We start from the raw sequence: 144,179 nt of genomic DNA on the forward strand, positions 1-144,179 counted from the left end.
TGCCTTCCTTTTAGTCTTGCCTCTCATAAGTGCCCCGTGACCTCTTTTTCTTTGCCCCCCCCCACCCCACTCACTGTACTACATTCATTATGAGTTCATACTGTGCTGCCCATACAACTAGGGTTTATGCCATCCTGTCTTCGTTGTCTCTATTAGCTTCATTTTGAATGCCCTTTCACTATGATTCCCACCCCAAACCTTGATCATCTTTCAAAATTGAGCATAAACAGCCCTGCTAATTAAAGTAGTCTCTTTATACGTTCCAAAGACAAGTCAATTGCTTCCTCTTCTGTGCTCTATATTATCTCAATACACGTCCATTAGAGTACATATCACGTTTTATTGCACATCTCAAATTCATATATCCATATTATTTAATAGATTCTCATTCTTTGTGGACTGCAACAGTATCTAATTTATCAGTGCATCTTACCTGGCACATAGTAAGCATTCAATAAATGCTTGTTAAATTTATGTGCAGGCTGTTCTGATAGTTGGCAAAGAGCAATAGATGAGAAAATATGAATTTAGCAAATTAAAGTACGTGCCAAACAAATTCAACAGCAGACATCACAGGTAATGTTTAGTTTATCGGATATTAAGTCGTGTAAGTAATAGTAATTCAAAATTTTAGATAAAATTTTTAAAAATTATTTTGGGGGGAATAATTCCATAATGTACATGTATGATGATATTGATTGACTGGATGTTAGCAGGTTAGAAGCTTTATTACAGTAGTATTCTACTTATGTAAATATTAGACCCAAATATTAACAATGGTTATTTTCCAATGAGCAGATTTCAAATGATTTTTATTTCACTTTTACTTTAATATTATACAGTGCAAATATAATGTTTGAATATAAAAATAATAATTTATTTAAAAACATTAAATCTCATGGTGTTTTAAGCCAATGATATGAAGTACATATTTTTAATTTATGAAGATAGTGCAACCATCAACCAAATTTTAAAAATGATCAATTTGCTTCATCTAGTCTCTTTTGTTTTTCTTCTTTACCAAAAAAATTAAAAACAAATTGTAGATATCATGTTCTTTCACCCCAACATCCTCCATTATACAACTAAATATTTATCACTTAAAAATTTTAACTACAATGCAATTGTCATTTGTAAGAAAGTAAAAGTAATTCCTTGAGATCATCTAATGTCCATAAATAAATTTTCTGTTATATTAAAAGTGTGTTTTTACAGTTGGTTTGTTTGAAACACGATCCAAAAAAGATTCATACATTACATTGAATTGAGGTGTCCTTTAAATCCACTTTAATGTACCACTTCCTACTCATCTTTTTTTTTTCCCTTCGTATGATTTACTTTACCAGAAACAAGGTTATTGCTTTGTAGAATGTTCCACATTCTGGATTAGCCTGTTTGACTCCTCAAGAGGTCACTTAATTTGTTCCTCCATCCCCCATATTTTCTCTAAGTGGAAGTTACTTGTAGAGTCTTGATTAGTATTAGGTTTAACATTTTTGGCAAGAATGTTTTTTGTTTTTATTTTTGACATTGCAGTATGCTTCAACTTACATCATATTAGAGACCTGAAATATTTCAATGACTTCAAGTGGTGACAATCTGTCCCCTCTATTGTGATGCTTCACATCAATTTTTGATCTAATATCTATACCCATGAATGATAGTTGCCTGTATTAATTTCTTCATTAGGGGGTCGCAAAGATGGGAATTTTCGAGTTCTTTTATGTTTAAAAAAATCATTAGCTGAAATTCTTCAATAAAGGCTTTCTTCCATCAACTAGGACTATTTAGTTCCCTTGAAATATAGTTTATACTCAAGACAAGATAAACATTCAATTTTATTTACTTATTTATTTATTTACGAGGTAAAATTGGTATATAACATCATATAAGTTTTAGATGTACAACATTGTAATTCAGCATTCGTATACACTGCAAAATGATTGCCACCATGTCTAGTTACCACTCATCACCATACAAGTGATCTCCTTCAGCCATTTTGCCTGTCCCTCAACCCCCTTCCCCTCTGGTAACCACCAATCTGTTCTTGTATCTATGAGTTTTGTTTCGTTTTGTTTATTTGTTTGTTTGTGTTTTTTTTTTAATTTCACATGTAAGTGAAATCATACAGTATTTGTCTTTCTCCATCTAAATTATTTCACTTAGCATAATGACCTCAAGATCCATCCATGTTGTTGCAGATGATAAAATTTCCTCCCTTTTTGTGGTTGGATATATATATATCCACACATATATATATATATATACCACATCTTCTTTATCCATGCATCCATTGATGTACACTTAGGTTGTTTCTTGTCTTGACTATTATAAATAATGTTGTGATGAACATAGGATGCATATATCTTTTTGAAATAGTGCTTTCCTTTTTTGGGATAAACACCCAGAAGTGGAATAGCTAAATAATATGGTAGTTTTGTTTTAATTGTTTTGAGGAATCCCCATACTGTTTTCTATGGTGGCTGCACCAATTTATAGTCCGTGATAATTAGTGATGTAGAACATTTTTTCACATGCCTGTTGGCCATCTGTATGTCTTCTTTGAAAAAAATGTCCATTCAGATCCTCTGCCCATTTTTAAATCAGATTGTTTTTTATTGTTGTCAAATTATATGAGTTCTTTATCTATTTTGGTTATTAATCCCTTATTGGATACACGATTTATAGATATCTTCCCCCATTCAAGAGACTGCCTTTTCATTTTGTTGATGGTTTCCTTCACTGTTTAAAAGCTTTTTAGTTTAGTGTGGTCACATTTGTTTATTTTTGCTTTTGTTTCCCTTGCCTTTGAAGTTGGGTCCAGAGAGACACTGATAAGACCAACATTAAGGAGTTTACCACCTATGTTATCTTCTAGGAATTTTATGGTTTCATGTCTTACAATTCAAGTCTTTAATCCATTTTTTTTAAAGATTTTATTTATTTATTTGACAGAGAGAGACACAGTGAGAGAGGGAACACAAGCAGGGGGAGTGGGAGAGGGAGAAGCAGGCTTCCCACCGAGCAGGGAGCCCGATGTGGGGCTTGATCCCAGGACCCTGGGATCATGACCTGAGCCAAAGGCAGAGGCTTAACGGCTGAGCCACCCAGGCGCCCCAGTCTTTAATCCATTTGAGTTAATTTTGGGGAATGGTGTGAGATAGTGGTCTAGTTTCATTCTTTTGCATGTTGCTGTCCACTGTTCTCAGCACCATTTATCAAAGGGACTGTCCCATTCTCATTGTATATTCTTGGCTCCTTTGTCATAAATCAATTGACCATAATGTACTTTCTATTCCATTCCATTGATCTATATGTCTGTTTTTATGCTAATACAAGACTGTTTGGTCATAGTGGGGAGAAAATGGGTGGACACAGTGAGAACGTCAACGAAGAGATAAAAAACAAAAGGAAGTAACAAGCCGACTTCACAGAGCTGAAGAATACAACAACTGAACTGAAAAATATACTAGAGCACTTCAACAGCAGACTAGATGAAGTAGAAGAATGCACCAGTGACCTGGAAGACAGGGCAGTGGAACTCACACAAATAGAGCCACAAAAAGAAAAAAAAGAATTTTAAGAAGTGCCATTAGCTTAAGGGACCTGTGGGACAACATCAAGCAGAGTAACACCTGCATTATAGGGGTCTCAGAAGGAGAAGAGAGGAAGGGGTAAAAAACTTATATGAAGAAATAAAGGCCATGGAATTCAGACATCAGTGTCTGTGTGCTGGGTGTGTTCATTTTCACTAGGTTTTTATTGTTTCTAGGCCTTTTCAGCAGACAGAGCTAGAAAATACATACTTTGAAAAAAAATAAGTTAGTTCATGTGGGTATTATAGATACAGATAGCTCATATGGATATATAATTTATATCATACAATTTCTAAATAACAGTACAATTCTGCTTGCAGATATCAACTATTTAAAAATATACTTGAAGCACTGCAAGGAAACATACTAAAATTTTGGCAGTGGTTCTCTCTAAAGGATGTGATTCAAAATGCAATTTTGTATCATCTGCATGTATTACTTACAAAATCAAGGGAAAGTTATTTTAAAAGATAATTTTACCTTGAATTTTTCTATTCAAGAATATATTCTTATACTTATTGAAATAATTACCACTAAAAGTAGTATTTAAAGTAATTTTCTAAGGATGGCCTTTCAAAAAAGGACCTCCATGATATGGTTTATTTCTCTGTACAGTTTCAATCTACAGTCAACCCAATGATGATTTGCCATGAAGCAAATAAAGCTTAAGCATTGGGGCATTCCTGAAAGGAATGTTTTGGTAAATTTGCCAACACTGAGCACATTGAGTTAGGATGGTGGTCTGTCTTCACCCTGACTTTTGTTGTCACCTTTGTCAGGTGGTACTAGAGTGGCCCCAGGCATTTCTGGAATCAGGCTTAAGGTAGCTGTGTTGGAGGTACCTTTAGTTTGAATTTTGTAGAATGTATTTATGCACTTTGCTGTCATTTTCAACCTTTTACCGGTTGTCCCAGAGAAAGAACAGCTTCCAAGAACACTGTTAGTCCCTGCCGTGCTGACTTACCGGGCCTTGTGGACCAGGCTGCAGGCCAGGGGCCACATCGTGGTATGAACAAGAATAGTGGCACTCAGGCCTGGAAGTATGGGAGGGTAATGGTAGAAAACTCAGGTCTGAAATGTAAGGGGCACCATGCCAGTCTGGGAGAAAATGTTGCAATCTTTAGACATATAACACTCTTAAACTGAACACTTATTTTTCATCAAATGCCAGTTAAAAAGACGTTCTCTTCTGTCAAAAATCTACCACGCAGTGCCCAATATCATGTTATAAAAAGTACCATTTTTTATAGGAAGGATGTATATGATCAGCTCAAAAAGTGCTGCTAACAAAATTTGAAAAGACGTTTTGGTGTGTTGTAATAATAAGTGAGAAGTTGCATATTACTGTAACATACATGAGACGTCCTTCTTGTATTATCTTTAAATTTAAAGACACCAAGAGGAAAGAATCACAGAATTAATGGAATATGAAACAAAAGTGATAAAGATGAATAATGAAGTCAATGGAAATTATTCTTACATTAGGAAGCAATTTATAACAAAAATTTTTCCACAGTAACAAATGCAATCATCCATTAAGAAGAAGATATAAATTTCAAATTAAAGGGGGAACTCTTTGCCTGTTTATTAATTGAATTAATGAAAATGTATGAATTAATGAACACATTAGATTATTTAATTTCAGGTTGATTGAACATGAAATACTGACACTGATAAAAAAAATTCTAATATGCGACTACAAAGAGTGTTTAAAGAACAAACTGTTTAAGAAGTGTCAAAGATCCCAAAAGTATTTAAGACTAGTCCCTACACTAGAAAAAAATCCCCTGAAATCATGTGTTATATGCTGATATTGGTTATTGATATTTCCTCAATTTAACAATCATCCTAAAAGTTGAAATGGCATTCCTAATAATGAATATGCAACCAAAAAATGTAGGAAAATAAAATGAGCATTATACAGGTATGTCTGGCACTTTAATAATAATATTAGCTTTTTTCCCCAGATTTTGTTGTGTCTGTGGTATTTATCAGTTTCTTCTTCTTTTTTTTTAACTTATGTATCGTTATGATTTCTCATTCTAAGTAAACATTCACTTTAATTCCTAGGTGTGCACTTAGTAAAGAAGGGTCCCCAATGTTGTATAAGCTTTAGGTCCCATAAAACCTGGATCCTAATGTATCCTACACATAAGGCTCAATGGCCATAATTAAACATCTAAGGGCTTAGTTGGGAGAGTGAGGGAAAGGAGAATGGAGAAAATATACAGAAACTTTGAAAGGAGGGACGCCTGGGTGGCTCAGTTGGTTAAGAGTCTGCCTTCGGCTCGTGATCCCAGGATCCTGGGATTGGGTCCCACATTGGGCTCCTTGCTCATTGGGGAGTCTGCTTCTCCCTCTGCCTGCTGCTTCCCCTGCTTGTGCTCGCTCGCTCTCTCTCTCTTACCCACACACGCACAAATAAATAAATAAAATCTAAAAAAGAAAGAAAGAAAGAAAGAAAGAAAGAAAGAAAGAAAGAAAGAAAGAAAGAAAGAAAAAGAAAGAAAAGAAAGAAAGAAAGAAGAAAGAAAGAAAGAAAGAAAGAAAGAAAGAAAGAAAGAAAGAAAGAAAGAAAGAAAGAAAGAAAGAAAGAAAGAAAGAAAGAAAGAAAGAAAGAAAGAAAGAAAGAAAGAAAGAAAGGAACTTTGAAAGAGAATAGGAACTTGGCCAGGTTAGATAAAAGGTAGGTAAGAGTTCCCTGAAAAAATAGAAGTTGAATATGTATCTTTCAGAATCATGAACATTCTGTTTATTGAATTACTTTCTCATTTATTTACGGTCTACCAATTTATATAGTAGTTGAGTCTGGTGACAATGAAGGCATATAGAATAAACAACAAAATATAAAAGAGAAGTTTAAAAGTCAAAATCTGGGAAATAAAAAGTAAATTAAGAAAGTGAGATAAAAAAACAAAAAAAGACAATATTTTCTAGGTTGCGAAGAGCAATATACACATTATCTGACCTGTAAATTTGACTCTAAGTTCCCTAGTACCAAATGAAGGGGAGAACATTTTCATGCACATAGTTTTTCTGTCAAAATCAAAATCAGATCGCTACCCCAGGGGAACAAAATCTTTTCTGAGCATTCAGCTCTAAATAAAGTATTTTAAGGGACACTTTAATATAGGGAGTGAGGTACTGGACAAAATCCTCAGAATATTCTTAGACCAAACACAGTGATAAGTTAAATTTGCCTATTTCTATAAAAGCTGTAAAATATATTTGGTACCCCATGAAAGCTGTACTGAACATTTGTTGCTTTGGCTGCCCAGAATTGATTCCACTTTGGGGTTTGGTTCTAGCATCCCAATTCTTTTTAAGGACAGTCAGCTAACCTGGTGTCTTATCCTCCCCAGGATAGCCATAGTCATGTTAAAGGATAAGCAGATGTAACAAAGAAGCTTCTAAATGAATGAGGCAGGAGTTTATTTCTCTCTCTCCTAGTAGTGGTCATTTTATGTTGGCAGATCAGCTTTGCTCCAGAACATCATTCCAGAGTTTCAGTCCTTCTATCTGCCATCCCCTACCCTCCTGGTCTGTCAGGGTTAACATCCCACATGTCCATGTTTCTGCACGTGGAGATAGGAAAAGCGAGCTCTAGGGAAAGTGGCTTTATCTTTAAGAGAACCTGAACGTTGTGAAAATCATTTCTGTTCATATTGCATTGACCAGGACTAACTCAAGGTCACACCTGGCTGCAAAGGAAATGTGGTCTCTAGCTGGTTAGCCTTTGCCCAGATGAAACCCAGAAGGAGTTCTGTTGTGGAAAGCAAGAAGGAGAAATGGATGCTTGGAAACAGTTATCACTCTTTGCCACATCAAGGGATTAGCAAATTAACCTAAGATAAACCAATTAGATGCTTCCTCTATGAAATATGCAAATTCATAAAGCAACCTAAAATGGTTGAAGTTAATTCAATGTCTGGGAGACTTTATCAGTGCTCCTACCAAGACTCTCTGGAGCTGTTCCAAGCCTGATTCCTCCATCCGCTCTTTGATCTGGGTGAGTCTCCCATACAGTCCAATAAATCCCTTTATCCTGCAATAAGACTCTCTCAAAGGATCAGAATACCCTGTCAGTGAAGGCAATTTGGTTAGGGACGAACATTAAATAGGTGCAAGTGTGTCTTTTTTTTTTTTTTTTTTTTAACCCCATCCTTTAACAAAGGGCTAATTTATTTCATTCTGAAAGTACACTTGTTGTATTTTATTTGATTAGAGGGATAACATGTCAGGTTTTGATTCTGCAATATTCAGAGATCCTAAGACCTTTGCTTCATTACACACACACACACACACACACAAATAAATGTTAGGAAAACTGTTTTTAAATTATCATTTTAAATAAATGGATGAGCCTTCAGGAACACAAGTTGAAATAGTAAAGAGTGGTGATAAAGCTGCTTGTTTCCCCAGAGGGCATATGAGAATCCAGTTAGTTTAGAGCTTCTACGTTCATAAGAGGAAAGGGGAAAAGCCTTGTACCTAACTAGGGTTGAGAGCTGATCATAGCCCCCTTGGGAAAGTCAGGATTCATGAAAAATCACATCTTCAGGAAAATAGGGAAAATATTTTTTAAATGTGTTTTTCTATGCCCCCCAACTTTATTAAGGTATAATTGACAAAAAAGTGTACATATTTACAGTGTACAATGTGATGTTTTGATATGCATACACATTGTGAAATGACAGTCAAGCTCATTGATGTATCCATCACCTCACGCAGTTACCTTGAAGGAGAACATTTAAGATCTACTCTTTTAGCAAATTTTGAATTTACAATACAGTATTATTAAGAATAGTCATCAAAGGGACACCTGGGTGGCTCAATTGGGTAAGTGTTTGCCTTTGGCTCAGGTCATGATCCCAGGGTCCTGGGATCAAGTCCCACATCAGGCTCCTTGCTCAGCGGGAAGCCTGCTTCTCCCTCTGCTTGCTGCTCCCCCTGCTTGTGCTCTCTTTCTACTCTCTCTCTGACAAATAAATAAATAAAATATTCTTAAAAAAATAAAAAAGAATAAGCACCATACAAAAGTCAGTTGTTTCTATACACTAACCATAAACTATCCAAAAGAGAAATTAAGAAAATAATCCCATTTACAATTGCATTTTTAAAATACTTAGGAATAAATTTAACCAAGGAAGTGAAAGATCTGTACACTGGAAACTACAAAACATTGATGAAAGAAATTAAAGAAGACACAAATAAATAGAAATATATTTCACATTCATGAATCAGAAGAATTAATATGTTTAAAATATCCATCCTACCCAAAATAAACTACAGATCTGATGCAATCTCTATCAAAGTTCCAATGGCATTTTTATAGAAATGGAAAAAACAATTCTAAAAATTCATATGGAACAACCTAAGACTCCAAACAGCTAAAATGTATCTTTCTGAATAGTATCTTTTCCTTTTGTGCCCTTCTTATTTTCTTATATTTTGATAACTATATGGATTAAATGCATTACCTATATATTTCTCTCTTTTTTTTCTTATCACATAGAGAGACTTCTGTTTCTTCCAATTGGGTTCCTTTTAACAAATATTACATCAAACGCCCATCAACTTCTCATCATTCATTTCTGTAAAGAGAGCCTAGACAGTGTCTAGGAGCTGTGATAGATCATTTCATTCATTTGTTCATGCAACAAATATCCACAGAGCAACAACTACACACATAGCACTATTCTGGATGCTGAGGATACAAGTTTAAACAAAATAAACAAACAAACAAAGTAGAAGTCCCTGCTCCTATGGAATTTACATTCTTGTAAAGGAATAAATAAACAAATACAAAACTTTATATTCAGATAAGTTCCATGGAGAAATATAAAGTAGAATAAAGGGTGGATAATAAATAGATAAGGAATATAAGGTAAGCTTCTCTGAAAAAATAACATTTGAATAAGAACCTAAAGTGAGGGGAGTTAGCCATGTAAAGGTGTAGGGAAAAGTATCCCAAGGAAAGAAAGTGGTAAATACATAGACCTTAGGATGGGAATAAGGATGTGTGTTCAGGGACTGCAAGAACAGTGGGGTTGGAACAGTTAAAAGGAGAGTGGGAGGGCATGAGATAGGAGCAGTAGGCAGGGACCAGGCCATGGGGGGGGGCCTTTTGGCCAGAGAAACGGCTTGAAGTGTTATTCTAAGTGCAATGGGAAACCATTTCGAGGTTTTAACATGATCTGATTTACTTTTGCCTGAATTACACTGGCTACTTTGTAACAGCAAACCACTGCTGGGATGAGTAAGAATTGAATAAGGATGATAGTTGGGAGGAACCTAATAGGGAGATGACAGGGCCTTGGACCATGATCATGGGGCTGACTGTGTAGAAGGGTTGAGGAGAAATTGATCAGTAGTTCACTTTTTGACATGCTGAGTTTGATAAGCTGCTTAGACATCCAAGCAGAGGTGTTGAGCAGGCAGGTGAGAAAGTCATCTGGAGCTCACGGGAGAGGCAGGGCTGGGCATGTACTTGCGGGAGTTATCAATGGGTAGGTGGTGTTGGAGGCTCTGAGATTATAGAAATCCCCTAGGACTGGAGCTGTGACAGAGAGGATGGAGTCCCCAGGGAAACAATAGTTGAGCTCAGGAAGAGAGGGGAGAGCCAGCAAAAGAGTCTGAGATGAAGTAACCAACGGACAAGGGGGGAAAGCAGGGGATTGTGGGTCCCTGAAGGCAAGTAACAGAGTGTTCTAAGAATGAGGAAAATGTCAGCAAACACCAGATGCTGCTAAGAGGTATCAAAATAAGAGAAAAACTGAGGACTGTCCATTTGGCAACATTGAGGACCATGTCAAAGATTGTTCAAGTAAAAGGAATGAAAGTTTAAATTTACTATCATTCTACCTTACCTGGAGTAAGGAAGAAGGGAGGTGGAGTGGAATCAGAGCTTCTATAGAAAAGTATATTTTTATTTTACTTTTTAAAAAAAATCTTTTTTGCGTCAGACATGCACTGAGGCAGAGTACCCGTTTCACCTGACAAGATTGCCCTCATCATCAGTATGTGGTGGCAGGGCTCTGCCCTTTGTGTACTTGGGGCACACGCAGACAAGTTTAAACTGGAGCTACCTGCTGCCTTGGGTTTGGACTCTTACCATGGGCATGCTTCCCAGAAGGGCTGATGGAGTCGAGATGTGCCTCCTGATCACCTGACGTCCCGTCCTCAACCCCAGGACTTGCCCCTCTGAGGAGTTACTGGTTTGGGGGAGGGAGATTGTTTTATAGTTTTTCCCACTTAGTTCCCAGGGGAAATGTAGAGTCATGGGTCAATCTGGAACTATCTGCACTAAAAATAAATAACAAAAATTTCTTGAAATTCTTTTTTCTCGTGAATTTGCAGCTGATAAACAGCATTCAGGGATGATATTGTTTCCACCTATTTTAATTATCTGTCATAAATTCAATGAGAACCTGGATGAGGAAGAATGATTCACCCATGCAATCTACCTTATCATCCAGATGTATGAGTTTGGAGCTTTCTGACAGTTTTGTTTTTGCCAAAGACAAAAGTCAGAGCACATAGAAGAGGGATCCTTAACAAGGGGTCCAGAAATGGACTCCTCAGTGTCTGTGAGCTCCCTTCAATCATGTCCTAACGTGTGTGTGCACGTGTGTGTTTGTGCATTCACAAATGTGTGATTTCTTCTGACAGGGGTCAATGCTTTCTTCATATTCTGGGAAGAGTGTGTGATGCAAAAAGGTGTCATGAACAGCAGATAGTTTAAGACCGTATTCTTTGGTGAGACCCTGCAGTAAAGGTATTTTGTGTTGTACTGGAAAATACGCACTTTGGAAATTAAATAAGTAGATTTCAAGGAGTACATACTTTCAAATGTAACCAAGATTCTCACATGAACAAATAGCCAGTTCACCTTTCCATAGAGGTAGTGCTAGTAGCTAAAGCAAAACACTCCCCCCCCATTATTTCCTGAGATATATATATTAATTGAAGTTTTTATTGAGAAAATTATAGATTCACATGTGTTGTATGAAATAATACAGAGTGATCCTATGTACACTTTCCTCCAACAGTGACATCTTGTAAAATTATGGTATAATATCACAACCAAGATACTGACATTGATAAAATCCACTCAGCTTATTCATATTTCCCCCACTTATACTTGTGTTCATCTCTCTCTGTCTTCCTCCTTCTGCTTCTTCTTACTTCTTCTCTGTCTTTGTATATTTAGTTCTATGTAATTTTATCACATGTGTAACTTTGCATATTCACCATAAGACTTTAAACAGTTTAATAACCTCAAGGATACCTTGCTGCCCATTTACAAGCACACTACCCTCCCTTCTTCCCTCACTGTCCCTAACCTCTGGGAACCACTAATTTATCCATTTCTAAAATATTTTCATTTCCAAAAGAGCTATATAAATGGAACTATGTACTATGTAATCTTTTGAGATTTGCTTATTTCACCCAGCATAATGCCTTTGAGATGCATCCAAGTTATTGTGTGAATCAGTGTTTTATTCCTTTTTGTTGCTATATTCCATAGCATGGAATTACCACAGTTGATTTAACTATTCAGCCACTGAAGTACATCCAGATTGCTTCCAGTTTGGGCTATTATAAATAAAGCTGCTGTGAACATTCATGCACAAGTCTTTGTGTAAACATTAATTTCTAAGTTCTCTGGCATGAATGAGCAGGAGTGAAATTGCTGGGTCATATGAGAATTGCACGTTTAATTTACAAAAAAAACCCTTCCAAACTGTTTCACAGTGACTGTACCATTTTACATATCCACCAGTCGTGTATGAGTGATCCAGATTCTCTGCATCCTTGCCAGCATTTGGTGTTACCACCATTTTTCAATTTTAGCCATTCTGATAAGTGTGTAGTGATATCTCATTGTGGTTTTACTTTGCTTTTCCCTGACAATTAATGATGCTGAACATTGTTTCATGTGCTATTTGACACCTGTATATCCTCTTCAGTGAAATGTCTCCATGTATTTTGCTCATTCTCCAATTGCATAGTTTGGCTTTGTTGAGTTATGCATTTTGAGAATTGAGAATTTTGACTTTTGAGTTTTAAGAGTTCTTTATATGTTCTAGATACTACTCCTTTATCAAATATGTGGCTTGTAAATAGTTTGTTCAAAACTGTAGTTTGTCTTTTCATCCTCTTCACACAGAATCTGGTTTTAATTTTGATGAGATCCAATTTTTCATTTTTTTCTCCTATGGATCATGTTTTGGTATCAAATCCAAGGACTCTGTCTAACCCTAAAACCTAAAGATTTTCTCTATGCTTTTTTCCTAAAAGTTTTATAGTTATAGATCTCACATATAGGCCCTCCATCTACTTTGTTTTTGTATAAAATGTGATAGTCTGTTATTTTTTGTCCCCTATAGATGCTCAATTGTTCTAGCACCATTTGTTGAAAAGAACATCCTGGGATGACTTGGTGACTCAGTCAGTTAAGCATCTGACTCTTGATCTCAGCTCAGGTCTCAATCTCAGGGTTGAAAGTTCAAGCCCTGTGTTGGACTCCATGCCCAGCATGGAGCCTACTAAAAAACAAAAAATCCTTCCTCCCCTGAATTGCTTTTGCAACTCTGTCAAACATCAATTGGACATACTAATATGGGTCTATTTCTGGGTTCTCTGTTCTCTTCCATTGATCTATACATCTTTCCACTACCACAGTGTTTTCATTACGGTAGCTATATAGTAAGCCTTAATATAGGATAGAGTGATTCCTTCCAATCCTATTCTTCTTTGTCAAGGTGGTTTTCGCTATTCAAAGGTCTGTACCTTTCCATATAGATTTTAGGATAAGCTTGACAAAGTACCAAAAAAACTTTGTAGGATTTGATGGGAATTGCATTAAGCCTATAGATCAATTTGGGGAGAGTTAATATCTTTGTTGGATTGAGTATTCCAATGCAGGAATAGGGTATGTTTAAAACGTATTTTTAATTATACAAGTAATACATAACTATTTTTCATCCTGAAAAACCACATGATCAGGGCAAATTTGACCTCTTATCCTACACCCAATTCCAGTGTTCTCCAAAATAACCATTCTTACCAAACTTTTTCTATGCATTTATTTCATATGACTTTGGATTCCATAAATGACCTCATGCTATATGAATTTTTGGCAGCTTCCTTTTGTCATTTAGGAATGCATCTTTGAGACCTTTCTATATCAACACATATAGATCTACATCATTCGTTTTAACTGCTGTGTAGTAGGTATTCAACAGTATGGACATGTCATGGTTTATTTAGGGATTTCCTTTTTGATTGGCATTTATTATATTGGTAGAATCTCTGTAGACTGTGTGCTTAAGCAACAGTTAACAACTTCTTTATAACAAAGCACTTTTCTACCATCAGGTTGAAATGACCATTTGCAATATATAAAAAAAAAACATTGTAGTCTCCTTATGGGCTTCTTCCCCTTGAAGGCAGAGGATGTATCTATCTTATTTTTACTGTATCTGTAACGCATCACAGCCACTAAAGAAATATTTGCTGACATCAGAGAATCTTGGTTTCTGTTTATATAAAGCCCTGAAACTGAAATAGGTATTGATAAGAGCCTCCATTCACTTTATCAGAACTATAAAATGTTGCATGTTATGTTGTTGGTTTAGAGGGATCAGAGAAAATCTAAAATCTTTGGAGTTGATGGAGATAACAGATATAAATTATAAATCATTTACAAACTGATTTATAAAAGTGAAATATTAATTATTATTATCAACCTGGATCATCTTTCTTGCCATGTGACCTTGATATCTACAAAAGGGTTAATATGAATTTTATCAAAAGCATATTGGAACATATCTGATAGATAACTGAATTGAAATTATATCTCTATTAATGTGTGTGTGTGTGTGTGTGTGTGAGAGAGAGAGAGAGAGAGAGAATTGGCTACTGAATCCAGTCAAGAGGCTGAGCTATTGCATTAAGTGGATTGGTAAGTGGTAAATTAAGAGAAGAGATGAGGTTAACACCATGAAATAACCAACAGTTGCTGGTATCTTCTGTGACAAAGGTGAAATAAGACAAATGATTTTGGAAGCTTGCACCCTAGTAGAGATTTTTACTGGTGCAGCTAAAGGAAAGATCCTGGCCAAAATGACACCAAGAAAAAGGGCAGAAATCTCCACATATGAATACATTATTTATCTTAATGGTAAAGATTTGCTCACAAAGTTGGATTTTGTAGCACTTTTCCCCCAGGGTGTAACAGTCTCAATCAACAACTGCAAGGCAACATTGTAAATGTTTTCTCAGCCCATGGCAGGATCATGGAGAGATAAATGAGGCTCAGATGAAAAGACTTGATTGTGGAAGTTCAAGTTACTTGAAAATCTCAGTTCACCTACCTGTGATGAAAATTGCAGTATTAGAGATAAAGGACAATAATATCAGACATATTTTTCCACTAAAATAGTTATTGGAGGAATCATTTTGTGAGACACAGGAAGAGACTTACCAGTGGATCAGACACCATTTCGATTCTTGATATGGATTAGAGATGTGACTTCATAGCAAAAAGATGCAATTATCAAAATTTTCACCCGGAGTGTCCTTAAATATTGCACCTTGCCACCTATTTGTGACACTTTGGGACTCTCTTCTCATTGATAGCTGGCATGGCTGACAAGAATGAATTTTTTAAAGATTTTATTTATTTAATAGGAGGAAAGAGAGAGGGAGAAAGAGAGCACAAGCAGGGGAAGCAGCAGGCAGAGGGAGAGGGAGAAGCAGGCTCCCTTCTAAGTAGAGATTTGGGCTCCATCCCAAGACCCTGGGATCATGACCTGAGCCGAAGGCAGATGCTTAACTGACTGAGCCACCCAAGCATCCCAAGAATGAAATTTTTAAAAAGCCATGTTCCTAAGATCCATATATATCTAAAAATACTATTACACTGTGGTAGAGTATTTCCATGACATTAACTCATACACAGCATGAGTTGCTTTCAATTCTTCAGTTTTGTTTTTCCAAAATCAATTACAATTCAGTGGAACAGTAAATTTCCCATTAGACATTGCCTTGAGCATAACTTTCATTCAGGGTCTATTTGTTTGGTTTGGTTTGGTAGTAATTTAAAGTTGTTTAAAAATCAAAACACACAGAAAAATGAATTTATATGAAATTTTAAGGTAGCATGGAGATCTTAAAGATTTTTTTCCTATCCATGGCTGTTTTGAGCTATTATTTAGACTTAGACGAGATCTGTTTGGTAGGCTGCAGTGATGCAAATCCCACAATCACAAGTGGCACACGGATGTGTGGTCATTTGAGCATGATGTGTTTCTTCAGATTGTTGCATTTTCTTTTTTTTTTTTAATTTTATTATGTTATGTTAATCACCATACAATACATCATTGGTTTTTGATGTGGTGATCCATGATCCATTGTTTTCGTATAACATCCAGTGCTCCATATAGTATGTGCCTTCCTTAATACCCATCACCGGGCTAACCAATCCCCCCTCCCCCCTCCCCTCTAAAACCCTGTTTGTTTCTCAGAGTCCATAGTCTCTCATGGTTCATCTCTCCCTCCAATCCCCCCCCCATTTTTTCCTTCCTTCTCCTAATGTCCTCCATGCTATTCCTTATGTTCCACAAATAAGTGAAACCATATGATAATTGACTTTCTCTGCTTGACTTATTTCACTTAGCATAATCTCCTCCAGTCCCATCCATGTTGATGTAAAAGTTGGGTATTCATCCTTTCTGATGGCTGAGTAATATTCCATTGTATATATGGGCCACATCTTTATCCATTCATGTGCTGAAGGGCATCTCGGCTCTTTCCACGGTTTGGCTATTGCGGACATTGCTGCTATGAACATCAGGGTGCATATGGCCCTTCTTTTCACCACATCTGTGTCTTTGGGGTAAAGACCCAGGAGTGCAATTGCTGGGTCTTAGGTAGCTCTATTTTCAAATTTTTGAGGAACCTCCACACTGTTTTCCAAAGTGGCTGTACCAACTTGCATTCCCACCAACAGTGTAAGAGGGTCCTCCTTTCTCCACAACCTCTCCAACATTTGTTGTTTCTTTCCCTGTCCATTTTTGCCATTCTAACTGGTGTAAGGTGGTAGCTCAGTGTGGTTTTGATTTGGATTTCCCTGATGGCTAATGATGATGAACATTTTTTCATGTGTCTGTTAGCCATTTGTATGTCTTCTTCAGAGAAGTGTCTTTTCATATCTTCTGCCCACTTTTTGACTTGATTATTTGTTTTTTGGGTGTTGAGTTTGAGAAGTTCTTTATAGATATTGGATACCAGCCCTTTATCTGTAGTGTCATTTGCAAATATCTTCTCCCATTCTGTGGGTTGCCTCTTTGTTTTGTTGACTGTTTCCTTTGCTGTGCAGAAGCTTTTTATCTTGATGAAGTCCCAAAAGTTCATTTTTGCTTTTGTTTCACTAGCTTTTGGAGATGTATCTTTTTTTTTTTTTTTAAGATTTTATTTATTTATTTGAGACAGAGAGCATGAGAGGGAGGAGGGTCAGAGGGAGAAGCAGACTCCCTGCCGAGCAGGGAGCCCGATGCGGGACTCGATCCCGGGACTCCAGGATCATGACCTGAGCCGAAGGCAGTCGCTTAACCAACTGAGCCACCCAGGCGCCCTGGAGATGTATCTTGAAAGAAGTTGCTGTGGCCGATGTCAAAGAGGTTACTGCCCTATGTTCTCCTCTAGGATTTGGATGGATCCCTGTCTCACATTGAGGTCTTTCATCCACTTTGAGTTCATCTTTGTGAATGGTGTTAGAGAATGGTCGAGTCTCATTCTTCTGCATGTGGCTGTCCAATTTTCCCAGCACCATTTATTGAAGAGACTTTTTTCCATTGCATGTTTTTTCCTGCTTTGTCAAAGATTATTTGACCATAGAGTTGAGGGTCCATATCTGGGTTCTCTATTCTGTTCCATTGGTCTGTATGTCTGTTTTTATGCCAGTACAATGCTGTCTTGGTGATCACAGCTTTGTAATATAGCTTGAAATCGGGCAACGTGATGCTCCCAGCTTTGTTTTTCTTTTTCAACATCTCCTTGGTGATTTGGGGTCTTTCTGATTCCATACAAATTTTAGGATTGTTTGTTCCAGCACTTTGAAAAATGTCATTGGAATTTTGATCAGGATGGCATTGAAGGTATAGATTGCTCTGGGTAGCATAGACATTTTAACAATGTTTATTCTTCCAATCCATGAGCATGGAATATTTTTCCATCTTTTTGTGTCTTCTTCAATTTCTTTCATGAGTGTTTTGTAGTTCCTAGAGTATAGATCCTTTACCTCTTTGGTTAGGTTTATTCCCAGGTATCTTATGGGTTTTGATCCTATTGTAAATGGCATCGTTTCTCTAATTTCTCTTTCTACAGTTGTGTTGTTAGTGTATAAGAAAGCAACTGATTTTTGTGCATTGATTTTGTATCCTGCCACATTACTGAATTGCTGGATGAGTTCTAGTAATTTGGGGGTGGAGTCTTTCGGGTTTTCCACATAAAGTATCATGTCGTCTGCGAAAAGAGAGAGTTTGACTTCTTTGCCAATTTGAATACCTTTTATTTCTTTTTGTTGTCTGATTGCTGTTGCTAGGACTTCTAGTACTATGTTGAACAATAGTGGCGAGAGTGGGCATCTTTGACGTGTTCCTGATCTTAAGGGAAAGGCTCTCAGCTTTTCCCCATTGAGGATGATATTCACAGTGGGTTTTTCATAGTTGGATTTTATGAACTTGAGGAATGTTCCCTCTATTCGTATACTCTGAAGAGTTTTAATCAGGAAAGGATGTTGTATTTTGTCAAATGCTTTTTCTGCATCAATTGAGAGGACCATATGGTTCTTCTCCCTCCTCTTATTAATGTGTTCTATCACATTGATTGATTTGCAAATGTTGAACCACCCTTGCATCCCAGGGATAAATCCCACTTGTTCATGGTGGATGATCCTTTTAATGTATTGTTGGATCCTATTAGCTAGGATTTTGTTGAGGATTTTGGAATCCATATTCATCAGGATATCGGTCTGAAATTCTCCTTTTTGAATGGGTCTTTGCCTGGTTTGGGGATTAAGGTAATGCTGGCCTCATAGAATGACTTTGGAAGTTTTCCTTCTGTTTCTATTTTTTGAAACAGCTTCAGTAGAATAGGTATTATTTCTTCTTTGAATGTTTGGTAGAATTCCCCAGGGAATCCATCAGGCCCTGGACTCTTGTTTTTTGGGAGCTTCTTGATCACTGCTTCAATCTCATTACTGGTTGTTGGCCTATTCAGGTTGTCAATTTCTTCCTTTTTCAGTCTTGGCAGCTTATAGGTTTCTAGGAAGGCCTCCATTTCATCCAGATTGCTCAGTTTATTGGCATATAGTTGTTGATAATAATTTCTAATAATTGTTTCTATTTCCTTGGTGTTAGTTGTGATCTCTCCCCTTTCATTCATAATTTTATTAATTTGGGTCCTTTCTCTTTTCTTTTGGATAAGTCTGGCCAGTGGTTTATCAATCTTATTAATTCTTTCAAAGAACCAACTTCTAGTTTCGTTGATTTGATCTACTGTGTTTCTGTTTCTAATTCATTGATTTCTGCTCTAATTTTAATTATTTCTCTTCTAATGCATGGCTTAGGCATCATTTGTTGCTTTTTCTCTAGTTCTTTAAGGTGTAGAGTTAGTTGGTGAATTCGGGATTTTTCTATTTTTTTGAGTGAGGCTTGGATGGCTATGTATTTCCCCCTTAGGACCGCCTTTGCAGTATCCCTTAGGTTTTGGACCGATGGGTTTTTGTTCTCATTGATTTCCATGAATTGTTTAAGTTCTTCTTTGATTTCCTGGTTGACCCAAACATTCTTGAGCAGAGTGGTCTTTAGCTTCCAAGTGTTTGAATTTCTGCCAAATTTTTTCTTGTGATTGAGTTCCAGTTTTAGAGCACTGTGGTCTGAGAATATGCAGGGAATAATCTCAATCTTTTGGTATCGGTTGAGACATGATTTGTGACCCAGTATGTGGTCTATTTTGGAGAAAGTTCCATGTGCGCTCGAGAAGAATGAGTATTCTGTTGTTTTAGGGTGGAATGTTCTGTAAATATCTGTGAGGTCCATCTGGTCCAGTGTAATTCAAAGCTCTTGTTTCCTTGTTGATTTTCTGCTTAGACGATCTGTCCATTGTTGAGAGTGGAGTATTGAGGTCTCCTACAATTAACATATTGTTGTCAATATGACTCTTTATTTTGGTTAACAGTTGGCTTATGTAGATGGCTGCTCTGATGTTGGGGGCATAGATATTTACAATTGTTAGATCTTCTTGTTGGATAGACCCTTTAAGAATGATATAGTGTCCTTCTGTGTCTCTACAGACTTTAGTTTAAAATCTAATTTGTCTGAAAGAAGAATTGCTACCCCAGCTTTCTTTTGAGGTCCGCTGGCATGGAAGATGGATCTCCATCCCTTCACTTTCAGTCTGGATGTATCTTTAGGTTCAGAATGAGTCTCTTGTAGGCAGCATATGGATGGGTCCTGTCTTTTTATCCAATCTGCAACCCTGGGCTGTTTTATGGGAGCATTTAGGCCATTCACGTTGAGAGTGATTATTGAAAGATATGAATTAATTGTCATCATGTTGCCTGTGAAGACGTTGTTTCTATAGATTGTCCCTGTAAATTTCTGTTGTAGATCACTCTTGGGGTCTTTCTCCTTTTATAGAACCCCCCTTAATATTTCTTGCAGGGCTGGCTTAGTGGTCACATATTCTTTTTTGCCAGTCGTGGAAGCTCTGCATCTCTCCATCCATTCTAAATGAAAGCCTTGCCAGATAAAGTATTCTTGGCTGCATGTTCTTCTCATTTAGTACCCTGAATATGTCTTGCCAGGCCTTTCTGGCTTGCCAGGTCTCTGTGGATAGGTCTGACGTTATTCTGATGTTCCTCCCTCTGTATGTAAGGAATCTCTTCCCCCTGACTGCCCTTAAGATGGTTTCCTTGGTTCTAAGATTTGCAAGTTTTACTATTACATGCTGGGGTGTTGGCCTGTTTTCCTTGATCTTGGGAGGGGTCCTCTCTGCCTCTAGGACGTGAATGTTTGTTTCATTCCCCAGATTAGGGAAGTTCTCAGCTATGATTTGCTCAAATACATCTTCTAGTCCTCTCTCTTTCTCCACTCCCTCTGGGATTCCAATTATTCTGACACTGGAATGCTTCATGGTGTCACTTATTTCTCTGATTCTATTTTCATGGATTCTGAGTTGTTTTTCCCTGGCCTCCTCTTTCCCTTTTTATCTATTATATTGTCTTCCAGGTCACTTATTCGCTCTTCTGCCTCAGTTACCCTAGCTGTTAGATTATCTAGATTGGATTGGATCTCATTGATAGCATTTTTAAGTTCTGCCAATTCCACCTTTCATTTCTGCCCTTAGAGACTCTATGTTGCCATTAATCGATTTCTCCATTCTAGCCATTGTCTTCACAATTGCTAGCCTGAATTCCATCTCTGACATCTTGGTTATATCTGCATCCATTTGTAAATCTGCAGCATAAGTCATAATCTCTGAGTCTTTTCTATTTTGGGGGCTCCTTCTCCTAGTCATTCTGTTGATGGGTGTTTGAGGGAATGTATAGAGTCCAAATTATTGACCAGAACCCAAGCAAGATGCACCTGTTTTCTTGGGACCTTAGGGTTGCTGGCCTCTTGTTTTCCCAGCCTGTCTTCTGGGGGAGGGGCCTGCCGTGCTGTTACTCAGGCAACCCTGTTTGGTTGGAGTTGCCCTGCCCCCCTGTGGTGGGGGATGGCCTCAGCTGGAATCAGTTTTTGGGGCTTTTGTTCTCTGGTAGCTTTCCCTGGTGGCTTTCCGCATCTCTTCCGCGAGTCAGAGCAGAAGAGACCGTTTCCAACCCTCTGCCTCAGAGCACAGTGACCGCAGTCTATTCTTCAGTGAGCTCTCCAGGCCACACTCTCTCCGTTTCTGTCCGTGCTGCTATAAACTGCAGCGTCCTGGGATGTGCGCCCCTCTGCAGTGCTCCCAGTCCTGCCTCCAGGTCGGGGCACATCTCTGCCCTTTGTGCTTCTAAAACCGCCAGCCGCTCCCAGTTCATGCAAGCTCGACCCGGCCTCTCCGGGTTTCCGCCCCGGGGGCTGCCCTAAACTCCTTTCCCAGCTGCTACCGGTCTGCGAGTCTGTGCCCCGTCCGCAGCGATGGAAGCTGTCGCTCACGGGTGGTGTAGGATCCCCACGGCCAGGCACCCTCCCGCTGCCATTTGTCCTCCGATATCTGCCCGCTTCATACCTCGAAACCAACCGCCTGCGATATTCTGTTTGTAGAGATCCAGATCTTCTTACATCACAGGCTGATTTCATGGGTGCTCAGAGTGGTCTGGTAGATATCCAGCTCAATTCCGGGGACCAGTTGAAATAGGGTCCCCTACTCCTCCGCCATTTTTCCCCCCTCCCAGATTGTTGCATTTTCTTCTCTGGAAAGCTGGTTGATGCTCAAAAACAGCAACTGTGAAAGAATGCCGATGAATTTAATTACATCTGTGATTTCTATATGCATGTGTCATGATTCCAACATCACATCTCCTCTAGGAAACCTTAGCTCCATAGAACACAGATGCCTGCAGGCTCCATGTTGCCTTTATTTATAATGTAAGCTCCTTGAGGGACATGACTGATATTTTGATGTCCCTCATAATGATTAAAATGCATGTAGTGAGGCCAAATTGTATTCAGGGAGCAAATGAATGACTCGATGCCAAAGTTAGTACAAAGAAGAGATTGCAAGACGTCCTGTATTAGCTATTATTATTGCTCACAGCTGTTTTCTCACTGGGGCTACTAAACATGTCATTGAAAAAAACAAATGCTGTATCCTAGGGGGTGAAGTTTCATCTTGTCCTCTGGGCCCTCACAAACAAATCCCATACTTTGGAATTTAGATCTACATCAGTCAATCCATTATACTTTCAGGAATGTATGGGAAGCATATGACAGAGTGGCTCTGAACCAAGACTTTGCAGTGCAATAGATCAAACTCTGCTGTTCCCAGCTGTGTGATCCAAGCAGACCCTCCATCCCTCTAGGACTGTTTCCTCAGATGCAAAACAAGGATCATAATAACATACACCTCACTAGGCACTTGTAAAAATTAAATTGATTAATATATGGAGAGTGCTAAACACTGTATCTGGCAAAGACTAAGTGCTTAATTAATGACATCACCTGGTAATATAGTGAGACACTGTCGTGAGTACAAAGAAGAACTGACCTTGGGGCCTGCCCCCAATGCTTTGTCATCTAGTTTGAGTAAGCAGGATGTGCACGTACGTAATTAAGTGCCAAAAATGTAATGAGGAGGGCTACTGCATAGCATAGGGAACGGGTACTATGTGATATCAAAGAGGAGAAAAATCAAAAGAAGTAGAAATCAGACAAGGAATCACAGAGAAGACAGAATGTGAAGTGGACCACAAAGAATGAGCAAAACTTCAACAAACTGAGGGAGAAATCTGGCTGAAGTGACAGGCACTGGAGAAAAGAGAACCATGTGTGAGCAAGAGCACAGAACGATATTGGGCGTGGCATGTGCAGGAGGCAGGGGAGTGATGGACTAATGGGAATAAGGGCCCATTCCAGAAGCCATGGAAGATTTACTCAGCTATAAGGTGATTCTGAATAGAAGAAAACCATGGAAAACAAGAAGAAATTTTGATTACTTTTACTGTGAAATTAACAGTTATTACAGCATCTTGGGATAGAACAATGGAAGAAAAATGATGTGTAAGGTAAATTTATGTGTTTTGCATGTATTGATACCACCAATACTACACTAAGGCACTATGAACAGTGGAAGAAGTTGAGTATGATGCCATCTCAGCTGAGGGCCCAGTCAGTCCTTCAGAGAGTTTTATAGCTGGGATGACCCCTTGGAACTGTCCCCGGTTGGGTGATGGGACCAGGCCTTTAGACCCTACGCTGATCAATCACTGGATATGGGCCCCTATGGGAATGGGGAAGGTGGCTCTCTGAACTGAGGCCCTCCCTGAAAGAAGCTGATGGTGAGGTCCATCCCAACACCTGGGCGAATAGTCTTTATTCTAAGGAATAACTAGGCAGGGCTGCAAAGAAAAAGAGAGAAAGCAATAGTTGGGCAACTAAACTTGAGAAAAACAAACGATATCTCTACCAAAGTTTCTTGAAAACACCAAATGTGGTTTCAGTTCATAGACAGCAAAATTTCCTAAAATTCCTTTTCCCCACTCCTTTCCTCCTTCGTGTCTCATATGAGTGTCAGCTGCCCCCAAGCCCCTGCCCTGACTCCCATCACCAATTTAAACCCAGCCCTGCCGCTGTGCTTTTACTTTCCCTCTTTGCAAATCTATTTGAGGCTCGTCCCCTGCAACTGTCTCTGCTGTCAGCAAACATCATCTCTGCTGGTTTGGGCTCCTCCCTGATCTCCACCCCACCATTATTCTGAGTTTTCACAGCAAAGGTCCAAGAACACGTGTAACAGACACAACCTTATGCTGAAGTTTAGTTGTTTCCTCTCTTACCCTGTTACGCCCCCTTAACACTCTACCTATTATTGTAATGGCCTGTTTGTGATTATTTTCTCCACAGTCTCTTTGTAGTGTCACTCTCAATAGTTGCTAAATGAATGTGTCAGGCACCTGTTAGCCCACCGCTTATTCCGGACATTTTGGTGGTGACCAGCTGTGCACAGGTGTGACCTGAAAGCAACCCACTTCTGCGGAAACATGTGGCACTTGTCATCAGCTTCTGGGCTTCTCTAGCACTATGGCCTGGGATTCCCGGGGACAGCTGTCTCAATATGTGGACAATATGTGGAATAAGAGAATTTACTCTCTAAAAGGCAGCCCTGAACCAATGAAGGATGGAAAAAAATAAATGTTCCCTTTCTCTGGTAGACAATCCAAATGCACACACTCGCACTCTAAATGGCTCACGAGAAGGACCTTGTGGGATTGAATTCCAGTTGTCTACAGCAGTGAACCACTTGAGAACACATCCTTGAATTGGCTTTGTCTCTTTCCCTAGTCTTCCTGTTCTGTTTCTGGGATTGCTTTCCCGAAGCAATTATCTGCACATAAATTTTTGTCTTAGGCCCTGCTTTTTGTGAGGAAACTCAGAGGCAGAAACAAAGACAATGAATGAATGAGTATGGAAGAGAACTCCATGGTGGGACAGTTTTCCTAGGTAATCAAGGAAACTGAGAATTAATTCTCTGATTATTTCAGAGATGCTGAAAGAGCTTATTGCTCTGTTGTCCCATCAAACACTTAAAACACTTTACAGATGATGCAAATGCGGATAGCTAATCTAGACTTCCTGGGGGGTGTGTGTGTGTGTGTGTGTGTGTGTGTGTGTGTGTGTGTTTGCCTGTCTGTTTTAGTCAGCTGGAATCCATTGGGCCTCAGAATAATTTCTTGGTATCATGACTGTTCTGTGGAATTCTGCTGAGGGAATGTGTGTGTGTGTTTGTGTAGGCAAGGAGGAAAAGGGTCAATGTGCCTTACAGAGCTTTTGCAGACACTGAGTTAGAAGCAGAAATTAAATCACTGTCCATCTCTTTATAGGTCTTTAGATTCAAAAGTAATGGTAAAGCAGAACACCTGGGACTATAAATGAACTCTTGGAAAATCTCAATAAACTATCACCTGCTTTGAACGTTTACATGGGAAACAAACTTTTTTTCAATTAAAAAAATGTTTATTAAAAATTTTGCAGCCTCCTTTCAAAGTGCTCCTTTCGAATTAACCATTTAGAGAGGCTTAATTTTCTTATGCTTTTGAAATTGGTGATGGGTGAGCATAAACATGCCGTTTTCAGCTAGAATTGGGCACTGGATGCAATGAGATCTGATGTGATTTCCTGGTGTACCACCTTCCTCTCCTCTCACTCCATATGAACTATTTCATCTCCCACATTTACCAACACTGCTACCTGGGTAAACATTTCATTTCATTGAATCAAAAAGATTGAAACTACTTCTGAACTGCACTATAAACTCAGTTATTAGGACAATACCCTATTGAAAGGGCTATTCAGTTTGAGAGAAAAAAATGGAACTATGGGTTCCTATGAATGCTGATATGGAAGGGAGATGCTAGACCTGCCTTCTGGTTAATCCACAAGTATTAGACAATTGCTATGTGCGGATCACTGTGTTAGATCTGTAGCAGTTACAAAGGCCTACAGTAATCCTTCCCCCATGGTGAATTCCTCTTACACAAAATTTAAGAACACTGAGACTTAATGAGTCACCCCTGTTGTTTTTCGCTGGGACTGCATGGGGCCGGCTTATGGTGTTGCCCCGCATTCCCTGGAAAATGGAGAAAGTTATCTCCCTCTCTCCCTCCCTCTTTTTCTCTCTTTTCATTTCCTTTTCCTTCTCTTTCTTTGATTTTGCTTTTAAGGAGTAAAGTCCTGGGGGGTGGGGTGCTGGCAAACATAAGGGTTTCAGCAAAGATTGGTGTCTCGTGGGAACTCTCCTACTGAGAAGCTGTTGGCTTCATGTATTCCGAAAGATTAGGGCTAAAAGAAGCCTCAGATCACCAGAGGGCTGGAGCAGCCGCATCTGTCAGGGCAGGGAAGGGGGTGGTGGAGAGCAGGCTCTGGATGGAGGCGGCTGTGGGGACGAGTAGCAGAGGAGACTTGCCCACAGCAGGGCTCATCACAGGCAGCATAGACCAGCAAGGAAGCAGAAACCAGAGCCATTTCCATCTCCCTGTTCTTAATCCTGTTTCCAGAATGTAGCCCAGCATCCCAAAGCCACTGCTGCTGATGCAAACGCAATCCCAATTTACATCAGAGGAAACATGGAGTAGCTGTATAATTTCTTGCATTTTAACAATAATATAAGCCAATGGAAAACATTACATAATTCACCCTTGACATGTCTTATGGGAATTTTGGAATGAGATCATAACTGATTTTTCAGATTTTATTCTGACAGATGAAAAATAAACATTTTTCAACTTCATAAAATGTTTGGTTGAAGAAGTCAATGACATTGAATAACTGACATTATCAGGCCCTAGGCTTTAGCTCCTGGACAGAAAATGAGTCCATTTCAAAGGGTCAGTTGGATCTTCCAACAATGCTGAAAAATCAAGATGTTTGCAAACTTGTAACAAAACAGATTCTAAAGGCAAGAATGTTTTTTGTGTAAACTTTGAAATGTAAAGATGTTACAGTAAAAATTGATCTCTCTTCCTAAATCAAATTTAGTCTTGAATTTATGCAACAGTTCTCCTCTTCCCCTAGCCATTGGTTGGGATTACTATAGAGGACCTTAGAGCTATACTTTATCACTAGCCACATGTGTCTGTTTAAACTTAAATTAATTAAAACTAAGTAAATTACATTTCAAGTGTTTAATAGCTAAACACAGTCAGTGGCAACCATATTGGACAGCACAGATACAGAATATTTCCATCATCTGAGAAAGTTCTCTTGGGCCATTATGTCTAAGAATGACCTTCAAGGAGTTTGTTCTGAACTACTTGGCAAAACTCAAGTTAGAGCCAACAATAGAAGTGCCAGGGGGCTGGTGATTGTAGTTGGTACTTTAAGAATCAGAAGAGAGAGAGTTCACTGTGAGTGAAGGGGTCAGGGGAAGCTTTGTTGGAAAAGGTGGGATTTGAGTTGAGTCCCAAAGGACTATTAAGATGTGGGCAAGCAGCTAGTGGCAAAGGGATTCTGGATGATGGACAAAACATAAATGCCAAATAATTTAAGGTATATTTAGGGTAGTGAAGTGAAAGTTCATGTTTAAAAAAGTAATTTGAAATAATATTGCATATGATCTTGGAGGCCAAGATGAGTGACATGGTAAAGCATAGTTTTAGAAAGATGTTGAAAATTCTATTTTTTTCACTTAGCTGAAAAATTTGTATTTGTTTTGTATATATAACATTTATATATAAAGTAATAGAGATATTCTATTTTCATTATTTATTGGAGTATAATTTGCATAAAACATACTAGTTTCATGTGCACAACATAATGATTTTGGTATTTGTATACATTGAAAAATGATCAGCACAGTAAGTCTAGCATGGTGACATGCTTCACCATACACAGCTAAAAAAATTCTTTTCTTGTGATGAAGACTTTAAGATTTACTCTTAGCAACTTTCAAATATGAAATACAGTATTATTAACCAGAGTAACCATGATGGACATTACTTCCTTGCAACTTATTTATCTCATAACTGGAAGTTTGTACCTTTTGACCCTCTTCACCTATTTTGCCCACTCTTAGCACCCTCCCCACCCCACCCCACCCCACCCCACCCCCACTCCCCTGGCAACCAATAATCTGTTTTCTGTATCTATGAGTTTGTTTTGTTTTGTTTTGTTTTGTTTGCTTGATTTGTTTCTTAGATTCAACATACAAGTGACATCATATAGTATTTGTCTTTCTCTGTCTCACTTATTTCACTTAGCATAAGGCCTTCAAGGTCCATCCAGGTTGTAACAAATGGCACAATCCCATCTTTTTTATGGCTGAGTAATATTCCATTGTGTATATATACCACACCTTCTTTATCCATTCATCTATCAATGGACACCTAGGTTGTTTCCATACTTTCTTAGGTTTATTTTCTATGGAAGCCACTGATTGTCCAAACAGTACTTTAAATGTGAATTAGAAAAGGCTTCTTGAACTTAAGAATTTTAAAGTTAGTATATTTAAATATGTCTATACTAGTAATACAAATATAAAACGACTTTCGTATAAATTATACAAATCAAAGCAGTAAGCATAAAATGATAGAAAATCAAAATTTTAATCATGATAATTAGGAACTCAGAGTTACAAGATATAATATAATTTACTATAAAATAATTATATGTCTTACTTTCATAGGAAACAAAACTATGACTGCTTCATGCTCACTTGTGTTATTTCTGTACAGAAATGGCTACTAGATTTAACAGTCTTTCTTGTGGCATTATTCTTAAAAAATATACAAAGGGATTTGAGATTCAACAACTGGCCTACACCAAGCTCCACTACAACCCACCAATTCTGAACTCACGTGCCAAGGTTTTATTTAAACCAACCAAAACACTTTTCCTAGTGAAATTTTGTGGCTTTTGCTCTCATGAGTTCTGCCCTAGTTTCTGTGTTTCCTTCTATATGAATAAATCCTCAGTGTTTTAAACACATTGTCTCAGAGTTATTCTTTGATGATTAATCCAAAGACCTTTCCTACAGACCTAATCCCTCTGTGTTTGATCAGATTTTTACTGTCCTGTCAGGCAGAAACCACAGCATAGCACTTGTTCTGTCTGGGTGTTATTTTTCCTTGATTAGTTTCATCATAATTCTTTAAATTAAATGTCATAAGAATATTAAAAGGCCATGAAAATTCCTATAGTCATAAATCTATTTTTCCAAAATGATATTGTTATGTAAAAAATTCTAAAAAAGAAATTGATTTTGAAATTTAGTTTTAAATCATGAACCAATCAATAATGGGGTTTGAGGTCAAAATAGTCTTCATTTTTCTAGTATTTTCTATTTTGAAGAAATTGGCCTCAATGTAATGATATTCACCATTGTTTCTGGCATCAATGATAAAGAATTTGTAAATACCATCACTTCTAATTTTTCAAAAATTCTAAATCACTTTGATGCTTTCAAGGACATTATGTATATTGAATTTTGGTTTATGGATCGTTTTACTTAAGACAAGGAGCCAAGATATTACTTGGAAAATAAACATCAAAAAAGAAATGGCTTGTGTTCTAGAATTTACATCTTTATTAATATCACCACCAGTTCCTATAAGGGCACACACTTCATCTAATTGAGTTTTAATGGCCTATTGGAAATAACTTGAATTTCTCATTGTGGATTCTTCAGTGGTTTCAAATTTGTGTTTGTTAAATGTGTTTTCAAAATATTTTGATAGTTTATCGAAGCCAAAGAGTAGTAATTACATAGTCCTTGGATAAAGTTAAAAAAGAAAAAAAATAACCCTAAGTGATAGTAAAACAATTTCTGCTTCATTTTTTGTTACAGAACAAAAAATTTCAAATGCTTAGACGTTTTTTCAAGGATCTTTTGTAACAAATCATTATGTTTTCCATGTTTTTAAATTAAGAATTTAGAATCCCAGACTTCTAAAATATTTTTGGCTAAGACTTATTCTTTTTACCTGGTCTTTTAAATGTATTTGTTTATCTACTTTTTTACATATATATGTATATGTATATATATTATGTATACATAAATATAAACCTTTCTACAGAATCTGGTTTTATATTTCATCCCCTAAATAATGTGCACTATTTTTTTTTAAGATTTTATTTATTTATTTTAGAGACAGAGCATGAGTGGGAGGAGGGGCAGAGGGAGAGGGAGAGAGAACCTCAAGCAGACTCTGTGCTAAGTGTGGAGCCTGATGTGGGACTTGATCTCACAACCCTGAGATCATGATCCCAGTGGTAAACAAGGGTCAGCCGCTTCACTGACTGAGCCACCCAGACACTCCATATGCACTATTATTTATTGTAAATATTTGTATCCTGCATAAAAGCTCTGCCATAATGCTTTGAAATTTTGGCTTTGGTTTCTGCTAAATGAAAATTCCCATTATCATGCACATGACGTTTCTTGGATGATTTTCTGGATGGTGGGCACCACCTTGCCAAAATCTGAATCATGTTTTATGAGTTCAAAACAGCACATCGATATTTTTATCATTAGTATATGTCTCCTACATGTCATTGATAATTATATCCATAAAGGTTGATTTCAACTTAAAACCACTACTATTGTTGATGAATATTTCACTTTGTTCATGTTTACAAAAATGCTATAAATGCTGCCAATAACTGCACAATCAGCCTCAATATTCAGTTGGTTTTTCCATCCCCCAAGAGTCTCAAATATAAAAAAGAAATTACATAATCATCAGAGATAATAAACTAAACAGAATGCAATGGGTTTTTTTTTTTTTTTACCATTTTGAAAAATTCATGTGTAATAAATTTCTGAAAACACCCTATTAGTACTATCTTTTGGAAAACTAAAATTTCTTACTTATCCAGGATAGGCTATCTACCTAGATCAGCAGACAGTATGCTTGGTGTAATACACTCTTCATGACTTTCTATTCTTGTTTTTTCTTGACATTCTACAGTAATGGCTTTCATGGAGACATACAGTAAATTTACCCATGTTTCATCTGAACCATAAGTGTGGCCACATTCTGCTCACATTAGGAACTCTGAAGCACTTTTCATTCTTTTCTACCTTTTCCTCTATTTTCACTGAAATTTTATTCAAGCATTATAATAGTTTTTTATTCTTTTATAATAGCTGGTTTTTTATTGCCACCACTAAAAAAAACTTTCTTGACTATCTAATAATAGTTCAGCATTTTATCATTTAAAACAATTTCAAATATATTTATGTAATAAGTTGCAAAATTTTGTTAAGAGTTAACTCTTATACTGGTGAATTTTTCATAACAACAAATAATCAATAGCTATTATTTATTTTGCAGCTCATTACATGCTAATCCCTAATTTGTATGTATGAAATATTTACTTTGGAGATTATTAATGACACATGGATACTGCAGATTGTATAGTGATTCATCTGATGAAAATATTTCATATTTAAATCAAGAACTCAGTAATACTATCTGGTACAATAAGTAAATGGCAAGTGAAATGAACTAAAATATAGAATGACAAATTTAGCTATGTACTAATATTAATAGGGAATTTTTAAAATTAGATATTTATTAATCACTAAATATATCAACTGTAAAAACAGCATCTTATTTAGCATCAAAGCATATTTTAGACTTGGTCAGATCAATAAGATCTTTTAATTATTAAACTTGTTCCTCTTTCATAAGTTAATGGGGCATGATATTATATGATATATAGTATGTCTTAAGATAACGTATTTTATTCCCATTGGTCAAAAAATTGTTATAATATATTTTTGTAGAGCAAATCTCTACCAGCACCAAAAAGCTGTCAATATAAATATGGAAATAGTCCATCATTGAAGTCAACAGTTATAATAACAAACTGACATTGTTACAGTATAAAAAGGATTTCTATGATGTGCGTGGCGTTCTGATGTAATGTTCTGGAGTATTGCACAACCTGAACAGTTGATGGGACGCCTGGGTGGCTCAGTTGATTAAGCGTCTGCCTTCCAATCAGGTCATGATCTCAGGGTCCTGGGATCAAGTCCCACATTGGACTCTCTGCTCAGTGGGGAGCCTGCTTCTCCCTCTCCCTCTGCCTGCCACTCCCCCTACTTGTGCCTTGTGCTCGCTCTGTCTCTGTCAAATAAATAAATAAATAAAATCTTTAAAAAAAAAACAAAAAACAAACAAACCTGAACAGTTGAACCTAAAAGCCCTAGGAACTGAATCTTTCCCTTAATTAAAATGTGAATGACTGGCAACCATTTAATACTATGTGTCCTTGACTCTTTGACCACATGATGAGCAACTGACTGAAGTTGGACTAATCACAGTCTCTTACTGGGACGACTAAGAGGGGATTCAACCTTTTGGGGTAGTTAAACCAGATCCATTAAAAATCAGAAGTCAGTAGCCACGTCTCGTAAAATGAACAGAAAAAAGCAAAGAGAGAAACCTGGTCTGCAGAGAGCGTGAGGAAAATGCAAAGAGAATTTTGATGTCATTTAAGTGCCTGGTTCCTGGCATACAAGAGGCCTGGCTGCATCTCCGCCTCTGGGTCCCAGAAACCAACTCTCTCTCCCTTGGTAGAGGAGTACCTGAAAAACAGAAACACACACACACACACACATTTGTTTGTTTGTTCGTTTGTTTCTAAATAAGAGAATAATGGCTGCGAGCCATTACTCCTGTGTCTACTCAGACATAAAGTAGCAGACTTTTTTCTCATTTTTTCCAAAACACTGACTACTGCCTCTTAACTATGAAACTGTAAGGTGACAAGACACCCAAGGCCCTGACAAAAAAAGATGAAAAAGCCTATGGTCCAACCAAGGCAGCTCCTCCTAGATGCTATCCCTTACTATGCAGAGCTAAACATTGGCTGGAAACAGGCTGAGAGGGCCAGGTGCCCCATGGGAGAAAGATTGAGATCGCGGGTCCTTGCCTTTTGAAGCTGAACATAACTAGAATCTTTTTGATAACTTGTGATGGTCTGCCATGAGGTCCATTGGCCAGAAAAGATGCCAAAGACCACCAAATAGAAGTCACCAAGATGGAAGAGAGGGTCTGTACCACTGCCCAGGAACAGTTCCAATGCCTTGAGTTCATAAGACGCAACATTCTGGCATAGCAGAGATTGAGGCTGGATGCTTCCCTAGACCTATATATTCCAGCGTGCAGTTTTGCCTTGGAGCCATGGCTGAACATATGAGCATAACTTAAAAGTAAGTGTCTTTCATGTTAATAAAAACCTAATTAATTTTTGCAACAGTCTGGTAAGTTTAAAACAATGTATTCAGTAATGATAATAATACCATATGAAAATGTAGTACAGCTAAGTCTTCTTGTAACCAGCTTTCCCCACTGGAAAAACAAAATGATTTGGAATTTCTCCTGTCAAAAGCCAGAGGTGGGGCGCCTGGGTGGCTCAGTTGGTTAAGCGACTGCCTTCGGCTCGGGTCATGATCCTGGAGTCCTAGGATTGAGTCCCACGTGGGGCTCCCTGCTCAGCGGGGAGTCTGCTTCTCCCTCTCACCCTCTTCCCTCTCACCCTCCTCCCTCTCATGCTCTCTATCTCTCATTCTCTCTCTCAAATAAATAAGTAAAAAAAAAAAAAAAAAAAAAAAAAGCCAGAGGTGATTTCCCACCTCAAAAGCATCTCCAAACATCTAGTTAGTATGGAGATTGGTAGATTAACTCAGAGCAACATGTTGGTGTATAGTAGGAGGTTTAAAATCTATTCCTCAATTTATTCAGTGATTTTACAATAAATCAACTGCCTCCTCCTTGCTGTAAAATATTTCTGTTAGACAACAGGTCGATTGGCTAAGCGTCGTTATTTTGTTGTTCTCTGTAAAATGTTATAGTGAGTAAAATTATATTTTTATGGTTGCATTGCTTAAAGAACACTCGTCCAATAGCTTTGATTTACTAACCTAATTTATTTCCCTATGAACTGCCACTCAGCTACATTTGTCTTCCTCTTCAGTCATCCCAATCATTTCTAAATACCATGGTCATAGCTCTCTGTAATACCATTATTTTTCTTTAATCTAGAAATAACACAGACTTCACAAATGAGTTTTTGTTACATACACATTTCAGTAGAAATCCAGTATATGAGAAAAGTTGGTTGTACATAACTTTAGGCTTCTCAGAACGTTATGTTCTTTTCTAGAGTTGATTAGCAGATTTCTTCAATCTCAATTGCTTCACATACAATCATATTCAAACAGCTTGCATATTTTTAATTTCAAATGTTAGGTCACTCTTCCCATTTGCTTGTTGAAGATGCAGTTGTTTGGAAGAACACTGTGAATAAGTTGATTATTAATGTCAGGGGTTGATACAAGAATATTTACCCCATCATTTTATTTATGTTGCAAGATATGCTAATGCTTACCAGACTGATATAAAAAACAGTGACAGCACTAGCCACATATTAGATAATGCCTTGGCAAGTTCTGTTAAAAGGAGGAAATTGAATGACTCCAACTATACTGTTTCCTGGGTCAAGATATAGTTGATATTTTTCTAGAGTCCAAACGCCACCTATTGGTGGGAGGTTTCTCTGCAAAGCGTGTTTTGTTTTGTTTTGTTTTGTTTTTTTAAATTTTATTTTATTATGTTATGTTAATCATCATATATTACATCATTAGTTTTTGATGTAGTGTTCCATGATTCACTGTTTGCATATAACACCCAGTGCTCCATGCAGAACGTGCCCTCTTTAATACCCATCATGAAGCTAACCTATCCCCCCCACCCCCCTCCCCTCTAGAACCCTCAGTTTGTTTCTCAGAGCATGTTTTTAAAAGAAAAAAAATCACAGGGTAAGTGAGCTATAAAATATAGGGATCATGCAACATCTGAACTACATATCTGGCAGGTGTCTTATGGTTGATTCTGAGAAAGTGAATCTGACAAAAGAAAACTGTGCAGGTTGATCTTTTCTCCACTGGTATTTTTTCCACTTCCAAACTTGGAATTTGGTCCCTTAACATGTTCATAGAAATAACCATATTTTTTGAGATGATCTACATGTTTTAGACTTAGAACTGTCTTTTGTTTGAATGATAGTAATGGATAAGACTTGAAGGGAGTTTCTGAAGAGGAAGCATTTTCAGAAACTAAGTGGAGAAAGAGAACATGAAAATAGTTTTCAGGTCTAAAAATTGGTCAGAATAAAGAACATGTTGTACTTATAAAATAATCCAAAAGGCAGTTGTTCAAACATTAAAATTTGGAGAACTATCATCAAATAAAACAAAGAAAATAATTCCAGAGAGAGAGAAAGAGAGGGAGAGGGAAGAAACTGTTCATAGGAATTCCGGTTTCCACTTTCCTCATTTAGCTGGAATCTTCTCTTGAGTCAAGGTCTCAAGTCCACCCATGTGATTTAGCTGCCCTCCTCTGACTTCCAAAAGCAGTCTATGCATATTTCCGTTACAGGACATTTTTCCAATGCACTGAAACTGTGTATTCATATCTTTCCTCGTTGACAGGGGGCTGGGGATCAAGTCTTAATTGGTCTCTGTAGCTGTAGTCGCTAGCACAGTGCCCGGACAAAATAGCGGCTCATGTTGGAAGAATGAATAAACTCCAAGTTTACAACTCCTACAAACCCCAAATGGGTGAACTTGGATTTCAGGGCAACATAATCTCAGGGGTTTTTCCTCTACCTCGTTGGCTGTTCTTTCTCTGTCTCCTGTGCTCGTTTTTCCTCATCACTCAGGTCTCTTAAGGTTGGAATGTTCCAAGACTTAGTCCTTAGATCTCCTCCTTCCCATCAATGCACAAATCTTTGAAGATATCATTCAATTTCAGGACTTTAAATATCCCTGATGACTCACAAATGTATGACTTCAGCCCAGATCTCTCCCTGGAACCCCAGACACACGTACCCAACTGCTTATTGCACATCTGTACTTAAATGTCTAATGGCATCTTAAACTTAAATTTCCAAAACACAACTCCTGATTTCCCGCCCACCAAACTCTGCTCAGGCAGTGGCAATTCCCAGCTGCATTTAGGCCCAAATCCTAGAGTTATTCTTACTCCTGCATCCCATATCCAATATGTCAGCAAATACTATCATCTCTACTTTGAAAATATATCCAAGGTCTGACCACCTCTTCCTGTCTCCACTGCTATCACCTTAACAAGCCTCTTATATGTGATTTTCCTGCTTCTGCCTTTTCCAGCCCCTTATGTTTATTCCCAATGCAGCAGCCAGAGTGATCCTATTAAACACGTCGGTTTCTGCTGGTGTCCCATTTCACTGAGTAAAAGCACAAGTGACTTCTCCATGATCTGGTCCCACTCTGACGTCTCCTGCAGCATCTCCTGCCACACTTCTTAAAAGTCTTCTGGCAAACCTTTCCTGACCTCTCTACTTAAAATTACAAACTCATCCCACAAACTTTTGTGTTTTATTTTACTGTCTTAACTTAAAACCATCTAACATGTTTTATATTTAACTTACATTTTTAATTTTATTGTCTATTTCCCTTTACCAGGATATAAAACCCATGAAGTCAAGAATTTCTATGTTTTGTCTAGAGCAATACTTGGCATACAATAGATGTTAAATGAGCATTTTCCCAATAAATAAATAAATAAATAAATAAATAAATAAATAAATAATTCATTTATTTGCTTATTCAACCAATCTGCATTGAGAACCCACTATGTTGCAAGTACTATTCTAGGCTGTTTAATTCAGTCTCACTATAATTCCCCACCCCTCAATTTTTGTCTAATGGAGATGACTTTTGGCTGGAGCTGCACATAATTTAATGAATCATCTCTTTCTCATTCCCTGTTCCCCTTTGCTCTTCCTCTGTATCATAATGCATGTATTTCTTCTTCTATTCTCCCGATTGTTCCTTTATCTATTATATTTTATTCCTTCCCACTCTTATTTGTCTTCCTGTCTTTTCAGAAGTGAGATAAAAATGACTAAAGCATTTTAAGTTCCGAAGAAGAGAGAGCCATATATTTTAAACTGATACACGCAAACAATGAATCATGGAACACCACATCAAAAACTAATGATGAAAAAAAAGAATTTATAATTAAAATGAACAATTCAGTGGCAAAATAAATAAATAAATAAACTGAACTTGGATGTAATTAAAAAAACAAAACAAACAAACAAAAATAAAAACAGGTTTTCCTTGGCTTCTAAAGCATGTATGTATCCAAGTCCTTATCCTGTCTTTAAAATATTTCCATCTCTTTTCCCTTTAACCTATTTTGTGAACCTTCACCCAATATACATATATATTAAAACACCTCTCCTTACTCAATTTTATTACCTTTTTGATTTTGATAGATTATATTGTAATAGGATCATTTATTGTTTTACATTGTATATGTATGTGTGTATGTATATGTGTATATATGTGATATATTAACATCATTTGTGGTAGTTAATTCTATTATCACCTAAAGATAAACTTTTGTCAGATACTTCATAACTTCATCCTCATTTGAAGACTATCTACATTTTAAAGAATGATCTTAATTAAAATTTACTTTTCTAAACATTCTTAAGCTAAGTGGCAGATGAGATGTGTAAACTACATGAAGGCAGTAATTTTTAAAAGTTTTTTTAATTGATGAAACTCCTGCTTCCAGAACAATGCTAAGCACATAGGAGGCACTCAAAAAATTTGTGGAATGAGTGCATGAATAAATGAGATGAGATGAGAACAAATAGTGAATATACTTTGGTAAAGGTAAAGATGACATTGGTGAATATGGGTGATCCAATTAAAAAATGTATAGATCAATTAGTATTAGAGGATATTAATTTTTTTGTCTTTGATTTTTTTACACAGAAATTTGTAGGACTCATAATTTTCTTTTGATTTCTTGGATATGGGAAAACATGAGCAAGACTTTGAAATCCTAGCCAGGTAAATTTTGGAAGGGTTAGTACAAAGCTAAAGTTTTTCCTTCATTCTTTAGTGTTATTAAAGAAACAAAACTATGAGAGGTAGACTCCTGACTATGGAGTCACAGCATATTGAGTCTTTTGAGCCACAGCGACATATTTAGAGTGACTCTTAAATGGAACCATAGATCAGGGGCTCAAATGTGCCAGTTTCGAGTCTGAGGGCAGGATGAAAGAAAATATCAAATTAGATAATAAATCCACAGCAAGAGTTCAATAAATGATAGCCATAAGCCACTTTTAGTGAAAGTCTGGCTATTCCTTGATTCTGTATTATGCTTATGGCTTTTCAAGCATGTGGCACACACACAATGCCCTGATAAGGACTGGACACTCGCCATGGCATATAGGTGTTAGATTATGACTAGAATTACCTATGTCATATACAAGAGAGACACCTTTTAAAATTGAGTTTAGAAAATCCTTTTTTCCACACCACACAGGGTAATTCCTTTTTCACAATCTCCCTCAAATCTCACAATGTAAATATGGCAGTCCAGGATGATTTGAGATGGAAAAGGAAGTTTACTTATTCTAAAGCAATAGGAAAATATCTCTCTTCTTTTACAGTCAACAGCTTGAGCATTGTGGTAACAGAAATAGTTTAGGTAGCAGAGTATAATCATCTACATGCCTTTTGATCTTCCAAATGGTTACATTCCCAGGAGAATGCTCAGTGGAAGCCCAGAGCAAAGGCCCCGGAGACTGGACTCGATTTTTTTTTCTCTGTTGGAATGCATCCAGGGGAGAAAGGAACATGACCATGCAAATAAGACTCCTCTGTCAGTGGGCCAGTAAGAGGAAACAGAAACAAGCTCCAGGGTGGACAGTGGCTATTCATTTTCCCTAATCCCTGTCTCAGAAGGTGCCTGCAAGGGTAATACTTCAAGCTGGTCTCCCCATTACTCATCACTGTTCATGACAAGTTTCTTCAGTTGAAACTGGACCACTTTCCCATACACTTTCAACCAGGAATTGTGTGATAATTAGAGGATATGTTGCATTTTAGATACCATAATTTCTGCCCACCCATCCAACTAGTAATTTACTAGCCACAGATGTGTTTGGCCTTCACTTCTATCTCTAAACTCTTTGCTCTGATATTCTGTTTAAAATTATGATTCTAATGCCAACTGAGATATAATGGTAAATCTTTCAATGAAGGTCATCTACCCTAAAACCATTTAAAAATTAGGAAAATGTGACATTAGTGCAAAAACGATGCCATTGATAGGAGTGGACTTCATTTTTTTTATAAGAGTGGACTTCAAATGGAATTAGTTAATTTCTGTAATTCTTCCTCTAAACACTAAATACTGTGCTCTAATGAAGAGTGGAAATCTAGTGACTACAGGAATTTTAAGCATCTTTAAAAATTAGCACTTTATATTTCTCCGAGGAAATAAAATATGGATAAAATAAAATAAATGTGAGAATCCAAACATTATTTCAAGTTTTTGAATGCTACAGCTATTTAATATTTCACTTACTTAGAATATTTAAGTCAGTGATTGCTATCTGAATATGCATTGGTTTTGTCCTTTAAAGAAGAATATCAGCCTTAAAATAAATTTAATAGCAACTCCACATTAACCTTTGGGATTACTAATTACTAATTAAATTGGCAATGAGCTTCTGCCAGAAGATTTCATTCTAATTTCATAAAAAGCAAAAGCCTTTAAAAGCAGCTTGATCAAGTCAAGAGATTGGAAAAAAAATATTAGCTAGATTTTATTATTTTGAAATTAACTTGTTCTCTCTCTATTCTTCCAGCTTGCCTCTTATGAATACATTATAAAATGTCACATACTTTTTAGGTATCCCTGATATGTCCTTCTTTGGAGTTGGTTAGTTCATTCACTCATTCATTTGTCCAATCTCTCTGTTAGCTTTCCTTGGTTGTAGTCTACAGAAAAGAACTGTGACCAGCAAAGCAAAAATGAAGGAGCGAATGAATTATTGCATAGACATGGAAACTCACAAAATCAGAGAAAAGATGATGAGCCAATCTTTTTTCTTCTTCTTCTTATTTTTAAGCCCAAAACAGATGCTCTCCAGTGATCTAAGAAGGAAAACAGATGGATGTTCTATTCTCTTTAAGGTACCATTGTAATAGACGAATGTGCTCTGAATAGTGTGCACGTGTGCATGTTTGTGTGTGTCTGTGTCTGTGTGTGTGAGAAAGAGAGACAGAGAGAGGGAGAGAGACTGGTCTAACTTGGGAAGCACACCCACTTCTTGGTCAGTGGTGGGCAGCACCTGCATAGAAATGTTCACCAAGACCATATCCATTAGTGGATAGGTAGTATTTCAAAGCCAATCTGAAAGTGCTATTAACCAAAGAATGGATAATTGATGCTGGATAAATTAAAACAACTGATGACCACTACATTCACTCCCATTAAAGTAAGTATTGAATACTCCAACTCATGCTGTATTCTAAAAATGCACATGTATTTTAATTGCAATCCCTACTTCTGTTAGCTCATATGCAGACAGAGGAACTCATTATATTTCCTTTGTAAGGACATTCCGATTATTCCTATATTTTTTCCCTTTGCTATTATAAACAATGCTGTGATAAGCATCCTGGCAATATATGTTTGTATACTTACAGTTTTTACTTGTGATAAATTTCTATAAGTAGAACTCTTGAGTCAAAAGGATATACAATTTTACTTATTAGAAATGTATGTAGTGGCATAGAAAAATATCTAGAAGAATATACATGAAAATATGTTTTTTGGGGTTTTTGATAAGTTCTTTATAGACTTTGGATACTAACCCTTTATCCGATATGTCATTTGCAAATATCTTCTCCCATTCCAAAGGTTGCCTTTTAGTTTAGTTGATTGTTTCCTTCACTGTGCAGAAGGTTTTATCTTGATGAGGTCTCAATAGTTCATTTTTGCTTTTGTTTCCCTTGCCTCTGGAGATGTGTCTAGTAAGAGGTTGCTGCAAATGAGGTCAAAGAGGTGGCTGCCTATTTTCTCCTCTAGGATTTTGATGGTTTCCTATCTTACATTTAGGTCTTTCATTCATTTTGAATTTATTTTTGTGTATTTTGTAAGAAAATGGCCCAGTTTCATTCTTCTGCATGTTGTTGTCGTCCAGTTTTCCCAACACCATTTGTTGAAGAGACTGTCTTTTTTTCCGTTGGATATTTATTTCCTGCTTTGTTGAAGATTAGTTGACTATACAGTTGTGGGACCATTTCTGGGTTAAGAAATGGGCAGAAGACATGAATAGACACTTTTCCAAAGAAGACATCCAGATGGCTAACAGACACATGAAAAGATGCTCAACGTCACTCATCATCAGGGAAATACAAATCAAAACCACAATGAGATATCACCTCATATCTGTCAGAATGGCTAAGATTAACAGCTCAGGAAAGAACAGCTGCTGGTGAGGATGCAGAGAAAGGGGAACCCTCCTACACTGTTGGTGTGAATGCAAGCTGATGCAGCCACTCTGGAAAACAGTATGGAGGTTCCTCAAAAAGTTAAAAATAAATCCAGCAATTGCACTACTAGGTATTTATCCAAAGGATACAAAACTGCTGATTTGAAGGGGCACCTGCATCCCAATGTTTATAGCAGCAATGTCCACAATAGCCAAACTATGGAAAGAGCCCAAATGTCCATTGACAGATGAATGGATAAAGAAGATGTGGTGTGTGTGTGTGTGTGTGTGTGTATACACGCATATACACACAATGGAATATTACTCAGCCATCAAAAAGAATGAAATCTTGCCATTTGCAATGACATGGATGGAATTAGAGTGTATTATGCTAAGCGAGATAAGTCAGTCAGAGAAAGACAATTATCATATGATTTCACTCATATGTGGAATTTAAGAAACAGAACAGATGAACATAAGGGAAGGGAAGGAAAAATAAGATAAAAAGAGAGAGGGAGGCAAACCTTAAGTGGCTCTTAACTACAGAGAATGAACTGAGGGTTGCTGGAGGGGAGGTGGGTGGAGGGATGGGTTAAATGGGTAATGGGTATTAAGGAGGGCACTTGTGATGAGCACTGGGTGTTATATGTAAGTGATGAATCACTAAATTCTACTCCTAAAACTAATACTACACTATATGTTGACTAACTTGAATTTAAATTTTAAAACGAGAATATATGTGAAAATGTAGTCAAAGTCCACTACTATGGTATATTTATAATCATGAGAAGGTCTATTGTTAAAATAGGATCAGAAATTTATTCAGAAAAGAGAAAACTTCTAGAATGCTTCCTTGGCCTCCTTGCTGCTTCTTCTCTACTAGGAATCTGAAATTTTCTTCCTAAGAAGAAAGTTTTAAGAGGCCTAACGTTCCCCTAGTTCAAAAAAAACTTTTTATTTTGACATACTTTCAGACACAGAGGTTGCAAAAATAGTACAAAGAACTATATATAGCCTTTATCCAAATTCCCCAAATGTTTGCATTTATTTGCTTTATCTTGTCTCTCTCCATATATATATATACACATATGTATATGTATATATATGTATAATATTTTTTCTGATCTATTTGACAGTAAGTTGCAGAAATAATATTGCTTTAACCCTGTGATAAAAAGTCTGCCTCCATTTTCTGATGTTTACTGACAGCTTTTAACTGCCCCTGCCCAACTTCCCCTCTGAGCAATCTGATGAGAAAGGCTGACGCTCTTTCCTTAGTTGCTGTGGAGAGAGTCAGCTCATTCAAGCCCCTACCTGTGCAGGGAAACCTTCAGTCTGCCCCACTCCCTAACCACAGTGAAAACCCTGAACCAGTCTTCTACCTTTGTTCCCTCCGAGCTGCTTGGGAGGCTTGCCCTGTTCTCCCAAGACCCATCAATTGTGTAAGCAATAATCCTTTTCACACACTTGTTAGATGTGTATGGTATCATAAATCTCGATGTCAAAATCAAATTATGGGTAAAGGTCCATCCTGCACCTGCAGAGTGATCACAACAAACCCTAAATATAATCTCTTACATAATCACAGTATAATGATCAAAATCAGGAAATTAACGCTGATATACCTTTATTATCTAATCTAATCTAGTCCTATTCATATCTCTACATTTGCCCCAATAATGTTTCTTAAAGCTAAAGAAAATCTTGGATTATAACTATAGGGCATGTGTATTTGCCTCCTTTATCTGGAACAGTTTCAGAGTCTTTCCTTGTCGACGGTGGCATTTTTGAAGAGTACCTCTTGGTTATTTTGTAGAATGTTTCTCCATCAGGGTTTAATGTTTCCTCATAATCAAATTCAGGCTCTGTGGTACTGGAAGTTCTGTAAGCCAACTGTTTGTTGGCTTTCTGTGCTTTTTGCCTATCAAAGGGCTTTTGGTATTCCTATTATTCTTATTATCGCTCTGGTAGGAACTAATTCCAATGCAAATCCAGACTTAAGTCTTGAATATTCAAAGCTGAGAAAAGACTGCTAGACAATGCTTCTGGCTGACCCTCTTGTTATGGATTGCAGGGTGATAGAAAGTGGCCTTTACTGAAAGGTGTTGGATAAAGCATTGTACTAGTTGTGCTTTCGAAAACTTTGTAAAGTTCTCCTTTCTTGAGTCAGGCTTGACTGAGATCTGACAGAAGAGATACCATGTTAAAGACTTTTTCAACAAACCTTTCTGCCTCTTCAAAGAGCTACCAAAAACTAAAGGGGGAGTGGTTTCTAGTAATTTTAACACTGTTACTAGGTGTTGGACTAATCAATGGTCTTCACATTTTAATTTAGACCTTTTTGAATTATTTATAAGAAACATTTTTTTCACACTCAGAAAATAAAAAGGATGAAGTTTTTTTCCATTAAAAAAAATCAAATTTATCCCTGACCAAAACTCTGTTTCTTACTCTAATTATTAATCTCTCCTTCCCTTTTTTTAAAAGATTTTATTTATTTATTTATTTATTTATTTATTTATTTGAGAGAGAGAGAGAGAGAAACAGCATGAGAGGGGATAGGGTCAGAGGGAGAGCAGGCTCCCCGCCGAGCCGGAAGCCCGATGTGGGACTCGATCCCAGGACTCCGGGATCATGACCTGAGCCAAAGGCAGTCGCTTAACCAACTGAACCACCCAGGCACCCTCTCCTTCCCTTTGAAGCTAAGTTCTTGAAAGAGTAGTTGGCCACTTGATGCCCTACATCTTCATATCTCATTCAGTGTCACTTTTTTGTCCTCTCTGTAGCACTTGATCAGTTTTGGCCACTCCTTCCTTTGGCATCTGATTGAACATCATCTTTCTTTGCATGGCTTGCTCCTCCCACCCCATGAATGTTGCCTTTATTCAGGGTCCCATGCACGTCCCTATTCTCGCTATTCAATGAACTCATACACTTCTATGGGTTCATCTCCCTGTTTTCCACGATAATCCAACATCTAAACCTGTAGCCTAGTCCTCTCTCCTAAACTCCAGGACCTTAGGCCCATCTCCTAGTGCAGTGGTCTACTCTAAAGTCTCATAGGTACTTCCAGCTTCAGTGGTTACCTCCTTCACGCCCTTGACTTACTTATATATTCAGTACTCTCAGACAATGATTCTAACCTTCAGCCAATCATCTAAGTCAGAAAGGAAGAGTTGTATTAGATCCCTCCCTTGCTCCCCACATCCAAGTTCTGTTGAGTCCAGTTCCTATATATTTCTCAGATTCACTCTCTCCCTTCCTTTATATCCCATCTACTACCTGGCTATAATAAGAAAGTTAGTATTGATTCATAAAAATCCCTTTCACTACATATTTTAGAAATTTCAATCCTATCCACATCTTTGTTTCTTCTATCAGCTTTCAAATATCTCCACACTTGAAAAATTCCCACTATCTTCGTGACAACCTGCATATAATAAATGATATGATATATGATAAATGCATATAATATTTGGTAAAATCTTCTGGAACTTCCTTTCTGCAAAAATCAGAGAAAATGGCTGGAAGATATGAACATTCACCTTATTTGATCTCCTGATTTATTTAGAATGAGTGTCCAGTTCTTAGTGAAAACAACTGAGGGATTCAAACATTGCTCTTCATATTTCTCCTGGCAATGAACAACCATCATTTTTTTTGTCATTTCTCCGGGCATTATTCTTCACATTTGATTCATTTTTCCATATAAATATTCACTTTCCTACACTTAGTTGTCACATAGGTGACTTCTCAATGTCTGGGTGCTATTCTTGAAGGAGACACTCTAAAGCTTAGTGTTTCACTGTTCATTGTTCAAGTCTGGTTCCAGATGTTTGCAAATATGCTTTGTGTTTGATTAATTTCATTTAAAACTTCAAACACGTAAAAAGATAACTCAGAAAAAACAAATCCCATTCATCAGAGAGCAAAATATAAGCTGATTTTCTTGGATCCATATTTCCTATTAGATCACACAGTACTTCAAGGGTTGAGATTAACTTTTAAAAATGTGTGTGTACTACATGCACAGCTTCATAATGAGCATTCCAGCTTGGCTGGGAAAGTCTTTCCACTATTATACCTTCATTCTGCAGCATTTTCCAGTAATGAAGTGAGACTAAAAAGAATAAATAATTTTTCCTCAAAGCTCCAAAAATGACACACCTGGAGAAAAATACTCTGACCAGAATGATGTCTGCAAAGACTCAGATAATGATTATTCATAAGGTAAAAAAAAAAAAAACCCTCAGATTTAATTGTTTTTGTTTTGTTTTGTTTTTTGTTTTGTTTTGTTTTGTTTTGTTTTGTTTTGAAGTAGTTTCCACACCCAGCATGGAGCCCAATGCAGGGCTTGATCTCACAACTGTGAGATCAAGACCTGAGCTGAAATCAAGAGTCAGACACTTAACCGACTGAGCCACCCAGGTGCCCTTCAGATTTAATTTTTTTTTTTTTAAGATTTTATTTATTTCTTTGACAGAGAGAGAGCAGGAGAGCACAAGCAGAGGAGAGAGGCAGAGGGAGACCGAGAAGCAGGCTCTCCGCTGAGCAGGAAGCCCGGTGCGGGACTCAATCCAAGTAACCTGGGATCGTGACCTGAGCCGAAGGCAGCCGCTCAACCAACTCAGCCACCCAGGCACCCCCAGATTTAATTTTTTAATATTTCACTAAACACCAATGAAAGTACTATTCATTGTTGCAACATCACTGTATCTTTCAACATTGTGTATAACAAAAATTCTGTAGAGATGCAAATTTATTTATCTAAAGGACCTATACAAAAATGACACGAGAGTCAGAGCAGGACTACAAGAGAACAATGAATCATGTTCTATAAGCACTGACAATGAGGAAGAGAAAGAAATTGTTGGAAAGAATCACTATCAACTATATCTATCTATATATAATATACACACACACATACACATAATACACACACACATGCACACACAGAAAAAGACAAAAAGAGACAGACAGACTAGTAAAGACCACAGTTTGATGCAGAAGAGACAGTTAGTGATATTTTAACTTATTCTGATTTTCAGTGGCACCTGGGTGGCTCAGCCGGTTAAGCGTCTGCCTTCAGCTCAGGCCATGATCCCAGGGTCCTGGGATGGAGTCCCACATCGGGCTCCCTGCTCAGCGGGAAGCCTGCTTCTCCCTCTCCCACTCCCCCTGCTTGTGTTCCCTCTCTTGCTGTCTCTCTCTCGCTCTGTCAAATAAATAAAATATTAAAAAATAATAATAATAAAAAAAATTTATTCTGATATTGCTGCTTGGCCAGTACTGGTTCCAGACGATTTGAGAATTAATTTAGTTAAGAGAGGAAGTGAACCTCTTTTGATTAAAGATGAACCTTTCCAGTTCAATGAGTAGGAAAAAAATAGCAGAAGAGATGGTCAACGCATAACATGATTTTATATTTATAAAATGGCAAAAAAATTGAGGACTTTGTTTATTCAAAATCAAAAATTTATTTGTTTTGTTTTTATGTTTCTGCAGATTGTTTGCAGATATTGAGACAAAGCTGGAACATCTAGCTTTATAACCAGCTTTAAAACACAGCTTTTTTTTTTTTTAAGCTTTTATTTATTTATTTGACAGAGACACAGCGAGAGAGGGAACACAAGCAGGGGGAGTGGGAGAGGGAGAAGCAGGCTTCCCGCCGAGCAGGGAGCCCGATGCGGGGCTCCATCCCAGGATCCTGGAATCCTGACCCGAGCTGAAGGCAGATGCTTAACGACTAAGCCACCTGGGTGCCCCTAAAACACAGCTTTTAAACACACTGGAAATTAAATTCTCAAATCTCTGAACTTGAGACACCTGAACGCTTCTGTCACTTAGAAAAATGGAAGACAACAGCAATGGTACTGATACTCTAAAAAAGTTGTTAAAGCCCATTATGTGGAAATGAATAAAGAGACAAAACATGGGGAGACATTTTGCATCATCTTTTTAACAACATCTTTTAACATCTTTTTAATTCTGTTTTCAGCTACAAAACACCCTTCTGTGGCCGCAGAGAGGCTGTCATCTACGAACAGGAAATTTTTGGAATTGATAGAATTACTCAAATTGCAACCCAATTTTGAAGGAATTTTTTGTTAAAATTAAACATATTATTCCTTCTGAAGGGTAAATAATTTCACGTTTGTCTCCAAAAATCATCTTCTGGAAAATCACATCAATAAAAAAACCAGCAGTGGCCATTAAAAATATATATATGTTGGAATTATTTGTGAATGCTAAGCTGATGCAAAGGATAGATTGTCAATCCCACTCTCAAGAGTCAGAGATTTTTACCCAGTATCAACCTTCACTAACAGCTTTTAAGGAGAGACAATCAAGAGATTCAGATGGACTAGAGAGGTCTGGAGACTGTCGCATGTCTCCATGGGTCTATCTTTTTTACCACATTGAATATAAGAACAACAGACATGGTCCCCATGAGGCTTTGTGGGATTCTTCACACTGCAAAGAACATTAAATTTATGAAATATTTCCATGTTATATTTCAGAATGTGGTATATAGTTTAGGTGAAATTCTAGGGAGTCATGCCTCATGGGTTATGGGTTCATTTATTATAAGTAATCCTCTAGCCAGAGACATCCTGCTCATCAGACTTCCTCCTCCTGGCAAATATCATTAGTTTGTTTACCTGGAGGTCCAGTTGACAAGGAGCACAGACTAGTCTTTTCTTCTTCTAGATGAGTGTTTCTTTCCTATTAAGGGAGGGAATGGAGCTGAGCCCAACTTCTATAATTCCCTCCTTCCAACAGCACTCAGGATGTTTCACACACTGAACAAATGTTCAGAGTGGAAGGATGTGTCTATACTGAAGATGATAAAGTTAAAATAAAGGAATCTTTCTTGGGCTTCTTTCTCATTCCTGGGAAGACTACTGCTGAACTAACAAGAGAGATTTTGAAACAATGGATAGTGATGGATGGGAAATAATTATAAGTTTGGCAGAGATTCACTATAAATCTAGAAATTTCAATACTGTCTTTGTCTCTTCCAGCAGCTTTCTCAAATATCTCCAGAGTTGAAAAACTACCACTAAATATCTTTACCAGAAAATCATAAATTTCTATTATATTTGATAAAATATTCTGGAGTTTTTCTTTGGAAAAATCAAAGATAATGGCTGAGACATAGCAAATTTTGGTATTATTTGATCCATTGCTTTAGAATAAGTGTCTGGTTCTTAGTGAACCTTGAATTGAGGCATTTGAATATTACCCTTTTCGTTTGCTTTTTTGGTTTTGTTTTGTTTTGTGATCCTCAGTGGGTTGATGTTTCTTATTGGTAAAAGTACCCCATTCCAAATCTCTTTTAAAAATTCAGAATGGGTCGCCTGGCCAGCTCAGTCAGTAAAGCATGTTGACTCTCGATCTCAGAGTTGTGAGTTCCAGCACCACATTGAGCATAGATCTTAGTTAAAAAAAAAAAAATCAGAATAACTAAGAGCCAGTTGCTGGTTTTACAACTATCTTGAGAACAACAGGTTTTCTCCAAGTTTCTGCAGGAAAAAAAAAAAAAAGCACAAATGTTTTTCTTCTATACTATGTATTTTGTATCCTTCTAAAAATGTATACTTTGATCTTTTAATTACACTGATAGAATAATAGTTGTGAAAATAATCATCCAGTAACAAATAAGTGAGTTTTAATAATACTGGCAAAAGGTATGATCTAAGTAAGTACTAAGTCATGCCATTTATGTAACATTGTATTTTCTTGATTTGTTATTCCGGTGTTTTTTTCCCAAAGATTTTTATTTATTTATTTGAGAGAGAGTGAGAGTGAGCGAGATCACAGAGGGAGAGGGAGAAGGAGGCTCGCCGCTGAGCAGGGAGCCTGATGTGGAGCTCTATCCCAGGATCCTGAGATCATGACCTGAGCCAGAGGCAGATGCTTAACCAACTGAGCCACGCAGGTGCCCCTTGTTCTTTAGTTTTACAACAAAATTTTTTAAATATGTTATATTTTAAAGATATATTTCATATGGGTAAAATATTTCATATACGAACTAAGGCTGCACAAAAACGATTGAGGTATCTCCATAATAGTAGATATTATTTTGTTGCATGTATGTTCTTATGACAAATTAAATATAGTCATGCTATTGTCCAAAACCTCTAAAAATCTGACATAGCCTATTAGGAATTGCCAGTAACACTCTTGCCATCAAAATAGCTAGAATTTATTTGACAGGAAAATAAACACAACATGTGTCTTACAATGCATTTCTAATGGGCTATGAATATACTCAGCCTAACCACAGACTATTCGTTTATTCCCTGATGACTGCTATTTCAACTCAGCATGTAAGACAGCCTTCTCAAAGTACCCTATGCCCCTAGCAAGTATTTTCCAAAAAGCTTGCCAAAATAAAAATACTCCTGCTTCATCGATTACCACTTGCATGTACCAATACGGCTTAATCACATCAACAATATCTGGCTTTAGCTGACTTTTCATAATACACAATGTGTTATATTTTCTTTATTTATTCCATTTTTCATTCAACAAACATTTTTAAGTACCTTCTACATGCTAGTAAGGCACTGAGAATACAAAGATAAAAGATATCTGAATGGAAAAGTTGACAATAACTATTATATTTTAGTAGGTATCTATTTGACAGTTTGCCCTGAAGGTTTAGGGGTTTGAAAGAGCTTGGAAAGTTCTTAACTAAAAAGGAATACAACCATATTTTTACTAAAAAAAAAAATCACTCTAGCCTCAAAATTAAGGATAGAAAAGTCCAGTTAATAATCCAATTTGGGGGATGCCTGGGTGGTTCAGTGGGTTGAGCATCCGACTCTTGGTTTCAGCTCAAGTCCTGATCTCAGGGCCCTGCGACCAGCTTTGCGCTCAGAGTGGAGTCTGCTTGGGACTCTCTCTCCCCTTCTCTCTGCCCTTCTCCATCGCTCTCTCTCTCTCAAATAAATAAATAAATCTTTTTTAAAAATCTCAATTTAGATCTAATTAAAAGATGTAAATAAAAAACCTAGAAAGGAAATTTATAAATATGGCAGATAGGCAGAAATGGCCATCAAACACACTTGTGTCCACCAAATATCAGATTATTCAGCACACCAGAAGATGGGGGCCATGGCTTATTCATCTTTGTGTACCAGATTGTAATATTAAGCACTGGCTCAAAAATGCTTTTTAAATCAAACTTAAGGTACTATTCTGAAAATCAAAACTTGAAGCAAAAATTTATCTGATTATCTATGTGTCACTCCCCTCCCAAAAATACTCAAAGTGACAAATAATGCAAGAAGACTGTATTTTTTATTAGCTTACCAAACTGGATTTATATTCATCTTTTGTTTCTTTTAGACTCAATAAAGACACTAAACTGTAGAATAATGTCTATAAATTGGCAAATAAGAGAAGCAACTATCCAGAAAACCCAGTCTTTAAAATTGATTACCGGGTAATTCAGAACTGGCCTAAGTCATTCAACAAACATGTGCTGAGGGCCCTACTGTTCATTGGGCACTACAAATAAAAAGTAGTAAGGGTTTCTCATTTAGACACTATTTTAAAAGAATATATTGACTATGGAAATTACCAGTTTTTCTTTCCTAGACTTCCTACTCTTCTCCTCTTTTTGAGTCTTCTGTCAGTCTCTTCAGGGCTCACGTTGCAAATAAGGGTTGAAAAGAAAACCTGATGTAGGACCAGAGATATCTGACATTAGGGTCAGCGCCTGTCTTGTACAAAGCGACCCCCATTGCTGCTGTGTCCCTAGTGAGGAGATGTAACATATGCATTCACTGACAAACCTGTGGTGCTCAGTTCGGTTCCTTTTGAGAACTTCCCCTGCCTGTAGGGAGGGAGCTGGGGAAAATCAGTGGGATTGAAGGGTAGGTGAGTTCAGGTTAATTATCTGACAGGACTTTCTGACTATTTTGGGTAACCGTAGAGTCTAAGTATTACCGGCATGCTTCCAGGGTCACCACAGCATGAAGCGTTCCCCAAGGAAGGCTACCATGCCAGTTTGCTTCAGCTTTGGAGGATGTAGGTCCCTTGGTACACCAGGCTTCCATGGGTTGGCTGACTGCAGTGGGAAAGGGGAGAAGAGGGCCTGGAGTTGCTACGATGATAATGATGGTGATCTGGTCATAAAGCTAGCATCACAGAGTTTGGGGGGACTCATTCAAATACCCAACTCTTGCAACTTTTGGTTATGAGTTATATAATGCATATATTATGTTAGTGAACACCTGGCTTATAAAAAGTAGTCAAGGAATGGGAGCTAGTATAATTATTTTTATTTCTATCATCATCATCATCATCATCATCATCACCATCACCACCCTCCCTCATGAAAAACAGTGTTCTAACTGCCAGTCCCAGTTATTCCCAGGTGAATCTACAAATTAAAATTATAGATTTTCTAATTTCCCAGCTAAGATTATGCAAACAAAAAAAGCTGTAGCATTTACCAATGGCTTGAAGATTGTAAATAATATGCAGCTCCCTCCTCCTCCAAACTATACTAGCCCAAAACAAAGATAATAAAACAGTGTCTCGTGGCCATGGCAGCCATCATGCTCTTAAGTGGATTCATCCCAAGATGCACTGTGGTTGTTCTTTTTCTTTTTAAGCCTGGAGCATTGGGGATATTTCAAGCAATCGGCTAACTTACCCTCAAAAGGAAAAAAATCAAGTAGTGCACAGACAGTGGGTGGATCAGGATGTTGAGAAATAGTCACCATACGGAGAAATGCTTAGACTTAGACATTTATAAATAATTAACTTATTGTTCTTTGTCTGCCTCTTTCTTCTCCCTTTCTCTACCTCCCACCCAAGTTGAAACAAGGATTCTATTACCAAGTGAAGTTTGAGTGTTGTGAAAGAAAGAGCCCAGGATCTGACAGTGCCTTACTTCATTTTCTTTGAAACATGTTATGGCTCTTTAGACAGATCCTGTAAGATTCACCTGTTGGATGCATTGAGATCCAAAGTAAAGATACCTTTTTGAAAATTTATTAAAATACATTTCAATAAAATGATGTACTCAGGGAATGCGACAATCTAGAATTCAGTCAGTTACAATGTTAGAATTCTCACCACAAATTCAATTTTATATCTTAAAACTTCTGTATTATTTCAGCCCATGTTTATATTAGTAATGAATTTATTTTTTTCTCCATGTCCTGTGACGTAAGGTATTATTTTCATACTATAGAAGAGACACAAAAAGTTGATGAACCTGGGGAAAGTCACATATTTAGTAGACCTAGAAAGTTTTATTTTATTCACTCCTCAATTATTTACTAGATACCCAGTAATTACCAAGGGCTATGCAAGGCCCCAGGCTATTGAGGTGGGAGAGGGATCTGTTTTCAGGATTTGAATGGCCACTTCAGTGTGTTTATTAGAACTGAAAACTCTAAATGTGGTTTGTTCATCTGTCATTTTAAGTAAGTTACTGCAAAAAAGGCCCAAGAGTTTCAATATATGTTCAGACAGCTGTGCACACTAAAGGGGACAGATGTGGTTTCTACAGTTCTCTGATTGTCCGAATTCTTTTTCACACCTGTGTTAGAGAGTGCTGGCCCACCTTTACGAGTATGAGATCACCTTAACATTTTCTGCCCATAATTTTGAATAAAGGGCCAGCCAAATCCAAGTGGGTGGGAATTGACCTTTTTTTATGGCCACCTGCACTTGAACTCATTCATCTCCATCAAGTTTAATAAGTGAGGGAAAGGAAGAATCCATTAGTGGAACTGAAAGCTTTCTCTTCAAAAGGAACTTGTTAAGAAAACAAAGTGATCTTAAAACATACACACACACCAGTGAGATTTGGCACAGCATAAAAAATAATAAAACTGAACATTTTTTTTCAGACTTCTCGTGCTTATTAAACATTTAAAATAAATCCGATGAAAATAGTTCAGGTGCGATTTTGTGGCAAAACCAAGCGATGCTTTGTTAAATTTAAAACACAAAATATTTCAAAATATTTTTAATCCCACTTTTATTATCTGAAAAGTGAGTATGATAATTATCCAGATAGATTTTGCTTTTTAAAAAAATTGTATTTATTTTTAAGTTACCTATAGTAAAATTCACTTTTTGGTGTACATTTCAGTGAGATTTGACATCAACCCAAAAGTTTCCTCATACCACCAATATGTAGTCTACTCCTAGCGCCACTCTCAAACCCTGGCAACCGCCATTTTTTTAAGAATGAAACGGACGGGGCGCCTGGGTGGCTCAGTTGGTTAAGCGACTGCCTTCGGCTCAGGTCATGATCCTGGAGTCCCGGGATCGAGTCCCGCATTGGGCTCCCTGCTCGGCAGGGAGCCTGCTTCTGCCTCTGACCCTCCCCCCTCTCATGCTCTCTCTCTCTCTCTCTCTCTCATTCTCTCTGGCTCAAATAAATAAATAAAATCTTAAAAAAAAAAAAAAAGAATGAAACGGATGTGTAATTATGCAGTATGGAGCCTTTGGGGTCCAGCTTTTTCCACACAGCATAATTCATTTGAGATTCATGGTATTATATCATTAGTATATTTCTTTGTATTGCTGAGTAGCATTCCATTGTGTTCATCTATCACAGGCTGTTTATCCATCCCCTGGTTGAAGAACATCTGGGTTTTTTCCAGTTTGGTATAATTATGAACAAAGCTGTTAAAAATATTTGCATATATGCATTTGTGTGAAATAAGTTTTCAATTCTCTTGGGCAAATTACTGAAAGGGGAATTGCTGGGTCAAATATTAAGTGTATTTTTAACTCGATAAGAAACTGCCAACCCAACTTCCAAAGTGGCTTTACCATTTATGTTCCCTCAAGGAACGTGTGAAAATTTCAAGTCCCTGCATCTTCAATCAGCATTGACAGTGTCATGTTTTAATTTTTTTTAATTTTAGGCATTCTAATATTTGTGTAGTGGTAGATTTTGCCTTAATCAAAATATTTTTCTTAAAAAACTCCTTAGTAAGTAGGAGTTACCAGCACTGATTGAGGTTCTCACCCTGGGACTTATACTTGGCCCTGCCCGTTGGCTCTTTTCAAATACATCCAACCTACCTGACTAGCTGACAGCCTCAAGTACGTGCACTCACAGGCCGAAATAACACAACACTTAAGGGACAAAATTATCTAAAAGAAATCCAACAGCTCAACAGTATATGCCATCTGAAGCACAAGTATTAGAACAGACCAACCAAAACTTTAAAATAACCAAAATAAATGTACTGAAGGAGATAAAAGCAGGTATTAGCAATGTGAAGAAAAGAGACTAAAAAGAAGAACAAGCAGGAAATATTAGTTATCCCGAATAAAATAGTTGAAATAAAGTCTACAATACATGAAATAAGAGTAAGGTGGATATGGCTGAAGAAGGCATCAGTGAGTTGAAAAGGGTTGAAAAGTTGAAAATAAAGATAATGATACAACTCTTTTATCAGGATTAGAGATAGTGTACAAAAAGTGCCAGGCTGGGAGTAGGAAATTAATACATGGTAAATTTTCATTTTTCCACCTTAAATTCCAGATTCTTTTTTGACAACTTCATCAAGAATAGTATTTCCAAATGATCTAATAACTTTGACCTCATAACTTGAGTTATAGGTGTGCACAGACAAGTAATGCATTTCACTGTTTCCTTTTTCTTCTTTATTCTTGCTTTCTTTCCCAGTTCCCATCAGAATGTGCCACCCACATCTTTATGTTCCTGTGGCTGTGTGGAATATGGAAAGGCAGCAGCTTATGAGTTTCTGAAGTCAGAAAGAACTGGGTTGAGTCCCATAAACTTGGGCAATAAATTAACTTCATTAAGTCTCAGTTTTCTCATCTGTAAAAAGGGCTTAATATTACCTATCTGATAGGATTCTTCATCATGACTAAATTGAATAATGAATACCAAGTATTTAGCATGGGGCCTGAGACACAATAGATATTCAATAATTCACTCCTCCATACTCTTCAAAACCTGCATTTTTCCCAATCCCAGATATTGAAATTCACTTAACTTGGGGAAAATACTCCAACTGCACAATTAGGGAGACACCCTACAAGGCAAATATGCTTTGGAATAAGTTATGCTTTAGATAAGCGACCTATTCAGAAATTCTCACTGAGGTATAATTTATGGATACAAAACTCTTTCCAGAAAATAGGGATTTCTTAGAAGAAAGGGAGAGAGAGCAAGCAAGCGATGAGAGTCTTGGATGTCTGAAGTAAGAAAAGAATGAATAGAAGGAGGATATGCATAAAAAGAGGAGACCGGAGTCCATCAAAAGTAAGCACTACCTATCTTAACTTTTGTCTGAGGATGGCCATGTGTCTCTGAATCTAGCTTAGAAGGCAATTCTTGTGTGATCTTGGTCTTTGGGCAGCATATTATGTTCATCAACCAGATGATAAATGAATCTGTGCTATGTAATAAGGCTTTTCTATTAATGCCCATAATAAATATAGGCTTTGTTCTGAAGGCTATGCTATGACACGTTATGTTATAGTAAGATTTTACTGTGGTGCATGAAAAGTTTCCCTTTCTGAGGCAAATCGACACAATTCCTGGCCCAGGTGTCAAATGATAAAAGGGGAAGTTTGAGTTTTCATTTGGTGAAAATTCAAGCATTTGACTTGCCTGCACATTTGCCTGGGAGAGATATGAATCTGGTACTGACACATATGTGTATTGTGAGTCTGGTAGGAACAGCCTGTCCAGGGACCCCTTGATTCTGTAGCATAGCTAGCGCTGCCCCAGCCCCCTCATGGAAGTGAAATGTCATCCAAAAAGTCATTTTTTCCACATGTACTAAGCACTGCATTTATTGACTTCTTAAATAATATCTAAAGATAACATTGATCTTAGTTTTCAACTATGGCTTTTAAGATTGGAGCAGTGGAAATCTTAGTGGAGTGTGTCTGAGCTGTGTTCTCTCCTCTCAATTTCCATATTCACACACTTCTGTTTTATCATTTAACCATTCTGTGTGTAGGGCATTCATTTCTCATCATGTTAGAAGTGATTTTGGGAGAAAAAAAATAAGCAACTGCCAGGTAAAAATTTCATCAACGTTAAGAGTTTCTGGAAGGCAGAAAGTACATCTTATTTATCATAATGTTCCTTTCATCACTAAGGGAGAGTTATTCAACACCCAGCATGTTCCAGCCATTGTATTAGGTGTTCGAGATGCAATGAGAAGACAACTTCATTGCCTGCCTGCAGGACACAGTGACAACAGACTTTGACTGAAACTGCTCGTGTATCTGGCAGAATTGCAAATGCCTAGGCTGCCCCCAAATCTCCTGAATCAGAATCTGTGGTGAGTGTCCTGGGAATTCTACCACTTCTTGTGGGTTAGAGATCGTGTCATGTTCTTCACTTTGTTCTCAGGGCTAAGCACAAAGCCTAAGACAGAGTAGACACATGATACTCATTTGTTAACTTCAATCATCCCACAAATATTTAAGTGCTTTCTATGGGCCAGACATTGTTCTAGACAACAATCCCCATTTTTCTGCAGTTTACACGCAGGAAGATGGAAGGGGAGACAATAAGCAATAAATAATACACATAATGAGGTAGGATAGTCTGTTGTGTTATTAATTCAGGTGCCAGGAGAGGCCCCCTGGAGAAGGACGTGGAGAAGGTGAGAAAGTGAGTCTCCTAGATATTTGGGGGAGAATCCCAGGAAGAAAGGAGAGTTAGGGCAGGGGGGATGAGTCAGGAGTGTGCCTGGCACACTGGAGTCACAGCAAGTACCCTCATGGGCCAGGATCTGAGCGAGCAGCGGGGAGAGGAGGTCAGAGAGGCAGGAGGGGACAGATCATGTGCCATCTTGTAGGCCGCTGTAAGGACTTGAAGTCCAATTACAAAAAGAATTGATGATTGGATGAGCTAATGAATGAAGTTGCTACAATGTCATGTGATCAGTACTAAGAAATTCAGAAAGTGCTCAGAGGGGAGCCCATTGTTGGAGGCATTCAAATATTGATTTAATAGAAGATATTTTCTTTTGCAATTAGAAGGTGCATTTTGCTATCATCAATCTTGCCCGAGCTGGTGAAAATTAAATACACTTCTAACAAAAGCAATGCTCTTCTTATTTTCTTTTTCCTTAATTTGTCCACTATTTTTAAGGGGAAAAAAATTCCTATTCTTGCTTTTCCTAAGAAAGCTAGTTAACCAACATGGCAGAGGTAGAATAAAAGCCTGTGTTCTTTCAATCAAGTGTTCTTTCCACTAGCTCACATTATCTCAAGATATCCAGAGTGTCTGACAAATCAGTTCTATGATCCCAACGGCCATAAGCACCATAATGGCCCAAAGTGATGACCCTTACACTCATTATCTCTACCAAGTAAAAACATTTTAAAAGGACCCTGCAGACTGTTCAGCGCATCAATGTCTTCTAAGGTTATAGTACAAACTCTTCCTATAGTATTAGATATCATTCTTTAGCAGGTTCAGTCATACCATGAATGTTTCACACATTTTGATAAGATTATATTAATTAGTTTGTCATAGAAAAGCTAAACAAACAACCGAACCAAACTCTAGTCAAACACACACACACACACTGATCCCAAAAGAAATAACTACAGAGTCAAGTTTTGAGAAGAACATGATAACAGACAAGAAGAGAGGAAGAAGAGGAAATGTTTCCAGCCTGATTATTTTATATGAAGTCATCAAACTAATTTCAGAATCTCTACATTTTTTCCAAGTGTATAGGGCGGTAGATTATTGCATTTTAATTATATTAGGATTATTAAAGATACATTTCAACTGCAGTGCATAGATAACAGAGTCATGTCTTACATTTGACATTAATATACTGCTGGATTTTAGTTGAATTTTAGACTTTTTTCTCTTCTTTTTTTCTTCAGGATTTTATGATGCTTAAAAAAAATAACTTGGCGTATTTGGGAAATCTAATATTTTTTGCTTTCCTAACATTAAACAGGTCATGTCACACTGCTCACTTTATTCTCTGTTCCATATGAACAATCCTTCAATATTGAAATAACGCCTCATGGAGCCATTATGACGTATTCCTTCACATAAGGTAATTTCTTTGCTCAGACTGCATCCAAGTAATTGTGCTAATTTGGTTATTTGTAAAACCATCTCTGTCAGCAGAGTATATGTAAAGTGATCATAAACTTGTATAAATGAACCCAGTAGTCCCACATAGTTACAAATTATTAATTTCTTTGTATTATATTAATACGTTAAATATTTTATACTATGGAAAATGTGCTACACATACATTTGAAGTTTATGTTCTCCCTGGGAGCAATGCTGGAAAATACATCACTGAATCCTCACATGCATATTAAAAATACATTTTGCTTCTTCTGTGACTTTCAGATTTTTGTCATTTATCTTGAGAGCTTAGAGTAAATAAGAGGCAAAAAACTGAGATAGAAGAATCGACAAAATAAAGTCTTGATGTTTATGGTCTGAAGTCAGCCACGGGATTCTATACTTTTACAATCCCCTGGGCAGGAAAAGTTCACCAGCTGTGCGTTAGTAAACGCAAACATTGTTGTTTCAGGTTTTAACCTTATAGTGTCAATAAAAACACAATATGTGACCAGGAGGCATTGTTTATGAAAAAAAAAAAAAATTCTCGACAGTGATGCTTAAAATATTGTTATTTTTTAATAACGTGCCTTTTAGCTGAAATTAATGTTTAAATTCAGAGACCATAAAATCATTGATCTGATGTAAAATAATGCTTTTGGTGACAGTGGAGACTCTGATTAGTTAAAGCAACTGCTTTAATGGAAACAGGGAGATAAGGTTTCCCATAGAAAGTGTTAGCTTTTCCTTCCTCCCTCCACCATTCACATTCTTTTCCCTTCCTCCTCTTCTCTTTTCCTCTGGGCCTTTTCTCTTCTTTCTGCGTTTGGGGTTTGCTTTCCTCTTTAACCTCTTTTCTGGCTGTTTCCCTCTTTCATTTAGTTACATTAAAACTCCTTTTGGCAAAATCTCTCCTTTAGATACATCAGGGCCCTTGCATGAAATGCCTGGAAAATTAATCCCATGTACATTTTAGGAAATCTTGCTCACAGCTGCATTTTTCCATTAGAGATGGTTTCAAAGGCTACATTAAAAAAAGAAAGAAAGAAAGAAACCCACAGCCAAATGAGGCAAAGTTTAAGTGAGAAAACATGTGTGGGACATTAAGCCAAGTGACAGGAACAGGGTTACATTTTCAGAGAAGCATAGAAGTTCTGTAAATGCCTTTCAAATAAAACAAGAACATTTTTTGAACTTTAAAAATAAAAGTCAGATTGCCAACACAATAAAATTTACAAAAATAAAATTCACATTTGATTTGCAAGACAATTATAGCTCAAGTTCTTAAATGACTGGTAAACAGGAACCACATATATAAAAATAAATTTGAAACGTACCTGATGACCACAGGGAGAGAGAGGGAGATTTTCAACTGAAAACATTCCATCCGTTACATTTTTTGTTGGCTATGTGATAATAATAATTTTCTTACAGCCACAGTCTGCTAAAAATCCTGCTTTTTAATCAAACGTCCACTGATTTAACAGATCAATTTATGACATCTAGGACTAACTTGCATATTTTCTCTTTCCCTATTTTGGACAACAGACTTCTTTTTTTACCATTTTTTTAAGATGGCAAACATATGAAATTGATATAAATAATACAAAATTAGTAACAGTCAATGATTAAAATATTATCTAATCTTTAACCCCTTTCCCAGTACACAGATTGCCCTGAAATCTCCATGAACCTTTTGGGGAGGTCTGGGAAAGGACACCATGAGGGCTGCCTTCCCTCCTTGTGTCTATTGCATGTGTTTGAGAAGAAATCATAAAACAATAATTTACATTTCTTTACAGCTTCCCAAGTTTCAGAAGATTGTTTATACATATTTAGTGTAAACAAAAGGGACTATTCTGTTTAAATAGCTCAGAAAAAAAAAAAGAGGGAATCTCTACATGAAAATCAAAAGGAGTTAAGAATTACTCTGACACTAAATTGTGTAGTCATTTTGGCTTTATGCAGATGAGTGTTGCTGTGATTCTGGGCCTCACAAGTCAATTGAGAAGGAATCAATGTAAAGTAATAATTTGATTTCCAAGGATCTCTGCTAATTCTGGAAAGGAACTCTCATGTGGATGTAATTGGAAATGATATTAAAAATAAAGTTTATACCTTTATGACCATTTTACTTTTCTGCTAGCCTAGGAGGTCAAATATGAAATATAACCTTTGTTTAGAGAAATCTCCACCCACCCCCTCTACCCCCAAGCTAATCAGTTTGAGGTGAAGTACTGAGTTAAAAGTAAGAAGGACCCATCTTCTTTCCAATAACCTGTGAACCTCTCTAATAACTGATGGCTAAGAGCTTATTTCCAATTCTGTTCTGGAATGTCTAAGGGGCTGAAGCAGTTTGGAACAGGTCCAAGTAACAACAACAACAACAACAAAAGTTATTTATAGCTTATAGCATGACTCTAAAATTCATTGCCCAAGCCCAGACAATCCTGAGAAGGAAGGGACTGCAGGGTGATGGAGACCTAATGAGGTAAACCTTCTTGCATGCAAAAGGTGGAAACATTAGAAAGCAGAAAGAAAATCCCTACTAAACAACAGCAACACACATAAAATGTGTACAGGATAAATGGTGAGTAATATCTGTTGACTGTGTTGGGAGGAGGCACACAATTTTGGGAGAAGACAATTTGGATGTGTCTACCTTTTTGTTCTTTATTTCTTTAACTTTAAAATTATTTCATCAAAGTAGTATGCAGTTCAAATAATCAAATAATGCTAAAAAAAAAAAAACCCCAAAACAAAAAAACCATGATACTCTGACCTCTGACCTCTCCCTGCTTTACTTCATAACCAGGGCCAACTCCCTTAAACTCTTTGTGGTTAATATTTATCTCCATACCTCTAAATAATATATGTATCCTAGTTTTCACGGCTTGATGTTATCTATCGCTATCTAAATTAAGACTTAGTCCTTTCTTATGGTCCGCCTCTACTCTCCATATATGGATTTATCATAATATTTGGTTAAATTAAAATTCTAGTCCTTCTTTCCCTACATACCTTATGTATTATTTTATATATTTATAAATAGATTTTTAAGGTTTAATCAGATTCAGGTCGGACTTTTTTTTTTATAGTGAGATTATCTCACAGGTAATGTACCTCCATTAGGTATCATTATGAGTGCACAGACTTAAACATATTTTATATATTTCAGGTATCTTCAAGAATGTCATGGGATGCAATTAACACCATTTAAACTGTGAATAACTCTACAGAAAAAAGATCTGTTTTCTATTTTTTAAAAATTGCAAGGAAAGAAAAACTAAAAAAAAAAGAGAGAGAGAGAGAAGGCATGGAGGGGAAATCTAAGTTGCAAAGAATGATCATTTGGGTCCTGGTCTAAACAAAAATGTTATTAAAAAAGAAAAAGCTCTATAGGAAAATTAGAGAATGTATATGTTGGATGTGTAGCTAATGACATTAAGAAATTATTACTTACTTAGGGGAATAGAATGATGGGAGTGTGATTAAAGAGGTGATAATTTTCAAAGGATTGATAATTGTTGAAGTTGGGTAAAATGAACATGGAGATTTATTATACCATTCTTTCTAATTTTGCATCTGACATTTTTATAATAAAGCTTTAAAAATTCCTATTCTGTGCTTTTCTTATTGTGACTATATGAATATTGTTCACACTTGTGCCAAGTATTTTTATTTTATTTTCTTACTTGAACAACATTTTGTTGTTCTTAGAGTTAATATTGCTTCATTTTTGCATTTTCTTTGTTTTCTTTGTAAAAAAGTTTATAGCTGTTTTTCCACACCATATAATAACTTTATTCATGTCTCTGCACATAATATTCCCACACAGTCAAACCTATTAGACAATTTATTGGTTCTTATTTCTTTTCCAAGAAGAATCCATACTGGAACTCCATCTTTTTGTTCTAATCTTTATTACTTGCTCACTGGGCATAATTAATAATTTTTATCCTAAGAAATCCCTTTGCCTTTCTCTTCTTTTGTATCCTGTATACTGCTTCTCTTTTTCTTTTCTCCCTTACTTTGGTGAAGCACATCTTTCAGAAGTCTTCTCAGAAGAGTGCATAAGAGACAATTTTTTGAGATGGTGTTTTTCTGAAAATGTCTTTATCACCACACTAGCCTGATAGTTTGACTTGGTACAGAATTCTAGATTGCCAATAATTTTCACTCATAATTGAAGCTATTGTTTTGCAGCTTCTGATGTATGTGAAAAGTTTAATGCCATCCTTATTCTTAATCCTTTGTATGTGACTTACTTTCCTTGAAAAAAGGGTTAGGACCTTTATGACCAGGGGTCTGGAAATTTGTAATTAAATACTTTGTTGTGTAAGTATTATAATACCTTCTCCCATCTTTCTGAGTATATTGATTTTTTAGTTTCTTTGAAATTTTATGTTTCCTACATTTTAAAATGTTTTTTCCTTTACTTTTTTTAGTGTATCATTTTTATTGTCAAAGTCTTTCCTCAAATATCAGGTGATCTTTGGCTGCCTATTCATTCTTAGTGATAAGTTTCTGAAAAGGTAGTTAAGAAATATGTCTGTATGACTATAGCTTTTTAACTGGTAGGTTTCACTCTAGGTGGATTGAATATGACTGAATTTTTTTTAAAGATTTTACTCATTTATTTGATAGAGAGGGAGAGAGAGCATGAGCAGGGGGAGGGGCAGAAGGAAAGGGAGAAGCAAACTCCCCGCTGAGCAGGGAGCCTGATGTGGGGCTCAGTCCCAGGACCCTGGGATCATGACCTGAGCTGAAGGCAGAAGCTTAACTGACTGAGCCACCCAGGTGCCCCTAATTACAGAATTTTTTATTAGAGGACCCTAGATGTAAGAATGTGCAGGATTTTGGGAGACCTGAGATAATTGTTTCTCAGAGATGGGTATGCGTATCTCTTGCCAAGTCTTGGGAGTAGAGGTGGGAATAAAAGCCTGGTTGCCATCATTCTGGTAAGGAACACAGCTGGTAAAGAACATAGCTAGAGTTGATCACACTGCTTAATACACTAACTTTCATTTTATCCCATTGTCAATCCAGCATCTCACCCATACAGATAGTTCGCTATATTCTGTTGTTACACCTGCCTAGATTATTGATGACAGTCTACCCAGTGCAGTCGAAGGCAGACATACCACTCACTCGCTGGTAATCATTTTATCTCGGTATTCAAATTGCCATTATAACACACCTAGGAAAGAATAACCGTTTCTTTTCTGAACTAAACTTGCAAACATGAATCTATTAAGAGATGGCAAATATCACAAAGCTATAGAATTTAAAGGTTTTGTGGCACAGACTTTATTATATTATGAAACTCTGATCAAACAATGAATTCAAATAATATTCAACTCTATAATGGGTGAGCAATATTTGGTGGATTTAGATATTTTAAGGTATGTTTTCATATTGATGCCAATGATATCAAAATCAATATAGGGGCACCTGGGTGGCTTGTTCATCAAGCGTCTGCCTTCGGCTCAGGTCATGATCCCAAGGTCCTGGGATCGAGCCCCATGTCGGGCTCCCTGCTCAGCAGGAAGCTTGTTTCTCCCTCTCCCATTCCCCCTGCTTGTGTTCCTGCTCTATCTCTGTCTGTCAAATAAATAAATAAAATCTTTTAAAAAAATCAATATACTAATGGTATAGTAGTGAATGCACACACACACACACGTGCACACACACACACACCCCTATATACATCTTAAAGATGGAAGGAAAAAAACAACTCTTACTTAATTGAAGTAAAGATTTCCTGTTTCTTACCTGTATAATTCAATAGGATAGAAAATAATAGTGTAGAAATATAATAATCTTTATGATCTTTACCCATATCGGTACCCCTGTTAAAAAATATCTTTGTGGTCTGAATGAAATTAATCTGGTGAGCTCATCAACTTCTTCAGTATTTTCCCATTGATGAAAAACAAATTTCTAGTTTCTGCTATAATCTGTAAACCAGCCTCCAAGTCTACATATATATATAAAAAATACACAATAGAATATATGTAATATGCATAATATAATATATAATGTATGTATATGTGTGTATGTATATATATGTGTGTGTGTGTGTATGTATATATATGTGTGTGTGTGTGATAATTTCTTACTCGTCCAACCTGATATTCTGCAGTCATCTTAAATCCAACTTGTTCAAAATGAATTTGTCATCATTTACAGAAACTAAGGTTCTTCTCCTACATTCCTTCTCAGATCTATGGTGTTACCATCACTCAGTCTTCCAAGCCAGAAACCTAGGACACAGAATTAATTCTCATTCAGACATCCTAACACACACTAGACACACACACACACAATTATTCATAAAAGCTGGCCTATTCTGTTTCAAAATTTCTCTCAGATTCAGCCCCTCCCTTCCAGAACCATTATTGTCATTATTCTTAACAAGACTCTTTACACAGACCTCCTTTTTAAACTCCTTTTATATCTTTAACACTGCCACCAGATTTACCTCTGGCCATAAATCTGCACGTGACAGTCCTCTGTTAATGTCTCAGTGACCACCCACCACCTAGAGAATACAAGCATACCCTATAAACCCCCTTGACCTGGCCTCAGTCTGTTCTACACCTGGTAACTTGCTCTATAGGGACACAAACATAACCTTCTTCTTATGTGTCACACTTTTTAAGTATACAGTAATTTCCTGTTACCCAGTGCTGTTCTGTTATATCGAACTAGAATGTTGCTTGCTCCCAATCCCCTGGTCTGGTACACTCTTGCTTAGTTCTGAAACCTGAAACAGCTGCTTTGCTTATCTCTTGTGGGTAGAATAAATCATTTTTTCATCCAATTATTTGTTCATACCTATGTCATCTTATTTATTATTTTTGACAGTAATTTACTTAAATTATCCATAATTCATATATACAACTGTTCTATAAATTTATCATAGCTCTTATATTTAAGGCTTTCAGATTGCATAAAATATCAAGATATAATTGAAATTCTATAAGATAAATAGGTACATAAAGCAATTCTACATAATTCTTTCAGGTCAATAGTCATTCCAGTGACCTTAGACAACATTCACTGGGTCCATGTTAGCTGTTAAGCTATATTGTTCTGAAATAATGGAAGTTTTGCTGAATAATTCAACTGACTCCAGTATGAGAAGGAATTTAAATAAAAACTAAAAATCAGAAGTAATTTTCATAAATGACATACCCATGAATTTTAAATCTTTGAAAGTAGAGTTGTTTTATTTTATAATCAAAATGTTTTTTTACGGTTATAGGAAAAATTACCTACTTTCTAATATTTAAAGTCTTACTTTTTTACTCTTTTCTCACTTCCACTCTGTTTTTCTAAATATAGAGGATTTTCTTTACTTGTTTCCAAAGAGAATGAAATGGTTTTCACATAGTGATCCCTATGTTTATGTTTAAAATACATCCTGTGAGATGTTGAAAATTCTATTCAAATGGAAAAACATACACTGATTTTCTACTTTTTGCCAGGTACTGAAGTAATATTCTAACTGCTTTGGAAAAGTGATAGGTAATATAAGTAAAATTCTCTGAATCCAGGGTCAAAGGATCTGAATTCAAACACAGGCTTCCTCATTACAAGCTGCATGAAACAAAGCAAGTCACTAGAATGTACGTACTGGAAGACTTCCTCTGCTTTCATGATATTTTCTTGTTATCTTCCCTGTCTTGGCCGGGACAAATTTGGTTGGAAAAACAGAAATTTCAAATTGATTTAAGCAAAAGTTTGTATATTTTCCACAGTTCTATAGAGAAAACAGGAACCTCTATAGGTATTTTAACAGAAAGGAATTTAATACTGAAATTAAATGCCACTACAATCATGAGAAGTGTTAGAGGAGCTTTAATGAGGAGACTGCCAGTGGAACCATTGAGTGCAAAAATTAAAGCCAGAGATTTGATGTAGGGATCAAAAAGCCACACCACACCGCTTCTCAACACTCATGTCCCTAGACCTTGTTTGCCAGCAGAAACAGCAGAAGGGTGCTAGCATCCACCTCACTACCAGGTTCCAAATCTTGCATATCTATTTGGTATCCAGAACTAGCTGCAAGAGTCTACAAATGTAGAATCTGGCTTTCCAGACTCTAAGATTCAACAAGGCACATCCAAGGAGGCAAACAGAAGCGGAGCACCAATTAACCATATCCGGCCTAGAAAGTGTGGAGGGAGGGTGGTTTCTAAGGCTGTACAGAACATTGTGGCATTTCAGGATAAGAAATGAAGGAGATGTGGCTGGATGTATCTAGATGAGAACTGGAAAGGGAAAAATCAGTGAGTGACCCAAGGCTACTCATTGTTTTTCAACACTGTGCATGCTCATCCCCATTCTTCCTCTTCTACTTCTCCCTCTCCCTTGCTCTCCCCCCTTCTCCCTTTCCCTCTATCCTCCAGTCCCACCCCAAGTACACAGAGCTCTAGAGCATAAACTAAACACTTGGGGGATGTGGACAGGGATACGTGACGGTGAAGGAAGGAGGTAATGAATCTTAAAAGTGGAAGTGATTGAGCAGGTGGTAATCTTTTTTGTTTTCACATCTCAGTACCTGTCAAGGTATCCAAGACATAGGACATGTTCAATAGGTGTTGAATAACTAAACAGACAAATACATAGACTTTGCCTCAGTGTCCTCATATTGAAAGTGAAAATAATATCTTCTCAGTCCTTTTAGGATTGTTGTGAGGGTCAAACATGGTAATCAAGGCTTATCTAAATGTTATCCTTTTTGTGAGACATGCATCATTTTTATCACCAATTTCAAAATGTGAAAGTAGGGAAAAAGAACAAAAGTATTATTTGAATAGCATTTTTCTATATGCTTTGCTTTGGTTTGTATAGCTACATTATCTGACCCTGGCTCTCTGCTTCTCGGTAAGTACTAATTGAATGGAATCTACATGTGCATTCATGTATTTAGTAAATAGCATAGACGCATCCATCCATGAGATATTTTTATCATTGCTAATAACAATCCTTATTATTTTCTTTTGTGAAGTCATCTGATAATTGATTGAGTTTCCAACTGGGAAATTCAAGAACTAATCCAAGTGTCACTCTATGGAACAGCTATCCTATGGCTAGTACATTCTGTTCATTCTCAATAGACTTCAATTTATTCTAGAAATATGATTGCAGTACTTTCACGGGGCATTGAACTACAGATAAGACCATTGCAGCCATAAAGTTCTATACTTCTATTGGCTCTAAATGGCAATAGGTTTTAGTATAAAAACTGAAATCATTGTAAGACTAAATTAACCCACTCCACAGCTCTAAGTAAATATTTCTTAGGAACCAAATAAGAAAGGGAAAAGAAATAATGTTTATTGAAGGACTACCTTGATCATTTCATATATATTATTCTATTCCAACCTTTTACTGAACAGTAGGACTTATCTCAAGTAATTTAGGCAGACTCACCTGTGTTGTCTTATAAATATTAAATGAGTAGTATAGGGGCACCTGGGTGGCTCAGTCATTGGGCATCTGCCTTCGGCTCAGGTCATGGTCCCAGGGTCCTGGGATCAAGCCCCGCATCAGGCTCTCTGCTCGGCAGGAAGCCAGCTTCTTCCTCTCCCTCTGCCCCTGCTTGTGTTCCCTCTCTTGCTGTGTCTCTCTCTGTCAAATAAATAAATAAAAAATCTTAAAAAAAAAAATGAGTAGTATATGCCAGGAAATATCCTTGGGACATAATGATAAGAAGGATAAAAGCAACTTGTGCCTTCAAGGAACTTATTACTTGAGAAGATTTATGAGTAAAAAACTAATTACAATTCACTAAAAAATGTGATATTAGTATGCTGTGGTAAAAACACAAAAGGACTCTTAATTCAGTTTCTGGTGGTCAGAAAAGATTTCCGGAGGAAGTAACAGCTAACCCGGGACCTGAAGATGAGGGTGTGAAGCAGAGTACAAGAAGTGAGCAACAGTGTGTGAGCCTTCTGTAGGATCCAGTCTGACATGTTGACGTGTTTTGATTTAATAAAAAGGGAAATGTAGGACTTTAAGTAGAGAGGGATGTTGCCAAATCTGCATTCTGGAAAGCTCAATCTAGCCATGTATGGAAAGACTGTAGGCCTACAAGAGTGAAGTTTGGACAGACCACTTGGAAGAAAGTCTTAGGAACAGATGTGAAGAGGATGGTGGCCTGTACCTGGGCAGAGCCAGTGGGGACTGGAAGAAGAAACATTTTAAATGTTTCAGTGGAAGCACCTTGTGATTCGTTAGAGGGCAAGGACTAAGGAGAAGTTATGGGTGACGCCTGTTTTTCTAGTCGGGACTGGACCACCAGAAGGATGAAGGTGCCATTCACTGAAACTGGGAAATAGGAAGAGAAGTAAAATTCTGGAAGAGATGATAAAGTCTGAGCATTTTGAGGGTAAAGTGCTGAGAAGCATCCGGGTGCAGATCCTTGTAGCACTTCTATTGGGCTCTGTAAGTAGGTCTGGGAGAACTCAGAGGGGGAGATCATAGAAGCCAGGAGATTAAGAGACACTACCTGGGGAGAGGAGGAGGAGTGCCTCTGAAGGACACCAATATTTGAGGGCACCAATGTCTAAGAAACAGGCAAAGGAGAGAAGTTTTCAAAGGAAACAGATAAGAAGGGGAAAAGAACAAGTACGAAAACACCGGGTCGGGAAGCCAATGAAAAGGGGTGTTTCAAGAAGGAGTGAGTGGCTGACAATGTTAATGCTACCAAAGGAACAAATTTAATAAGCACTGGGAAGGTGCCTACAGTTCCTTGGGGCACCTTAAGAGGCAGAAGTTGGAAAATGCAGAAAAAGCAAAGAAAACAAGGCAGTGAGTATAGAAAGGCATTTTCATGAAGTTTGACTCAAAAGGGGAGTAGAATGATAGAGTGAGAATTGCAGGGGGCATTGGGTTGACAAAACCTCTTCCTACTTTTGTTTCCAAGGTGAAAGACACATGAGTAATTTTAAATATTGAAAAGGAAGAACCAAAATAGCAGAAACAGAAAGGTAGAAAGTGTAAGACAGAGAAGACACTCACCCTGAAGATGTAGGGGAGGAACCAGAGCTGGGTCAAAGTGTATCAGCCTCAGACCCATTCAGTTATGAACTTGACAAATATTTATTGAATGTTCGCTCAGTTCTGGAGATACAGAAGTGAAAGGACATAGAGGTGGGAAAAAAGTAAATAAATAAGTGTTGTGGAGGCAAAGGTGAAAAACAGAAACTGAAGTTGAACACGGTAAGAATGGGAGTTGATATTAAATAAGAAAGCATTAATTCTTTGGGAAACATTGAATTTAATAGCATTTTCCAGCTAATTATCCATAACTGTGCTTTGTTTGTAAGCTTTCTCCAAAATCATTTCTGTGTCTTTATCACTTCTTATGCCCACTGAAGCGAAGGTCAGCCTGTTACCCCAAAAGTGTTTTCTTTTCTTGGCTTTCCACAAGACAGCTCACTTATTACAAGGCAGACTCACTACTCAGCTGGATTTTTTTCTCAAACGTCCACAGGGATGTGGCCAAGAGACTCATTGCAAATCACTAATATTACCAGATAAGGCAGTTATGAAGCTTAATAATAATCATAATGGGGGTCAGGTCACATCCTCTGCACCTGATGTAGTTCACCATTTAATTCAATTGAATCAGAATCTTTAATGAAATTGTCAGTTGATGCCGTGGAGGCTCAAACCAAAATAAAATAGAGTGCCCTTGTACAAAGAAGGAAACCACACACAGCTTTCTGCGCTAAAGAAGAAAGACTCTGAAACAGAGGAAAATAATGTGTGCTGGCTCTTTTCGCATTGCTGTTTAGGTCTGGCCCTCCAAGGACTCAGACTGACAATTTCATAAAATGTTCTGATTCAACTGCTCCTTTCAAAAACACTTCAAAGAATGGTGATGATGGATACCAATGGGATAAAAGGTTTCTTTCAGGGCTGTGTTAATTTATTTTAGACCAAAGAACAAATATCCCAATTGACAACGTAGGTGATTCAGTCCTTCTGATTGTAGTGACAAACCTTGTAACAAGAACAGGTCAGGAGGAAGCTGGAAGAAATTCTTAATCAATTGTGCACCGACCTACATATGAAGTAAGTCTCTTAAGTCACTTGACTACAATGCGTGTTCTGACAGCCCCCAGAGAAAAGTCAATGCAAGTGAAGTCTGGGGAGGGAAATCAGGGGAATGAGAGCCTGTGGGTGCCTTTGCTCATCAGGCTGCTAATGACCTCTCTGTGGATGCAGGAGACAGACACGGAGGCAAAAGAGAACCAAAGATTATTTTGTCACAGTCAACTACCTCAAGTCTAGTTAGAAGATGTACTGGATTTGGAGTATGAGTTCTTGCATATGGATTCCAACATGACCCAGGAGAGGCTAGCTGTGAGGCTGACAGCAAATAACTTCGTTTCTCTGCGTTAAAATGGAGGCAATTTCTTGAGAGAAAATGAGAGCTATTGGATGCCTTAAATGAGATAATCTATGTAAAAGCACTTTGTAAACCCTAAAATGCCTCACAAGTTAAAATTTTCTTGTAATTATGTGTTTAAGAATTAAACATGTAATAATATAGTAGAACTTTAGAAAATCACATGATAAAAGGAAGTAGCAAAAATGTCACCAAAACATCTGAATGGTGACAAGCATGAATTCAAATAAGCTGAATGAAAATCAAACTCATGAAAACATTGGTAGCAATCCAGAACCTGAGGCTGTGGTGTATTTTAAAAGATCAAGTAGAATGAAAAGGATGGGAAAGAAAAAATAAAGCCACGTCCTTGTCATGCTTTCACCATGACTCAGTAAGGCATTTTGAAAAAGAATCCAAAGCAAACTGCTGATGACCATGCTGACGTTGAGTTTCCCCACTCCAGGGGCAAGGATGATAAATTGTTCTTTCTATTCTACTTAATTTAAGTGCAACTTTCACCCCCACTTACGTAACACTGGTGCTATAAAGATATGTTCAATCTCACTCATAGTAAGGGTTGCAAATTAACATCACACCATATCAGCAAAAGTCACCACCCATCATATCAGCAAAAATTCAAATTTCAATGAACATTGTGTGTTGGCAATGAAGGGAAGACATAGGCACCTCTATATATTGCTGGTGATACCTATCGGAAGTACAATATCTGCGCCTGGCTGGCTCAGATAGAAGAGTACATGACTCTTGATCTCGGGATCGGGGGTTCGATCCCCATGTGGGTGTAAAGATTAAATAAATAAATAAATAAATAAATAAATAAATAAATAAATAAATAGTTTAAAAATCTCATGACAGGATAATTATAAATTTTTAAAGGAAGCACAAGCTCATTGACCAAACAATCCCACAGCTAAGAATTTATCTTAGCTTTTACATGGATGAGATGATGAAATGGCATATGCACAAAGCTCTTCATTGCAGCATTGTTACAGAAAAATATTGGAGAAAAAATTTGAATGTCTGTCTATGAGGTTGGTAAAATGAATTATGGAATATCAATACAATGAAAACTGTGTACCTCTATAAAATAATGAAGAAAGTCTTCATGTATTTCTATGGAAAGATTGCAGTGTGTGAAAAAAGGGGAGCATGATAAATATATGTTCATATTTACATTTGCATATATGCTAAAATCTCTGGAAACACACACAAGAAACTAGTAACACTGTCTATACTGGAAGATGTTTGTGAACTGGACAATGGTAGAAGGGAGACTTTTTACTTTTACACTTTCTAGGCTTTAAAACACCTAAATATATGATTATTTCAAAACTTAGATTTGTTAATTAATTTTGAAAGATGTTATTTGTTTGGGAATCTGTTTTCCCCACCAGATCGTGGACTATGACTTGTTCATAGCACAGCACACAGCACCCATTTGACAAATGCTTACTCAGTAGACACTGAACAATAAAATGCTATAGATTAAACTCTTTTGAAGGAAGGGCAAACATCCTGCCTTGGTTTCCAAACAGAGTTATTTATGCGATGAGAGTGAGTGACGTTTAGTGGAAAGGACATAGAGGAATAGCAGAAAAGTGACTGAGGAGGAAATGGATTTCAATACAAAAACCTTAGTTCTAGATGTCATTCATTTTCTAATTCTTTCCAGAGCTTGCCTGCCAATGCTGGGATGGGTGAAGTGAGGAAGAACACTTCAAAATGTACTTTGAAGAGAGAGAGAGAGAGAAACAGAAAGAGAAATTCAAGCGAAGTTCAAGTAGAGCCGCTGCTTCTTACCTCTTAAGGATCAAGGTGGTTGGGATTTTCTAAACTTTGTGGATCTTTAGATTACTACTGCCCCCATCACCACAAGTTTCCCCAGTGCTGTCTAGGAACGCCTGTTGGGTATGCTCTCAGATTATTCACCTGTGTTTGCTCAACAACAGCATAGAGTGGCAGTAAAATTGGAAACCATTTAGATGCCCAAGTCAGAAGAATGGATAAGTAATTTACTTATATTACATACGTGTGTGTGCATGGGTGCAATAAAAAATAATTAACTGTGACTATATGTAACAATGCACAGTAATCTTAGTGATATAATACAGTATCAAGTACAAAAAACAATTCCCAGAAGACTACATACAGCTCAATGCCCTTTGTATAATTTTCCAAATTAAAGAAAGCTAAGTAGTGTATCGATCAGCCATAGATGTATCATAAAACCATGAGGAAGAAAGCTGCTGATAAAGAGAGTGATAAACATGGAATTCAAGACGGCAACCACAGCTAGGGAGGTAGGAGAGAATGAGATGAGGGGAAGCACCCAGGGAGATGTAAGTCATTATTAACATTCAAGTTCTTGGTCTGGATAGTGAGTTTGTGGTTGCTCCTCAAGCTTTTTTGTTTTGTTTTGTTTTGTTTTTGTTTTTGTTTTTGTTTTGCTCCTCATGTTTTTAATAAGGGCACTCATAACTAAACACACGAGTGAGAAAAATAAGAATGAAACTTCTTTGTAATAGAATCATTTTGAATTTGTTTTCTAAAAGTATGGTGTGTATTTTTGTAAGCTTTTACTTTGTGTGAATATTTACTTTTAATTAAAAATTTATACTGGTGGTAGAGTTAATATACTGATAATCTTTATTTCCAACTAACACACTCTCTGAGACTGAAATTGTAATTAATTTAAAATGAAATATTTTCGGGGCGCCTGGGTGGCTCAGTTGTTAAGCATCTGCCTTCGGCTCGGGTCATGATCCCAGGATCCTGGGCTCGAGCCCCGCATTAGGCTCCCTGATCGGCGGGAAGCCTGCTTCTCCCTCTGTCACTCCCCCTGCTTGTGTTCCCTTTCTCGCTGTGTCTCTCTCTGTCAAATAAATAAATAAAATCTTAAAAAAATAAAAAATAAAAAATAAATAAAATGAAATATTTTCAACTTCACAATCTGAAAAATCATTTTGATAATGAGTTAGTGACATGAAAAACAATTTTCTGGAATAGCTTTGAATTCTGGCATCCTCTGGAAGTCTAAGTAAAACTGAGTTACATCTTCATGAGCCACTATATGAATGAAATATGACTCCTTCTCCCTGTCTTGACTTCTTTGTGGTCTTATTCTTTCACTTGCTTATCTTCTCTAAGAGAAATAGAATAAAACTAATAACCATTTACCCTTGTAGAGAGTTTACAGTTTATAAGAGCTTAATTTGCTCTCACATGTTTATCTTAACAACCCTGTGAAGTATGCAGGGCAAAGACCTTAAAACAAGACTATAGATCGTTCTTACAATATAAAACATTGGTCCCAAGCATGGCTTGTACACCAGTGATTGAACACAAGACACATTTCAAAGTATGTGTACATTGTTTAATCTTAATATTCCTGTGCAAAGTTTTAATATTTGCCTATTGTTTTACCTTCATATTAATCTGAACCTTCTGTTTATGCAAATAATGGGGTTTTTAAACTTACATTAGTGTATAAAGTTGCCTTTTTAAATAAGTATATTTTAATAAAAATGAATTTATTTAAAGAGAACTCTTTTTTTTAAAGATTTTATTTATTTATTTGACAGAGAGAATGAGAGAGAGAGCACATGAGAGGGGGGAGGGTCAGAGGGAGAAGCAGACTCCCCGCTGAGCAGGGAGCCCGATGCGGAACTCGATCCAGGGACTCCAGGATCATGACCTGAGCCGAAGGCAGTCGCTTAACCAACTGAGTCACCCAGGCGCCCTAAAGAGAACTCTTAAGCAGATAATAGCACAGGTATTATTTAGAGCTGATGAAGTTATGAAGATGATGTGCGAATAATTGAAATGTAGAAAATCCCATCCGGGCATGTAATAATATTTGATAACATTTATATCAAAAAAGGGGAAAATATCCATGTTTCTTCCTAGTTCTTCCTAGTTCACCTACAACTAAATTAACTTGACAAACTTACTTGTTGGGGGGATGATTATTGTTTTCCTATGTTCCACCTTGAGGAGCTAGGTACAAGAGAAATAATAGTGAAAACAGTAATTAATTAATTAATTAATTAATTAATTAATTAAAAATAAAATAAAATAAAAATCTTGTTAAAAAATGAAAAGTCCATATCCTCCTAGAACTTACAGTCAAAGGAAAGGTGAGCAGGTAATTTGGTGTCAACAGAGGAGTAAAGCTACAACCCTACAAGAGGAGATGGCCCATTGTTTGAATACCAGCAAAAGCTTCCTGGAGGAGTTGACATCTAAACGGAAGAATGTTTAAGAAGGCACCAGGGGAAGGATGTTCAGGGAGAATGAGATAGCATGTACAAATACTTGGAGGAGAGAGGGTATATGGTGTTCAGTGGGGTCCAAGTAGATTAGGAAGACAGGATTAAACCCAGGGAAGAAATTAGGGATATTGAGAAATAAGGCTAAAGAAAAAAAGCAAGTACGAGACCACAAGGGAAATTGTCATCTTTGCATATCAGAGATTCACTGGCAAGCAACAGAAATCAACCCAGGATCACATAAAAAGAAAAGATTTTTTGGAAAACTATTGGGCAGAAGCAATGTGTTGTTTCCTACCAGCAGCACACACTGGGGGGTTTCCCAAAATAAAAGAGGGGATCAGATGTAGACATAAAAGCAATAAGACTAAAAAAGAGAGAATAACAAAAACATGTTCTGAAGAACTTGAATTTCGTTGTGTAGATAACCAGGAGTCATAAAAGGGATTGACATCTTCCAATTTGTATTATTTATCTAAAGATGATTCTTGCAGTGGTAGGAATGAGTTGGAGTTAGGGAGAGGAGATTGAGAGCTGGTACAGGGGTGTATAACAGAGAGACGAGTGGGACGTGGTAGTGGGAGACGAGGAGAATGGGAAAGCACAAATTTGGGAAGCCAGATTGATCAGAATGGTGGCAGAGAACTAGAACTCTCCCATGCTGTGCTGTTGCAGACATGGATTTCTGGATACTTTGAAAAGTCATGGCTTCAGTGGCTTGTCTTTTGTGAAGAGGAAGAAGAAAAATCACAGATGGGTATGGATTTGGAGAGTGGAGAGTGAGTTGCTGCCTCCTCCTGCAGATCCCTGTATGGTCCCAGAGTCCATAAAACAGAACTGCCCACCACACATATTCTAACAGGGAAGAAGCCGTCTATTTTATTTCTGAACATCTCTGTTTGGCCACAATGCCTAACCTTAACTGTCCCCCATAATGGGATGTAAATTTATTAACACCCTTTCATCGCTTGCCTGCAACTATATATTTTGGCTGCCTTCCAAGTCTTTAATTCCTTTATTGATGCAATTTATGATGATTGTTGCTTCTGTTTAAAAGCTTCTTGCAATCTCTGAGTTTTTGGAGGTCTATCTGTTTCTCCCATCCATGCTTTCATTAAAATTGATTTTTCTCAGCTTCTCTCGTATTTCTATATGAGACAAAGAATTTTAGATAAATGCCACAACCCAAACACCAGAGGTAAAGATGGAGAACAATCAAGACCTGAGTAATGTTATTTTAATTGCAATTTAAAGCCAAAAGGCAAAGACTTAGTAAAGAACTGTTTTCATTACAGTTGTTCCATGCATGAAACGAACCATTACACATTGGAAAAGAAGAAATCATTCCAGAGTGGCTTAGTTATAACAAACAAAATGAGTTCCAACAAGCTGTTTTTAGTCCCATGGCCAAAAACTGCATTCTGCTGGTATTTAGGATTTTTTTCTAATGTGGCATTATATTTTGAAATGTTATTTCAATTCATACTTTCTTGGTATAACATATTTGCATTGAATAATGAGAGAAATGACCAGCTGGTCACTAGCAGTTACAAAGCCCTTTATTGGAGGCAGCAGATGATGGCAGATGGCAATGTTAGGTTCAAGTCTCAGTAAGAATAGATTTGCAGTACTTTGTTGATGTGACATACCCAACCTTTCTCTGAATCTATAAGAATGACGGCAGGGTGGTTTATTGAGATACACATTTACATTTTGTTCGCACCGTATTTTTCCTTCCCTCATTAAAATGGGGGAAGGCCTTTGGGTTTACTGTATATGGGTTCCAAGGCCAAAGGCAGATATTATTCAAAGACAATCCCTCTTATTCACTTGTTCTTGAAAGCCTGAATTAAGGAAATGAATGAGAGGAGAAAGGGGAAAGAAGGTCTTTGGGATTGGAAAACTGGAAGAGAGTTTCCATATATTTGATAGGGGAGATTCTGCAAGCTTGGGAACAGGAGGTCAGTACTTGATGGAGTAACAGAATTGGCCCTGACTCCTCCACAAACCACATGGCACAACTTGAGAGGCTATGCACCAGGCACCAAGACTGTCACTTCTGTGCCTGAGTTTAGCAAAGGTGTAACAGGGCCACTCAGGTTTAAGGGAACCATAGAGAAGTACAGTCCTGCCTTTAAATGGTTATGAAACTTGAATAATACAGTTATTGTAATCATCATATGGAAGATAAGAAACTCCTTCCATGTCTCAGAAACTATCTTAACCCCTATTCTCTTGTGTGACTTTGGAAGTGTAGGGCCAGGACACCTCCCCCTCCGCCCCCTTGCCAGGCCCATCCTATACCCTTGTGACTGGTAATGAATTTCTCACCATCTTGATAATTAAAGATTTGGAATCTGGTTAAAATTATAATGAGATATTTCTTGCACTGGAGTATAGTAGATGAAAATTCAAACCCTTCATAAATAATTACATGAGAAGAAAATTATTTAAGGTAGAATAATATAAAATAAAGGGTTTTGAAGATATGATTCTATTTCACTCTGCACTTTAATTATTATAATAATTATGAGAAATAAGAATAGTGGATAAGCACAGATGGGAGGGCTAGTGCGGGGTGAGATTGTTTCCTGAGAAGTAGATTCATGTCCTTAACCAGTAATCCACTACTGTTTTATAAACAACGTTCCTAGGAAACTTTTCATTGCTGTCCTTAGTCCTTCATGGACATAGGGATAAATCCCAGCTCTTCACAGTCCAGTGTGTCACAATCCTTCACAAACCAGCATGACACCTCACCCTTCTCTTCACCTGGCTAAATGATCCCAGTTCTATTAGCTTTATCTTCCAATGTCAAGTTTCAAGGGTTTTGCTCTTTGCTCTCTTTAAAAGCACTTCTGTTTTCATATCCCATCGGCCATGTGCCTGAGATCATTAAAGCCACTGTGGCGTAATGATAAGAACCAGGAAACAATCCTGAAGCTGAATCTATGCAGGATCTTCAGAGGTAGCTGGAGCTTGTTCATGTCCAGGTCTGCCACTTCGCAGCTGTGTAACTTGGGCCAGTCCTTCAAACTTTCCATGCCTCAGTGTCCACACTGGTATTAATCATGTTTTTAAAATTTTCTGTATCTTATGATGTTTTGACATTTGGGGGGACTTAGAGACCTGATAGTCCCAGAGCTAGTTAATTCCTAAAGATAATAAACCACTTGTTTCTGCAGCATGCCTTTCAAATGCAAAATAACCAATACTGAGTCTGTATTCCCAACCCCCTCTTTACTTAACACACACACCAAGTCACTATTATCCCTGCCCTAAGTCACCCCTAGTAGGTATCAGACAACTAGAGACAACCCCTATAAACCAAAGCCTACTGAAATTACTCAAATTACCAAATTCTGCCCTGCCTTGTCTTTCCCATGGAAGCCCCAGTAAAGGGTTTGTCCTTGGTTTTCCTTTGTTCCTGCTTCTGCTTCCTGACCAAATCTGATGCTTCTCCCATGGCCCTGTGTGGCATGGCATGCCCCCTTCTCTTGGGAAATGTAAGTAATAAACTCTTTTTTTCAGTGGCATTGACCTGTCTGTGTTACTGCTCAAATTAAAATCCCATGGATACAAATGAGACAATATTGAAAAATCAGGACAATGGTAATAGGTTGCCATAAGGATTAAAAGACCCAACAATGTGCACATGTATATAAAGTCTTATGAACATCATTCCACGCACAGTAAGTGCTTAATTGAGAGTATCATTTTTAATAAACTTTAACAAACAATTGTTGAGAACTAATCTCTTTACCTCACTTCCTTTACCTGCTAAGGGGATATGATGACAGTATGTCAACAGCAAAGGAATGTCTTGATGATTAATCTTGACTTTAAAAAAAAATGAAGTGACTATATTCATATACAGTATTGCCTCAGAAAATTTCAATAATAATGACTGCATTATAATCTTAAAAACAAAGTATGTTGCTTTTAGGGCAATCTTATTGATCTAGTGATATCAATAAACAACTTCTAAATGACTGGATGATTAAGGTCAATTTAAAGATATTTTTATTTTCAGTAATATTGTTCCTACTAGACGGTTTCCCCAGGGGACTCCCAGCTGCTGCTAATTCCAAATCTTCCCTCACTGGGAAGGAAAGAAGCATGGAGCAAACATGCCCACAGTGGGAATGACAGTCACATCCCCTGCTTTGTTTTCAAGAAGGCTCAGCCACATTTCTGAATTATATCCAAATCAGTACCATATTTTCTGCATATTTTCTCACATTCAGTATGAACCACAAATGCTGGCCTGGGGCACTACACTCAAAGGCTACTCTTGACTGTGTTCTCTGTCTAACCTGGGGCCCCGAAGCCCACCCTGGCTTCTGAAATGATCCCAAAGCCTTCAGTTTAAAATGATGTAATAATGCACATGCACAACAGGAAACTGATTTATGGATAAGGAAAGGGTTTTTCTGCTAAGATAGTAACAGTGACGTAAAACTTTTCATGTTAACACCAAACATTCATTTCCTTGCTCCACAGAAAGATGGTACAGTTTCGTAAGCACTTCGGCATGCACCATAACCACCTGGAGGGCTTGTCAAATGCAGACTGGGTGACCTCTGCTTCTAAAAAGATGGAGTAGACACTTTCCCCTATTCCTTCCACTAAGTGCAACTAAAAACACTGGACATCGTGTGTGTGTGTGTGTATGTGTGTGTATGTGTATGTGACACAAGAAGGCTCTGAAAGGTGGAGGGAAGAAGGCAAACTGACTAGGACTTTGAGACCCAAGGAAGGACACAATGAATTCCCTGAGTTTTCTTTTTTGCCTCATACATCCCAGACTTGGAGTGAAAGAAATGAGCAATCAGGAAATGCCAAGGGTCCCAGACCAAAGAAAAAAACCTACCAACCAATCAACTAACCAAACAAACAAAACACAACACAAAACAAAACACCTTGACAAAAGAACTCAGAAAGGGGCAGCCAGCAAGACAGAAACCTTTAGAAAATAACAGCTCTACTCCAAAACACCAAAAACTGTGGCCACAACTTCACCTGACCAAGCAAAGGCTGAGTGGGGAACCTAGACTTCCATCCTAGTGAGGTTGTAATGAAATGCCCCAAGTCCCCTGCTGGGGTGGTGTTAAAGAAGGCTAAGCAGGGAGCCAGAAATTTCTTTCCCTTCAGTCATTAATGAGCTCCTGCCCTATGTCAGTGGAGACTCTGTGGGGAGCCTGGACTTCCATCCCCACCTAACAATAATGAGGCACTCTTCTCTCTCCTCACTGACATGGTATCAGAGGAGGCCTAGTGGAGAGTTAGGATCTTTACCTAATACTCAGCGGTAATGAGGTCATTCTCACTACAGTATCAGTGGAGACCATGTGAGCTCAAACTCCCACCCCCACCTGGGACTAGGAGCCCCCATTCCCCTGAGTGTCAGTGCAGACCAAGTAGAGAAGCTGGACTTTTATTTCCATCTGGCAGTAACAAGGTGACACATTGCCCCACATTTCCCTGCCAGAGCAGTGTCAGAGAAAGCCAACTAAACCAAAAGTTTTATATAAGATCCAGAGTCTCTTAACATAATAAAAAAATGTCCAATTTCAATTGAAAATTTCTCACCATACCTATAATCAGGAAAACCTTCAACTAAATGGAAAAAAAAAAAGACAATCAATAGATGCCAATCTCAAGATGATGGGCAAGTTGAAATTATTGGACAAAGATTTTAAGGCAGTTATCACAAGAATGCTTCAATGAATAATAAAGAATATGCTTGAGATAATAACAAATGATAAAATCAAAAGCCTCAGCAAGAAATAGAAAGTCTCAGCAAAATAATAAAAGGTATAAAGAAAACCAAATGGAAATTTTAGAAATAGAAAATACAATAGCTGAAATTTTCAAAGTTCAAGGATGGGATCAACAGTAGAATGGAGAGGATAGGTGAAAGAACTGGAAAACAGGGTGATAGAAATTACCCAGTGTGAAGCAACAAGAGAAACTCCCCCCTCCTCCACCACCAAATAGGCCTCAGGAAACACAGAACTATATAAAGAGATCTAACATTTGCATCATTGGAGTCCCAGTGGAGAGGAGAAACAAGAAGGAGCTAAAAAAGTTCTCAAAGATATAATAGCTGAAAACTTCTCCAATTTGGCAAGAATTCCAAACAAGATAAACCCAAAGACATCAATGCTGAGACACATCATAATTAAATTTCTGAAAACAAAGGTCAAAGAAAAATATTTTGATAGTAGCTACGGAATAATGAGATCTTACTTATGAGGGTAAGACAATTCAAATAACTGCAAATTTCTCATCAGAAACCATGGAGTCCAGAAGAAATAGTGCAATATTTTTCAAGTATTGGGAAAAAAAGAGAAATATCAACTCAGAATCCTATACCCAGAGGAAATATCCTTCAGGAAATAAAGGAAAATCAAGACATTCTCAGACAAGAGAAAACTAAGAGAATTTATTCCAAGCAGATGTACAAAGAATGGCTAAAAGAAGTTCTCTAAAAAAGGAAAACTAGTAAAAGAAGGAAATTTGGAACATCAGGAAGAGAAAAAGAACATGGTAAGCAAAATTATGGATAAACACAGTAGGCTTTTCTTTTCATCTCAGAGTTTTAAAATTATGTTTGATGGTTGAAACAAAAATTATAACACTTGATTATTATACATGTGATTCTAAATGTATGTAGAAGAAATACTTAAGACAATTATATTGTAAGTAGGAAGGTAAAAGGACATAGGAAGGTACATTTCTATACTTTAACTGTTAAAATGATGCCAAGACTTTGATAAGTTATGTAAAATGACACAGTCACTCTGGAAAGTAGTTTAGAAATTCCTTTAAAAACTCATTATGCAACTACCATACAAGGCAACAACTATACCGCTAGGTATTTATCTCAGAGAAATGAAGACTTATAATTTATATTAGCTTTAATTGCAATAGTCAAAAAAGAAAATGCAGATGTCCTTAATGTCTGAGTATAACCATGCATAAACTGTAAATTGTTATCCTTCCATACCATGACTCTTCTCAGCAATAAAAGGGGATAAACTATTGATACAGCAACCTCCAGAGAATAAATTTTAGTGATATTAAAACAAAAATTGCAAATGGTTACATACTGTCTGATTCCACTTATACAACAGTATTTGGGAAATGACAAATTACAGAAATTGAGAACAGATTAGTGGCTGCCAGGAGGTAAGCAGAGGATGAGAGCAGAAAGGAAGTGGGTATGGCTATAAAAGGGCAACAGGAGGATCCTTGTGGGGACACAGATGTCTGTATCGCTACTGCATCCCTGTCAGTATCCTGGTTGTGATGTTGTACTACATCTTTGCAAGATGTTTTCATTGGGGAAATTGAATAAAGGACATGGGGGATCTTTGTACTGTTTCATACAAGTGTATGTGAAACTATAATTACTCCCAATAAAATGTTTAATTAACCCAGATTTCCGGGTTCCACCACCAGAGTTTATGTTTCAGTAAGTCTAGGGTAGGGCCTGGTATTCCACGTTTCTAAGAAGTTCCCAGGTGATACCAGCACTGCTAGTTGGGCCCACACTTTGAGAGCCACAATCATAGAGAAAGGGGAATTTTTGTTACCAGTGAGAAGCCCACAGGAGACGGTCTACCCAGAAGCTCTTTCTTCCCATCCTCAACAGAAATGGCAATATAAATAACACCTTCTAGGGTGCTAAGTCCAGAAGCAAGAGATAGAAGAGTAATTAGAGAGAAACCTGTCTTATGACTACATCTGTTCTAGCCTTAGGATCAATGTGGAAGACCAGCGTGCTGTCATAGTGGTCAGCAAGCTCGGAACAATGTGACCAGAGAAGCCACTGGCTCTGAGTCATGGTGGTGCTTTTTAACATTAGTGGTCCCTAATCCTGGCTCAGAACTAGAAACACTTGTAAAAACACAGCTTTCTGGATCCCACTGCAGAAACAATGGAATGGGAATCTCTTCTCGGAGGGCCCGAAATTCTATACCTTCCACCAGGTGAGATATGCATGGTAAAGTTGGAGAAACACTGGGTTGGAGAAACACTGGGTCACAGACTTGTGATGCAGATGAAAAAAACCTGGAAAAGAGCACAGAACAAGCTGCCAGTATAGACAGATATGGGGTGTCGGGGCCTCTAGACAAGAGGTAAGACCTTTCCTGCCTTCCAGACAGGAGGGCTTCTCCTTCAGCAGTTTTATTAGCTGCCATTCATGGAGCACTGTCTCTGTAGGAGGCATGACACTAAGAACATTATAGACATTCTCTAATTGGATCCTCACCATGGTCGATCAAAACAATTATTATTACCCTCATGTTATATATGAGGAACCCAAGGTCCAGAGAAGTTAACTGCTCAACGTCATATAGCTGATAAGTCATCAAGCAGGGCTTCTAACTTGGGTCTTTCTTCTGGGCAAGCTCAACTTCAAAACATAGTTTAAATCCTGGTACCACTTAGGTTCTCCGGTACAGTATATAAGAATGAAAATGTTAGGAGCAGAAGATAGAGGAAAGGTGAATCATAACAGCAGCAAAACAGCAGAGGCAGCAGCTAAAGTGATGTGGGGAAGCAGGTAACAGAGTCAAGGAGAGGGGACACAGCCTAGAGGGAGGGCTGGTTGAAAGAGGGAGGGAGGTGGGGTGAGGGAGAGAAGAGGCTGAGGTGGGCAGAGAGAGGGTGCTATGGGATGATGTAACACCTCTAATATTATGAAATTGGTTTACTTTAAATTAAAATGGAAATTTCTGTTTACAAAATAAAATGATGCTATATTAAAAATATATTTAGAAAGCCATATATGCTTTAATAAAAGCAACAGCATATTTTCTAGGGCATATAAATTACCAGAATAATGTAAAATCACAATGCGTCAAAGAAGCAAATGTCTTCAGATTTGCTCATTTCCAATTTAAACATTTGTTTTCCTAGAACATATGTCCTATAAATAATCTAACACCCAATATAAAATCTGGCAGGAAATGTAGTCCATTAAATTTCTCCCATTGTGCTTTCTTTATCTGTCATATGTTTTAATGTGATTTTATTAACTGTGATAATTGCTCCTTTATTGCTAATGATAATATGATACTGTTAAAAACCAACTTCCAAGGTAATTGTTTTTTATACTCCCCCCCTCCCTCAATACTTGCATTCAAACTGTGTGCATGACTCTTGACTTAAAACAGCTTGTGTTTCTTATGCTTGAGTCAATTTGGTCTCCTCTCCTGATGGTAAATCCAGGACTATGCTAACCTTGTCTCCAAGTTGCCATATTTTACTTAACCCCAGGAAGGTAATACCCTTTCCTGCAATTGTTATAACTGTAATTACAGATGAAACATAATAATAGATGTGTAATGCCTGCTCTTCTCTCTGTTTATAATAATTGATCACTAGTGACAGTCTGGTAGTAGTAGTGGACATAACTGGTGGTGAACAGTAGTAACAATACCCAATAAAGAGCTTTAAAAAAAAATGAACACTTGGTACCTGTCATTTTGGTTAAAACAAGTTATCTTACTCTCAGGGCTTTCTCCTGTATTGTTCAGAGGAGAAAATGCTAATATCTGGCCCATCCAAAGAGATGCGTCAGGTTATCCTTGTTTACTGACCCCAACCTCCAGACCTCCCAGCTTATTTTCCTTGCTCCAGATCTTGTCTAGCAAGCAGCCTCTTGCTTGGTGGTTCATCTTCCCACGTGAATTTGCTGTCCAAGAAGAGAATGCACTGAGCACCTCAGGCTTTTCATATTTCTCTTATTATAATTCTAGTTTACAAAAGAAGAAAGGAAATGAAATATCTCACCTGATAGAAATTTTATTTTAGGATTTTTTTTCTATTTCCTCCTTTACTCGTTGGATTCTCCGTTGAGTAGGGAGACAGCTCCTACACAGCAAAAGAAACAATCAACAAAATGAAAAGGCGACCTATGGAATGGAAGAACGTATATGATGCAAACAAGTACATGAAGAGATGCTCGGCATCACTCATCATCAGGGAAATGCAAATCAAAACCACAATGAGATGTCACCTCACACCTGTTAGGATGACTATTATCAAAAGAACCCAAAAGAGCAAGTGTTGAGAGGGTGCAGAGGAAAGGGAACCCTTGTGCACTGTTGGCAGGAATGTAAAATAGTGCAGCCACTATGGGAAGCAATATGAGGAGGTCCTCAAAAAATTAAAAATAGAACTATATGATCCAGCAATCCCACTTCTGGGTATTTATCTGAAGGAAATGAAATCAGTATCTTAAAGAGATATCTGCACTCCCATCTTCACTGCAGCATCATTCACAATAGCCAAGATAAGGGAACAACCCAAGTGTCCATCAATGGATGAATGGATAAAGAACATGTGATGTGTATCACATAGTGGAATATTATTCGGCCTTAAAAATGATGGAAATTCTGCCACATGTAACAACATGGATGAACCTGGAGGACATTATGCTCAGTGAAATAAGCCAGTCACGAAGGACAAATACTACATGCTACTACTTATATGAGACATCTAAAATGGTCAGACTCATAGAAACAGAAAGCAGAATGGTGGTTGTCAGGGGCTGGGCAAAGGGGAGACTGGGAAGGTGTTCACTTAGTATGAAGTTTCATTTTTGCAAGATCACAAGTTTGAGACATCTGCTGTACAACATGGTGCCTGTAGTTAACATACAAAATTTGCCAAGAATCTAGATCTCATGTTGTGTTTTTACCACAATTTTTTAAAGTGGTGAACATTGTAGGTATCTCTCTAGGAAGAAAATATCAAAATATTAAATATACGGTTTTTGGTTTCTTTTTACAAAAGAAGCTTTCATAAAAAATAAAAATGATAATAGTAAATAAGAAGTGTTCCAAGTTTCACCCTGGCACTACCACCAATAATGCTCTCTGATGGGTCACTTTTCCTCTCCGCACCTCAGGACGCATCTATAAATGAGGAGGTTGGTTCAAGGCACCATGCCAAACAACATATGTGTCAATGAGGGTTGCCTGGGACCAGGAACCTATATGTGTTTTATCTTCAGATTGATGCTGCTCTGTGGCAGATATAAAAAAACATTTCCAAGTTGCCTCTCATTACCCCAAATGCAAAATAGTTGTAGGGATTTTCAAACAAACTGAAATGTGGTCTAGGTTCATGTTGGCAATGACAGACAGATTTTCATAGATGTTGAGATTTTCTGAGACATGGTTAACCAGCTTCCATTGCAATATTGAGCCGGTTCCCCAAACATTTTATTCTCAGCCAATGTAGACATGGTAATTAAACTTTGAGAGAGAGATTCTTTTTGGCCACAATGTATTATTTCTTTTCTTAAAAAATATGTGGCTTCTTTAGTTCTGCTTAAAACTGGCCTTTGCTTTTACGCTTACGCATCTGGAAATTTAAGGAAGGGGAAGGTAGAGCTACTTTGTCTTTCTTCCGGATTATCACTCGGGTTTCAGCTGTCTGTGAAATCAGTTCATTGCTACAAATGGAAATACTGAGAAAGTCTCTAAGGTTTATTAGGGTGTATTTATATTAATCTAGAGGCAGCCCAAACATTTGTTCCATGTGGTAGACTGTAAAATGTAACTCATTTGTGACATCTATCTTGCCAGTTCTTTATAATAAGATTGGATGAAGGAGCCATTGTGAGTTAGAAATCTGACTTTTCAAATATCATGATGTTTCAGGTAAAATATACAACTATCATTTGGATTACTATATAGCCTTGCTATTTGGCAATCAGTCTCTGAGATACATATCAAAACAAACACATAATGCCTCCAGGTTAAACCTAAAAAGAGATTTTAATTTCTGCCTCTTTCAAAACACATTTTTGGTGGCATCTTACTCTTAGTCCTACAGAAGAGTATCTTTGAAATAAGTATTAAAAAAAAAAAAAGACTGCAAAGGAAAGAATACTGTAGAAAAGTATGTAAAGACAACGATGGCATTCTTGAACCACTTCATTCAGGGCATATCCATTTTGATGCAATGAGTCCCTTATGTGGTGATACTGCTTCAGGCATTGTGAGTGGAACAAAATATAAATACTACTGTTATCACAAATTTTCATTTATTGAACATTTATGCCCTACACAGAACAAAGTATCACACATGCACTATCTCACAACAACCCATGGGCTAGGAAACATCATAACTATTTACGGATGAGGACATTACGATTCCAAGAGTTATAACGAATTGCTCAAGGTCACGCATTTGTAAAAGGTAGATCTGAGATTTGAACCCAGCCTGTCTGACTTGGTAGACTGCCCTCTAAAGAAACCAGATGCCATGAATTCCACTAAGAAAACATATCATCCCACAGTGACCTTACCTTAAAGATCATCTAATCAGACTACTCATTCTTCATTAAGGTGGCCAGAAACATTAGATAGTTCTTGCTATATTTGCATTTTCAATCTATAGGCTTCACACACATACACATACACACACACACACACACACACACACTACAATACTTAGGATTTCAAGTCTGAGATTCTAACAATTTTAAGTAAGTTCACATATTTAGGAAATAACACTCAATTGAGCTAGAAACATAGTGACCTTTGATCTAAGCAATTTCACTCAGAAAGGAGAAAGAAATTTTTTTTGGAAGAAAAGTCTGTTAGAAAATAAGACAGGGGCGCCTGGGTGGCTCAGTGGGTTAAGCATCTGCCTTAGGCTCAGGTCATGATCCCGGATGCCTGGGATCAAGCCCCAGCATCAGGTTCCCCGCTTGGCACTTGGCGGGGAGCCTGCTTCTCCCTCTCCCTCTGCCTGCCACTCCCCCTGCTTGTGTTCTCTCTGTGTCAAATAAATAAATAAAATCTTAAAAAAAAAAGAAAATAAGATAGAAGTTCTTGTAGTAAACTTGCTACTTTAACTTTAAAATACCGTAAGGAAGGGAACTGCTTTTGAAACTTCTGATAAAAATAAAAGTAGTTTTCTTAATAGGAAATTAGGAAATTTAGAAAATGTTAATTTAAATAAAGATGTTCAAGCTACTGTGACTGCTGATTCTGAGAAAAGGGCAATAGTTAAAGAAGAAAGAAAGAAAGAAAAAAGGAACAAAGAAAGGCAGACAAGAAAATGAAGAAGAGGAGAAAGAAGGAAGAGGAGGAGAAGGAGGAGGGGGAAATGAAGTAGAGGAGTAGGGGAAAGGGAGGGACCAGGGGCGGAAGTGGGGAAGAAAAGGGAAAAGAAAGAAGGGAAAACAAAAGAGAAAGATTGAAAAAGCAAGAGTGCCTTATTTACCTTTATCTTTTCCTTCCATGAATCTTTAATTTCTGTCAAGTAGATATTCGCTAAAGTATTTTATGGAGCATATTATTAGTTTTGATATGGTCAGAATGTAAACTATGTGAGGTCAGATATTTATTTCTTTACTTTGGTTTGGTGTTTTCTTCCCAGCATCTGGACAGCATCGGGCATTACAGAAGGCATTCATTATGTTTGTTGAATGAATGAATTTTCAGGTTACACTTTCAAATACACTAAGGAGACCTAGTCGATTAGATAATCCATGTCTTATATTGAATAAACAGTACAGAGAATAACTCTGTGTTGACCAAATGAACTTCTCTGAACAAATGCATTTCAATTAACATCTCACATGCCTACTCTGGAGATATTTCAGAAATGCAACCAATTATCAAAATGGTTGTCAGTGGGATTGGTGTACTGGCAGGTTCCTATGTTCCCTCAAAAACTATTTATTACCTCTGCCTAACAGGGAAAATTTTCTTGAGGCTGAAATTAAATAGAAGTGGGTATGGGGTTTGATCATTTTTTTTTTTTTGAGTTTTTACTTTAATTCCAGTTAGTTAACATGCAGTGTGATATTAGTTTCAGGTGTAGGATGAGTGATTCAACACTTCCACAAATCACCTGGTGCTCATCAGGACAAGTGCCCTCCTTCATCCCCATCACCTATTTCACCCATCCCCCCACCCCTGGGTTTGATTGTTTTGCATGTGAAAAAGTTCTAGTAATAGGTCCAAGGAGAGAGGAAATATGGGCTTTTGTAGCTTCTGCTTTTTCCTACCTTATCCTGGAAAAGGCCAGAATGTCCTCTAGGCGCTTAGGTGAATATAGCTACCACCACCCCGAAGTATATGTATATAAAATCAACAATAGCAAAAAACTAACAGTGATCATTATATTGAGCACTTAGATGCTGGGATTGCTCTGATCATTTTCCATGTACGAACTCATTCAATCCCCAGAACAACCCTGTGACATAAAGACAACTTGACGTCTTCTTGAGTCTCTTCATTTCTTTTCTCCACTTCTCGTCATTGGAGCTACAAAGATCTACTTCTAAGGTAAGCAAACTACTGTTTGGTGCCTACTTCTGTAAAGTTTTTGGAAAATAGCTGCCCCCATTCATTCATGCATTGTCTACGGCTACTTTTGCATTTAAAAAGTAGTTGACATAGGCCATATGGTCCACAAAGCCAAAAGTGTTTACTATCTGGCAATTTACAGGGGAAAAAAAAAAAAGTCTGCCAACCCATGACCTCTGTAGTCTGCAGAGGAATTCGGGGGAACTCTTGCTTTCTTCCTTTCTAACTCTGGAAGTTTTGCCTCCATTTTTGTTTCCCCATTCCCCATTTCTCCTGACATTTTATTTTGGAAAGTTGGCTTAAGCGTAAGTGTGCCGACTTCAGGACCAGACTGCCAAGGTTCAAATTCCTTTTGCCCTATAACTTTGGCAAACCCACTAAACTCCTGTGTGCTTCAGTTGTATCCTCTGTGGCTACCGCTGCCATTTCTGTTCTACTACTGCTGTTTTTGGCCACTGTCCACCTCCATCTCTGTTATGCAAAAACAGAAATCTCAGGGACTAGCAGTCCCCGTGCTCGCTGCCAGGATGGAACTCCAGCTGTCCTCCCATACAAATCCAGAAACCATGGCCTCACATGAAGCTTCCTGTCTCCAGCCCTTTATAGAAGACTCCTCTCCCAGGAACTAAAGGTGCTTGTGGACACTGTGCCAAGCTGCATGGGGAAGGAAATCAGTCTTTCCTCTCCCCATGCAGTTCCCAGGAGCCCCACTGTGCCCACACCACTAGCTTCCCTCCACCAAGACGCCTCGGCTACCCAGGGTCTGCTACTTGAACTGTCCACATACCACGCCCACCATCAGCTCGTTGGGCGAGGACACTGAGGCCTTCTGTTTGTGTCATGGAAAACACCGTATAATGGAACACGCTCTAAACTAGGAGCGAAATTGCTTGGCTTTTGGTGCTGGTTCTACCCAAAAGTGCTTCATGACCTGAAGCTATCCCTTTAACTTTTCTGTATTCTCCTCTTCTCACTTCTAAAATCAGGCATACTAGCTCATCTCTAAGGTCCCTTATAACTGTAGGATTGTTATGAGGCTCTACAACCCTGAGCCGACTATAAGGGATGCTTAAAGCTTGCCCACATGGAGTCTATTCAAAGGGAATTCGGCCTGAGTTAAAATTACCAACTGTCCAGGTTACTGAAGCAATGGCCTTTGTCCTAAAAAAGGGGTTAATTGTTCACCCCCTCCGAGGGTCCTTTATACCAAATTGGTTCAAAAGTTATGGAGAGGGGAAAAAAAATAGCTTGCATAGTCTTTTTAGATCGAGGCCAACTGTTTCTTGCAAAGAAAAAGAAATGACTTACTTTTCTTAGCAATAATTTTTACACCTCAAGCTATATTTTAACATAAGCCTCTAGGGCCTGGCAGAAGAAATGTATATGACAGCATACTGGAGGAGTTTAAATGTCAGATTTATTCAATGTTTTCAAAGCAATAGCTTCAATAAAAGGGGGAAAAAGGCATCCAAGGATGTCTTTGAGGGAGCAGGGGGGACAAAGATTAAAGGCTGTTTGGTTGTGTGAAGAAAGGGAAAAAGATGACATTATGATTTGGGAAATGAAAATAAGGTGAAAGTGCAGATTTGAATTTTGATAACATAAAATAAAAATTCCAAACTTCCTGATATATACGAGAGGTCTTTATTTTTTATCCTATTTCAAGAGAACAGGATGAAAAGTATTTAATTTTGGTTGTGACACATTCTTCTTCAAATTCCATTCCTGAATAATGAATACACTAAACACAGGTATTTGGCCCTAAACACTGTAAAGAAGCCTGTGAGAACAAGTTCATGGACCATGTTGACCAAACAGTGACATAGTGAAGACTGTATTTTTCAGGTACAATTTCAAGAGTTTTATCACTTCTGTTTAAACCTATTGAAAATGAAAGAGAGAAATCCAAAAACTAGGCTTTTGTCTTTGTAATTTATGGAGTCCAGTAAATGAGTCCTCACAAGTGGATTTATAATGCTTTTTAAAATTTTTTTTTATTATTGAAGTGTAATTGACATATAACATCATATTAGTTTCACATAGTGATTCCACTTCCCTATATAGTACTCAGTACTCAGCACAATTAGTGTGGTCACCGTCTGTCACCATATATTATTACAGTATTATTGACTATATTCCCTATGCTGTGCTCTTCATATCTGTGACATTCATTTTATAACTAGAAGTTTGTACCTCTTAATTCTCTTCACCTATTTTATCTATCCCCTAACCTCCAACCCTCTGGCAACCACCACTTTGTTCTCTATATTTGGGTCTATTTCTATTTGTTGTTATTGTTGGGGTTTTTTCATGTTTGTTTTTTAAGATTCCACATATAATTGAAATCATGTGGTATTTATCTTTCTCTGCCTGACTTATTTCACTTAGCATAATACCCTCTAGGTTCATCATACTGTTGCAAATAGCAAGATCTCCTTTTTTATGGTTGAGTAGTATTTCATTATATGTATTACCACATCTTCTTTATCCATTCCTCTATCTGCAGACACTTGGACACTGCTTCCATATCTTGGCTATTGTAAATAATGCTGCAATAAACATAGGAGTGCTCATATCTTTTTGAATTAGTGTTTTTGTTTTCTTTGAGTAAACACCCAGTCATAGAACTGTGTAATGCTTTATGCTTAAGCTGCTTTTCTTAAAAAGAGGATATAGAGATTCTTTAGCTTGGAATGTGTGTGGAGGGGGCTTTGCAGAAAAGAGGGGACAAATAGCAGAAAGTGCTTGTCCATATTTTTATCTGGGGGATAGGTGTATGTTGAAGCAGTGTGCCCGCCACTCAAGTAGCCTCTGAAGAGCATGACAGTGCCCAAGATTGAAGGACGACCTGTTCATGAGCCCAGAGGCCATGGTGTGAAAGTCTCACTGCCCAGCTTCTACTGACTCCAGCCTATTGGGCTTTGTAATACACTTTGTAGCATACTCACAAAGCTAGAATTTCTTGAAACCCGCTCAAACACACTCAAAAAGACAGCCTTCAAAATCTCATCAACAATGACAAGATAATTATAGATTAATAATGACTCCCATCATCTATGAAAGTCTCCACGATTTATCCCATCTATCACTTGGTGGGCCGTCCGTCAGCATGGCACTGAGGTCCTATGTGAACAGAACTGTTTCTTGCCTTGACCTCACTCTTCCGTACCTGAGAGGCTGAGTTCTCTTCTCTCATGTTCCAATAAACAAGTCCTCTAGATTTGGCCCTGGCTGGCCCACATGCTGAGCCTCCTACTTCCAATCCCACTGATGTGTACCCTCCTCTACAGCTGGATACATAAGCCTCTCAATCCCACATTCATTCAACAGCATCACCATGGCTATGTGTATACTCCCTTGTAGCCAAAATAAATTTTACACCTTAATCAAAATTAATTGGTGTAAAGACTTCACAGTGAACCAGAGTGCCTGGGAATTCTGAGTGATTTAAAACAAACAAATAAACAAACAAAAAAACCCAAAATAAAACCAAACACAACTGTTAATTTAATAGGTTTGAAGGTTAAACAATTGTAGATTGGAAGGTGCCTGATTTTTACATCATGATTTTTTAACTGAGGCATACACAAATACACTTTGGTTCTTTCCAGACCTATTGAGCTTTAAGTCATATTTTTAAAGATAGTGTTAAAATGTTTACTGTACAATGTTTATGGTCCAGGCCTATTTGGTTTAGTTACTCTGTGCTGTAGCAATTTTCATGATTATTTTCCCTTTCAGAGCTTTTATAGTAATTTTATATTCATCTTTTGAGATGCTGCATTGTGTTTTCCTTCAGCGAAGTGACTTGGATATCACAATCAGCTGGAAACATTTGCCCTTTGAGAATAGCAGGGAGGGTTGTTAATGAATGGGATAGATTATATGGTATGGTATTTTAGAGCTCATTTGTCTCAGTTTAGAGGAAGCTTATATGTCACCCAAATGTAGCCCCACTTAGGCTGTCAACACTGTGGCCCAATATCAGAGTGAGTGTAAGATATTCCTGGAGGAGACTGTGCCTGCCAAACACATAACAGGGCTTCACGGTTTTGACCATCTTTCATGGAGTCCCTCTTACGGCGAGAGCCCGGCAAGGAGGGCAGGACTTCTAGCTGGTACTTTGAGTACATGGGGCCACCTGAGGCAATGAGCACATTTGACATTTACAGTTTGGTCTAAACTCACAATGGTAATAAACAACACGAGTTCAATTAATGAGTGACCAGTATGCAGATATACAGAGCATCTCAGTGGAGACCTCCCTAGAGGGTCAAGGTTTACAAAAAGAAATAAGTGCATTTGGAAGCCAAGACTGGTTTATGGAGTATGCCTGCTAAACATGTGGAATCCTTAGTAGGAATAACACAGCCAGGTATCTGAGGCAGAACTGGAGTGTGCCCATGCGTGTCAGGGGAAGGGATTTTTATCTTTAATAGGCCCAGCCAGCTTAATATGAAACTTACATCTGCAGTTTGCACCCATCTCGAGACTTTCATAGTGATCTATAGAGCCAAATGTTTATTTGACTGGCTGTTGAATAAGCATGGCAGAATTGTCAAAACTGGTATTTTCTGACTATGAAGGAAAGTAAGTCTTTCTTATCCCTCTCAAAAAAAGAGGAGAAAACATTCCCTCAATTCTTTGTTTATTATTATAAAAGAGATGCATTTTGTTAAAAAGTTAAAAAATGCAAAAATTAAGAAAGAAGAATATAAAAATCATTCTCGCCATCTCAGATAAACTCTGTCAGTAGTTTGGTTAATATCCTTCTAGTGTCTTCTCATTATGTGTGTATATGATTAATTATATATATAATTATTAATTTTATATGTAATTATAAAATATAAAAATACACAATCTGCTTTTATTTTTCCTTAGCAAAATATTGTGATCATTTCCCCATGACATTATTCTTCCACTGCTTTATTTTTAAGTGCACATGATATTCCAGCATGACCCTACTGTAATTTACTTAAACAACCTTATACCATTGGAAATTATGTTATACCCAACTGTTTGGCTGCCTCGAGCAATGCTGTCATGAACATTGAGAAGAGACATATCCCTTAAAATTGGTTCTACCTTGTATAGTTCCAAGCATTCTTACTGTAGTTTTCCCCATTATAAATTAACCATGCACTCACCTACTCACCAAACATCTAGTTTTCTTCTTTATCTGGAACCTTACTGATGTCTTAATATGGAAATGAGAGGAAATATTTGAAGAGATGTCACATAGAAGATTTATAATGGTTCTAAGTTTTCCCTAAGAACAAAATCACAACCAATGGTGAGAGAAATATCTACTCCACATGTGAACTTTGAAGCAATGAAATAGGCTGAGCTGTAGAATGATGAGTTCACACCCCTGATTTTCCAGTGGGGCTGGAAAGATGTCTATTGAGGATCTTTAAGAAGGGATTTTTATTTTGGATGGGAAATAGATTAGATCAAATCTTTTCAAGCTTTTTTTTTTTATGTTATGTTAATCACCATACATTACATCATTAGTTTTTGATAGAGTGTTCCATGATTCATTATTTGCATATAACACCCAGTGTTCCATGCAGAACATGCCCTCTTTAATACCCATCACCAGACTAACCCATCCTCCCACCCCCCTCCTCTCTAGAACCCTCAGTTTGTTTTTCAGAGTCCATCATCTCTCGTGGTTCATCTCCCCCTCCAATTTCCCCCCCTTCATTCTTCCCCTCCTGCTATCTTCTTCGCCTTCTTCTTCTTCTTCTTCTTCTTCTTCTTCTTCTTCTTCTTCTTCTTCTTCTTCTTAACATATAATGTATTATTAGTTTCAGAGGTACAGATCTGTGATTCAACAGTCTTGCACAATTCACAGCGCTCACCATAGCACATACCCTCCCCAATGTCTATCACCCAGCCACCCTATCCCTCCCACCCCCTACCACTCCAGTAACCCTCAGTTTGTTTCCTGAAATTAAGAATTTCTCATATCAGTGAGGTCATATGATACATGTCTTTCTCTGATTGACTTATTTCACTCAACATAACACTCTCCAGTTCCATCCACATCGTTGCAAATGGCAAGATTTTATTTCTTTTGATGGCTGCATAATATTCCATTGTGTATATATACCACTTCTTCTTTATCCATTCATCTGTCGATGGACATCTTGGCTCTTTCCATAGTTTGGCTATTGTGGATATTGCTGCTATAAACATTGGGGTGCATGTACCCCTTCAGATCCCTACATTTGTATCTTTGGGATAAATACCCAGTAGTGCAATTGCTGGATCGTATGGTAGCTCTATTTTCAACTTTTTGAAGAACCTCCATACTGTTTTCCAGAGTGGCTGCACCAGTTTGCATTCCCACCAACAGTGTAGGAGGGTTCACCTTGTCATTTCCTGACTTGTTAATTTTAGTCATTCTGACTGGTGTGAGGTGGTAGCTCATTGAGGTTTTGATTTGGATTTCCCTGATGCCGAGCAATATTGAGCACTTTTTCAGGTGTCTGTTGGTCATTTGGATGTCTTCTTTGGAAAAATGTCTGTTCATGTCTTCTGCCCATTTCTTGATTGGATCATTTGTTCTTTGGGTGTTGAGTTTGGTAAGTTCTTTATAGATTTTGGATACTAGCCCTTTTTCTGATATGTCATTTGCAAATATCTTCTGCCATTCTGTCCGTTGTCTTTTGGTTTTGTTGACTGTTTCTTTTGCTGTGCAAAAGCTTTTTATCTTGATGAAGTCCCAATAGTTCATTTTTGCCCTTGCTTCCCTTGCCTTTGGAGATGTTTCTAAGAAGTTGCTGCGGCTGAGGTCGAAGAGGTTGCTGTCTGTGTTCTTTAGGATTTTGATGGACTCCTGTCTCACACTGAGGTCTTTCAACCATTTTGAGTCTATTTTTGTGTGTGGTGTAAGGAAATGGTCCAGTTTCATTCTTCTGCATGTGGCTGTCCAATTTTCCCAACATCATTTGTTGAAGAGACTGTCTTTGTTCCATTGGACATTCTTTCCTGCTTTGTCAAAGATGAGTTGACCATAGAGTTGAGAGTCCATTTCTGGGATCTCTATTCTGTTCCATTGATCTATGTGTCTGTTTTTGTGCCAGTACCATATTGTCTTGATGATTATAGCTTTGTAATAGAGCTTGAAGTCTGGAATTGTGATGCCACTAGCTTTGCTTCTCTTTTTCAACATTCCTCTGGCTATTCGGGGTCTTTTCTGGTTCCATACAAATTTTAGGATGATTTGTTCCATTTCTTTGAAAAAAGTGGATGGTATTTTGATGGGGATTCATTGAATGTGTAGATTGCTCTAGGTAGCATTGACATCTTCACAATATTTGTTCTTCCAATCCATGAGCATGGAACGTTTTTCCATTTTTTTGGGTCTTCCTCAATTTCTTTCATGAGTATCTTATAGTTTTCTGAGTACAGATTCTTTGCCTCTTTGGTTAGATTTATTGCTAGGTATCTTATGGTTTTGGGTGCAATTGTAAATGGGATCGACTCCTTAATTTCTCTTTCTTCTGTCTTGGTGTATAGGAATTCCACTGATTTTTGTGCATTGATTTTATATCCTGCCACTTTACTGAATTCCTGTATGAGTTCTAGCAGTTTTGGGGTGGAGTCTTTGGGGTTTTCCACATAAAGTATCATATCATCTGCAAACAGTGAGAGTTTGGCTTCTTCTTTGCTGATTTGGATGCCTTTGGTTTCTTTTTGTTGTCTGATTGCTGTGGCTAGGACTTCTAGTACTATGTTGAATAGCAGTGATGATAGTGGACATCCCTGCCGTATTCCTGACCTTAGGGGGAAAGCTCTCAGTTTTTCCCCATTGAGAATGATATTCACTGTGGGTTTTTCATAGATGGTTTTTATGATATTGAGGTATGTACCCCCATCCCTATACTCTGAAGAGTTTTGATCAAGAAAGGATGCTGTACTTTGTCAAATGCTTTTTCTGCATCAATTGAGAGGATCATATGGTTCCTGTTCTTTCTTTTATTAATGTATTGTATCACATTGATTGGTTTGTTGAACCAACCTTGCAGCCCAGGGATAAATCCCACTTGGTCGTGGTGAATAATCCTTTTGATGTACTGTTGGATCCTATTGGCTAGTATTTTGGTGAGAAGTTTTGCATCCATGTTCATCAGGGATATTGGTCTGTAATTCTCCTTTTTGATGGGGTCTTTGTCTGGTTTGGGGATCAAGGTAATGGTGGCCTCATAAAATGAGTTCGGAAGTTTCCTTCCATTTCTATTTTTTGGGACAGTTTCAGAAGAATAGGTATTAATTCTTCTTGAAATGTTTGGTAGAATTCCCCTGGGAAGCCATCTGGCCCTGGGCTTTTGTTTGTTGGGAGATTTTTGATGACTGCTTCAATTTCCTTAGTGGTTATAGGTCTGTTCAGGTTTTCTATTTCTTCCTGGTTCAGTTTTGGTAGTTGATACATCTCTAGGAATGCATCCATTTCTTCCAGGTTATCTAATTTGCTGGCATAGAGTTGCTCATAATATGTTCTTATAATTGTTTGTATTTCTTTGGTATTGGTTGTGATCTCTCCTCTTTCATTCATGATTTTGTTGATTTGGGTCATTTCTTTTTTCTTTTTGATAAGTCTGGCCACGGGTTTATCAATCTTGGTAATTCTTTCAAAGAACCAGCTCCTAGTTCGTTGATCTGTTCTACTGTTCTTTTGGTTTCTATTTCATTGATTTCTGCTCTGATCTTTATAATTTCTCTTCTCCTGCTGGGTTTAGGCTTTATTTGCTGTTCTTTCTCCAGCTCCTTTAGGTGTAGGGTTAGGTTGTGTATTTGAGACCTTTCTTGCTTCTTGAGAAAGGCTTGTATTGCTATATACTTTCCTCTTAGGACTGCCTTTGCTATATCCCAAAGATTTTGAACAGTTGTGTTTTCATTTTCATTTATTTCCATGAATTTTTAAAATTCTTCTTTAATTTCCTGGTTGACCCATTCATTCTTTAGTAGGATACTCTTTAGCCTCCGTGTATTTGAGTTCTTTCCGACTTTCCTCTTATGATTGAGTTCTAGTTTCAAAGCACTGTGGTCTGAAAATATGCAGGGAATGATCCCCATCTTTTGGTACCGGTTGAGACCTGATTTGTGACGTGGGATGTGATCTATTCTGGAGAATGTTCCATGGGCACTAGAGAAGAATGCGTATTCTGTTGCTTTGGGATGGAATGTTCTGAATATATCTGTGAAGTCCATTTGGTCCAGTGTGTCATTTATAACTTTATTTCCTTGTTGATCTTTTGCTTAGATGATCTGTCCATTTCAGTGAGGGGGGTGTTAAAGTCCCCCACTATTATTGTATTGTTGTTGATGTGTTTCTTTGTTTTTGTTATTAACTGCCTTATATAATTGGCTGCTCCCATGTTAGGGGCATAGATATTTACAATTGTTAGATCTTCTGTTGGATAGACCCTTTAAGTATGATATAGTGTCCTTCCTCATCTCTTATTACAGTCTTTGGTCTAAAATCTGATTTGTCTGATATAAGGATTGCTACCCCAGCTTTCTTTTGGTGTCCATTAGCATGGTAAATGGTTTTCTACCCCCTCACTTTCAATCTGGAGCTGTCTTTGGGTCTAAAATGAGTCTCTTGCACATAGCATATTGATGGGTCTTGTTTTTTAATCCAATCTGATAGCCTGTGTCTTTTGATTGGGGCATTTAGCCCATTTACATTCAGGGTAACTATTGAAAGATAGGAATTTAGTGCCATTGTATTACCTGTAAGGTGACTGTTATTGTATATTGTCTGTGTTCTTTTCTGGTCTATGTTGCTTTTAGGCTCTCTCTTTCCTTAGAGGACCCCTTTCAATATTTCTTGTAGGGCTGGTTTTGTGTTTGCAAATTCCTTTAGTTTTTGTTTGTCCTGGAAGATTTTTATCTCTCCTTCTATTTTCAATGACAGCCTAGCTGAATATAGTATTCTTGGCTGCATATTTTTCTCATTTAGTGCTCTGAATATATCCTGCCAGTCCTTTCTGGCCTGCCAGGTCTCTGTGGATAGGCCTGTTGCCAATCTAATGTTTCTACCATTGTAGGTTACATATCTCTTCCCCTGAGCTGCTTTCAGGATTTTCTCTTTGTCTCTGAGACTCGTAAATTTTACTATTAGATGTCGGGGTGTTGACCTATTTTTATTGATTTTGAGAGGGGTTCTCTGTGCCTCCTGGATTTTAATGTCTGTTTCCTTCCCCAAATTAGGGATGTTCTCTGCTATAATTTGCTCCAATATACCTTCTGCCCCTCTCTCTTTCTTCTTCTTCTGGGATCCCAATTATTCTAATGGTGTTTCATTTTATGGTATCGCTTATCTCTCGAATTCTGCCCTCGTGATCCAGTAGTTGTTTATCTCTCTTTTTCTCAGCTTCTTTATTTTGCATCATTTGGTCTTCTATATCACTAATTCTCTCTTCTGCCTCATTTATCCTAGCAGTTAGAGCCTCCATTTTTAATTGCACCTCATTAATAGCCTTTTTAGTTTTGACTTGGTTGGATTTTAGTTCTTTTATTTCTCCAGAAAGGGTTTCTCTAATAACTTCCATGTTTTTTTCAAGCCCAGCTAGTGTCTTTAAAATCATCATTCTGAACTCTAGTTCCAACATCGTACTAATGTCTGTATTGATTAGGTCCCTGGCAGTCGGTCCTGCCTCTTGTTCTTTTTGTTGAGGTGATTTTTTCCATCTTGTCATTTTATCCAGAGGAGAATAGATGAATGAGAGAACAAACTGCTAACAGGGTAACAACGTCCCCAGAAAATATACACTAAACAAATCAGAAAAGACCTTCCAGAAAATGGTTGCTTTTCTGTTCAGAGTTGTTACTATTCTTCTCTTCAATCTCCTGTTGAGTTTGTAGGTGTTCAGAATGGTTTGATCCCTATCCAGCTGAATTCCTGGGACCAGACGAAATCCAGGTCTCCTACACCTCTGCCATCTTGCTCCACCAAGCTTTTTGTTTTTAAAATAGAAACTTTCCTGCAAATTTATATGAATCATCCATAAACAAGCCTGGCATTTTGTTAGCCTAAATGTGATTTAATACATTCAAACTTTTGATACTTATTTTTTTAAAAGATTTATTTATTTATTTTAGAGAGAGAGTGTGAGCACGAGAGCAGGGGGAGGGGTAGAGGAAGAGGGAGAGAGGGAGAAACTCAAGCAGACTCTGCACTGAGCATGGAGCCTGACACAGAGCTCAGTCTCACAACCCTGAGAACATGACCTGAGCCTAAATCAAGAGTTGGTCACTTACCCGACTGAGCCACCCAGGTGCCCATTCAAACTTTTGATACTTATTAATTATGAAGTCAGTTGATGAGAAATTTGAAAACTGGTGGTCTCCAATATGTTTAAAACTTAGGTATCTGACATATTTTGGGAGTTCTTTATTTTTAAGAATTTACAAATACATAAAATACAGTTTGAAAAAAAATTGTTTTGAATCAAACAATTACATAATCCTTGAACTATCTCTGAAACCTTATGGTTTTGTGAAATGAAGATTAAAAACCAGCACACTAGACTCTCCTTTAGAATCTTTCTAGTTCTCAGATGCTAAATTTTTGCAAAATTTTGAAAGGATTATATCTGTATGATCCAGTTTCTTGATTTAAATATTGCTATATTTTATGCAGCAATGCATCTATTGATGGAGAGTGTTATGATTGGAGAGCATATGTGGAGCATTGGTGGTCACATTGAGGCAGGCTGTGAACTTGGGGTCAAGAGAAAGCTGGAGTGAGTTTTCACTTGTTCTTGAATAAAGAGTTCAGGCTAACAGGTGTGGCATGGGGAAATGGGTCAGGCAGCAAGAATCAAAGGATAGATAATAGGAGTTGAAATTTCATTCATGGGTATTGATGTCAGGGAAGAATACCAGCAAGGAATAAAGTGGCTTGCTATATGGCAGTTTTTGTCCAAAGCAGAAAGTCTTTCTCTCCTTCCTGTCAAAGTCATATCATACTCTCCAAGAGTGAACAGATGTGAGTTCAAGATTATAGGTTAGTAAAAGGTCCTGCTTTTGATGGCATGAAGATGCAGAGACAAAGTAGAACATTTCTGACACTATAATTTGTGGATGGGAAACTTTATAAGCAACTAATTTTATGCTTAGAAACCGTGTTGGTTGGCCTGCTAAAGTCTTTACGAGACTTGCTAGGCTTAGAAGCACAGGATGCCCTCTGGTGTGTGAGAATCTGGTGTGAATATATGAAAAGAAATCTGAAGATGAACTTCTCTTACATTCTGAAGCAGGGAATGAATGAGTCAAGCTCAAGCCATAGTGCTATTTCCAGGGCAACACAGACTCTAACAAAATCAAGATAATGAAGGAGGCACATACAGTTTTTAGGGTGCTGGTGGTCCTCAATCTACTGACTTATTCATCTACAGCTAAATAAATAATACCCTCAGAAGTCATTTCAGATGCAAAGCTGTAAATATAACTATATATATGTGTATATGTATGTATATATAGATGTATATATGTAATATTTACATATGGGTAGTTATGTAATTATCCTTTGATTTTGAAGGGAATACATTTATTCATGAAGTAATTATTTATTAAATTGCTATTTGTAGAACTCCACTGTGCTAAGTACTGGTAGGTACATAACTAAGTGATTTCTGTACTTAAGGAAGTCATAATGTGACTGAGAAACACACAACATATACTTTTAAGCAGCCATCTCATGCTATATGTTTTGTAGATTGCTTTCATATATGTTATCTCATTGGTTCTACAGCATTTGGGAAATTACCAGCTGAAATAGGCCCAAAGAAGGCCTCCTCCACCAAGTGTACAGGCGAACAAATGGGACGCCCAGAGACACTGTGACTTGCTTAGACTGAATATCAGAATCAAAATCTTCTGACTCAAGAGCAACACCCAGGCCATGTGAAGTCTTCCTGTGCAAATAGATATGCCAGTGCATCTTTTTCTTTGTCATATACATTTAATTTTTAGTTTGTTCAATTCAATTCTAAGTTTGTCAAATAGCTTCAACTACTTTTCAAGTATTTGAGGTCTGGCTTGATATAAATATTTATGAAGAATGTTTTAATTTACAAAGCTGCATATATATTTTAATGGAAAATTAAAACATATGTTTCTGATTCATTTACAATTAACTCAATCTTTTATTTTGCAATAGTTAGTTGATGCTTAGATACTTCACTATGGCTTCAAAATAGCTTCTCCCAAAAGTAGAAATCATAGTTCGTTAAGATTAAATACATTGGCCCCTGAAAACCATCATGCATGTCTCAAAATTAGTTTTCATAATATTTCATTAGATTTCAAACTTACTAGAAATTGTTCATTGTTCAGTAGAAATAGAAACTCTTCATTTAAATTTTTTCCAACTCCTTATGTGCTATATAAGGTGATTTTATTTTACATTTTCTCATAATTCCTTAGAATATGTATATCACAGTTATTAACATGGCTTTTGTTGTCAAAAAGGAAAGAAGGAAGAAAAAAAATCACTGGGTTTTTTTTTAAATAATAACAAGACTTTTAAATGAATACCTCTTTTCACCATTCAGACATGAGTGAACTTGGCATTAAACCTTAATTCTTAATTCAATCCATCTGTTCAGTGCCCACTACTTTATTTTTAGTGCCACCATTTAAAACCGCCCAAAATATTTCATAGTGAAAATTATCAAAGAACATAACGTTCCCAGTATAATAAACATACATATGTTCACCAATGAACCATCTTTTCTGATGTGGTAATGTTTAACCTCATGTCTATACACCTTTTGAAAAAGAATTCTAACAATTTTAGGGCAGGGAATTTTAACCACTAATCATGTAGTCTACCCAGTGCGGCATGTAAGTATAAGTCATTAATTTAATGCAGTGTCAGGTATATATACTGATTTAAAAAGTACTGACAACAAAATGGAAGAGGGAGGCATACTTTATCAATGTGCAAAACTGTAATTGGCAATGAAAACAAGCAACCTCCATATGTTTGCTAAAATTCTCTAGACGGAGCTGTCTGCCGTGGCAGCACTTTGCCAAAGCTCAGGCTTTGCTACTGTCTTCAGACCCACCAGCATCCTACTAACCACTGGAGTGAAAAACCACGCAGCGACTGCTGAGCCACATGGAGGCAAGTGCGGTCGACCGGGGACGGCCACCAGCAAGCCTGGTTGGTTCGTGCCCAAGCTCTCCCTGCTGATCTTCCTCTTTCCAAAACAGCCCTGGGAGTTGCTCAAAAAGACCTGATTGTACTGCTTTGGACTACAGTTTCAGTCTCTGTAGACTTCAAAACCAGAGTTCCTATTTCAGCAGGAATTCCTGGTATTTTTTTTTAAAGCCAAAAATCAGAAGTGTCCCATACTCTAAAACTTTTTATTTTACATGAGCTGTACATCAAAGGTACATGACCAGGTAGTTTTTATTTTATGAGATCCTGCAGTTTTAACTTCTGGGATAATATGCTTTGTGTGGAATTTTTTCTTAGTCTCTTTGTTTCTGATAAGAATCTGAAAGCACAAGTGGGGGTAGAGAAAGTAAAAACTCATGCAGGGAAGTACATCGTCCTTTGCATTTCTAGTTTTCCATGTAATTTCTAAATGTCATTGTTGCTAACGTAAGAGGAAGTGTAGTCTAGCAGAGAGATGACACAAAGTCTTCAGGGCCGCAAGTGACCTCCCTTAGAAAGCATATAGTTGAATTCCTTTGTGCACAGAGGCAGCTTTGCAAGGTCGAAAAATTTCCTGAGGGCCAGCAAATGGCAGAGGTGGAACTCAGGTTCTGAATCCATGTCTGTTCCCACTCCACTACCTGGACTGGGAGGCAGAAAACATGGTCTTGGCGTTCCACCCACAGTGGGCTCAATTTCTCTACCTGTGAAATGAGGGGAGGTAGACTGGATGATTTTAAGGTCCTTTCTAATACTAAAATTCTATGTGTTCTGGGACAGAAAGTTGCATATTTTTGATTTGTAAAAGACAAATTTATTTTGAAAAATGCAAAATTCTGTATTTATCTCCTAATCTTTTTTGAAAGACTGGCATAATTATTAAATGGGATAATGTGTGTTAAGACCTGAAGATGCCTGATACTTAGTAAATGATAGCTCTTAATATTTTCATTTCCTCCAAGGAAGCAGGAATATTTTCACTCCTTTGGCCAAAATGTCCTCTACACTATTTCCTTCAGGACTTGGGCTCACCTTGCCCCCAGTCATGTTCCTGACATTTTCCTCTCTCTAAACCAAGTGTGTAAATCAGGGGCTTACAGAAAGGAAGCAGGGGAGCCATGAAGAGGTTGGGGTGGGAAGAGATTCTGAAAAGGTGTTCCTAATGGAGGGAAACCTCAGAATGAATGGAAGGAAGGAGGAAGGAAGGAAAGGAGGGAGGGAGGGAGGGAGGGAGGGAGGGAGGGAGGAAGGAAGGAAGGAAGGAAGGAAGGAAGGAAGGAAGGAAGGAAGGAAGGAAAGAAGGAAGGAAAAAAAAAGAAAAGAGAAATATTTTAATAGTTCACTACTCTGAATACCTAAAGAGGTCAAATGAATTTTGGGGGATTTCCCGGTATCTTCCAATCACCCAAGGGATAGAGAATGTTAAGTATTCAGTTAGCAGTGCCCAAGGACACCAAGGGAAGTACCTGCTACAACTCTGAGGATTCTCTATGCTTCATTAGACCATGCTCCAGGGTTTAAGGCAGCTGATATGCAGCTAAAATTCCTATCTTGCCTATCATGTATCTATAATGCATCTTGCTGCAAGTCCTCATTTGGGACTGCCTTTTTAACTCCTGGTTGTCTTCCAGATGCTTGGAAGCTATTGCTGTATATGTGACATACATGAATTTATCTAACTAGTTGCTCCAAGCTTTCCAGTAGGCTGAGCCACAAAGGAGTTTTCTGCCAAAGCCCACATGAAATAAACCTCTACCACATCATGCAGCAGGCCATTCTCAATCAACAGGTGACATAAAAAGGAAGAACGGGCAACTTCTAATTTCTTTCTTTCTTTCTTTCTTTTTTTTTTTAAGATTTCTAATTTCTAATATGCAGGAATTCTCCTGAGTTAGGGAAACAATCCCTGGGGCAAGATCCTCTCAGTGGCCAAGCTTCTGAGCCACCAGGGCACCGTTTCGCTCTCAGGAGCAAGAATCCATACCCTGGTATCCTCGACAAATGAAGGTACCTGCAAACAGAAATTCATTTATACTTGGGGAACAGGTTACTTATGCACAGGATCCAGCCCCAAGGTTAATAATTGTCTCAAGGATCCATGAAATTGTTTCTGTGCTCAGAGGGAAAAGGAGAAACAGGGGAACAATTTGGGCTACTATATTTGCTTTCCCTTATGGTAATGCAGAGCCCTTTCTCTTTCAGGACTCCAGGAATAGTTTTCGTCTTGAGACAATTTGGGCTAATGGACTGTGTACTGGCCTTCTGGGAGTTAATCTTGAGTTTAGTGCTGACTGGCAGACCAATCTGCAGCTTGTTACCCCCTTTGCATTTTCAATTTCCTTACCCGAGAAATGGGGATAACTATATTTGCTTCTCCACCTCACAGTGGCCTTTGTGATTAAGTAATTAATGTGCGTAAAGTTCATTGAAGCCAGAAAGAACCATATAAATGCTAAGAAGTATTATTATAACAGATCCCAACGGCTTGTCTGGTTAATTTCCTGCTAGGCCAGACAAAAGGAGAATTGAATTGGATTTGCAGGGTGGGTGTGACAGTGTTTTGAGTGGGCTGTACCCCTGATTACTTCAGATTGTTTACAGCAACTTTCAAGTGTGATTTTCCCCCCAAAGACAAGAAGGGTTTAAATTAAATGACATTCTTTCATCCTGTGACTATGGGAAAGAGTTATTACTATTTTCTAATCCCAGATTTTATTTGACACCAGCCTCCATTTTATAGTCAGTGAGAATTTACTTAGTACCCACACATGGAATATGTGTAATGAGAGGGACCAAAACCCTTCACTTTGTTAAGCAAACTCTTCTGTTCAATTTCTTACTGGTATGTGTCATGCTCTAAGATTGATACCAAGCTGAAAAAGACACAGCCCTGGGTTATAGGAGGTCACAGTCGCGTCGGGGAGATGGAGCCGTACAGAGACAGCAAAAATGCGAGGGCTGTGGGGCTGTCACCACCTACGCACAGAGGCCCTCCAAGAGTGAACGTCCTAAAATAAAAACCCACTCATGCTATTCCTGTGCTTAAAGCACAGTATTCAGGATAAAATACGAACTTTAATATGGTTTAAATAAACTTTACAATCCAGCTTCTGATTAGCAGCCAGCACCATCCTTACCTTCTCTATCTCACACCCAGCAGTCAGGTAAGCTTTACCATTCGGCTCCAGCTCACCAAGTCCGTGGATCTCTCCCTCACTTCCGGCACCTTGGGCAGGAAAAGCCTTCTTCCCATGTCCCCCCTCCACCATCTAACCGCCCCCCCCCCCCCCCCCCCCCCCGCGCCTTGCTTAGATTCTGGCTCTCTCCCGATGCTTCAGATTTCAGTTCAGTGTCACATCCTGAACATTCCCCGATGCCTCCGGTCATTCTTATGTGACGATCAACTTGAATTTCTCCTATCTTAGCAGTTACTGCCCAGTAGGATAATTGCCTCTCCGCTCGTATTTTGCACTAGACAATTCGCTCAGAGACAGTAGTGCATAGCACTGATGCAGCACCAGCTCGGCAAGTGTGCAAGAGACATATTTGAGTGAATGAATGAATGAGTGTATAGGCTCTCAGTGCGCCCAGAACTGTGAAGCACATAGCTTCGCTACAAGAATAGGAAACCCCTTCTGTTTATTTCTCCAGGATTATTTTTCACCTTGAGGAAATGATGTCTAAAGCTAGAATTGACAGCTAACACCACCGTCTTGCACTGTGTCTCCTCAGCAAGTATACACTGTTCACACAATAATGGGTTTCTAGCTTTTATGCAATACCCTTATAACAAAAATACCAACCTCAAGTGACATAAAAGTCTTAGGATACTTTTAATTAGAACACTAAACTGAGTTTCTGTGTGATCCATTTCATTCTGAAGGGTGGAAATGGATTTATTGGCATGTTTGATCATACTATCCAGATTGAGTAAGATATGTTTTTCAAAAATTTTCATGTTTGCTGTCAATTTTCATTTTCTCCGAAAATCCATTTTGACAATGATCCAAACCCATTCTGTAAAAATGGTATTTTACTGCGTATGATTATGTACATCACGTTGCTCTACAGCTGTTCTATGGCAGTTTCATCAATCAACAAACGTATCGAGTGCTGCAAGACAAGTGCTCAGCCTTGAGGTGGAAGCCAAGGGGGGGGAAGAGAGAAATCATATATTAGCCTGCTCCATGGCCTCAGGCAGTGTGAAATCTAGTTAAGGGGTTAACTGACATGTGCAAACTGATTTTTACCTATCAAAATAATGACGTAAAGGAACATATCTCAATCCACAAACTTAAGAAAACATGATATGTGGTTGTTTTTTTTTTTTAATTCTTTGCTACTCCAAGTGTGGCCTGAGAACCACCAGCACCACCATCAGTGGGAAGCTTGTTAAAAATGCGGATTCTCAGGTCTGATCCTGGAACTACTGAATCAGAATCTGCATTTTCACAAGGCCGCTGGGTCATTGGTTTGCATGTTAAGATTTTTGAAGCATTGTTCTGGTAAGATATTTTCAAAGCAGTCAACGGATGACCTGGATTGGATCACCTGAAGACACTAGTTAAAATTGCAGATTCAGCCGAGACCTACAAAATCGTACTTTCTGAGTATTAAACCCAAGAGTGTGCAGTTATACAAAGCTCCCCCCCACCCCGCCCCGCAGCTGAGGCATAAGCTATCTAACATCTGAAAACCTTTGCCACACTCCCTAGAAATCAGGTAGGATTTCATAATTACAGAATTGCAGTTCATTTTCAATAAAGAACATGCAAATATATATGTAAACATTGAATGATGCATTTGTAAATTTTGACGAAGGAGAAGAGAATGCTCTGATATGTGTTAGATTGATCACAAAAGTACAAAATGCTTAAATTTCAAAAAAAAATTAGAATTATATTCCAATGCAGTTCAACTACACTCAACAAATATTCATTTACCACCTGTTGTGGGTAAAGTATTGTATTATTGCTACAGTGATTCATAACTGAATGTACATTTACTACTTTTCTATAATGTGTCAGGGGCTGCACTGGAAAAATAGAACTATGATAGGACATGGACTCATTTCTTAAGGAAAGCTGGTAAAAGAATGGGAGTTTTCCTAGAGTTTTGCTTATAAGTATCTTACCTCAAGAGAGGGAAGAAGAGCAGAAGAAGCTGGTTTGTGTGAATCTAAAGAATAGTTTATGATTATCTTACCTTAGGAGAAGAAGTAAATATCATATTGAATATATTTTTATATTCCAAATGTATTGCTTGGAGTATATTAATTAGATGTAATTTTATACTTATCATTGAGACTAGAACACAAATATGTTGGCTTTTATTATTACTTATCTTTGCTGTATAAGTGTATCAAGCAGAATTGGCAAAGTTATCCTGCAGTAACAAACAACCTGAAAATCTCAGTAGTTTAAAAACAACAGTTTATTTTTGTTCATGCTTTATGTGCATTGTATTTGACAAAAGAGCGCTTCATGGTGGTCAGTCAGGGATTGGGGCTGATGAAGGTTTCGTTTGATACAGGCTTCTATGATTGGAGAATCAAGGGAAAGAACATAACAGACAAACACGGGGGCTCACAAAGCTTCTGCCTGGAAGTGACCCATGTCACTTCTGTTCACATTTCATTGGCCAAAACAAGTCACATGGCTGCCCAAGTTTAACAGAATGAGAATGTATAATCCCTTTGCATGAAGAGGGACCAAATATATATATAGTCTATCATAGTTAGTAGGTAAAACAGTCAATTAAATAATAATTAAGCTAATGAGACTTAAGCTCCAAGTTCTAGTGTAATAGTGAGGGCTATAGTTTAGTGAGAAGCAGAGTTTGGGGAGGAAAAAGTAGCAGGGCAAATCCCCAGACAAGGGGTGGAGTTGCTGTAATACACATCTTATTTGTTCAGCAAACGCCCTGAGACTCAATGTAGTCCCTCTGACTTTCTTCCTCAACTAACCAATGAATTAGACCCATCTGTATTAAAATCATTATCCAGAGGAGTCATTAGCTCTTTTCCATGGCCACCATTTCTTTCCCAAAAGGAAATGCCTTAATATCGAAAGCATCTAGTTTGGCGACCTGAGGTTGAAGATACCCACTAGCTGGGGGATTCATTTTTTTCCCTTTGCCCATCACATCCATCCTCTTCTCTTTATTGCAGTGCCTGGTATTAGGAATGCTTTATTGCACTAGTTTATGCTGGTTAGGGAGGAGTGGGATAATCCATTTCCCATAGCTCGAATTCCTTCACCAAATAAAGAGAAGTTTTCTATACATCATAAACAAAAATTACAATGCATCTGCTAAGAACTACATTTGACATGTAAAGATAATTCTGAAAAAATTGGGTAAAATAGATTTCTTTCTTTCAAGTATCCCACAGTTTCCTCTTATATAAGAATGTGCTAGAGTAGAAAATTATCATTTTTCAAAGCAGAGTGTCTGAATAGTGAAGAAGTGGAAGCCTAGGAAAAAATGTTAAAAGGAGACCAAATTGCCTGAGGACTCCAGTGTCTGGCATATCATGGACCAATGTGGCCCACTAGTTAAAGAAAGTCATTCTGGTGGTGGTGTGCATTCAACAGTGTGGAAGGACTTAAGTCACAGGGATCAAGAAGGAGGATGCTGTCGTGGGCTGGACAGGAGGGACTGAAGAAGAATTGAAAAGACTTGTTGACCAATGGGAGGTGGAAGTGATCAGAAGAGGAGTCAAGGACCCCTGACCACCAATCTTGCTTACTCCCTCTAGTAAGTCTCTACATGTTTGAGAATTTTCCATCGACAGGCAATAAACACCAGGATTCAGAAAGTCCACCTTCACTGAAACCACCGTCTAAATAAGACTTTAGAGCTTTTTCCCTCAGGGTTTTGTTTTAATGAGCAGAAGTATAACCATAACCAGATTATAAATATCAGTCATGCCCCTGCAGGTGAAGTTGCATTCAGGTAGTAAGCTCTCAGGCCCCCTTACCTGACCTCTCATGTCTCATGTCTCTGGGATTCTCCCTTGGATATCCTTGACCTGACAAAATATGTCCATCTTAGAACAATTCCAGTTGCTACTTATTTTCTTGTCAATGAAAATCCCATTCTTGTTTATGTGGCATTATTCCTCTTCATTCTGTCATTGTGGAACAGTGGAACAAATGTCCATGTTTCTGTGGCAATATGGAGATTTTAGTTCTGAAATCCTGTACCTAGGAGAAGAGACTGTTAGACTTGTTTGGGTTGACGAGATCTTCCAAGACCATGAGGGCCCAATAATGGAGCAATATGTGCCCATTTGGCTCCCTCTGATCAGTGAAAGGCCATGGGAAATGTAAAGGGAACCCTCAGAAGTCAGTAAGAGGATATCCGTAGTCTCTTTCTCCAAAAGCCTCTTACTCAAATAATATTCATAAATCTCCTTCTGTTGATAGGTAATATGCGTCACTAAAAAAGGAAGGTGAAGGATAAGGATGACAGAGCAAATAATGTGAAGAGATGGGGGAAAAGAGAAGATAAGGGAGGAGAGGAAAAATTGAGAAGACAAAGAGGCATGTTACATAAATAGGAAGTGAGTTAATCTATCGAGAATGAAGAGTGTGGCAGTAGAATTAAGACATTAGCAAAATGGCACCTTTCGTATCTAAGAGTGATGTGGAGGCATTTGGTAGGGTGTACGTGCTCCTAATGCAGCGCTGAGGACTGGCTGACATGCCAGAGCAGGGACCTGTATAGATCCGCTCACCTCCTTTCTGAGGTCTTGGGACAGACAGTCCTAGGTATGGAATCAGTGTGGGACAAATGAGGTGCAGGGTGAATAGTACTTTTCAGACATAGTACATACTGCTGTTTTCCACTTCACCCAGACTCCAAAACACATAAGTGAACAACTATGTGAGGGTCCTGTGATGTCAAATAGAGAGTCCGACGGGTTTTGACAGGGTTTGTTGCTAAGGCTGTATGCTCCATCCAGCCTAACCATCCTGACTAACATCCAGACTAACATAATTTGTACTTTACTTTTAGGGGTTTTTCCCACTTAACCGCTTCCAACCAGGGACAGTGTAAAGAGATTAAGGTGGGCAGGGGGAAATAACTTATGGGAATTTTATATGCTATTTTAAGGAAGGTAAAAGCTGATGTCATGTTGTTCCCCTTTTAATGCTGATTTAAATAGGATCTCTGTCACTTTACAGTCCTACTAGAGGTCCTCAACATTTCTTAGGTGTACAGGTCCCAGGAGAAAGGAGGGACTGAGAGAGACACAGGCTATCATAAAACTATTTTACAAACCTGAGGGCAGGAATAACAACTGCCACATTTTTTTTTCATCTTCAATTCTAGAATCTGTATATCTCTCAAGAGAAAACTAATTCCACAATTTATGATGCATTTATGACTCATTTACACTTAATTTTTCAAAGCTACATTTTTCAGATAATACTCAGATATCAGATAGATGATAGGCCTCTTTGTTAAGCCACTTTAAGAGGTAATTCGTTCAGTGTGAAGAAACCAGACTTTACCTAAACTTACTAGAATTTGTTCTTGAGTTTAATTCAATTTTTGAGTATCTCAGAGCTTGTAGGATTTCAAACATGAAACAACCTGCTCTCCAGTCTAATTATCAAGCTAAGCTTTCACTGACGAGATATATTTTATTTATCAGACACTTATGTCATCAAAGGTTTTAACCAACTCTATATTGGGCAAGACCTGGCTACCTTCCAGTTTATAATGTGCCATCTGATCTCTCCAGAGCCACAGGGCCAGCAATTATCCAAGTCATCTACACTGACACAATAAAAACAGATTAGCCATCTAAAACAAAATGGATTTACAATTAGGTCATTAAGAAGATGGCCACCCCTCTCACCCTTTTGCTCCATCTCTGTCATAAAGAAGGCCAAATGAGTGTGCTCACTTCCCATTGTTTCTCCCCTAACCCCTGCGGTATTTGAGTGAAAAACCTATAAACTTTTCCCAGTGTTTTTTATCTTCTGCCATTCTCTGTCCTGCCGTAGGTCATTTAAATAAATGTTTGCTGCTTGAATCCATTTGTCCTGGTAGCAGTGATTAATGCACCTGTTTGGTTTAATTTTACATGCATTTTATATCACCTATTGTGCATTTTCAGATTTATTAAATAAGTGCTCCATCTTTTCACACAGAGTAGGCATTTTAGGTAAATAATGTGTAGGTGTGTGTATATCTTGTTTTAAAAATGATTTTCTTTTCCTTTGAAAATATGAGTACCTATAGCTCTAACTGCCTACAGTTATGTTGGTTTTCTAATGCACATGCTACAATGCAAAATGAAGACAAAGCTTTGAGTTTAATAATTGGCTTTATTAACTTAAAACAAAACAGCTTTAAATTTTAACTCTTTATCTACAATGCATTAGATAGATTTCCTAATAACTTCCAGAAACAAATATCTACACTTTTCTTAACAAACACCTTAGGGCTGGGAGACTGTAATACAAATTTGTAAGCAGGATTTTTTTTAAAGAGTTTATTTATTTATTTATTTATTTGACAGAGAGAGACACAGCGAGAGAGGGAACACAAGCAGGGGGAGTGGGAGAGGGAGAAGCAGGCTTCCCACAGAGCAGGGAGCCCGATGCGGGGCTCGATCCCAGGACCCTGGGATCATGACCTAAGCCTAAGGCAGACGCTTAACAACTGAGCCACCCAGGCGCCCCTGTAAGCAGGATTTTTAACTGACTTTTATAAAATAAGTTTCATTAATGTGGAAAGTCCTATTTTGATTTTAAGCAGAGATTGTTCTATCCTTTAACTTGCAAAGATTATTTAGTGCCAAGACTATCAGTTCAAATCCTGGGCCAGCCAATCAAAATTCTTAAGAGGATCCTTCTATCTTTGATTCATGTCAAATAAATAAGTCTGCAGTGAAGATATACCATTTCAGTGTCACCTGCCAATTCCAGCTCTGTCACCAGAAATACAAGGACTGTCACTAGACCTAGCAGATTAAATGACTAATCTCAAAACTTCTTTTTTTCTGTCTTTAATATACTAAAAGCAATGTTTGTTCTTCAATAACTACTCTTCCAATTTGAATATGGTGCCACTAAGGAGCACTATGAGTAAGAGAGTGGTGCCCAGGAATAATTATGACCACACACACACACACACACACACACAAATACAATACTGAAAGGCTAAAGTTAAACAAGGGCTCTTGATTGAAAGATTGTGACCATCTAGACCAATAGTTTCAACCATGATCTTTAAAAATCCCCAAATTATTTAAGGATTCTGCAAAGTTCTGCAAATGTTTGATTCAAAGTTTAAAATACATTTTAAACTAATTTAAAAAAAAACTTTAATTAAAAAGTCACGATTCCACAATAAGGCATTTTGCCTATAAGAGACCATCAACATTAACTAGAAAAGCTAGATTGACTTACTTTTGTGCCAATCTCAGAATCCATCTTCTCTTGTCACATCTGTATAGATTTCACCTCTAGCAGACATAAGGTTAAGATGGGGGCTCTGCAGGGGTTTTGTTTGTTTGCTTGTTTTTTTGGCTTATTTGATTTTAAAATTCAGACCTGAACATGTCTATATCTATAAAAGATAGTTTCTCATTAGTGTAGAATCTTGCCATGGCATAATATTCAGTTAGGCAATAACAAACAAATTTATTATAAAAGTTCATGTTTCTTCAGCACTTACATTTTATGTTCTTTACACAATGTATCTGGCTTAATTCTCACACAACCCTATAAACTAGGTACTCTTATTAACAAAATTTTAAACAGATGAAATTAAGGCATAGAGAGTTAAGTAATTTGCCCAAGGCCTTGCAAGTGGTAGGTGGAAGGAGTAGGAGCTAAACCTATGCAGTCTGGCTTTCATGACCACACTGTTAACCAACTGTTTCTCAAACTTCTCAAAAATGATATTCCTGAGATCTATCTTTCCACATTATGTCTGATCATGGAAAACTCTGATATTTATGGTCTGTGACATAAAGGAAAAGTTTATTTTATCTGTTAATGTAATGTTAAGCCATTCGTGCACATAATCATTTACCCACCCAACAAATGTTTACTAAGAATATATGATTATTACCAGTGTTAAAAAATAGAAAATACAGTTCTTGCCCTCAAGTTCACAGTCCAATTTGTGAGACAAGCAATTCCAGATGATAAAAATACTCTAAGCGATAAGATCGAATAAAACAAAATTTTGTGGGAACATATAAGAAAAATGCTTCTCTGAGTGGAAAAGGAAAGAAGACTGAGCTGAATCTTTAAGGGTGAATAGGAGTCGATGAATCAGATAGAGATGAGAAATCCATTCCAGATAGAAGAAGTTATTAGTGGGAAACTTCCAGTAAGTGATACAGTATGGCTAGAGTTCAGAGTTTAATGTGGCGGAGAGGGTAGAGATGTTGAAAGATGAACTTGGAGAATTAAGTAGGATGAAATCAAAGAGGGTTGTATGGGCTTTGCAAATAGCTTGTGTTTTGGTATGAAAGGAATAAGGAGTCCTTGCAGATTTTAAGCAAAAGAATAACCTGATAAGCTTGGGGAAATAAATTAAAAGGGAAGCAGGGAATGGATGAAGTAGGCAATAGGTATAATCCAGATGGAAAATGATGAAGCCTGAATTAAGGGACATGGGTGTTCCAGAGGCAATGAGGAGAGGCTCCATTAAATTAAAGTGTCTTGCTATGGAGTCAAGAAAAGCTTTTACCCTCCGGTTACAGAGGATTAGAATATGAATTTGGGACTGCTGGAAACTTTGTTCCCTCACCTAAGAGGCCAGTCTCTGGTAGAAAATAATGACACCATCATTTAGAAAGAAATAGAAGTGAGAGATGTCCGTCCTTGTCCAAATGTTACTAGCACTTTGCTAGTCAATTGTTTTTCTCTTTTCACTTGTAACCAAGTGTCCTTGAATAATATGAGCAGAAGAAATAAAACAAAACCCCAGCACCTGCTTTTAAACCAAGAATTATGATAAAACTGGACCGAGTGGAAACCTCAATTTATTACTTCTTTAGCTCTTTCCTCTGATGCTTATTTGGTAACTTGCAGTTGCCAAAATATTCAGATAGTCAAGGAGAATTCCACCAGAGATAATGTCTTTTCCTTGTCCCTCTTCCCAGTTTGCACAGTTGAGGACTTGTTCATTCATTTATTCGGCAATTGTTTATTGACTGTCTACTCCTCTAGACACAGAGGATAAAACGGTGGGGGAGAGGAATAGAAGTCTCAGCTCTCACGGAGCTGACATTTTCATGAAAGTGTATAATGTAACCAGAAACTATAAAGAAACTAGGGATTCTTCCATATGGAAAATAGTTGATGTTCAAGGCGTGTGTTCTCCTGGTGCTCCGGTGAGCTTGACTTTACTTGCAATATTGCTTAATCTTTTCTTAGACTCCCCACTTGAACCCTTGCTTGGCCAACTATTCCAGATCTGTTAAGTCACTGCATATTTCCTTGCTAATTCACTTCTGTCCTATCATGTTTATAAAGCTATATATTCTGGTGTCACCTCTTACTAGCTATGTGTACTTGGATAAACTACCTCCTTGGCCTCAATTTCCTCATCTGTGAAAAAAAGGTGTTCCATGAGTATTAAATAAAACAACTCATGTTGGGAGCTCAGTATAGTGATGGATATAGTTGTTGATGATGGTAATGATAATGAGGAGGAGAAAGTAATGAGAGAGAATTAATGTGTGTTAGACAGTAGAAATTACTGAATCTCTTGGGGTCCACAACTTTTTTTTTTAAGGTTTTATTTATTTGACAGAGAGAGACACAGCAAGAGAGGGAACACAAGCAGGGGGAGTGGGAGAGGGAGAAGCAGGCTTCCTGAGGAGCAGGGAGCCCAATGCGGGGTTCTATCCCAGGACCCTGGGATCACGACTTGAGCCGAAGGCAGACACCTAATGACTGAGCCACATAGGCGCCCCCACAACTTTTTTATAAAGAGCCAGATGCTAAATATTTTAGGCTTTGCAGACTATATAAACTTTGTAGTAACTATTCAACTCTGCCACTGTAGTATGCAAACAGCCATAGACTAGATATAAACAAATGGGCTTATATTAGAAGGTGAGAGGACAGTAAAGTATCCCCCAAATTGAGAAGGCACTTTGATATCAGAAAATGAAGCAGGCAACTCCATACAGTTTACACAGAGTTTTATTCAAGATAACTTACTGATGGGGGCGGGAGGAAGTGGGGGAATTAGGCAGACAACTATCCAGCTGCAAAGTTATTCTCTGCAAAGTCTAGACTTTAGTCCACAGATTTTACAGAGCAAGGGGATGTGCAGAAGGGGGTGGTAATGAGATCATAGAGCTCTCATGCACATAATTGACAGCTAACCTTTAATTAGATCTCGTGGCACTACCTGTGCATCAGGATAGGGAAAGACTCTGTTGTCTCTAACAGATTCATGGGAGGCCAAAACAAGCCATTCCCTACCCTGACCTTGGCAGACATTTCTAAGGTATGTATATTAATCTCCAAGGGACCTGGAACATGTAGCCCTAAGAAAGGCCATCAAGCAAACATGAACAAGATGGAGGGCCAAATATAGAATCAGTATTGTCAGCACTCCTAAAGCATGATTGTGTTCCAATAAAACTTTATTTACAAAATCATTTAGTGGGGCAGGTTTGGCCTGCAAATTATGGGTTGTTAATCCCTGAACTAGATCATAGGATTTCTAAATCTAGGAGGGTTTTATATAACACATTCATGCAATCTAAAGGATCAAATACCTTTTAGACAAAAGCTTTGGCTGACTTTCAAAAGAAGCTAATTAAATTTAGGGATAGTTAATTCAAATAAAGAAAAAAAATCAAACTGTGCATTAAACCAAATAGAAATGTAGCATAAACCCTCGTATGCATTAAACATGGCTTGAAATTACACTGTAAATTCCAAACGTGCTGAAGAAGTAAAGATCATGAACAAGTGTTATAAAAAACAGTGTTTTACTATGAGATTATGCCTAACTGCTGTTGGCCAAAAGTGCTTCAGAAGAAATTTTAGAATGAATGTGAAGGTCAACACTCATACTTTATGAGATTTAGAGGAAAAGTAGTATATAATGGTATAGATAAATGTAAACTAGTTTCCGTTAGTATTTTTTTTAATAGTGTGCACTTAATATCTCACTTCTTTTTTCTCCTAAAAATATTCTTTAATCCATGGTGCCATTTTACTATAGGCGGCATCTAAGATTTGAAGAAAGACAGTATTCCATTCATAAGGCAGTTTGTTTCAACAGAAATTTTGTAAAAGTAGAGTTAAAGCTCAGGAATGCATTGATGTTTATCCTGTACTGTTTAAAGGAGAGAAGCTGATTCTGGCAGACCTGAGTATTTCAGTGCCTTAAATACAGTAAACACAGTAATGGAAGAGAATACATTTCCAAGCTTGAATAAAATATTCCATAGAATATTCCATAAAATAGCAACTCTCTTTTATCAGATGTGCTGTTTATCAAACTACCTACTAATTATTCATATGATTTTCCAGATATTAGGAAGATGGAAACAGCTCATGTTCCCATAACCTTCATTAATAATAACTACTAATTATTGAAGGTTGACTATAACTCTAGCCCCATAAAAAGCACTTTCTATGAAGTAAGTCATAACAATTTGATACAATGGGGCTATTATCTTCATTTTATAAATGGAGAAACCAAGGCTTTGAAAACTGTGCAAGGTTACACAGCTTGTAAGTGGTGGACCTTAATTTAAATCCAAGACTGATTATCCCTAATACCCATTCTATTAACCACTGCTTATTCTTGCCAGAGGATAGAAATAACCACCCACTGGAAACTATTAAAAAGTCCTTCTGTGTGATAAACTCAGCTCTCTTGAGCTTCGCTGATGTGAGTCAGTTGCTAAGACTATAAAGTTAGAAACATGTCTTTGAACACCAGGTGCCTCAACACGGTAAGTGTGAAAAAACTGACCCAACCAAACTTTCTCCTCAGTCAAATATCGACCAGTTTTCACCATTAGGGGGGTTAAGTTTTTAATGTTTCTAAAGGGTAAATAAATACAAGGTACAAGTGAGCATAAATTCTAGAACCAAACTGCCTGCACTCATAACCCATTATCTTCACTCAGTGACCTTGGGCAGATTACTTAAGCCTGAGCTTACTCATTTATAGAGAGGATTAAATGAAATAATCTATGGAAAACATTTGGTATAGCACTCAAAACACAATTAATGAGAAACAATCAGTATCTTAAAAATTAATCACTCAGATAGTTGATTGGCAGTGTTCAAAAGCAATCTTTTAAATGTTACCCTAATGTACCAAGGTCAAAATGGTTGACTGCTTTGTTTTGAGTAACAGACCCACACCTGTGGTAGAGTACATATAATAGTAAAAGTTCCAATTTTTCAAATGACCCTCACTTTCCCCTTGACATGTCTAGTAAATTTTAGACTATATAGTAAAATGCAAGATGTCCTTTCTAAATAGCATTTCAAACATAAAACCCAAAATTAGAGATTTGATAAGCCAACCCACTTTCTGCCCACTTAATGATTGCCCAGTGAGTCCCATCCTAAGGTTCACTGCAAAATTTTTTTGGTACTAGAATTATTTAAATACACTGGAAACTATCCCTCAGGACTACTTGCTTCAGTCATGGAAACCAGAAGATGAATTACCCAGCTGAAGTCAGATAAACAGTGTTCTGCAAACTTAGGCATTGCATTTAAAGACTGACTGAGAGGCATGCAATACTCTCAGCCTGCCATTTACACCACACCAACTCCACTTGATCAGATCAGCTTCTTCAAAACCACGCAGCAGCTCTACCATATATACAGATGAACATTTGCGAAAATGTGAATCAAATGGCTGTTAGTTAAATCTGACCGCTTTGATGTTTGGGAGTCAATCTTCCAGATAAATACAAAATTAACTGGACAAGTGCTCGAATCTGAACCAGGACTTTATGCCTGACTGTGTCTGTTTCTGATATTTTTCTAAATGTGTGCTTATAAATACCAATTCGAATATTTAGGTATTACTGCAAGTGATGTGTCTCTCTTTCCTCTCCAAAACATTATAGCATAATTCTGAGTTTTAGAAATGAAGAATTACAAAAGTATTTTGCAAATAAAGACACTCAGAGAGACGATGGAGGAGGACCATGTGGCATTTGAAGGTGTCACATTTTTTAGATTCCAACCATATCCCTTAAAATTAATTTCAGTCTCTGAGTGGGCACAATGCAAATATTATTACAGACCCAAAATTGCAAAATCCAATAATTGCCTTGTCAAAAAATGAAATTAAGAAAATCTATTCAGGATTTCTTTTTTCCTCTTGAAAATGTTTATTAGTATATAAGTGTATTAATATTCTAAAGATGCTGTAGGTAGATTTACCATCTACCACAATTTTAATTTACTTGTGCTGTGTTTTAAGGTTTCCTTTTTCTTTTTTTTTTCATTCTAAATATTCTCTGGAGTATCAATTACAAGTAGATCAGTACATTCAATGTACTATAATATGTATTAATGAAGTATTTGCAGCTTATGGCACTTTCTATGCTTCTGAAAGCACTTTCATGAATAATACTATTGATCGCTAGACTAGCAAAATTTCACTCATCCTTTGAGGCCCAATTTAAATCCAACCTCCTCCATAAAACTGTCTCTAATCACCCCAGCTTAAAAGACATCAAATCTCTTTGAGTACATATTTTCTGCCCATGCATTTGTTTTTTATCTTTTATTCTCCATGACCATCAATAACTTAATTATCTGCTCCTTGTACATCTACTCACGTGCTCATTCATCCATTCATCCTTTAATAAATATTTCCTAAGTACATTCTACATGTCAGTCATTGTATGACCATCTGGGGATGTTAAATTGCATATATAATAATTGCTTATAATAAGGGTATCATATATAATATGACAAGAGAACCAGAGGTCAAAAAACCTAGCTTCGTCCAGGGGAATCAAAGAAAGCATTGCGGAGGAAAAGACATTGGGACCAGGTCTTTCAGGATGCATAACAGCTTGCTAAATGAAGAAGAGATCATTCCATACAAGAGAGACTAGAAAGTCATAAAATGGGGTGGGAGTTTTCAAAAGTGGACATTTTCCCCGGTATTTCATCTCATGGTCCAGATGCATTACTTCCCAAGGCCACTTTCTTAGGAGAACGAGTGCTTTCTGGGTTCACACTTGAATAGAAACATAGTCACACAAGTGCCTGTCTGGAAAGGAACCTGTAAGAGAACTAGAAGTTAGTCTTCCAAATATCAGAGGAATTAAATGCCCCTCTAAGTGAGACACCCCGTTTAGACAGAATGCCTTTATGTGGAAGATATAGAAGGGATGAACTGACAAATCTAATGTTAGTTGATGCAGAAATATAAAATCTGACCCTCTGGAAAAATATACAACAGATGTCAGGACTGGACACTAAGCTTTTTGTGCAAGATGCATGCAGTACAATATAAAAAGACATCTTGGTTAACCAGAATGCTCAAATTATCCATGTGGACAGTTACCTGGAAAGTCCTTTGTTTCACCACTTTTAGTTGAAAAGTTTAAGTTTCCTTCTTCTTTAGTGGAATGAAGTAAGCTACATATTCCTAAACCTTTGGGTAATCTGTAGAGATCTTACCTTGTGTTCATATTTTTGCACCTCAGTTACCACTGGGCACTACCAAAAATGTATAAAGGAGATGGAGATGAATGGTCATTGACCTCAACAAAAGAAGTTGGGTTCCTGAGGAAATCACAAATAAAATCCTATTTTATGTATGTAAAAGCCAAGTGAATAGGAGAAAATAAAATTTGGAGAATTGGATTTCTTTTTTTTTTTTGAATTTTGGTGGTGAATATTTTATTTTATTTTATTTTTTATTATGTTATGTTAATCACCATACATTACATCATTAGTTTTTGATGTAGTGTTCCATGATTCATTGTTTGCGTATAACACCCAGTGCTCCATTCAGTACGTGCCCTCTTTAATACCCATCACCAGGCTAACCCATCCCCCCACCCCCTCCCCTCTAGAACCTTCAGTTTGTTTCTCAGAGCCCATAGTCTCTCATGGTTCGTCTCCCCTTCCGATTTCCCCCCCTTCATTCTTCCCCTCCTGCTATCTTTTTTTTTTTTTTAACATATAATGTATAATTTGTTTCAGGGGTACAGGTCTGTGATTCAACAGTCTTACACAATTCACAACACTCACCATAGCACATACCCTCCCCAGTGTCTATCACCCACCCACCCCATCCCTCCCACCCCCCACTAATTTAGTGTGGATGGGTGGGGGGCTGGGGAGCGGGCATTTCCACCATTAAGCTCCATCCTGGTTAGATTCAAAATATTATCTTTTGCAATTGTTTTAAGCTTTACCTGTAGCAATGGTGGCAATATGTTTTTCAACTAAAAATATGGATATGTCATCTGGCAAAGAAATTTTTGGTGATTAAAAAATGTATTTAAATAAACTGTCTTTTTAAATTATTTTTTAAAGTCACATTTCATTATTTGCCAACTTAACTTTTTTGACAGTAGAAACTGTGTTCTAAGAGAAGCAGTCCCAAGACAAAAATCTGTGCTCAAGTAATTTATTAAGGAAGTTCCCAAAAACCCATGAAAGGGAATGGGGAAAGAACAATGAAGGAGAAGGAAGGGTGCCATCTCAGCGTGCCTCAAGGATAGCTTCAGACTGATTCTGCAGAATGGTGGGCTGTGAGATTTGCCTCTGAGATGACAAAAACAAGAGTTTTAGAAATGTAGCCCAGCACTCACTGAATTAGGGCCACCTGGAGGCACATGGAATTTTCCAGGCATCATTGGGGTAGCCTGAGGGCAGGCCACAAGAAAAAGACAGGTGCTGGCTATGGGAAACAAAGGAGTATGTTTAAAAAAAGAGACAACAGAAAGGAGGAAAGGAAAAGAAAGAAAAGAAGAAAGAAAGAAAAAGGAAGAAAGCAGAGAAAAGGAGAAGGAAAGAAAAAAAGAGAGGGAAGGAGGGAAAAAGGAAGAAAACAGTAATAAGGGAAGGATGCATGAGATATAAATGGAGCACTGATAGAGGCTCACAGGAAAGGAGAGGAATCTAGAAAAATGCTGGATGTGTAATCTGATACCTATTATAATTTTCCTTACCTGTCTTGCTTGTCACTTAGGGAAACTTCATTATTAACTTTCTTAACCCCAACATCCAGGGAGGCCCAAGTACTTAGATGCGCCAGCAATGAGTGCAAATTGCTGCACTTTGTTCACATTCTACACACCATTCTCCCTTTGGATACATCAGTGACACCCTAGTAATGTACTCTGAAGAAATTCTGTCCAAGTCAATTAGCACAATCCTGTAATATGTTTTGGTTGACTCTTGCCTGTCATTTTCTTTTGCATGCTTTCTGAGCCTGAAATTTTGTAACCCACATTGGGTCCCCCTGTCATTTGTGTGAGGTGAGAGAGTACGCTTCTGTATGAGATAGGCAGGTATGTATTAGTTTGATTTCTCATTGGGGGAGAGAACCATAAGGTAATTTGCATGCTCTGATGCTCCAAGATAACTTAAAAGTTATCTCTGCTTTCCTTGACATTGATGAAACAAGACTATACCCACAGGCGATGGCTCAAGGTCACACTTTGGATTTCCCTTTATCTTTGATTTCCCTTCATTCAATCCCTGCAAATTTATATTGGTAAAATGAGCTCACTTTGTACTGAATGACCCATCTTAATGAATACTGATGTTGTGTAACTTCTCATATGCGTAGCTCTGTCAGACATTTACATGACAGTCTCTGGTGGATAAAACAGGTTAGAATATAATGGTTCTATGAATTCCTTTCTGCCTGTGGAGTCAAATATTTTTACCAGCTTCACTGAGATTTAAACATTCTCATAAAGATCTGTGCCTCAAACCTTTTCTGTCGTCTGTATTCTCAAAGCACGTATCTTGCTACCACTATGTTTTAATACGTGTGAGAAAGCTACATTACATGTAAAGTTCTCAATTAATTTAAAGGATTTATTGTAACAAACATCAAAGAAAGCAACCAAATAAAATGAAATTAATTTCATTTTTGAAACTCTTATATTAAGAAAAATTACTAGTTTTTAATTTTTTCAAAAAATACTTTCACGCACATTGAAAAAAGAAAATAAAATTATATCCCATTCTCACTTTCTGGCCAAAACACCACGAAAGCTTTCTGTGCCTGTAACAAAGCCTTATAACATATGCATGCAAGCATGTGTATATATACATTTATAGGTTTTCTATTTCTAAGCATATATTGGATTATGATACACATACTTTGCAAATCATATTATCACTGAATTATATATCATCAACAACTTTCCATACCAGCCCGTAAGATCTACTTTATTCCTTTTAAAATCTTCATACTAATGCATAATATGGAGGTACCATAGTTGCTTTTATCTATTCCCTATTAATGGACATTTACATTATCTATTAATGGACACTTACATTATCTCTAAATGTTTGCTCTAACAAACAATACTCCAACCACTTTCTTTGCACCTTTACACATACAAGTATAGATTTCTAAAATGGAATTGTTACATGAAAGGGTAAGCACATTTTAAATGTTGAGAGATATTGTGAAATTATCCCTTAAAGAATTGCACCAAAGTCTACTTCCCCCAATGGTATGAGAGAATCACCTTCACCCCTTATCACCACAAAATTATATTAATCTTTTAATTTTTTCATTATGATTGGCTTTTGTATTATCTCTGTGAATCTCCTGTTCTTACTTTTTGCACATTTTAAAAATTTGATCATTTGTGTTTTTCAGATTGATTTGTAATATGTTTAGAATATTATTTGGAGGAGTATAATTAATACATATTATACATATTTTATCCCAGTTTCTTCTTGATGTTTTGCTATTATATCTTTCCTTGTAAAGAAGTTTTAAATTTTCAATCTTTTTTTCCTTTATGGTTTTTGGGTTTGAGATTTTCCTTTTTAATCTATCCTCATCCCTAAATTTAAAAAAATGTGTATTTTATTCAGTGAGAATTACAGTTTTATAATATTTTTGTGTAAGGTGTGAAATAATAATATATTTTTCTCTTTCCAGTTGGAGAAAAACCATTTACTGAATTGGTCCAAAACCATTTACTGAATAATTCATCATCTTTCTACCAACTTGAAATAATCACTTTTATCAATGAGAAGGACCTATTCTAGAACCCATTCTTATACTATTACATTGTTTTAAGTAGTGTGCCTTGTTGGCATTATTTGATATTTTTAAGTTATATTCCCCCTTTATTAATCTTTTAAAAAAATGTATTTGTCTCTTCTATACTTACACCTCATATTTGTGTTATTGTTTATCTTTTGTGTTATGTATCTTAACCAATTAGATAAAACTTCCAGAATAATGTTAAATAGTGCTGCTGGGGAATATTTGTGCCTTTTTCTTTTTTTTTTTTTAAAGATTTTATTTATTTATTTGACAGAGAGAGACACAGTGAGAGAGGGAACACAAGCAGGGGGAGTGGGAGAGGGAGAAGCAGGCTTCCCGCGGAGCAGGGAGCCTGATGTGGGGCTTGATCCCAGGACCCTGGGATCATGACCTGAGCTGAAGGCAGACGCTTAATGACTGAGCCACCCAGGTGCCCCATTTGTGCCTTTTTCTTAACTCTAACTAGACCTTAATGGTTCACTGTTAAGTATGTTGTGAATGGCCTTTGTCTTTGTCTGCCTAGCAGCCCCTCCTATCCTTCCAGTTTTCCAATAGGTCCTGCCTCCTGACTATATTTCTGGGAATGTGATCCCTTTTGAGCCAATTATAGCATCCATCCCCTGGACACAGTGATTGATTTAAAGATGAGCACATGATTCATGCTAAGCCAATAAAAAGTCTTCCCCAGAATTTTTCAACTGGTGCTTGCAAGGGAAAAATCTCTCTAGCTTTTCAAGTAACTACACCAGAGGTATGTGAATCTGATGTTGCTGCCATCCGGCTTCATGCCATATGTCAAATCCTGAAATAAACTGAGAAAGATTGAAGCTCACACCAGAGATAAAAAGATGGGGAGAGAGAGAAAGATTGAGCACAAGCTATAATCATTTGTTCCTTGAGCCAGTCATATCAGAAAGGAGACCATCTCTACTCTTGCTCTTTTTCAGGCAACAGGTCTTCTTAGAACTTTATTTCAGAGAATCATTTTTGCCTGAGTAATGAAAACTTCAGAGATTTCTCTACTTTTTTCCTGGACTTTCTCCTCAACGTTATCTCTCAAATCTTATTTCTCCTTTCCTGGAATTCTTTCTACAGTGAATTCATTTTATTGGTCTGGATTATTTGCCTTTGCATACATCTATCTGGTTGTAATCTGGTTCTCCTTAATCTTGATAAAATCTACTTATTTCTGGCGCCAGAAGTATAAATATCTTTATAAACTCTGTTATATTCCTAAACTCTAACCTAAAGATCTATTGTATGTTAGAAGTCTCAGTTGGTAACAAAATCACAAAATTTTTATTTTGGAATCCCCCTTAAATTTTACTTATGCCGACTTATCATTGCAATCCCAAAGCAGCATGCAGGTAACTAACTCTCATTCCTGTTCAGCTAACCTGGGTTTGAGTCTGGAGCTCTACCCCCCAAGAACCTCCACCACCCTGGTAACCAGGTGGCGGCACTAACCCTGTTACATCTACTACCCTAGAAGACCTTGGGCAAATCATTAAATTTGGCTCAGCTAATCCATCAGTAAAATGAGATCATAATCACTACCTTACAAATTGTTATTAAGAAGATGAAATGAGTTTGTAAATGAGATTGCACATGTAGAGCATGTAGTGTAGTCCATGGCACATAGTTAGCACCCATAAATAGTCATTATCATCACTATCCATCAAGTGAGTGGTTCTCAGTCTTAGCTGAACATCAGAATCACCTGGGTAACTTTTAAAAAAATACAACATTCCATGTATCATATGATCTCACTGATATGAGGAAGTCTTAATCTCAGGAAACAAACTGAGGGTTACTGGAGTGGTGGGGGGTGGGAGGGATGGGGTGGCTGGGTGATAGACACTGGGGAGGGTATGTACTATGGTGAGTGCTGTGAATTGTGTAAGACTGTTGAATCACAGACCTGTACCTCTGAAACAAATAATACATTATATGTTGAAAAAAAAAAAAAGAAGAAGATAGTAGGAAGGGAAAAATGAAGGGGGGTAAATTGGAGGGGGAGACGAACCATGACATACTATGGGCTCTGAGAAACAAACTGAAGGTTCTAGAGGGGAAGGGGTGGGGGGATGGGTTAGCCTGGTGATGGGTATTAAAGAGGGCTCGTACTGAATGGAGCACTGGGTGTTATATGCAAACAATGAATCGTGGAACACTACATCAAAAACTAATGATGTAATGTATGGTGATTAACATAACATAATAATAATAATAATAAAAACCATTCCCTCCCTACACCTCCCTGGAGTTGAGGCCTGAGTGCGCAGTGTTAGAATGGCACATACATGATTCTAATGAATATCTGAGTTAGGTAAAAATCTCACGTGAGCCAACTAGTTTCATCTTTCCAAAACTCCAACTTCTAGAAAGATCTTCCTTTTATTAAGCTAAATTTAATTTTCTACTCATATTTTTATTTTGAGTAGAAAGAACAATCAAATAGCATTTCCTCCTTGAAAGTCCAGCAGACACATGAAAGCAGCTATTTCTCTCCCCCTGTGTCTTTTCTCCCACTGGCTAAACATTCCCAGTGTTTCATCCATGCTCAGGTAACGTGATTTTAAGTCTCTTCATCTCTCTAGCATGCTAAGTTTTGGTGTCTAGAACAGAATGTGCACTCCAGATTTCTTCTGATCAGCTACAAGCAGAGGGGTACTATTACTGCCCTAAGTTGGCATTAGGTGTGTTCATGTTGTTGAGAGGTTGAAAGCAAGGTGATATTAACCATCCTTGACTCACATTGTGCTTATTGTCACCTAAAACTCCCTATCGTTACCTACAAAATGATCCCCTTCTTTCTCTTAGCGCCATGTTACCACATCAGGTAGCTATGGTTCTTGATCCATGAGGAAGATCTGATATTTATCCCTCTTGCACATCCTTGTGTTAGATTCAGTCTGTCCTGTCTCTTAGATTTTACTTAAATCCCAAATCAATCATCCAATGCAATCGGTACATTTCTACAGATTTATGAAATCAATATTTTAACATAACATTAGGGAAAATATTGAAAAGGACAAGAATAAGATGATAGCCTGGCAGCATACCACTAGAAAAATTTTTTTTTCTTTTTTTGTTTTGTATATACGTCACTAGACTGAGAGGCAGACTCTGAATTAAAATATCTGATTCTAATGGCAGCTTCTCTACTTGTTAGTGGATGACTTTGGGGAAGTTACAAATTTCCTGTGCCTCAGTGACCTCATCTATAAAATGGGAATGAAATAACGATAGTACCTAACTCCCAGGGTTTTTGTGAGGATTTAGTAAGTGCTTCAGGTAGCAAGATAAGATAACTGATCACTGGTAAAATCAGGAAGCATTGGTTAGCGGCATGCATTTAGATTCAGGTTGCGTTACCACTTTCCATTTAGGAGTCATTTGAGCATAAGCAAGCTATTTACCCTCTCTGAACCACAATTTCCCTCTGTGAAATGAAGATGATAATCATACCAACTTCACAGGGTCATTATGAGGATTACATGAGATGATGTGTGTAAAGCACTTAGCTCAGGAGCTGGTAAATAGAGATCACTAAATTAAGGGTAGCATTGCTGCTATTATTGTTGTTGTTATTTATAATATCATTCAGTTCTTCGATTCCCTGTGCATTGTTCTTTCCATTATTTTATGTTACCCAGGTCCCCCTTTTCAAAACCAAACTACTTGGCCATCAGTGCCTAAATAAATCTTTGTACTTTTAAAGGGAATAAAATGAAATAGAATAAAAATTTTCATGTGTAATCCCCACCCGAATTTTTATACCTTTCTCTACAATAGACTTTTAAACATACTGCTTAGAATAGCATTTCAAAGAGTTAATAAATCTTTGAAATGAAATCTTTGAAATGAAAAATAAAATCTTTTATTTTTCTAGTTGTGTTTCAAGTTTTTTTATTACAGGTAGAAAATCATGCTTTGACTTTAGAATAGTTCTGCTGTTAATTCTGTAGTCTTGAATTGCCCTTGAAATAAGCCTAAGTCTTCTTGCAGTGTTATTATTGCAGTATTCTCAAGTTAGAAAAAAAAAAGTCAGTGGATTCGAGAACACTTACCAACACCTCTTATTGATTCTCTATGTACATACGAGTTTCACACAAAATCTCCACTCAAGTACCAGATACAAATGAAAGTTCTGATATAGGGAAATAATGATTGATGTACTCGATTGCTTGCTGGGAAGATCTTTCCTGGGGTTCTCCAGGCAGGTGTAGACAAGAAGAGTGGTCTGTGCTCCCAGCAGTCATGCGTCACACCTCTGCTTGCTAGTCCTGACTCCTACTCATGTTACTAGACCTACATCTGCAGATATTCCTAGGTTCAGATTCTCCTCTCAAGAATTATTTCCTTGGCGCCTGACTCAAGCTTGGTCCCCATTTCTGCTGCAGGTCTCTGCAGACACTCCTGCTCAGAACTCCCTTTCCTATGATTTTTTTTCATTGACCCACATGAGCCTGCAATCTTTTCCCCCATCCCTCCCAAAAGCACTGACCCCAGACACATGTAATCTTGAATTCTGTGAACTACTTGGTTGGCTATTACCTTGAGAACTTGGTATAAATACAGATGATGGACTTAACCAATTCATTCCATCTTGTGTGGGGTATAGAAATCTGTATGACTAAAAAGCTTCCCAGCTAAATCTAATGTACATTTAAGTGTGGGAGCTACATTTTACACGTCACTACCACATCAGTTTCCCCAAATCATGGTTCAGATCATGCCAACCTCCTGCTCAAAGTACTTTAATGTTCCTCCAATGCCTATCAATTAAATCCCCAATCTGATATATAAAATCACCATAATTTGGCCCCAATAATTATCTATTTTTCTTTCCACCACTGCCATGTAGGTACCATTTATTCTAGCCAAACACTGCCAAGATGTTCCACAGGTCTTCGGGCCTCCGTGATTTAACAAATACCTTGCCCTCCACCTGGAATACTCTCCTCCCACCTCCATCAGCTATGGACAAACCTCTGCATCAGAGCTTTTCCTAGCCTTCCGCCCCCACCTTCACCCCCAAATGGAATCTTCATTCAGTCAACAAGTACTTACTGAGAAGCAACCATGTGCCTGGTGGTGAGGAAGGCAGTCGTGATACACTAGGGGTGCCTGGGTGGCTCAGTCGTTAAGCGTCTGCCTTTGGCTCGTGTCATGATCCCCGGGTCCTGGGATCGAGCCCCGCATCGGGCTCCTTGCTCTGCGGGAAGCCTGCTTCTCCCTCTCCCACTCCCCCTGCTTGTGTTTCCTCTCTTCGCTGTGTCTCTGTCAAATAAATAAAATCTTTAAAAAACAAAAAACAAAAACACATAAAATAGAGCCTTCATGGAGCTTCCATTTTATTTTTTTAATTTTTTTTAAACTGATTTTTTTTTAAAGACTTCATTTATTTATTTGAGTGAGAGAGAATGAGAGATAGCACGAGAGGGAAGAGGGTCACAGGGAGAAGCAGACTCCCCGCTGAGCAGGGAGCCCGATGTGGGACTTGATCCCAGGACTCCAGGATCATAACCTGAGCCGAAGGCAGTCACTTAACCAACTGAGCCACCCAGGCGGCCATGGAGCTTCCATTTTAGCTGATTTATACCTTTGAACTGTTACCGCACTTGGTTTATGATTTCCTTATGACACCGACTTTGTATATATTATTTGTGTGCATGTCCTGTGTCCTCTCTGAAACTGTAAATTCATCTATTGTGCCCTGCAGCGTCTGCCATTGGGTTGTATACATGGCTGGTGCTCATCAAAGTGTTATTGGACTGAACTGTATTCCTCCAAAGGGATGAGCACAAAGTTGATGATCAACATTGATTGACATTAGGCACTTAAAAATACCGCAGATCGTTCTCTGCGATAGAAAATATGCTTTGTGGATACCAAAGCAGAGCAAAACAGGCAAAATATAAATGTGTTTTCCCAAAATATCCTTAATACTAGAATAAGAAGCTAAAATACTTTGAATTACCCTTCAGAGGAAGGTACTGAAATAATTACAAGCCTATGTATGATTTATCAGCCTCGTTGGTGAGCAAAGATAAGAGAATATGCACAAGGTGCCCATGTCAGCTTAATTCTCGGGAATAAAGCTGAAGAATTTCCTTTCTTGAAACCTCAAGATAGGCAGGCCCAAGAAGAAATCATAGTAATAAAAAAGCTTTGGAGGTATGTGACTAGCCTCTAAATTCTGCAATAAATGTGCTTTGTTGAACATTAGTGTCAGCGTGTCATAACGTCACCTCATTTGACGTGGCATAACTCCTGTAAGTCTTCTTAAAATGTCAAAATACAGGCTATAGCTCTTTCTTTCCTGTGGAAGAAATAGGAAATCGTAATAAATTTCTCTGCTGCACACAGGCTGCTGGACAGGTCTGTTTCCGGGCTCCCAGGCTGGTTGTCAAGTGGTTATACCCCTGAGGAAAATGAAATGTTGCTCCATGGGTATCCAGTGACCGGTCTCCTGTGTTTACTAAAAGGCTAAAAGGCAGAATTCCCAGTGACAAGCAAGGAATGGAGGGCAGGGAAAACCTGGGGAAACTCCCCTGTTCAGAAAAAGGTTCTGCATACAATGTACTTCCATGCCCAGCACTATGTTGGGCAAATAGCAGACAATAAATGCTTGCTCATAGGTGAAGGTTGAATGAAGTCTGGCTTCTTATCGCTGGAATGTACACAGGTTGGGTCTGATGCTGAAAGGATACCTTATAAATCTATGGAGCTTGGGGCGCCTGCGTAACTCAGTTGGTTAAGCATCTGCCTTCGGCTCAGGTCATGATCTCAGGGTCCTGGGATTTAGCCCCACATCTGGCTCTGTGCCCAGTGGGGAGTCTGCTTCTCTCTCTCCCTCTCCCTTTGTGCTCTCTCTCTCTCTCTAATAAATAAATAAATAAAATTTTAAAATTAACAAATAAATAAATAATGAATCTATGGAGCTTATCCATGGGGGTATCCAAGTGAAGAGGCTTCAAAAGAAGTCCAGAGAAACATAATTCAACATATACTGCCAACTTTCCTTCTCCAATCTATTTGGCAGTATCCAGTTACACTAGCAATTATAAGCTTCTCAAGGGCAGGGTATACAACTCAAATATCTTGTGTATTCTCCATTATACTTACACACTTCTGAACATGCCTGCTGCATGTTTATTGGCTAATTAAGAGTGGGGAGAAAAAGAGTGGGAAACAGACAAGAAGAAATGTTGATGTCAATGCACATGGCAAACCCACAAGCCCCAAGAGAAAATAAGGCTTGGACTTCCAATGGGGCCTTGAGTCACAGCTGTTTCTGTTCTGTCTGTCCCAGCTTCTCCTTACTGGTTCACTCCTCTGCTGAGTCACTGCTGGAGTGCCAGCACTGTGCCTGATGGCAAATAGAAACTAAACACACATTAGTATCCTTTCCCTGTCTCCTCACAGTAGGCTGACCTTTTCTTCCACCTGTTGGATCTTCTTCCTGCATAATGAGCCATCTTTTTGGTTGGCTCCATGGAAGTTCCTTGAAAGCATAGGAGGCCACCTCTTGCCACTTTATGAACCTCCTAAAGTTTTTCTTTTTCTTGTTTTTTTCCCCCACCAAAGATCTCATGACTCAAAGAGAAGTCTAAATCTGAAGAGATTCAAATGATTCCTTCAGATTCAACATACTCAAAAGCATTCAAAGTCACATAAGCCTTTCTGAGAACAGATGTCTCTTTAAGAATAGTCCCAAGTACATTCTACTGACATTGTCAGCAAGATTGCAAACTCTGGTGTCCCAAGCCAAATCCTCAAAATGGGCTATGTCCTCAACTTGCACTCAGTACCTCAACTAGCCAGGGCAGATATTAAACAAGCATAGTACATCAAGATAGTGAAGTAGCTACCAGATTTGTCAGGACTTGCAAGGATTGTGTGGCTTTATGAAAAGGCTCTCGGATTAAAGGAAAGAGCAGACCCTGTTTTCAAAGCTGGCGAGTCAATTATTAACTATGTGACCCAGGCTAAGTCATTTCACCTGTGGATAACCCTCTTATTTCAGAGTGAACATGTGTTTCACAAATTCTCATAGACCTTCTGAGGATTTTTTGACTTAATGTACATGAAAACGCTCTGAAACACTCCCACATCTAAGGCAATGGCTTTACTTTGATATTCACAGAGATGAGGCAACAATCCTGTAACCACTGAACTCTTTCTTCATTCATCATTCATTCAATCAGTCAACAAATATGTGTCAAATGCCTGTGTGACAGGCAATGTTCTAGATGTTGGAGATAGAGAAGTAAACAAAACAAAGCCCTCGTCCCCATGAAGCTTACATTCTAGTGGAGACAGACAAACAATGAGATAAATACTATGAAGCACAATGAAGCAGTGCAGGGGTAGAACCCGATTTTGGTGGGAGAGATGCTATTGCATACAGGGTGGGCAGGGAAAGCTTCTCCAATACACTGACGTTTGGGCAGACCCCTGAAGGAAATGAGGGACAAGGCCATGGGGACATCTGCAGAAGCAGCATTCCATGCAGAAAGGACAGTGCAAAGGTCTTGAGAAGGAAGTGTGCTCGGTGCCCTCAGGGAACAGGAAGCCGGTTTGGTGTGGCTGGAGCCCAGGGAGTGAGAATCAGAGTGGTCGAAGAAATAGTCTGGAGGTAAAGGGACAGGGTGTACTCAAGGTACCGACTCAATATGTCCTGGGAATGAGGAAAAGGTCTTGGAGAGCTTCCAAGAGAGGAGAAACAAGACCTGTCTTTCTTTTTAAATGGGACTCTCAGACCAGAGGGTCATTCATTAAGGGAGCAGGGATGGAAGCAGAGAGACCAGTTAGAAGCATTTTGCAGTAATGCAGCAAGAATTTATGATAATTTGGATTAGGGAGGTCATGGTGGATATATTTTTAAGATAGATCCAAAGGATTGCTAATACATTGGACGTGAGGTGTTAGAGAATAACATGAGTAAGGAATGATTCCAAGTTAAAAGGAGGTTTTCTTTTGGGAGTGAGACATGGAGAGGAGAGAAATCAAAGAGATCTAACTTAACACTGTTTTTTCCTAAAAACTTATTTATCAAGCTCCTAACATATGTGACATGATTTCTGACCTCAAGGGAACTCACAACCATTTGGCTAAGCAAGACCCAAATGAGGAGTGGGAAAAGTTAAGCAATAGTATTTAAACAGAGAATTACAAATCTCACAGTTTTAAAAATATGTGTCTATATTTATTTTAAAAAAAATAAGCTATGCAGTGTCTAATGAAATTAACTCGGAATGGTTTGTTGAGGCCAAGATTAAAATCTCAATTCTGCTGTAAGTGTGCAATTGGGAGCCAGCTAACCACAGCAGCCACAACAATATAATACGGAAGTTTACTTTTTTTTAACTCAGTTTGGTTTGATAGACCTGGGTCCAAATAACAGCTCCATCGCTGATGAGCAGTGTGATATCAGACAAGCTCCTTACATGCTCCAAACGCAGTTCTCTCTTCCGTACACTCTGAATGGTAATGCTGGCTAGCTCACGGGCTGTCCTTGAAGATGATGGACATGTGACATTGTATCTGTCACACGGCTCTCAATAACTCGCTGCTGCCGGCACAGCCGTTACTTCCTCTGCAAAGCCTCCCACGTGCTCTGCAAGGGGGCCTCACTCGCTTGAGCGCTTACTTTTCAGTGTAGGCTTTTCAAAGAGATATCTGGTCTATGCCACAAACTACCCAATGGCAAGAATCATTTTTATATTCTTCACATTCCCTGAGTGCCTGGCACCGTGCTGAGTGCTGGAAAGAGTGGAACATGTGCTTGCTCCTCGACACGCAGCAATGTAGTACGAGGATGTTCGCTAACTGGTGGGCAGCAACGCCACATGGGAGCATTTGAGGACTGACCAGCAACAATGCAGTATGGCGCGGAAGGGTACCTAAATTGTACAAGAGATGAAAAACCACACGAACCTCACAACGTTGCCCTTCCTCTGTTTATTAGTTTGGAAGGGCTGCCATAACAGAGCACCACAGACTGAGTGGCTTGAACAACAGAAAGTTATTGTCCCAGCTCCGGAGGCTACAATCCGGAGCCCCAAATGTCAGCAGGGTGGAATCCTCCTGAGGGTGGTGGAGAAGAATCTGTTCCAGGCCTGTCCTCATTGCTGCTGGCTTTCTGGCAAACTTGGCATTCTTTGGCTTGTAAAATCATCACCCGGTCTCTGCCTTCATCTTCATATGGCATTCGCCCTGTTCATATCTCCGTTCCACATTTTCCATTTTTAGAAGGACACAAGTCAGACCGGAAGAGGGGCCCAGCCTACTTCAGTAGGACCCCATCTTAACTGATTATATCTGCAGTGACCTTATTTCCAAATGAGGCCACATTCCAAGGCGCTGTCGGTTAGGACTTCACCATCTGAATATCGCGGAACACAGTTAAATCCACGTACCATTCTGCATGCTTTCCGTGTCTGGGACCTTGGCTTCCTCCTGCTTTCCTCTCCTTATATATGCAGTTCGGTTTTCTAACCAGCATTTAATAAGCCCATGCCCGCAAGTCACCTATGGCAGCACGCTGTATTCTTATCACTGCTGACTTGCCACCTTACAATTCAAGCTTGTGCTCTGGAAGGAAGGAAGTTTTCTATTTTGGGAACATTCCAGATTATAAAAAATAAACAGAACAACTTGTTTGAAAGACCCTTTGATGACCCACTCATCATTCCTACACTCATGTCTTCGCTTGTGTCTCCTTCCTCACTGACCTTTCCTCTTGGCAAACTGCTTCAGACAGAGTTTCCCTCTTCCTGAAGCTCAGTCCACCTCCCCCAACCCCAGCCTGGCCCAGAGGATCTTGCACGCAGGCCACGCATACAAATGATCAGCACAGGCACCGCGGAGCAAGGTCAATGAAAAGCAGTTTTAATTCTATGGCCATCTCCATTCCCCTCCTCTCCATTTCTATTTTCAACATATGGTTGGCTTTTTAATGTCGCTTTAATGTTTTCTCTTGTATTTAATTATTTAAAGATTTAATAACAAACTGCTGAGACTCAATCGCACACAAGGGACACATTTCTTTGAATTTTCGCTCTTTTTTTCCTGCTTTTGCATAAGAGTTAATTTAAGTCACTGGAAACTAAGAGCACAAAGCTAAAAGGGGAAAAGACGAGAACAACTTAAATGCGTTCAGGAAAGGATATCTGTAGGTGAAATCAAACTCTCAGCAATATCTGGTAGGTGTCTCTTATCAGCAATGGGCAGGAGCGATAACGAAGGAGCCCCAAAACAAATAACTTTAACTCCATTTTCTATTTAATCATATAAAGCCAAGGGTCTTCTTTTTAAAATAAATCCCGGGGCGCCTGGGTGGCTCAGTCATTAAGCATCTGCCTTCAGCTCAGGTCATGGTCCCAGGGTCCTAGGATTGAGCCCCGCATCCGGCTCCCTGCTCCACGGGAAGCCTGCTTCTCCCTCTCCTCCTGCTTGTGTTCTCTCTCTCTCTCTCTCTGTGTCTCTCTCTGTCAAATAAATAAAATCTTTAAAAAAATAAAAATAACAAATAAAATAAATTCCTTTTGGAATTGGCTCCAAGTGGTAGGGATGAGGAAATGGAAGAACTGTGACAGGGCTCCAGTCCTAGTGATGGACAAAATTAGATTTTTAAACATCACTTTTAGAATTTTAAGTGGTTTGTTGCCTAATATTTTAGGATTTCCTTTCCCCATTTCTAACTATTATCTGGATGAGCTAATCCATTTAGGAAGACATTCGTTTGTTAACATGTTCTACTCACATGTTTTGAACGACCAACTCTGCTAGACAGTGTGCGAGTGCTACGGATCCGACTAGAAGCAACACGAACTCCCTCCCTGCCTTCAGAGCCACTCCCAGCCATCCTGGGGGAACAAAGGTCACAAGAGGCCAGTGCTCTGATGCGGGAAGTAGAATCCGCGGAGACCCCCCCGAGGAGGGGGGCCTAACCCAGCTTTGGCAGAAATGGGAAACGCTCCCCGGAAGAAGAGACAGCTATCCCGAGACCTGGAAAATCACGAGGAGTCTGATGAAGTACAGTAAGAAGGATAAATAATGGACTTGATGGAGAATCCCCTACTGAGTCATTTCCTACCTGTGTATTTGAAATAAGAACTAGAAATTAAGCAAGCATTTTACAAATAACACTGGAAACTTCTAGAAGTAAAATCTCAATTGACTTTCTTTGGAAAAAGTCTTTCTGGAATTCTCACCAAATGACTGGGTCTGACATTCGGTTTGCTTGCTCTGGCTAACACTAAGAAGAGAAACCCAAGTCTGCATCTGCTGACCATGGGCTTTCCTGGGGCAGAACCCCTAAAACTCTTGGAATCCCAACTTTTGGACCAGCCACAAAGCAGTCCAGAAAAAGTTTGAGTGGAATCACAAGACTTCTGATTTTGAACTGAGGTTTCACATCCCTTCAGACTCACTCTGTGCCAGATTCCTTAGGCTCTCATATTCCATTTTTACACCTATTTAAAACTGACACTTATTTGGAAATCCAAATGCAATTAAAAGTATATACCAAAGAATATTACATGCCACTATGAATTTTTTTCCAGACTATATTAAGTTCATTTCAGTTAACTTTCTTGTTTTTGGAGGGCATCATTTATGAAATATATAGTTAAAAAAAATTTTTAAGTCAGTGAGCAAAATAAAACTTTATTTTTTAATACTCAGTGATGTTCCCCCAGGATCTAATTAATGCAAAAGTTAGTCTTTGCTTATTATCCTGAGCCCTGTGACAGATCTCACCATCCTATCTTATAATGCACCCATTTTTTTTTTGCCAAAAGAGACCAAAGAAACAATGCTATAGCTTTGCAAAATGTGCCTTTCATAAACATGTGTTATATAAATAACATTTATCATATGTGAATAAATCACATATAATAAATTAATAAATGTGAGTATATCACATTTATTCCAAAAGGATTTTTTTGAACACCTCCTATGTGCCAGGATCTGTCCTGGAGGCATAGAGACATAAAACAGATCTAAACCAACCAACAAAAAAGTTTATATTTTACTTGGGGAGATAAAATAAATCAAACAAATTATACAGTATATTAGAAAGTGACCAGAATTGGGACGCCTGGGTGGCTCAGTCGGTTAAGCGTCTGCCTTCGGCTCAGGTCATGATCCCAGGGTCCTGGGATCGAGTCCCGCATCGGGCTCCCTGCTCCGCAGGGAGCCTGCTTCTCCCTCTGCCTCTGCCTCTCTCTCTCTCTCTATCTCTCATGAATAAATAAATAAAAACTTTAAAATAAAATAAAATAAAATAAAAAAACAAAAAAGAAAGTGACCAGAATTATCAGGAAAAATAAAGCAGGTAAAGGAACAGAGAAGGCTGGGATGGGGTCGCTATTTTAAAGAGGATGTTTGGCAGGTGATGCTTCAGCAGTCCCTTGAAGGAAGAGGGAGAACAAACCATGTGGTTATCTGCAGGAGTGTTCCAGGCAAAGGAAACACCTAATAGAAAGGCGCTGGGGTTGGGCGCCTGGGTGGCTCAGTCGGTTAAGCGACTGCCTTCGGCTCAGGTCATGATCCTGGAGTCCCGGGATCGAGTCCCGCATCGGGCTCCCTGCTCGGTAGGGAGTCTGCTTTGTCCTCTGACCCTATCCCCTCTCATGTGTTCTCTCTCTCTCATTCTCTCTCTCTCAAATAAATAAATTAAAAAAAAAAAAAAAGAAAGGCGCTGGGCTGGCCTGACGTGTTCCAGGAATCCCAAGGAGGGCGGTGGCTGGAGTGGAGTGAACAAGAGTAAATGAGGGTCAGATGATGTGGGACCCTACAGGCCTTGGAAGGCCATTCCAGCTTCTACTCTGGGTAAGAGGAGAAGCCCTTGCAGGGTTTTGAGGAGAGGCATGACGTGCTCTGACATCGCTCTAGCTGCTGTGTTGAGGATACAGCACAGGATGATGAGAGTGGACGCAGACCAGGTAGGAGGCTACTGCAATAGGTCAGGCAAGAGAGGATGGTGGCCTGGGCCAGGGTGATGGTGGTTGAGGTTGTACCTAGAGGCCAGGCTTGGAATTAATTTTAATTTTGCCCATTGGTTAAAAGAACGGAGGTGGGAAGAGAAGTCAGAGTGACTCCTAAATTTTTGGCCTGAGCACCTGGAAGGATTGAGCTGCATTTCACTGAGCTGGGTAGACTTCAAATAGGGCAGGTTTGGGCCAATTTTTCTTAGAAGAACACAAAAACTATGCCAGTACGCTTTCTCGTGTATCTCCTTAAAACTATGGTATAGATTTTCAAATTGTCAAAAATGAACTTTTCCGCAGTACAAAGATGATTTACCCCTTCTTTATTTGTAGCTTCTGCCCTTTTGCCATTTGCCATTTCTGGCTGGAGCTGAAGAAATGCAGACATTTCTTAAGCCTAGAAATTTCTCTCATCACTTCCTTGGACATGGGCATTTTCAAAGCTCGCTGAGGGGCTCAGCCTGGCCTACACTTGACTGGGACATGAAATAGAAAGCAAAGTTATCATATCATTGGCCCCGTCTTACCAACTGACCTCAATTTTACTGTTTTCTGTTCCCACTAATCCTATACTCTCCTTGAAAAATAAATCTAAGCAACTCAAACCCATTTACTGTCCTTTTCTCCAGTTACTTTCCCTGATAACTCATTTCATGTTTATTCCTCTCTTTGTGTGAAATTTTACTTTTATTTTCTGAAATGCTGAAACACCTTCTATTCTTTTACTTTTAGACCTCTATTCTGTTTATTTCATCAAGCTCTCTCATAAATCTGAAAATCAACATCAACATGGTCTTCATCATCTTCCAACAACACAGGTTAACAAGAACCCAGAACACATGACAAACTACAGCACAGGGTAACAGAGTAGCCTAAAAATTCCATCAAGGAAATAAGTTGTCTAATGAAGCAATATGTTCCCCATCCTTTGAGAGACTAAGGCAGCAAGAAGAGGATTGGAGAAAGGATCTTTGGGTCGAGTAGGGGGTTAAAAAATAAATTATTACTATTTTAATTTTACAAGTAATATACTTGAGTTTCATATTCTCTATAGGGTCATTGTAAGGATCATTTGAGATATACATAAATGATATAGGCCAGAACCTGGCAAATAAATAGATTTAACAATTGGTGGTTGTGCTTGTGTAAAAGAAGTAGCAGCAAAATAGTGAGTTGTTAGAAAGAAGAGGGAGGAAGAGAATACAGAAAAACAAAAGAAAATTTAAAATATCTTGTAATATCTCTCCCCAGAGAAAAACACTTCGTATTTTGATATCTTCTCTGGTCTGGATGGATGGGACAGGAAAGGAGGGAGAGAGAGAAGAAGGAAGAAAGGAAGGGAGGGAGGGAGGAAGGGAGGGAGGGCAAGTGGCAAAGACATGAGTGATAAGCTTTGAAGGCTTAGTTTTTGCCTTAATACTTGAATGATAGGTTAGTGGATATAGGGCCCTCAATCCAAAAACATTTTCCTTCAGGGACGCCCGGGTGGCTCAGTTGGTTAAGCATTGACTCTTGATTTCAGCTCAAGTCATGATCTTAGGGTTTGAGATACAACCCTGAGTCAAACATCGAGCTCCATGCTGGGTGTGGAGCCTGCTTAAGATCTCCCTCTCCCTCTCCTTCTGCCCCTCCCCCTGCCCTCTGCCCCCACTCACATGTGTTCTCTCTCTCTAAAAAATTTTTTTCCTTCAAAATTTTGCAGACATTGTCTCATTATTTTTTAACATCCTGTGTGACAACTGAGCACTTTGCTATTAGTCTGATTCTTGTTTCTATAAGCAAGTTATTCTTTCCCTTTACTTATAGGACTTTCTCTTTACTTTGGTTCAGAAGTTTCATAATTATGTTCCTAGGTGTGTCTCTTTTTCCATTTGTTTTAATTCTCCACCATCTCTGTCAAATCTTTATTCATATCAGAAAATTTTACTTCTATTTATTTTCCTTGCTCATTTCTCTTTTCTCTTTACTCCTTTTACTATAATTAGACAGATGTTGGATATCTTAGATATATCTTCCATATCTCAGCAGAAGAGGCAACCATTTTCTCCCTCAGCAGTAAAGAGGTTGCTAATCGTAGAAACTTTGACTGCAGTAGATGGGGGGGGATGTGAGCAAGGATAGAGCTTGCCTCTGATCCTAGACGCTCCTTGTCTATTGCTTTGTTCCCCTTCTTTCCCTGGAATCAATACTCATGCTGGGTTTTCTCATTAATCAATTGCCTCATTTGTTTAAAGAACTGTTCCTGCATCACTCAACTACAGCAAATGCTGATTCAGCCTCTCCCATGGAGACGGGAGCAGTTGGGCCCAGAGGCCTCTTAATAATCACCACCCTGACCATCCTTGGGCTTATTTCTGCTTGCAAGTTCAGATCTCTGATCTAGGGGATTTTTCCTGAATTCAGCTGGGAAAATTCACTCTCGAATGGTATCCAATTTCATTTTTATGGGCCACAGACACTCGATCAATCCAAGTCCATCTGCTATGTGTCTTCCAGAAATTCTTTAGCATTCCAGGGTTGCTGATGGAGCCCTTTCTGAGGACTGCCAAAAACAAGTTTGTGAAATTTTTTGCTGCCCAATGGTATGCAGTGGCTCTGCCTTTTGGGGGTTTCTAATTTCACTATGGGTTTATCCTTATTTTTATTTATTTTTTTTCTATCATTTCAGTAGGATCATGGAAGGAGAAAGAGCAAATGGATTTTCTTAGTCAGGCGTCATGAACTGGAGTTGTTGAATTGTGTTTTAATTGTTCATTTACATGCTAGTGTATTTGCAGTCTAAGCCCCTTGATGCTATATTACTTCATTTTTATATACCTGCCCCTGACACACAGAAGATACAAAACAGAGGTTACGTAAGGAATAACTAAATTAGGTGGAATGACTATAAATGAATATTTTATTACATTACATAAACATAAGTAAGTAAAAGAAGAGTTGCCTCTTGAACTTGCTGTAGAGTGATAGGAGAGGAAATTTTTGCCCTGTCCATTGCACTTCCATTGTGCTCTGCAGAGAAGGGGATGTTAGCACTTTCTGGGAGCTCAGACAAGGTTGCCTAGAGTGGTTGGGGAGGAGAGAAGATGAGGAAAAAGGGAGAATTAATTCTCAACTGCTTTATTCAACCAGTCTTTGTAAGAGATTCCATTCCTGTCTCGTGCCTCCTACACTACTGATCACCTCCCCTCCTCTCTGAGCTCATGCTTAGCTGCATTTCTCTGGCCATATGTTGCTTTCCTACCCCACTTCCTTGATGTAAGTTACTTCGGTGGCATCCACCTCTAACTAAGGTCGGTCCTCAGAGTCCGTTCGTTTTGCTGCCCTTCCAGGCTGTGTCCCAGCCACACCCATCCCAGCCCCCCTAAATAAGAACTGTCATGTTTGTACATATTTTTCCCTAACTTTTCTCAGTTTCATACTTAATCCTAATAAAATTAGTAAAATAATTGCCTCTCTCCCTCAGTCCAGGGATAACTGGTGAGCTTAATGCTTCATCATTTATTTTCAGAGGCTCCAAGAAGTATAAAGAGTGCCTAATCTGCAAAAGCCATGGTGACTATGAGCAAAACTAATAAAGAAGAAGCCAACGAATTGAGGCTTCCCAAGCTACTAGCCACTTGCCCCTCTGCCCCCAAATCAAAAGAAATGATATATAAAGAAGTCAAGTCAAAATAATTAAACCAGAATTTTCAAATTACATATAACAAGTAAAGAGAGCAACAAAGATTATCGTAGCACCATACGGCAAAGAGCTTATCATTGAATAAATTTACACATTTTATTGTTAGTCATTCTAGCAACTAGTGTAACCAACCATTTCCTTCTCTGTAAAAGAGGTGCCTGCTTCAGGTCATTTCGAAGCATTGAGTTTAATGAGCTGGAAAGTATATGCTGTGAGTTTCTACTTGTGGCAAGAAGTTTTGCATTGAAGTATTAACATTTGTAACTCCAGACTGAATCTTGATTTATTGTTTAGATTTGTGAAAGTGGGCCCGTTTGTGGGGATAAGTGGAATGTATGATATTAACAGTAGCAAGATAAAATAAGTGAAAGAAAATAATCATTGGGATAAAGTCACTGGAGATAAAGTCAAAGGTTTGTTTTATCATATGTACTTTCTCTGGCTTTATGATGGTCAATAAATTTGGGTATTTTTCAGACCTTAGAAAAAGGAGCTCTGGAGAAGTTGACTGTGGCAGAAACTGACCAGCTTTTCACAAAACCCATTTCCTCTTCTTCCAGGACCACACTGAGCCTACCTTTCCCAGCCACCTTTGCTTTGAGGCATAGCCTCATTCTGGAATGTGCATATTACCACTTTCATTGCAGAACCACAAAATCTTCCCATGGGTGATTCTTCCCTTTCTTTCCCCATCCTCTGGTTGCATGTGGAGAACTCTGAGGTCCTAGAGGAGGATGGAGCCAGAAGATGGATGGAGTCTGGATCTCAAAAGGCCAAGTGTTAACAAGGACCTGTTACATAAATAAGAAATCAGACTCTACCATGTTTAGCCACTGAGAATTTGGGATTTCATTGTTATAGCAGCTAGCATTAGGCTTAATGATTTATTATACTTACTTATAAATTACTGGCTAGACTTTTTTTTTTAATTAGAATTGGTCACTATGGCAAAGGAATTTCAAATAATCTTAATGACCATGGAGGTGGATCTAGGGCTAAATCCATGATAACAGGTAAACCGTATACCTAGAATGGCAAGCATCTTTTAATTCACTTCAGAGAAGCTTGACTCTTCTGAGTCTTCCCATCATATAGGACAATGGTACTTCCTCAGAAGGCTTCATTCATCACATTAACCCCAACCAACACTCCTACTACCTGGTTTTCTTTGTAGACAAAGTCACTCACCATTTTAAAGGATCTTGGAGAACTATTTATTTATTTATTTCCTTTCAGCCTCCTTCTTGAATGTCATCTCTATGACAGAAGAGAACTGCTGGTCCTGTCACTTCTTAATGTCCAGAAATTTGAACACCTGATCTATAATTAGACACTCAGTGGTAATTTTTGTTGAATTAATGAATGACTCTTGATGTCCATGACTGAAAATATTTGTATGATTAGATTCTTCCTCCAGCCAACAAATATTAATGTGCCTTAAAGCAAGTATAAGACATTAGTCAGTACCCTCAAGGAGCCTACAGTCCAGGTGAAGAAAATAGGACATGATAGAGCAAAGCATGACAGATAGTGAATGATAAATGCTGCATGTAATTAAGGTGGTAGAATCCAAGTGTTTCTAGGACTTCAAAGCAGAAGAATAAGTGGTTAAGAAAAATTTCATAGGAAAAGCATCTTGAGTCAAACCTTAAAGACTCAATAGAAGTTGACAGCTAAGACCAATGAGATGTGCTTACCTCAAGGGAGTGGAGAATGAGGTTCACAAGACATCTACTAGAGTGGAGGGAGAAATTATTAGAATCTTCATCTTCA

The sequence above is a fragment of the Mirounga angustirostris genome, unplaced genomic scaffold, assembly GCF_029215605.1.
Source record: "Mirounga angustirostris isolate CCGP_5_RB_7025 unplaced genomic scaffold, mMirAng1.0.hap1 SCAF_5, whole genome shotgun sequence".
Lineage (NCBI taxonomy): Eukaryota > Metazoa > Chordata > Mammalia > Carnivora > Phocidae > Mirounga > Mirounga angustirostris.